General features: G+C 42.8%; 4 protein-coding genes across 10 annotated transcripts; 1 reads left to right on the top strand and 3 right to left on the bottom strand.

The window, feature by feature from the left end:
• The first annotated feature begins 841 nt into the window (after positions 1–841).
• On the top strand, positions 842–8,703 carry gemin4 (gem (nuclear organelle) associated protein 4). The gene is made up of 6 exons (XM_085479129.1): positions 842–1,081; positions 1,677–3,665; positions 5,132–5,288; positions 5,396–5,660; positions 6,987–7,676; positions 7,881–8,703. The coding sequence occupies exons 1-6, from the start codon at positions 1,072–1,074 to the stop codon at positions 8,112–8,114; spliced, it is 3,345 nt and encodes a 1,114-aa protein (XP_085335255.1). The 5' UTR covers positions 842–1,071; the 3' UTR covers positions 8,115–8,703.
• Positions 8,704–8,816: 113 nt separating this feature from the next.
• On the bottom strand, positions 8,817–10,957 carry LOC146693326 (ceramide synthase-like). The gene is made up of 5 exons (XM_085479131.1): positions 10,696–10,957; positions 10,196–10,279; positions 9,879–10,098; positions 9,712–9,807; positions 8,817–9,207 (listed from the first exon to the last, which is right to left on the bottom strand). The coding sequence occupies exons 1-5, from the start codon at positions 10,815–10,817 to the stop codon at positions 8,932–8,934; spliced, it is 798 nt and encodes a 265-aa protein (XP_085335257.1). The 5' UTR covers positions 10,818–10,957; the 3' UTR covers positions 8,817–8,931.
• A 4,076-nt stretch (positions 10,958–15,033) lies between these two features.
• usp2a (ubiquitin specific peptidase 2a) lies at positions 15,034–73,514 on the bottom strand. Of its 5 annotated transcripts, none has more exons than XM_085479123.1 (15): positions 73,259–73,514; positions 71,133–71,237; positions 60,619–60,721; positions 50,169–50,997; positions 24,366–24,416; positions 21,615–21,738; positions 21,226–21,337; positions 21,024–21,134; positions 20,123–20,187; positions 19,860–19,963; positions 19,512–19,592; positions 18,332–18,410; positions 17,747–17,851; positions 17,240–17,360; positions 15,034–15,646 (listed from the first exon to the last, which is right to left on the bottom strand). In XM_085479123.1, exons 4-15 carry the CDS (start codon positions 50,934–50,936, stop codon positions 15,562–15,564), a joined length of 1,806 nt encoding a protein of 601 aa, XP_085335249.1. In that variant the 5' UTR covers positions 50,937–50,997; positions 60,619–60,721; positions 71,133–71,237; positions 73,259–73,514; the 3' UTR covers positions 15,034–15,561. The 5 variants fall into 5 exon arrangements, with proteins under 5 accessions (XP_085335249.1, XP_085335250.1, XP_085335246.1 ...); XM_085479124.1 differs by having other exon boundaries at positions 60,634–60,721; XM_085479120.1 differs by lacking the exon at positions 60,619–60,721.
• Positions 73,515–80,113: 6,599 nt separating this feature from the next.
• Positions 80,114–100,725, bottom strand: tbcela (tubulin folding cofactor E-like a). Of its 3 annotated transcripts, none has more exons than XM_085479117.1 (10): positions 100,662–100,725; positions 99,246–99,316; positions 95,437–95,653; positions 93,835–93,974; positions 93,515–93,696; positions 91,192–91,448; positions 85,779–85,905; positions 85,510–85,626; positions 85,288–85,399; positions 80,114–83,143 (listed from the first exon to the last, which is right to left on the bottom strand). In XM_085479117.1, the coding sequence occupies exons 3-10, from the start codon at positions 95,582–95,584 to the stop codon at positions 82,937–82,939; spliced, it is 1,290 nt and encodes a 429-aa protein (XP_085335243.1). In that variant the 5' UTR covers positions 95,585–95,653; positions 99,246–99,316; positions 100,662–100,725; the 3' UTR covers positions 80,114–82,936. The 3 variants fall into 3 exon arrangements, with proteins under 3 accessions (XP_085335243.1, XP_085335245.1, XP_085335242.1); XM_085479119.1 differs by lacking the exon at positions 100,662–100,725 and adding an exon at positions 99,435–99,502 and having other exon boundaries at positions 95,437–95,616; XM_085479116.1 differs by lacking the exon at positions 100,662–100,725 and having other exon boundaries at positions 95,437–95,616; positions 99,246–99,428.
• Positions 100,726–116,073: the final 15,348 nt, after the last annotated feature.

The raw sequence follows: 116,073 nt of genomic DNA, 5'->3' as shown, positions 1-116,073 counted from the left end.
ATGAGGAGTCAACAGCTTGCAACAGGTGCTTTTGCTTTTGACTTTATATAAAACTCGTAGTATTGACTTTGCCCTGAGATGTCGCTGTGAGGGCATGAAGACAGCAGCCTTACTAGTCTTTCCGGCACCAGAGCTGATGGACGAGAGTCATGTCACTTCCTGTTAATCTCGTTTCACTATTTAGTTCGCCTGAAAGTCCTCAAATAATAGCTGTGAATGTAGCGAAAGCACTCAAATAATTATTTCTCCATGCCCGATTTTAGGTCTAATAATCTACATCATACGTTATTTAGATATTGGGAGCGTAGTTAAACCACAACAAAACCTATCATGCATATGAGAACACGCTGCTTGTGGTGGTCGAAGGTTTTTGTTTTTTTTTTTTGTTTTTTTTCGTACTTTAATTAAATTTATGCACATATTACAATCTCTCGTTGGGAGACAACATTAGTGCAACAACATCTTGAAAAGGTTGAATAAGAAACCAAACGAAATAGGAAAAAAAAAAAGTGGTGGTCGAAGGTGATCACTGTCAGGAAGTTACTGTCAGACGTTTTCCGCGGCTGTGTGTTTCATGCCTGAAAGTAAAGTAGTCGATGCATTATGCGGCTCTTGGTGCTGTTTGTATTACACCGAAATGTTGGAAACCATAAAAATGTGAAAATGAAGCTACATCTATTAACTATTAAGGAAAATATTTAAAAACAAAACAAAAAACAATAACCAAAATTGTTTACCCAACAAAAATGACATTCTGGGGCTGAATAGAGCTCTATTTATTCTGCCATATGCTTAGAGCGCCCTCTATGAAACCGGAAATCCACAGAGTGGGAGTTCTTGATCATGAATACTCTCTGGTTGCACACGCTGACGCTAACAGCGGAAGCGCTTTATACGAAGTTTGTGTCACTCTGATAGAAACCTTTGCTGGGAGGTAGTATCGTGTTTGCTCTCTACTTCATTATACTCTGATGTAAAGTATTAGAGCTGTGGTACAGCTTATAGTTGGAACTAAAATTAGCAAACTAGCTTCTCAGCATCCAGGTCCACTCTGCAGCTTTGGCACTAATAATGAACAAAGGTAACCGTTACACTCCTCACGTTCCCATACAGAAAACACGAGTCACAATTTCTGTTTTGCTACAGTTAATGTTGCATGTGCAGAGATTTTTCGCCATAATCAACCCCCACAAAATTAAACAGTATCAGCTTTAGCAGTTTAAGAGGTAATGCTGTTCTCTAACCGCTCTGCTGTATGTGTGTGAGAATGACAGAGCAGCGACATTTTTTTCTATATATATTTATATAGCTTGTATTCATTCTGTGTGGAACTGAAAAATAGACACCAATACCTTATTCTACAGAGTGTGGATGTTCATATACAAGATCACGATTTAAAATAATGAGATATAAGTAACCTCTCTGAGCTCAGGCTTCAGACCATGTTCCTTCCACTGTCAACTTAAGATGAACCAGAGTTGAACTTCAGCTTATCTCCAGTCAAAAGCCATTTTCAAAGTGGCATTTTTTGGTCTTAAGATCAACTGTGTTGTTTTTTGCGCAGCTTTGCCATTTTAGGCTACTTTAAGGAGCCGAGAGGACAGTTAAAAATTTTGAAAAAAATCCATTTCCTCTGGCAAATTTGAGTTTTGATGCCTTTTCTCTTGTTCTTTCAGACTCGACAGTGCTTCAGGGAGCTTTCCTCCTGGCTGATAAGCTGTGTTCCCCCTCATCTCTGTCCACCATTCAGAAAGCAGACTGGAGCCGGGTGGGACATGTGATCCTGGAAGCACTCAAAGAAATCTGCAGACAGGATGAAGTCAGTGACTGTCCCAACCCAGCAGCTGAGAGCTGGAAAAAGAGGATGGTTTGTGTTGTGTGGCTGAAGCTGCTGTGCAGAGAGGCTGAGGAGAACGTTGAGTTTGCTTGGAGGGAGAACCCTTTCTTCTCTCTCCAAAACAGCCTCCCTGAGGTCAGCCGTGTCGTCCTGCTGGAGCTGGTGAAGTCAGCAGCAGCTGCGGGTGTTTTTGCCAGTTTCCTCCTGCATCTTCCTCACGCTCAAATCTGTGCTGAGCTGGAAAGGCTGGTGGAACATGTGAGGAGCGATCCCATAGGGGAAGACGATGTCCGACTCCTTCTGGAGGTTTGGTGGGAGCTGTGGAAAGGCAGAGTGGAAGAGGAGGTTGGAGAAGAAGAGAGCATAGAGAAGATGTTTGCCAGCCAGCTTGCTCGCCTCTCCTCTGAGTCCTCCAGTCTGTCCCCTCAGGCTGCAAAGAGGTTAAAGTTAGACACGCCAAATTCAGCAGATATTCTGCACATTCTTCTTTACGCACTCAAAGACATGAAAGGTCACATATCCTCACCTGACCTCTGCTTTCAGGCCTTATCCATTTCCCTCGATGCTCTTTACACAACCTTCCTGATAGACCAAAACGTGGCGCTTCCAGCTAAAGAGAAGTTGGACTGTTTGTGTAAAATCCTCCGAGCCAGGGCGGAGAACATGGAGAAGCTGAGTCCTGAAATGATTCAGGAAGCTCTGAAAGACTTGCGTGCTTCTCACACACCTTCTCAGTTTAATCTGCGGCAGATGAAGCTGAGTGAAGCCCTGAGGATTATCACAGAGCTTGCACAGTTTTGGCAAAGCGGTGTTCTCAGTCAGTGTGACCACTCCAGCCCTAGTTACTCTGCTTTCCAGCTAGAACAAAGCATCCAGAGGGTCCTGGCTTCTCTAGAGGAAGCACCCGGAGCTGGTAGTGACGACTTTGAAGGAGAGAATGATACACTCAGAGGTGTGCTGAAGTCACTGTCCCTCCCTGCCGCAGAGAGCAGCCCTGAAGTGAGCGCAGAGGTTGCTGCTGTCATCATCACCCATCACCTGGAAGACTGTGAGGACTTTGCAGCGTTGTTTGCCAGCGAGCCATTATGGGCAGAACGTGCGGATCGCTGGCTCGACTGCCTGGAAAAAAACCAGGGGGCATTCCGGCAGCACAGCACCCTCATGAGCCTCGCCTCCACCCTAATGAGCAGACTCCATAGTGAGAGCGCTAATGTGAGGCAGTGTCACAAACTGCTGAAAATCACTTCAGGTATTTTCTCCACACTCACATTAGAAGACCAGAACAAAGCGTTGGCTGCCATGCTGAGATTATCCAGCAGAGGGTTCTTCGAGTGCTCTGTACCTGCTGCTCTAGCTGATGGGTTTGAACAGGAGCTCAACATGGCCTTCAACTGCATCATTCAGGGGGCGGGCGGAGCTTCAGTGGGAGCTTCACAGGGCAATCTGACTACGGCAGCCTCTCTAGTTGCAAGAGTGGCCTTTCAGAACCCCAAAGCCACTTTGAGGTCCTGCTGTCATTCGGCTGTTTTCAACAAAGGAGCTTTCTCTCTAATGGCTAAGATCCTGGAACAGCTGCCAGGACTCAGAGAGCAGAGGGGAAGAAGAGATGGAGGGAGGAAAAATGTGGTGTGCAGTTTACTTTGCAAGTGTTTACAGGACATGATCCAGACCAAGTCACTGTTAGCAACTGAAAAAGAACAGTTCCTCAAGTTTCTGGGTCTGCTCATGGAGCCCGTCACTTCAGCTGAGGGAGAAGGAAAGAGGGAAAGCGTTCTGTCACCTCAGGAAGTCGTGAAAACCTTTGTCCTGCCTAACCTCTCAGCTACAGGTGAATATCACATGTTTATGTTTACCACAACCTACATTAGCTATTTTATTAGCATTTTACAGTTGTGATCAAAAGTTTAGATCCACTCGTCATGGATATGAATGTCATGGTAAACGTGGTGCTTCCATCACGTCTGGGCTTTTAACATTTCCAGGGTGGAATGATTGTACAGCATACATGTGTGATGACTTTGAAAAAACCCAAACAAGAATTGGATTCACAGGTTTTAATTTATTTTCACTGATCCTGACAGGGTCAAAATTCTAAATGTTAAATGAAAAGGTTAAGTGTACCGTAGCATGTTGCATCTTCATCAGACACTTTTAGTAGTTACCAATAAGCATCTGGCATAATTCTTGGCAGAATTGATAGGTTATTCAAAATTATTGGTTTCCAGGCATAGACCACTAGAGTTGAGGTCTGGGCTTTAGGAAGGGAATTCCAGAAGGTTACGGTAACGTCAGCCTTCTTTATCCACGTTTCAACCATCTGACTGTTGATTTGAGCCACAGAGCATGATGCTACCACGACCATGCTTGACAGCAGGTACAGCATTCTTAGGTTTGAAAGCCTCTGCAGCTGCAAGTGTCAGTTAAGTGTGAAGATGTCGATTTTGGAACAGGGGCTTCTATATTGGCACCTTCTTGGTCCATGGCGATGTAAAAAAAAAAAAAAAACAACTCTTCACTGTGGACAGTGATGCTGCTGTTCCAGAAGTTTCCAGTTAAAGGCAGGCTTGATGGTCCCTGGGTTGTCCCTGAACCACTTTCATCTTATCTGAGATTGACTGTTTGTCTTTTCCAGAAATTGGAACAGCGGTTCAATTACAGTGTACTTGTTCTTACATACAGTTGTTTGAACTGGTGATCACAGAGTCTAGCTGCTGAAAGCTGGCTCCATTAAGTATCTGGAATGACCTTCCTAAAGTTCTGAACTGAACCCTGTTTAAAAGTTGTGCACTATGACCAACCAATTTAAATGAAATGTGTTTAAATTAAATACCAATTCTGCCAATAAGAGTGTTTAAATAGCAGCCAGAGTTAAGGCAGATGACTACTAAAAGCATCTGGTTAAAGTGTGGTTAAAGGCACATTTAATCAAATATTAGTAAGGTGCATGTATATATGAGAGCCTGTATGTTAAATCTTGGCCCTGTGTGCATCAAAGAAAATCTAAAATAAATTCAAACTTGCATTCAGACATGCACCCTATTTTTTTCTTTTTTTAAAGTCATTACAGATGGATGCTATACAAGCATTCCAGCCTAGAAAAGAAACAGGTTAAGGAAATCATGAAAAGTCACCCAAATCAACCTGACATGAGTGGATGGAAACCTCTGACCACAGCTGTAGATTCATTTTAAGTTACATTTGGCTAATCTACCTATAACCCAAGGCTGTCACATAAATGCATTGGGATGTAAAGTAAATTATTTGTCACTGATAGTTATTCTGTGGTTCTGCCAGCTCACTGTTCTGTGGATGCAGAGCTGAGTATCCAGCTTCTTCAGACTGCTTTGTCTGTGGACGTGCAGGAAGCAGCCACCACTCCTCACTGGGTGTTCGACTGCTCTCCTTTCCCCCTCCTCTACATGCTGGCCCAGCTACACAACCAGACTCTCAGGTTTGTATCATAAGTAAAGCTTTCCACTTTTTTATTTCTGAGCTGTTAAACCTTTATAGCGTTTAACATCATTTGATTTCAACTTAAACCCACCTGATCCCTCCTAGATGTTGGGAGCAACCACCAGACCACCACATCTGGTCCATGGATATGAAGGAGCTGCTGTTGTCAGTGCTGACCACTCTGGGGCAGGTGGTGGGTGCGGAGGTGGCAGCGGCCCCCAGCAGCTGGTCCCGAGCGCTGTTCTGGCTCCACAACAAGATGGAAGAGCTGGACTGGACGGTTCAGTTCCTGCTGAACCCTGTGTGGGGGGAGCACTTTAAAAATGAAGTGCCCTCCTCTCTACTTGCTGTGTGTGATCTACCTGAACAGGTATGTCCTACTGCGGAACCCGCCTACTCCTGAATTTCTTTGAAGAACAGTGTCAAGTATCAACATCCAATCTGTGAAAATGCAAACCCAGGTCTGGGTAAAACATAAATAAAACAGAATGAATTTATTTGCAAACATCTTAAACCCTCATTTTATTCAAAGTACAACACTCAACGTGTCAAATGTTTAAACTGAGAAAATGTACCTTTTTTTAAAAAAAAAAAAAAAGAAGAAGAAGAAAAAAAATCTCCTTTTCAATTTGGAGGCAGAACTTTAAGACAAGGCCTTAAAAGACTGGAAAAGTCAGTGTTACTAAAACAAGTGGCTGATAACTAATTGGGTTAACTGGAAGCAAGTCAGTAACAATACAGAGTACAAAGAGCATCTTTGAGAGGCAGTGTTTCTCAGAAGTAAAAGATGGGCAGAGATATACCAGTCTGCAAAGAAATGTAATCGCAAAGATTTTGAGTATCTCATCATCTCTGGTACATAACTTCAAAAAAGTTCAAAGCATCTGGAGAAATCTCTGTGGCAGAGGACAGGCCCTCAGAAAGCAATGGATTAAAAAAAAAACAGCCATGATTCCATCATAGAAATCAGGAACGCTTCCAGAAATCACTGTTTGTGAATATGATCCAGAAACACTGCCGTCTTCTCTGAGGCAAAGCTCATAAATGGATCGATAGATCCAAACTGTTCTGTGATCAGATAAATCAAAACTCGAAAGCCCTGAAAGGTCAAATTAACTGAAACTTTTTTTAAAAAAACAGAAAATAGAAAAACGCGTAAAAGCACACAAACCACAACTGAAGTGTTAATCAGGACACAATAATGTGATGGACCGGCTAGAGAAGTGACCAGAACCAAAACATGCACACGATCACACTGAGACATGCTTAAAAGAAGAGGACTCGTCAGAGAAGACGATGCAGGATAACACAAGGTTCATATAAAACTGTAGATACTGTACATGTTTGCTATTAGCTGTTAAACAGCCATCTGTTATTATGTCCACAAAAACACTTCCATTTTTTTAATGATTTTTCTATTTGCTGGTGTTCTTTGACCTCTGCGGGCCACCGTAATGTACAAGTTTTAGGCTTTCAATCAGCAGATGCTGCTCAGCCTGTAGACCTTTAAGCCATTTTTGTAGCAGGCTGTAAACCAAATTTTTAATGCTGTAAATTTGGGCATTTTAACATTGAAATCTGGCTCACAGGCTCACTTTTTGAGAAAAAAAATATGTGATACTGTTATTTGTGTGGTTTCTCTAGAGCTGATTGTTTTTGCTCTCAGTTTGCATTGAACACTATGTCTGTCCTGTAGGAATGGTTGGGTGTGGACCTTCCCTCGTACGGTTTGGGCACAGGTCTTTTAGCCTGGATGGAGTGTTGCTCCATATCTGACTCTCTGCAGAGCACCATGCTGTCCTGTCTCACTCTGGACCAGCACAAACCTGACCACGTCAGCATGTTCAGCAAAGGCCTGCTAGTGGCTCTGACTCAGATGCTGCCCTGGTGCTCCGTCTCCCAGTGGAGCAGGCTGCTGAGAGGCCTCCGTGAGCTGATCACATCCAGCCGCCTTCACGTGCCTTTCTCTCTGGAGTACGTGGACTTTCTGCCCCTACTGGACCTGAGGAAGTTTTCATGTGAACTCCGCCTGTCAGTCCTCCTGCTTCGAGTCCTGCAGCTACTCTGCGGCTCCAGCTGCTCTGACTGGCTGTCGGCGAATGGCTGGGCACACGTAGGCAGGTTATACGCCCACGCTGTGAGGGACATGATGAATTCACTACGAGCCAAACTGCCTCTTCCTTCATCTGGTGCTTTTACTGCTTCTGCTTCAACTCCTCCTAAAACGCCAGCAACCACAGACTCAAATCCAACTCTCATATGTCCAAAGTCCAAAGAAGCCAGAGACACTCCTCTGATATCAAAGGATTCACAGAAGGAGACTGCTCCAAGCCAGGAAGTTCTTTTTGTTCTGAGCCAGCTCTTCTGCCATGTTCAGCACGTCCAGGTACGACTTCTTTACACCATTCTGTCTCTGATTGGCTAATTTTTTCCTCTTATAACCAAGCAGCATGTTTGCTCAAATTTAGTAATGCACTTGGATCAGCATGTGTTATATGCCATTGTATTTGACTGCTACAAAGTTCTCTCGGTGTGTTCTTTTCCTGAGTCAGGACTACAGGCTCACTGGTGAAATGTGTCTTCCCTTCAGGTGATGATGCCAGGAGGCCAATGTGAGCCTCTGTTCCTCTCTAGTCTGGAGATCCTCAGTCAGTACGAGGCCATTATGGCCGCCTTCCCAAACAGCTGCACCCCACTAGAGTGCGACAACACCCGCCACTTCTTCTCTACCATCTCAGACAACTTGGAGAACCTGGAGATGAAGGCTGTGCTGCAGCAGAAAATTGCTCAGCTCGTGTCCTCAGCAGCATTATGCACACACTGATCTATCTGCTGTTTCCCACTGAGCACTTTGAGTTTGCAAAAACTCAATCCTGAATATGCCTGCTGATTAACAACAGTGTAATGTTAAGGTCATGTTTAATATGAGCACCTCTCTAATAATCCGCTAATGATGTCAGTGTATGTACAAGTTATCCCTGTGAGCCAGAAGCTCAGGCTGGAGACGACTCTAAATTGTTTTCTTTATTTTTTTATTCTTGGCTCTATGTGATGTCATAGAAAAGATATTTTTAATATAATGAGACACGGACCTGCTGTATGTGAGGGCAGGACACAAAACTACTCATGTAGGGTGCAAGAATGAAAGCATGGAGATGGAAATAAGGAGGAAATCTGTCACACTGAACTCAAGTTAAGAAGTAACAAGCTTGAACTCTCTGTGAATTAAAAACCAAACTTAAAATCATATTTTGCAACACGTTGAGCAGTTATTCTTATTTGCATTAACATTGTAGACAGCATGAAAACGTAAGCTAAATGTGTGTACTGTACACCAGGGGCACTCAGTCATCATCAGTGTGTTATTATTTCATCCTATATTCATTAAAGTGACTTTAATTTATACAAACAGATTCTGTGTAGTTGGGTAACATTGTTGAGGCTCTAACATATAAAAGCTGAACAGACAAAAGGAAAACAGCACTGCTGACAGACTATGTGATAGAGTCACAGTTAAACAACTCTCTCCTTTTAAATCTGACTTAAGTTTATTATGAAAATAATAAACTTATTTTTTCATTAACTGTAGCAATAATCTGAGGGTTTTGTGTTGTTTTTTTTTTTTGAAAATCATGGAGTCTTCAGTCTTTGCGGGCCGGCCCCTTCCTCTGCCTCAGGTACAGTCTGTTGGCTTTCCTCAACAGAAGTATAAACCAGTAGATCTGTGGAGCCAGGAGCACTAGGTTACCCACGTTGCATTGCAGTGGCAGGTGAAAGACCACTCTGTGCAGAGGAATCCCAAATTGCCGGCCATACATCCAATACATGAAGGGGAAGAGCAGGATCCGACATGTGAAGAAGCTGAGCAAGACAATGATGCCGTTGATCCTGTGGAGTCTGGTGTTGTGGAGACCCAGCTGGATATGAAACACAGAAAGATGGTGAGGGGACTTCCCTAATACATCCATGTGCGTAACACAAAACACTTTTATGCAAACATGATAAGAATTTATGCCATTTGTCGTACTACAACACAATCTTTTGTACATGACCATTATAAACCCTGCACACGGTCCCACAATAAAAACACAGGACCAGGTAGGTTCATCATTAAAAACTGCATTTTGTATTTAAATCAATTATCTTTCTCTAACAGTAAATTTGCTTGATGATCTGAAATTGTTAGTGTGACAGATTTTCACACCCATATGTTTTGGCTAGTCTCTGGTGTCTTTGTACAGTCTGCCACTCTGGTCCTGTCAGCTGTGGGAGACTCCTCGATCTATGGATCGGGAGCTTAGGTCCTGTTCCTGTGCTGCCAAGATCGAAGCCTCTGTGCTGTACTTTAAGCAGACCTTTTCTTGCCACTAGTGGGATTTCTTGATGTCAGCCTTCCTCTAAAGGTAAATCCCATGCATTACCTGGATGAGAATCTTTCCAATGGAGACAAAAGGAGTGCTGAACTCTGTGATGAACAGGCAGCCGATGAAGAAGTCCCCCAGTCCTCTTCTGAAGAACTGCAAATCAAACATTTAGTGGCAAGTCAGCTTGAACACACAAAGCGGAAGAGACTCCTCAGTGTTCTCACCAGAGTGATGGGCATGAAAATGAGAAGCAAGGCCATATGATGAAGAACCAACATGGAGTCCTTGATGAGAAAAGCCTTCACTGTCTGAAGAGAGTGGCCGCTGTATGAGCTGGAATGACCTTTGAGCTTCTGAGTATGGTAGTGGCTCAGATACATGGCATAGATGTCAAAGACCATGTAGGGCACTCCAAACAATACAAACGCGTTCACCAGCCAGTGACTGTGAAGAGAGACAGGAAACACTTTCACTGAACTAACAAACTGACAATCTAATGATAACTCATGTCTTCATGTGCAACAAACTATGAAACACTAACCTGTCAGCCATGACGTCCCTGCAGGATGTCATGACTGTGACTCCAGCTGCAGTAGCCAGAGAAGCATGTATGGCAGAAACCAGCCTAAAGTAAGCAAAGCAACGGTTTGGGTAGACAGAACTGCACTGGAATACATGCACGTTTATTTGTTGTCTGGCTTTTTAATAGTCCCCACTGCACACGCAATGAATATTCAAACCCTCACAGGCGTGTAATGTGGTGCCTTCGGCACATATCCTACAAACACATAACCAAATTATTATGTCAAATTCTAAAATCTAAGTCAAGCTTATATTTAACGGGAATCAGAGGATTCCTTACGTCAAAAACGCCTCTATGGTTTGTTATATATGTGCCGAATTTAGCTGCTCTTTCCTGTTAGTAATGTGACAAAGGAAGCAAATCTCCGCAGTGTGTGTAACGAGACAGATAAACAACACAACATTAAACTGGCGTTTGTGTTAACGTAGTCTGATGAGGTGACCCGTGTGGATGCTGACCTCTCACTGACACAAACCACGTCAGCGTCGCTCCACTGTGTGAAAGTGGATTTAAGGACTTTTCTGGAGCTGCAGAAAAGTCCAGGGAACACCAGAGCGCCACAGACCAGAGCAGAAAGCATTATGTTAGCCGGCCTCCTCCTGGTCCCCGTAACCGTTTTAACACAGTCTACATACCAACACCTGCCGTAGGGACACCATCGTATTTCAGTAAGCTAACGGCAACTAGCTTCTCTGATGGTTTGTTGAACTTCCGTCAACCTTTATTTAGAGGGCTATGATTGGCTGTAGGAGAAGAGCTTTAAACCAATAGAAATCCTTGACTTTAAACTACCTTTGAATTTCTCAGTCTACTTTATTCGAATCTGTTTCAATACGTTTCTTCTCTTCTTTGGTGATTGAAATATGTATAATATTTAAAAGCTAATGATATTTAAAATTATTAAAAAATACTACCCATCTGTACTTGTATTATTATTTTTATAATGTCCTTTTCACATTTTTCATTGAAAAAGAAATGCACGTGGGAAGGTAATGGTGATTCAGTACTACAGGATTATATTATGTATTTATTTTTTAAAGAGAAAGTTTTAGGAAATTCTATGTTTTAATAAAATTATAAGAAAATGTCGTAATGACAGTGACTTACCAATAACAGGACATGTCAGTCCAGTCTAAGATAAGTCTTCGTTTAACAATATTATGGATTCATGTCCATTTAGATTAAATTACTCATTGAAAAATTACAAATGAAATAAAACACAGGGGCTTAAACAGTTTCCAGTATGCAGTCTGCGATACCAACATATAGTAGAACCAGCGTGTCATATATTTACAGGCAGCAAGCAGGAAAGTGTGCTTGGTTCTCACAGAGCAGGAATGCAAGGCGGCTCCAGCCTTTCTCCAGAGGCATTATAACAGAGAGAGACATGGTACTGAAAGGACCCTGGACTGGAACCTACAGTACAGAAGAATCCTGTACCAGCAAAGATGCTGACAGAAATATAACTTCCAAGGGAAGAAAAGCTTATTTAAAACCATATTTTAATGAAAAGTCAGCAAAATTCTGAGTATTAATTTAACAGATTTGACAGAAGATTCAGTTAATGATCTTCTTGATTTCCTCTTGCCAATTAAAATGAAAGCATGTAGCTAATGAAAGCTACATACTTCAAATTAAGTGCCCAATAAGTGCCCAGAGAACTGCTGCAACAATGGTTTGGAGTTTCTTTGTGACCTCGGGGCAGCAGTCTTTGACCTAAAGCTTAGAAATAGTGCAAACTGGCAACTTGCTAATCTCCTACATCAAGCATTATTTCCAGTTGTGTTGATTATGTTTGACCGCGTGGCCGCAGAGCCTTCAGTTTTCAGGCCCCTCTTCTGTGGAACCAGCTTCCAGTTTGGATTCAGGAGACAGACACTATCTCTACTTTTAAGATTAGGCTTAAAACTTTCCTTTTTGCTAAAGCATATAGTTTGGGCTGGATCAGGTGACTCTGAATCCTCCCTTAGTTATGCTGCAATAGGCATAGGCTGCTGGGGGATTCCCATGATGCATTGAGTATTTCTTCTTCAGTCATCTATCTCACTCACTATGTTTTAATAGTTGTACAAAGTTTTAAAACTTTTTAGTAATCTCTGGCTCTCATCCATAGCATGTCTTCTATTCTGTGTTCCTCCTCTCACCCCAACCGTTCACGGCAGATGGCCGCCCCTCCCTGAGCCTGGTTCTCCCAGAGGTTTCTTTCTGTTGAAAGGGAGTTTTTCCTTTCCACTTTCGCCAAAGTGTTTGCTCATACCCCTTATGATTGTTGGGTTTTTCTCTGTATGTATTATAAAGCGCCTTGAAGTGACTGTTATTGTGATTTGGCACTGTATAGATAAACTAGACTAAACTCTCATCAGTTGGAGGATACTCAACTGCAGAACCAGACTGTGACTGTGACCTATAATACAATGCCATTTTTGAAATCAAATGTATTTCTTTAGAATATTGCAGCACTTTCACAGGAACGCCTCACAGTTGCCTGTTTAAATAAATACACTTGAGTGTTTAATTTGACTGTTGGATTTGTACTTCAGTGCTAGTTGTACTTTATCATACATGTGAACTTTATGAGACCATCTTCTTCTTTCAGCGTCATTTTAAGGGTTGACACAGCAGATCGTCTGATTCCATCTCACTATATCCTGGCATCCTCCTCTGTCACACCAACCCTCTGCATGTCCTCCTTCACTACACACTCTACTGCCCTAGTCGCCTGTCTCAACTTCTCTCTGAACTCTGTGTGCTACATTCTTCCTATTATTAGACCACATTAAACTTTGCAAAGGCTCACAGTTTGGAATTTCATTGACAGGCTTCCTGACAGTGTCGATGCAGCTGTCTGCTTGGCTTCAGCTCTGCTTTTTGCAGTTGGTGAATTGGATTTCTCAATGTGTTTGCCCTATCAGTTGTTTCACAAAGTAGAATTAGATAAGTTATAACAGAACAGTATGGAAATCTATCAATCTGAATGGTTACTTTCAGGTAGAAGATACACGGTTCCACATTTTACATTTAAAAGATATAGATTCACTTAATGCTGCAGTGTGCAGGTCACACGATCAGTGATTTGTTGTGCTTTTATGTACTGCAGGTAAAATAAGTATTGAACATGCTTACCGAATGTATTTAATACTCCATACAAAAGCCTTTGGTTTCTCCATACAGTAGGCATCTTGAAGCTGGCATCACCAACAGTCACATGCATTTCTAAATGTGATTCTGTCTTCAAATCCTGTAGGTTCCTGGATTTCTGATTCTCATCATTTTCACTCTGTCTGAAATCTGGTGTGGGGAGCACCTAGTTGTGGATGTTTTTTCCACTTCTAGATTATGGCCACAACACTGCTCACCGGAACCTTCAGTAGTTTAGAAATACTTCTGGAACCGATGCCATCTGTATGTTTTGCAAGAATAATGTGGTGAAGGTCTTGAGGGAGCTCGCTGGTTTTACCCATCATGAGATGGTGCTTGTGTGACACCGTTTTGTAATGGATCAGCTGGGACTGAACTAGCTGATATTAATTTCCACTAAGTGGCAGCGTTGCTTTCTAATTACTGATAGATTTCAGCAGCTGTCATGACTTTCTGCACTTCCCTTTCTTCCCATGCTCAGTCCTTTTTCCCTGTTCCCATTTCTCATTACTACACATAATTTATGGACATCTACGGTTTGTTTTCTCTGCATGTGTGGATTGGATGGGTTGTTACCAACATCTGGTGAGAATTTCATGCCAGTAGCACCTTTAGAAATATATTTACTTAGAAAACGTATTTTACCCGTTGAATGTGCTGGTTATAAAGGTTGTACTGGTAGTGACTAGAACAAATGTTCTCTTTGGGAACAACAAACATTATTGTAGCTATCTCTGTCTTAACTATAAGACCAGATTCAGGCAGCTGCAGACTCTCTAGCAGAGACCAAAAAAATACAAAGACAGAAAGTAAAAGCACTGTTGCGCTCACTTTTATTCATATATCTATCTATATATATATATATATATATATATATATATATTTATATATTTATATAGTCATGTGTTTGACTGCCACAGTTAAAAAGTGTGACTCATCACATTATCACCTGTAAGCATAAATAATGACTTTTTTTTCTCTCTTGAAACCTGGTAAATAAACCAACTGAAAACAGTTACGGGTCATTTTCAGCACCATTGAATAGTACATTCTCTATATTGCATCAGGATATAAAAATATACAGATATAGTGTTTTTTAAAACATTCTTTCCATGTTGTTCAATGGCATGAAACAAGAGAGGAAGAAAAGACCCCATACTGACAATGAGGATTATTACCGTTATCATCTGTATTATTAATCTGTAGCCGACCCTTAGCGGACCGTGCGCTCATCCGTTCACAGCACTTTAAAAACATCAGTAGCAGCCACACATGGGAGAAACAAATAAAATAAAACACGAGTAAGAGGCAGACTTCTTCTCTGGAACATTTCACGCTCACAGTGCCACCGACCCTCCCAACCACTTTTAGAGAACAAAAGAAAAACAGGAGAGTGATGGAGATGCTAATAGGGACCTGGGAGTGCTGGAGGGTTGTGGGAGGGAAAACCAAGCAGGCCGGTGGGCTGCAAGCTTCTCGTATCCATGACCAGTCCAGTTATAGACACGGTCTAAACACTGTACATCCACAGTCCAGGATGGTAACGATGCTAGGGGCCTCTATTAACCCCTACCCCGCCCCAAAAACTATCAATGGAAAACCCTCAACATGAATTCAAAGCAGAAAAACGTGAAGAAAGAAAGCAAGAAGAAAAATAATAAACTGGGTCGTCTCAGTTTTAATGGTTTGAGGCAAACAAGAAGATCACAAAGAGAAGACGAAGAAGAAGGAAAGGCGTGGTCAGGACCAGAGTTCAGTTTGCAGTGCATAGAGAGGGGCTTCTGAGATGGAGACTGAGTCACCTGGTTGGTTCACTCAGATGGGATTATTGCCCTCTGTCAACCTCACACACACGCACACACACACACACACACACACACACACACACACACACACACACACAGTAAACGCACGTCCACCCGCAACCAGCAACATGTGGGAGTACAAACGGAGAGCAGAATTAAAAAAGCCAGTGGTTTCCAGCCTGTCCCCCCATCCAGCAGTTTCTGTGGAGTGATGTGTATGTGTGTGTGTGTGTGTGTTTGTGTGAGCCATGTAATGTATGTCCAAGTAAAATTTCCAAACAGGCCAGGCTCCAACAGCACTTTCATGTGTTGCGTGTCCATCCGTCCAGTGTCTGTCTGTGAGTCAGAGTGGTGCTGTGGCCTGCCCTCCTCTACGACGCTTCACATCCGCGAGGAGCAAGCCAGCTCGTAGAACAAGACGTAGGCGTCGCTGCTGCGCACTTGGCTGGAGGACATTGGCGTTACTCTGAAAGTATATAAATAAAATAAAATTAAACTTAAGCTTTTGAACACTTGATTATAATGTATCATTTATATATTTTATTCAAGCAAAAATGATCTCATGATCCTCTGAGTGAGCTATAGGGTGTCTTTATAGATATTAACTGTAGACATAATCACAGTCTGTTTGAGCAGTTAGTATGCAGTAGGATGCCATATAGTGTAACTCCTATCTTACTCTAATAGAAATTACAACATGATAAATGGGATAAAAAGTCAAACTGAAAGTTAGTGCACGAAGGGAATGAAGCTGTCAGGCACTATAGTTGCTACTTCAGTCACACACTGCTGTCTAAAACAACCTGCCCAGACTTTGAATGTAATGACTAATTGAGTTAGCTGAAAGCTCCACCTGAGCCTCATATGTGTGTGAGTACATTTAGTAGAGCACCGCATTAAAAGCAGAATGTCTGAATTTGGTGATTTTGAGATGAGATGTCAAGTCTGAGGGAGCCCACGTGCTAACATGGTTTCCAAATGGATTAATTCTGTTGGCTAGTGCTGATGCCAGGAGGATGTGTAACAAATGATGTATGCCTTCCAGGAACGACTTTGATGCTTGATTAATAGGAGAGCATTAAATCAACGCTGCAGCCTGACATACGCCTTCCCTTAAACATCTGTTTGGTTGTGTGAGTGTAGAATACAGTACGAAGCATCTGTTAAATGTAACACAGTTGTAATTGTTTCTAGCTTGCTCATTATGCTGATGCAGCAATGTGGAACAGTGTCGAAATCTACAAGCGTTCTTGTTTTCTGAGCTTGAAATCATCAGTGTGCACTCAGTCGGCTGTCTTCTGTTATAGTAAAAGTTACTTTTGTTCAAGATTTATCAGCTCCAACGTGAGTAGCTCAGTTTCCGATGTAATGTTAGAACAAAGCAGACACACACGGGTAGAAAAGAAAAACAACACTAACGATTCACTGCCTCTTTATGGTGGCTTCACAGGGTTAATCTTACTTTGCAGTAATGCATATGTATATATACTGTATGCATGCTAGTGTATGAGGAGGTAAAGGAAACAAATTCACTTAGTCAATCTAATTTGCTTTGTTTCCATGCTGGAGTAACTTTCAGAATCATCATCAATTCATTTATCTTTCATGAAGCTATCAAATGGTTTCAGTGCCAGCGTGCATGCTGTACACTCCCAAACACACACACAGAACAGCGTGAGCTATGTGTAGTCATCAGCTATGTGTAGTACAACCCCCCAAGAGTGACGGAGAACCAGCATCAGACCTGACAACAGTGTTGAGTAAGAGGAAGCGTGGAAGGGTATGAATGAGTGCAGCGCAGCAGGAAACAGCCTGGAGTGACCAACGGGATGCTAAGCAGAGCAGATAGCACCCGCAACTCTTACTATCACTCCTCAACTCTGTTATCTTAGCCAGGGGGTGTTTGTGTGCTTGTGAGAGCAATAACAGCCTGTAAAATTATCATTATCAACGAGCTGACTTCTCCACACAGCTCCTATGATCTTCTACACGAACAGTGAACTGTCATAGTAACACTAAGTGTATGTGTGTGTCTGTGTGAGATTTGTGGCGAACCTACCTGGAGTCATTGAACGTGTACCATTCTCCCGAGCTGGGATTGCGACAGTAGGCTGTGTAGTGGCCGCCCATAGTGGTGCCTGAGTGGTTGGACACTGCGTACAGGTTGTACACTGCATTTACTGCAAGGCGACAAAACACATGTTTAAAGGGACAGTTCACCCAAAAATCAAATCTAGATATTGTCTCAATAGCCTGTAGTGATTGCTCACCACAATGGGCCATGACTTGAATATGGGGCCATCTAGTTCCATTATACTCCATTAAAGTATAATGGAACTAGAAAAAAATCTGAATGGAGAATAGTTTCATGTAGAAACCATTAGTTTAATGTTGTAGATCTGGGGCATTGGCTTGAACTGCTGCCTCACAGCACAAAGGCAGAAACTAGCTCACACCTAAACACTGAATAAACTTCTCTGTGAGCCAGAGAGAAAAGTTCTACATTTAGTGTAAACATAGCGTTCTGTGGCAGTCCACTCGTGGAGAGTACAAGCTCATTACTTACTGCTGTTTTCAGAGGCAAACTCCCGCAGGTCAAGATCCTTCATGGGGAAGTTAACAAATGTGGACAGTTTGCTGGTTCTTCGTGCCTCAGAGAAGCGCTTCAGGTCTTTAGAGGAAAGGGAGTCAAGGAACAGATGCTCTGCATACAGTAAACTGTACATCAAGCCAACATTCAACATGACTACTCGGAACGGCTTCACTCCACTGAGGCTTTAGAATGACACATCCATCACCTCAGTGACTTGACAAATTCATAACAGCCAATTAGCAGCTCGTTAAAACATCTGATCATGTGCACTGTCAGCGCTCACTCACTTAATTACACTGTTGGGCTTACACACATGACAACTTCCTGCCTCCATGGCAGAGCTGTCTGCTGCTAACTGTTCACAGCACTTTTCTATTGCAGCTATTGTCATAGCTGCAACAGAATAGCTAAGGGTCAGCTAATTACTAGAAAAACACTTTTTGCAATTCAGTAGAACAGAATACAAAGCAGTAAGTCATAAAATCTCAATAAAGCATTCAGCTACCCCACATGCCTCAGCACAGCATCACAGCAGGTGATGAATAAAGCAAAGGATACGCAGCACTAAAATCTTGGGGAATTTCTGTATTGTGAACTTTTTAGTGCATCTCCTCCTGGCTTTACATCTGTAGCACGTCTTTGAGAAGAAACAGAATAAGATCAGTCAGTGTTTAAGAACAGGAATCATAGAGGAACCACCACACAAGATAAAAAGCACAAGTTACTCACTCAGTCTAAACTATCTCTGACCATCTATGTGCAGCTTACATTTGTACTGAGCATAAAACAAACTGCAGTTTATAGATAGTTTCCCTTTTAGATGCTGTGTAAGTTCTGTGGGAGGGATTTTTTAATTTGAATTACTTTATAAGCATTTTACAGTTTGTTGTTGAACAGGAAAATTCCAAACCAGTTTTCCTAAATTTGCTGCTTCTGCAGTTACTTTGCTCTGCCTTTGTAGGGCAGTGTAACTCCTCTAATTACATGTATATGAAGAGTTTCTGAAGAAATACAGTTTTTTCTTATTTTTATATTTGTCCTGTCACACTGCTGGATGCTCACATTAAACATGACCAACAACACCTTTACATTTGTAAAAACAGTTCTACTGTCATTTATGATTCATTCAGATGTAAACATATTGTTGTGCACTTTGTGCGTCAAAGTATGAATTTGTTTTGAGAATTGTGTTTTTTACTTGTATTTATGTTGTATGGTCTACCTTACAATATAAAGTGCCTTGAGGCAACTGTTGCTGTGATTTGGCACTGTAAAAATAAAATTGAACTGAATTCTAGGTTTGCAGTTTGGTTTTGGAAATCCTACAATTGCAAGTTCAGGAGGAAGTCTTATGGCTTCTTTTAATGGCTTAAAGCCAGGCGAGGGGCAGCCAATAATATAGAAGTGAAAGGGTGGACGTAAAAGGACAGGAACTAAAGCAGCTTGTTTCAAACAGAGGATCAACTCAACTGAGTTAGGGGCAGCAACGAGCCCTGTATATGTTAATAGGGATTATTTTAAATTGTGAATCATGCAATTCTGTCATCGTCTAAGAATAAAAAAGGAGCTGAAATTAGCTTAATTATAAAGTAAACAATATAAACTCTTATACGCACAAATAAAACAAATTTCATGTTCTGTGTTAGCTGTGCTAACTCAACACTGGATAGGAAAAGTATGAAGTCAAAGTGGTGATTATCATAAGCTCTTTTTGTCAGTGCAAGCAGTGAACACCTACCGGCTTTTCATCCCCATCAAGGACGTCTTCTTTGGTGAAGAGTCGCATGCAGTCCATCAGACTCACCTCACCATAGCCCTTCTGAGCACAGATGCATTCACATTACATTCACACACACGAAGCAAAAACAAATAGAGACAGGAAAGAAATGAAGAAGCTCATATTAGGAGCTGTGGACACAGGAAGTGTTTCAATATTTAGTGCAAATCATCATAAAACACACACACACACACACCCACACTCATACACTGATTGTGCTGACATTTGTGTCTGCTGCCCTTCTGGTACGCGTTACGTAAGAAGGACAAACACAGGTCCCTGTCTGGACCTGTGAGTCTGTGGTCTAACCTTGGCGATAGGCAGAGAGAGATCCCAGAAGGGGTCGAAGACAGTGGAGCAGAAACCACAGTGGCTGCAGGTCAATGAGCTCTTCAGCTGTCCCACAAACAGGTCTGGAGAAGCACAGATCAAAGAGTACATCAAAGAAACAGATGAGAAAGTTTATCTTCCTTTTCATTTCCATTTAACCACGTTCTGTTTATGTCTTGTATGTGCAAGGTGAATTTTCACATTGGTGACAAATAAAACTGAGCTGCAGCCCATTTACTCACCTACTATCTTACTGTCCTCTCGCTCCAGGTATTTACTCCACATCTTCTTCCCTTTCTCCTCATCTCTGAGGGGGGAGTATGAGTTAGAAGTTAGAAAGTGTAAGCCTTACATGAAGTGTAAGGCTTACACTTCATGTACATATGTAATGCCTGAGCCCCCAGCAGGCAGCTGATAGTTAGGAAGATGGCTAAGATGGGGGAAATCATACTGAGCTGTTGTGACACTGTAAAAGGGTTTCAAAAATAACAAAAAGCAACAAGAGAACCTGGCCTAATTTATCTTAACTACCAAGGTGTCCAAGAACCATTTTAGGGGATTAAAAAGATGCTTTACAGAAACACTTCCTCCTGTGAAACACTTTTTCATGCTGTGTGCAGATATTTTCCTGCAGTTTTAACAGTGCAGCAGAGAGGATGTATTTTTAGGGCAATACTGGAAGTTGCTGGAATTAACTCTGACCCTTAAACAAACCGTGGTTAGATAACTGTTAATTATATCAATGAAAAACTGGAGCATTAAGTGCTTGTGGCCCCCAGAGAGGAAACAAATCAGCATGGGAGGTGAAACTATTGCACATGGCCTTGAATTAAAGATTAATGATGAGGCCTCAGTGATTAGTGCTGTCTTGGTTTGGGGCTTGTATTCATACTGTACGCTGCACATAACCTATTCAGAGATTTGGCCCAGATGTTTTTGAATTACTAAGCTAATGTGATTCAGGCTGGTTACGTATGAGTAAAAACTCTAATAAAATACAATAAACAGTTGTACTGTTCATCTGTGAAACTTCCAAACACATCCTCATCTCCAGCTAACAAAGTCCACTTTTAAAAACAAAACAAAACAGTGTTAGTGTGACTCAGTGCAGGTACACGCGCACGTGTCGGTCTGATTACTCACGGCAGGTGGTCGAAGTCCTCCACAGTGCCTCTCGGCCTCACAGTGACCCTGTTGACCTCGTTGTGCAGGCCGTCCAGGAGGAAGCGCAGGAACTCCTGAGCATCCTGTTGGCTGTGATACACCAAAACAGTTAGGGCTATGAAAATCAAAATCAGGTCACAAAAAAACAGAAAATAAAAAATAAAATGATTACAAAGCTTACTTGTATCCCACAAATCTGGGAGCATATCTCTGGATCTGTGTTTTAAATTCGGACGGGCTGACAGCCTCACTGCTGGATGATGTCCACATGGTCTGTAGCAGCTTGGCAAATTCTACCAACACAGCAGCAGCTAAGGTTATTCACACATGCTGGGACGTAAAATGCTTGTGTCACAGTGGAATGAAATGAAGGTAGGACTCTTTTTCATGCAAACTCTTAAAAGACCAAGAAAACCACTCTTGTTTTTACCTCTTCTAACATGCTTTCAGGTGAAATGTGCAAATCTTACAGAGATGCGGGGGGTAGGGGGGAATGAGTGTGCTGCTGGTGGATCGCTGCGAGGAGAGTTTGTTTTGGACTCTAAGGGGCCTGTGTGACATGTCTCTCACCTTCCATGAGGGCTGTGTTGGTGCGGCTGTTGTTGTTAAGGTCTCTGCGGTGGGAGTTGTGCAGGCAGTAGTCTCGCAGGCTTTGTGTGTTGCTAAGACACTGCAGGATACTGTTCATGAAACACTGTCAGGACAAAGCAGAGAAAACGGTTTGATTCCAGATGCTATAATCAAATCAGTTTATGCTTTTACTTAATTAATACTGTTAAGTTAAACGTATTACTATTCAAGTCCTAATTAATAAGATTTAAGACCAAACTTGACATGGACATCAAAAGCAACAAACACACTGTTGTCAGTTCAAAATGAACAATAAGGTCAAATTAATACAGGAAAAACTGTATTAAAAACTGTGACCCTGAATCCTCCCTTAGTTATGCTGCAATAGACGTAGGCTGCTGGGGATTCCCATGATGCATTGAGTTTTTCCTTTCCAGTCACCTTTCTCACTCACTATGTGTTGATAGACCTCTCTGCATTGAATCATATCTGTTATTAACCTCTGTCTCTCTTCCATAGCATGTCTTTCATCCTTTCTTCCTTCTCTTACCCCAACAGATGGCCCCGCCCTTCCCTGAGCCTGGTTCTGCCAGAGGTTTCTTCCTGTTAAAAGGGAGTTTTTCCTTCCCACTGTCGCCAAAGTGCTTGCTCATAGGGGGTCATATGATTGTTGGGTTTTTCTCTGTATCTATGAAGCGCCTTGAGGCGACTTTTGTTGTGATTTGGCGCTATATAAATAAAATTGAATTGAATTGAAAAACTGTCTGAATGTATTTGTTAATATAAACAGACAACCACCTTGTTCACCCAAATGTCAAACTCCTGAAAGCCTGACCAATTTATCTGATATTATTGGCTGAAACCAGCAATATGCTACTGCTGGCATGTTGTTTGGAATGCCACACTCACACCAAACAGCTGATCTGACCACAGTCGGGCAGAATGTACACGAGTAAATAAATAACTACACATAACAAATTTAGGGAAATCCTTTTGCCATGTCTAAATGGAAAAGAAATACTGGCATATATATTGGAATATGGCATTTTAAAATCACCAAATATTAGCACTAGTTTCAAAAATCCTTTACCTACCTTTGACAGACAATGTTGTTTGTTCCAGAAACATCTACAAACTTTAATCATCAGGACTCAACTTTGCTATTATATCAAGCAGCAACTTCTTGCTTACTAAATGGCTGAAAATTAAGCCAATATGGACACATGCTAAGAGTTGCAGTTGTTTTATTGGTCAACAGATGCTGGTCTCAAACAGTAAGTCAATCCCCATAGACTATAATGTAACAATGTCCAACTCTGCAGCATTGAAAATGGCACAGGAAATGGATTTAGCTGTGACAGATCATTTCTACTTCATAACAGCTGTACAGGGGGTGAATGTTTTGGAGGCTAAGGCCAACCTTCATACAAAGTCTTTGGGTTAAACCCGCAGCATCCCATGACCACAAACCAACAGGAGAGCTGCCCTTCTTCTAAAGATTTATTTTTGCCATTTATCCTTTAGTAGATAAGATACAGGACAGACAAGAAAGCAGAAAGGGAGCATGGGGGAATGACACACAAGCAATGTGGCAGGTATATTGTTGGTATATTGGTTACCAGCTCAACCAGATGAACTGAGATCTAAACTGAACTTAAGATGGCTGAAAACTTTTAAAGGTGTTTTAATAAAAGATAATTCACAATTAAGACATTCTAGGCCTTTCTGAAGATGTGCAGACACCCTGCATCATGTCTAACAGTGATTTCTAATGTTGTTCCAATATGTTACCAAAATATATTTCTGAGCGCAATTTGCAGTGTTAAAAGATGACAAAACAGTAGCTTAACAGCTTGAACGAATACTTCAACATTTTGAGTGATGTGCTTATTTGCCTAGAGTTAGATGAAAAAAACAGCTAGCATGTATAAAGATAACAACATCTCCATATAGGCACTCAAAGCTCACTGAAGAATATGCTGTCTTGTTTGACTTCGGTGTGCTCAAAGAGTAAGAATAAAAAGTTGGGACTTTACAGAATGTGATTTGTGCACTAATTCCTCGGGTGAGCACATCATAGCTGGGTATCTGCTAACCTCACTGTAATTACAAATACTTGTTTTTACTTTAACTGTTCTAAGTCTTAGTGAAAAGCCAAGCAACTCAGATTTACTCCTCAGACTTGAGCATCATCAAGTTCATAGAACAAAGGCAATCAAGTGTTTTCGCCAGAACTCTGTTCACATCATTTTGAAAAAAGGTGGTGTACAGTCATGTAATAAAAGCTAAATCTACATATTATGTAAGAGAAGGATTTTTCAATGTAAATGTGAAGTCATTTGTCCTTGATGAATGTTTAAAGAAGCAGAGAAGCAGCAGTGTAACTCCTGGGTACAAAGAAGTATCACAGCACTGTCTCATGTCACGTGTTCATGTGACACATGTGCAGCTTGGTAAGAACAAGCCAGTCAGAGAGGGAGGGAATGAGATCTCTCTGGTCCATAGTTCAGAGCTCTCTGATTAGGTTACTCTATACAAGCACACAACACAGTGCACAGTTTATTTTAGGAGTCGTCCTTATGCTTGTTGCCTGGCAGACCGAACAGATCGCAACACACTGTGCTTACAGTGACACTCACTGGATTTTTGGAAAGCTATTGCAAATCAGTTGAGAACAAGAGCAACACTACTCAAGATGTTAGTCTCACAACAGATGTAATTACATGTATAGCATGTGGCTGCTGTACTTACAGTGTTTCCTAAATTCTTCAGTCCCACCAGGCCTTGGGTGCTCTTTGAATTCTGAAAATATAAATAAATAAATATCAAATTTAAAAACAAAACAAAACACCATTTTCAGATCATATGTACAGTCTTTTGATCAGACCAGTGAGGGCTGGTGACTCCCAATCACCACTGACAGTACTAAAATGTTTCATTTTATTCCTGAAGCAAAAACACTTGAAGAGCACTCCATGTAGCGGTTTGAATGAATGAACTGAAGCATTCAGCTTTTTCTGGTAGTGTTTAGCCTTCAGGAATCTCCAAACAGAAGATTCCCATTCCCAGCATCAACGTTATCTCTCGTGTCACTGTCCATGCTGCATAAGAAATACTAGTCAGTTAAATTAATAATTTGTAGTGCATTAAAGTACAACACCAGTTAACTATTGGTCACAGCCAGCTGTTTTCAGAAATAACACTACTCAACCAAATCTAACAAAGTCCTTCTAGCTTAGTGTGGAGCTTTGTCTGCACTGAGTTAGAATGGAATGGAACAGTTTACAGTGCAAAGGCCTTAATAGTGACTAACAGGAAAGTCTTAGTGTGTGTCAGACTTTAAAAATGAAAGCCCACAGTTATACACCGGATGTTTTCAGGATGACTTATGTTAAATTTTCATAACCAAAGTGTCCGGTTCCTTCTTGGAATACCAATGTTATTTAAAACATGCTGAATTCTCAAAAATAAAAGCCTCCACTGGTTGGTGGTTGTGAAATGTTAGATTTTTAAAATAGTCCAAGGAATTTGTCAGTATCCTTTGGTGTGTCCTTTTTGCACTAGACACCATTATCACATGCTGTAACTGTATGAGTTTCAAAATAAAAGTTACCATTTATGTATAGGCATTTAGCAATACTTTACAGAGTATTAGAATTTTAAAGATAAAACCAGGTAAGTAAAGCCCAAAAGGTTTATTCTGTTCATCTGGACGTAGCATTTTCAATGGGTATCGTCGTTTCTGTCACTTGGAAGAGTGATGAAATGTTTCTCCCATTGAAAAGGCTAAGTCCAGATGAACTGAATCAACCTTTTGGGATTTACTTACCTGGATGATTGAGCATGCATCAAGACACTTTCTTTGAAAACTTCTCTAATTGCTGGAATTGTTTATTTATGCAATCTTGAGTCAGCATCTTATCTTCAGCTTCTCTCAGCTAGCTGATTTTGCTAAAGATTTTTAGCCGCGAGTAGCAGACAAAGGCCAACAACAACAACAATAATCCAGGTGCACTCTCTTCAGAACCTGTGTGGTCTAGACATGCAATGTCTTAACTAATGTGTTACCGAATGCTGGACAGGTGTGTATGTGTGTGGATTTTAACCTTTAAGGACAGAAGGACTGAAGCCCTGCTAATCTGACATCTTGTGGGTGCACTATTATGCATGTGTCACGGACCCGGCTCTGGGGACTTGGGGTCCGTGGGCAGTGGGGGACTATGACTGTTGTTGTTGTTGTTGTTATTATTATTATTATTAGGTGTGTTGTCTGCACTGCCCCTGTGCACATCTGTGTGTAGGCAGGTATGTGTGTGTATTGCCTATCTGCTGTGGCCAAGTTACAGGCACCTTCAGCCCTGGGGGCGTGGCCTAACTTGAGGGCTGGCCACACCCGAAGTCCTGGCCGCACACCTGCTCCTCATCTGGGCTCGTCGGGGGAGCTATTTAGATGAGCGATGGAGCTTCCACCGATGCGGGATTATTGCGTTGGACTACACGTCAGTCTTCTAGCATAGTCAAGTTTGAGTGTATGCCTGCTGGGACAAGTGTGTAACGGCTGCCTCTATTGTTTTCCCCTCAGGAGGAGTGTGGGACAAGAAGGAGCAGTGAGCACGGGGAGTGCAGGGACACTGGAGCAGAGAGCACTACACGGGGACTTTAGGGAAGAAGACAGTACACGGGAGTCTGGGAAACTGGGGATTCATTGTTGTTTACTTCACCACCTTGTAAATAAACACTGTTGCACTGAAGAGTCCGGCGTTTGGGTCCTATTTCCCCATCTCCCCACAGTCTGCCAGCCAGACCGTGACAGCATGGTGGATTTTTGAAACATTTCAGCAATTTTTAAATATGATGTAAGAATGCAATTAACAGTTTGAAATGGAACTTAAGTTTGAACACATAAGATTTAATACCATCTGTTACACCGTGCTGAATGCTGACTGTTTCCAGTACTTTTCTTGCTTTTAGATGAGTTAAAATGGCATTTAGATTTATTAGTAAATGTAAAAAAAACATATACACACCCACAGAATGTGATTCTTTTTTTACTGAATCCAATGGGTGAAAATCCTTACATAACTGAATATGTATCCATTAATCTGGCAGTCTTTCTGCTGAATAAGCCGGGATTGTGAGCTACTTCGCCACTGCCAACAGTGCTGATGTGTTTGAGGCTGAATTTGCACTTTAATGATATCCTCATGAATCTAGAGACCTGACCTTGCGCTGTGTCCCTCTAAGAATGCCATATAGGAGGCATTTCCTGGTGAGCATTATCTGTAGACAGAAGCTTGTTTTTGTGATTTCACAGCTGCTTCCTCTCTGAGTAATCACTCCCAGATGGCTGAGATCTGATCAACAACAGCAAAGTCACTGTACCTCACCGAGTTTAATTCATACTGTAACTTTCACTGTTCTTTAGGCAGGAAACTATGAAACAGACACATTTAAGCTCAGTGAAACACAGCAGATGGCACGGCATATTATCATGTTTTCAGAATCTTAAAATGGTCTGAAATGCTTTAAAGAACTTATGTCATCACTCGCTGCAGTTCAATTTCATTACATAAGATTAGTGGTTATATAATAGTGTAACCAGAGGAAGAACAAACAAAGAAGACGGGGGTGGATAAGGAATGCACTGGTGCCCTTGGCTAAAAGGCAGAAGCATTTTTACAAAGACGCGTAGGACTGAATTCACTGTGCATAATGCTCCATCAACCAGAGTGCTGCTGTACTAATCGTGTTTATAGTCACTGTGAAAACACACTCACTAAAAACGTGTGGGTAAACTTGTGTTTTTAGGCACTGAGAGTGTCGGCAGACTGACATCAGTCACCTGAGCTCACTGTTTTGTTCGGCTCATTTTAAAAATTTATATGGCACATTTGAATACAACAGCAACCTGCTGTACAGAATTACAAAATAACTAGTACCGAATAACTCTCATACTGTATTAAAAGACAGTGAATACAAATGTGTTTTAGGTTTGAAAAGACTAACAGTAGGAGGCTGTCTGATGTGTAGGGGTAGATTATGCCACAGTTTAGGCGAGGGGTCTGCAACCTGTGGCACTTTTGTCCTTATACTGCGGCACCGGGTGGTTTGGAAAAATAAATTAGAAGTATTTAGCTGAAGTGTATTTTATTTGTGTTTAGTTCTTTTTTTAACTTGTAGTTCTAAACTGGAAGATTATTGTGATATTGAAATATAAAAATACAATTATATTTTCTTATTTTTCATTGCTCAAAATAAGCGGCACACTCGCGGAAGCTGGTGTACCCACCGAAACGCCAGCATTTATTGAGACTTTCAACGCCAGGTAGGCCAATTATGGATCTTCGGATCCACATTATGTCAGCAGCTATTCTCCACCGTGAACTATGTTAAAAACAAACACCGCTCACGCCTCACAGATGACAGCTTAGAGTCCTGCGTAAAGATGAAAGTCACTTCGTACAGCCCCGATTTGCAGACGCTGTGTGCAGAGGTTCAGGAGCAGAAGTTCCATTGTAAACATACCACGGCAGACCCGCTGCTTTTCAACATTTCTTTATTGACCACTTTTCACACAGGGTTGCTGTACGCATACAGCCGGCTGTAGCTTTTCAGCTCACAGCCCGACAACACAACAGCAGAGAGAGCACAGACTTTAAGGCGGCGAGGTGTGATTGCGGGTGCCGCTCAGGTGCGTCCGACTCCCATGCAGCGGCACTGCAGACCACGCCCCGCCACACACATTAACCATTTAAAATACATATTTAGGCAGAATTTTGCAAATATCAATTTTTTTTAGCAGCATAGTGCTTTTTTTCCAATAATTTTTTAAAAGTCAGGTCAAGGCTCCAAAAGCCCAAAGGTGATATGAGGGTGGCGGCTCACAACAGTTTTTGTTTGCTACATGGATCATTTTAGTTCAGCTGGCTGTCTTTCCCTTTGTTATATTTCTTTAAGAGTTCAAAATGTGTTAATTACATAAATAAAATGTAATTTTCTCTGTAGCACTTCATGGATTTCATAAGCAACACACCTTAGTTGCTCTGTGGATTCTTTTAAAAAGCAGTTAAAAACTTTTCTGTTCAAACAAGCCTTTTGTTGATCTACGTATTTTATATTCTTTACATTATTTACATTTGATCTTTTACATTGTGTATAATGTCTATTGATTGAACTGTTTACAGCGCTTTGTGAATGCCTGTCTGTTAAAAGCGCTTAATAAATAAACTTTACTTACTTACTTTAGTTGTTCACACAAAGCATAAAGGTAAAAAAAATATATATATACAGTGTTATCTTCATTTTAGATGTCAAAAAGTATTTGCGGCTCCCAGTGTTTTCTTTTGTGTGGAAACCGGGTCCAAGTGGCTCTTTGGGTGTTAAAGGTTGCTGACCCCTGGTTTAGGGGCTACGACCCCAAATGCTCATTTGCCTCTGTGAACCAGCCTACCCTTGGTCTGGCTAAAAGTAAAAGATCTTTTGATCTAAGAGATCTAGAGGGCACAAAAAAGCTGCAAGAGGTCAGATAAATACCCAGGAGCCTGTCTATTCAGGGCTTTGATGGCTGTGGGTATGTACTCATGTGCTGGCTGTTACCCTCACCTGTGGTAAATGAGAGTGCTATGTAACAGGACCACAATGAAAATCAGCCAAATTGCATAGAAGGCAAGCTCACCAAACCGTTTAGTGATTAAATCAAAAGCAGCATGGGAAGGAGAGTTAGCTTTCACTGATTTGGTCCAGGACACGTCAAACTGCAGGTAAAGGTGCCGTTTACAGTTTGTTACTTTAGATGTTCTCCTATTTCAGTTGCTGAAGTGTTCAAATTCCTCTCTGGGTCTGAACACAAACTAGATGATGCCTGAGAGGCCAGAGACCGCTCATCACTCACACACACTCAATCCCGTGTTCAACTTCACCCTGGAATTGACCTGACAACCAATATATGAGTCACCACACATCACGTACCTAATGACCTTCCTGAACCCAGTGACCATTCATAATGGTATCAACACTTCCTACGGTCGCACGTGAACAGGCTTAACAGTCAAACTGTCAGGGTTTAACTGGCAACAGACTTACATCATTACTACCAGAGCAGGACGTTTTCTGAGAGGCTCTGGAAGGAAAAGTATGTATGAAGTCACAGTTGGAACTTTTTCATTTCAGGTACAGGTGGGACTGGCTATCAAATACACCCTCACTTCATAAGGAGAAACCTATCAGAAGAAAGCTAGAGGTGAGGCTGCACCAAGGCTCAGTACATACAATAAGTAGGGCTTATTCTGAACTGTGAATGAGGCAAAGCTACAGTGTTAAGAGTCCAAGAACAGACCTAAGGAGATGGAATTGAGCAGAGGCTATGCTTGTAAAATTATTATGGTGTTAACTTACACATTCAGCAGCTCCATTACAGTAACATTATGATTCAGATGGTGTCAATGTTCTACCTTCTTCACAGATTCAAGTCCATTATTGCCCGTCCTTTTGCTTTTCATTCTTTTTAGTGCTGTTTTTTTTTTTCAACAAACTCCTGAGAAATAGATTTGTTCATCAGCAAAAAGCAAAAAGTGTGAAGCAGGTTCATCAGATCTTTTTTTCCCCAGAAACAGCTGCTCGTTGGCACTGGAAACAAGTTTAATGAGACCACTGAGACCGAATAGGGAATCCAGAAATCTAAACAATGGCTACATTATTTTGGTCTTAAATCTCCATGGTTTCATTATAATGAGCTGTAAACACACTCTGCACACTTTGAGTCACTGTTGATAGGGGGGGAAATAACTGATAGTGCATATTAAACTGATGTTAAGAATACTGTAGCTGCTGATGGAATTTTTTGCTGTTTCAGCTGCACACAGAAGAGCTTCGCTTGCAATGCATGCTGGGAGAAAGAATGCTGAATGTGACAACAGAAATCAAAGTGACTACTCCCACCCTGAGCTCTGCTGCCGGCCTTCTGTAGCTTCACATGATTGGAAGTGTGTTCTGTTTGTTCACGAGTAACGTGCGCCTCCAGCTCATCTTGTTATGATGCTTTTATAGGAGAAACTCTCTGCTCTTATATAAATAACCCCTGCCATCTGCCTCTGATTCACCAATAACACAGTCATACAGGATGGGGGAGGGGAATATCTGCAGTTTAATTAACTACAGCTTACCTAAATCCCCCTTTCTGTAAATTCCTCTGTAGTGACTGGAACATTTTATTAGCCACGGCCATATAACATAAATACACAGACACATGCACACACTTCCTGCTGTGATTTCGCCACTATCTCAGCGATGACAGGATGGAGGACAAATCCTCTGTGCTTGCTGCAAATTTTATTTCATAACACACACACACACACACACACACACACACACACACACACACACAACTGGAATGTGGACATTGCTGAGTAATGCCACGGTCACTACCAAAAATAGCTGCCTTGCTTTTAGTAATGGCTGCTTGTCCACTCACAATTGACTGATGCTTTGGCCAGCCCAGTGCAACTCATAACAGTGAAATAACATCTTGGCTTTGTCACCGTGGCAACACTGTTTTTATTTTTATTTATTTTTTTGCAGAATAGAAAACTAGAGGACACTGTGACATCACTGTGACAGGACTGAGCATAGAGAGATCTCGCTCTCAGAGAGAGAGTGAGGTGTGTGTATGTGTGTTTCTGGGAGAAAAGGCCCAGACGGACAAGGTCAGGGGGCCGACCCGGAGGCCAAAACAGTTCAGTTCCGGGGGCCGACCGTGTGAAAGGCAGCGGCAGTGGGGCAGGTCTGGAGGCCGGCCACGCAGTAGGCAGTGGTGTGGAAACAGTTCTGGGGGCCGACCGTGCAGACGGCAACAGCGGCGTGGAAACAGCTCTGGGGGCCGACCGTGCGGACGGCAACAGCGGCGTGGAAACAAGTCCGGAGGCCGGCCACGTGGAAGGTAGTGGCGGCGTTCAGGAGGGCGTTCAGGAGGGCGTCCACGGTGGCGGAGATGCCCAACAAGCGGCCTGGCAGATGACCGACGATGTGGAGGTGGTAGTAGGGGACCTGAAGGCTGCGTGGCCCCTGCAGCCCCAGGCGAAGCGGAGGCTGGACCAGACGAGGCGGAGGCTGGACCAGACGAAGCTGATGAGGACACGGAGGCTGGACCAGACGAGGATGAAGACACGGAGGCTGGACCAGACGAGGATGAAGCAGTGGCTGGACCAGACGAGGATGAAGCAGAGGCTGGACCAGACGAGGATGAAGCAGAGGCTGGACCAGGCGACGAGGATGAAGACAAAGCAGATGCTGAAACCGGACCAGGCGAGGCCGAAGACTCTGAGGCCGCAGCAGGCGAGGGTGATGAGACTGCAGCTGGTGATGAGACTGCAGCTGGTGATGAGACTGCAGCTGGTGGCTGGACGGGCTCCTCGGGCCCCCCAGCAAAAACAGTCTCAGACCCAGTGGGCACTGGAGCCCCTGGCACACACAGAACAGAACCAGCAGGCACACGGGCCTCTGGCAGGGACGCAACAGAACCAGCAGGCACACGGGCCTCTGGCAGAGACAGAACAGAACCAGCAGGTGCGGAGACCTCTGGCAGAGGCACACGGGCCTCTGGCAGAGACAGAACAGAACCAGCAGGTGCGGAGACCTCTGGCAGGGACAGAACAGAACCAGCAGGCACACGGGCCTCTGGCAAACACATGGCAGACTGCAGCTGCACAGAGCATTGAGTCTGCTCAGGCAGCGACGGCTGGGTGCGGTCCTCAGCAGGCTTCTTGACCGCCAGGGGTCCAGAGTCTGCTGGGGGCTGAGACCCAGCCTCTGGGGAGGCCCTGGGGCGAGTAACAGTCTCTAAATTAGCCAGTTTCTGAGAAACTAGAGTGGTTTTAATGCGTTTGTCTCTCCGCTCAAAATGGGTGCTAGGAACGGGGTTCAAAATGGGTGGCACAGACACAGCGTCCAGTATGGAGGGAGCGGGTGACCGGGCTAATGGAATAGATGCAGGCTGGGCTAATGAACTGGCTAAAGGCTGATGTACAGGTTGAAGTGAGACTGGAGTTGGTGGTGGAGTGGATGAAACACAGTCAGTTACTTGTGAGAGGTTAGTTACCACGAAGGTAGGTAAACACCGTGTACTGTCTTTACCCTCCCCATGAACAGCCCCAGAAAACACAGTCCCAGAAGCACCAGCGTCCTTAAAACTCACCACAGCTGGTTGCACAGGAGTCCCTGAATCCGGCTGTGGGGTGAAGCGCCGGTGGCGCGAATGTTTCCTCCCCACCGCTGACGGCTCCGACAGGCAGGGAAAATCCTCTGGGGGGTCGGGCCGTGAAACCTCCGGTGGGTGAATCTGAGACGGATGCTTTGTGGTGGTCATAGTCCATTGTTGCTGGGCAGAATCCGCTACTTCCCGAGCTTGCACCGCTTCCCGGGCTTTATGCAGCTCAGCGATTAAGTCTGTAAATCCCTGGACCTGGTGGAGATAAGGATTTCCGGCCAGGATAGCCTCAACGGCATTTATCCCCACAACCTTCGCTCGTGCATTGGAGGTGTGGGTTACCCAGTCCACCAGGCGTAGGGCACGTGTGAGGTCGCTCTCCCCGGCCCTGACAGTACGACGCGACCACAAGATGGATCCAGCGGTCTTGCTGGATCCATCTTGTGGTCGCGTCGTACTGTCAGGGCTCTGTGTGCAGGCAGGCAGAGATGAGGATCCAAATGCAGGACTCGAACACAGAATTGAAACTCAAAAAACCCTCAGATTTATGCCTGTGTGTCCTTGGTCTCAGTGTTCCATCCTCACTCCATGTTTGTTTTTCTGCCAGCAATAAAGCTGAGGTTTTTTGAGTTTCAATTCTGTGTTCGAGTCCTGCATTTGGATCCTCATCTCTGCCTGCCCGCACACAGAGCCCTGACAATTCCTTCCATATGTAATAAAATAAAGTTGTTTAATAAATATAATAAAATACTGTATGGTAGTTAGCCAATTTCTTAAATTATTTGCTATTTCCACTTCAATTAAATGCTTTTCCTTAATTTATTCTTGTGATTATTCACAAGAATAATGGGGGGTTTTTTTGTTTTAGTTTTTTTTAACCCACTGGACCGCCATAGATTCTAACTCGTGTTCTTTTAAAGGCTTTGTTTAGTGCATTATGGAACAGTAAAGCTGTCCACTAAAAGCCACACTGATGACATCATTTTGGATGAGTTAGAAGCTCTCCAGAGGGCAGAGCAAAGCAGCTTTTACGAACTGTTGAGGAAAATCTCCCAAATCACACTGGATTGGGGGGTTGCAGGGTTCTCTGCTCTCTCCATTATTCAAAAGGAAAATTGAAAAATATCAGTGAACAAGCGTGGAGCACTGACCTCTTTGCATTATACTGTGATTCTGCAATATACTGTGCAGAAAAGACTTAATATTTTTCTTTCATCCTACAACCTGACTTCAGACTCAGTGTAAAATACAGTTAGAATGTTAGTGACTAAACAGTGTATGAAACAGGACCCTTTAAACATTTGTGTGTAACAGTGCAGGAATCATACCAGACCACTTTAATGACAGCTACACCCGTTCTGCTAATTCTGCTAATTCTGCTAATTCAGCGATTCTTCTCTGTGAGCACTGTACAGAAGCACAGGCTGTGAGTGTGGGATTACACTCATGGAAGGCTCTACCAGTTGCATTTACACTGTTTAACTAGCAGAAAACCGACGAGGGGGCCAAATGCACAGATGTATGCATTCAATTAACAAAGCAGCTAAATGCTCAGTTAGGTGCTCATCCTATAAACATATCATAACATACAGTGTTAAGAGAACTGTGACATTACCTGGAGTCTACAATACTAATTCAGTCGAAAATAGAGAAGAATTTTCTGACTCTCTTGCTTCCTCCCTCCCCTTTACTCGTGGACTGGACCCCAAGACACATGAACTCCTCCGCTTGGGTGGGCAAAAGTTCACAGGCTTTGTTATGTTACAGATGTTATGTTCATCTTTTAGGTACAGTTTATGGACAAACTATGCAGCCTATTTTGTAAACAGAAGTGAGCACAGTGGATTAGGAAGAGCAGTGTCTGGACCAGAAAAGAACGGGCTTGTTTGATGTTAAACTCTTCAAAATAAATTCCAAATATTTTACTTTTTTACAAAATGCAGGTGTTGAGTCAAATATAAGTGATATTTTCACACATAATTTTCTCTTTTCTAACGCTTTCTAACGCTACAACACACACACACACACACACACACACACACACACGTGCTGTAGGAGTAACTACTTATGACAGTGAAACAAGCCTGAACATGCAAATCCCCTAGATCTGCATACCTCCATAATCATAATTTAAATAGGTATATTCATCTCACACATCACTCACCCTCAGTACTCTTGGATTTTTTGTTTCTTGCTTGCCCAGTTTGGAGCTAGTGACCTCGGGAGAACAGGTCAATGACATATATTGTGGAGGTAAACACAGACGACACGAGAGCTCTCGATTAACACTGCTGGTTTATTACTCATCACCACACAACTGAATACTTTTCCCTCCAAAACACAGCAACAACACTTCCTGAGAACTGGGTGTGAGTGGAGCCCTCCAGTGGTCCACCACACATGCCCCCCCCCCCCCCCCCCCCCCCGAACACCCAGTAGGGTCACCCCCTAGTCCAGAACCCTTGCTTTAATTAAACGTCCAGAACGGCTGAACCGTGGAGGTGGAGAGCTGGCGGAGGGGAAACGAGCCTGAGGGCCAGGCTGGCATGGGCGGTCAGGAAAAGCTGAAGATAGCTCGGGCCCTGCCAGGTGGGCGCGCTCCCAGAGGAAGCAGGGTTGTCCAGTCCAGTGGAAGGCGGGCGGCCACGGCGGGGGGCCTGAGCCGGCACCACCTGATCATCCAGAAGCACATATGCTGGTTTAAGTCTGTCAATAGAAACAGCCTCCTGCCGACCCCCAAAATCCAAAAGGAAATGCTTCTGGCTCGGTTGAATAACCCTAAAGGGGCCGTCATACAGTGGACGCAGCGGAGGCCTATGAGCGTCATGCCTGACAAACACAAACTGCGAAGAGTCCAACGACCTCGGAACAAAGGTGTCGGGCACACAATGGTGCACTGGGCCAGGAAGAGAAAACGAGTCTCTTGGGGGACGGAGAGAGAGCACAGAGGGAGCGAAGCACGGGGTGGGCTCTCGGGCAAGAATTCCCCGGGGACCCGGAGGGGCTGACCGAGGAAACCCCGAGGCCTTCTTTAACCGCACAGCGCAACCCCAGTAAAACCCATGGAAGGCGGTCAACCCAGTTGCCATCTGTGAGAGAAGCACGGAACGCGGCCTTAAGCGACCGGTGGAAACGTTCGCACATCCCGTTGGCCTGCGGGTGGTACGCAGTGGTCCGGTGGACCTTGACCCCCAGGCCGTCAGCCATGGCAGACCAAAGCTCGGAAACGAACTGGGGGCCTCTGTCTGAGGTGATGTCGGCGGGGGGACCGAAACGCGAAACCCACGTTGACAAAAATGCCCTGGCCACTGCTGCTGCTGTAGTGGATGCCAGAGGCACTGCCTTGGGCCAGCAGGTTGTGCGGTCCACTACAGTCAAAAGGTGCGTGAAACCTTGTGACTGCGGCAGAGGACCAACCAGATCCACATGTACATGATCAAAACGCCTCCCTGGAACGCGGAAAGATTCGAGGGGCGCCTGTGTGTGCCTATGGATCTTAGCACGTTGGCATGGGATGCACGCGGCAGCCCAGTCTTTCACCGATTTATGAAGGCCCGGCCTTCGTAAACCTAGAGCTGACCAGCTTGACCGAGGCCCGGACGCCTGGATGAGAGAGGGCGTGTGCGGAGTCAAAAACGCGACGACGCCACGAAAGGGGAACTACAGGGCGTGGACGGCTGGTGGAAACGTCACAAAACAGGCTAGGCCCGCCGTTCCACACAGGTCTGTCCTCCAGTACAAGGCCCGTTTGCGCAGACCGAAGGGCTTGGACGTCCGGGTCGGCCTGTTGGTCAGCGGCCAAAGCCTCAAAGTCTATGCCAACATAAACGGGAGAAACCAGCACGCGGGATAGACAGTCAGTTGGACTTACCAGCCGCGTGCTCAATGTCAGTTGTGAACTCGGAAATGGCAGCCAATTGGCGCTGCTGGCGCCCGCTCCATGGATCAGAGACCTTGGACATCGCGAATGTCAAGGGTTTATGATCGACGTACGCGGTGAAGCTCCGACCCTCGAGAAAAAAACGAAAATGCCACGTCGCGAGGTGCAGGGCCAGCAACTCCCTGTCAAAAACGCTATATTTGCGCTCACTGTCCCTAAGCGTGCGACTAAAAAAAGCGAGCAGTTGCCAGATACCGGAGACCCGCTGTTCTAACACAGGTCGCCACGTCCGACGCGTCAGAGGTCAACGCAATCTCCGCCGACGGAAACGGGTGAGCCAGCAGGGCGGCATTAGCCAGCAGGGCGGCATTAGCCAGCAGGGCGGCATTAGCCAGCAGGGCGGCATTAGCCAGCGCGGTCTTCGCCCCAGAAAATGCCTGGATGCGTTCAGGGAGCCAATCAATCTGGTCCTTAGCTGTTTTACCCTTCAAGGCAGCATAGAGAGGCTGCAGCAGGTGCGCAGCTCTGGGGAGAAAGCGGTTGTAGAAATTGACCATCCCCAAGAACTCCTGCAGCGCTTTAACGGACGCAGGACGCGGAAAAGCCGAGACGGCCCGGACCTTGTCTGGCAACGGAACCACACCGTCAGCGGAAATGCGGTGGCCCAAGAAATCCAGAACCGGCAAGCCGAACTGGCACTTGGAGGGGTTGACGATCAGGCCGTGTGCCGCCAAGCGCTGGAAAACCTGATGCAGATGGTACGCGTGCTGACTCTCAGAACAGCTGGCCACCAATGTATCGTCAAGGTACACGAAGACGAAAGGCAGCCCGCGCTAGACAGAGTCCATCAACCGCTAAAAAGTCTGGGCGGCGCCTTTCAGGCCGAACGGCATGCGCAAAAGTTCAAACAGGTCGAAAGGGGTAATAACGGCAGTTTTGGGGACGTCTTCGGCGCGCACGGGAACCTGGTAATACCCCCGCACCAAGTCAATTTTAGAAAAAATTGAGGTGCCGGCGAGGTGGGCGGAAAAATCCTGGATGTGGGGAATGGGGTAACGGTCGTTCTCCATGACATTATTCAAGCGGCGAAAATCCCCACACGGTCGCCGCCAACCGTCTGACTTGGGCGAAGAGGAAGATGTGGACAAAGAGGAATCCCCCGTCGTCCGGTCCGAGAAAGGATAGCATGTGCTCCATCAGTTCGAGAGTTGTACCGCCACCCAGGCCTGAGAGGGAGAGGAGCTTCTCGGCTCGCTCTGCGTCGGAGAGGGCATAGCGCCGAAGAAGCAGCTCCTTAAGGGCGGCGTACTTCCCTCGGGTGGGTGGGTCCCGGAGGAGAGTCAACGCACGACGGGTGGCTAGCGGGTCGAGAGAGGCCACCACATGGTGATATTTCGTGTCGTCAGCCGAGATGCCACGAAGGGCGAACTGAGCCTCCACGTGCACGAACCACAATGGGGGATCGTGAAGCCAAAAGTCCGGCAGCTCGAGCGCTACAGCAAACGTAGCTGCAGCCGGAGGCAGAGGGCTGACGGCAGCTGATGCATCCAGAGCGGAGTCGGTGCCACCATCGGACTGCAGCATGTTTGAGTCAGGGGTCACCAATGTGGAGGTAAACACAGACGACACGAGAGCTCTCGATTAACACTGCTGGTTTATTACTCATCACCACACAACTGAATATTTTTCCCTCCAAAACACAGCAACAGCACTTCCTGAGAACTGGGTGTGAGTGGAGCCCTCCAGTGGTCCCCCACAATATTTACATATATTTAGACGTCTCTCACTTTAAAAAAAAATCTGAATACTTTTAAGCAACATATCCTAAATTCACTGCATTAATCTGGTGTATTTGATAAAAACATTAAGGTGGTGTAAAAATGACACACCTGCAAGTACAAGAACAGGGAATATCATCACAAAACCAAAGTGTGCTGCGAAGACTAAAAAGATGAAAATAAAGAAAGCAGAAGACCGGAGATAAAAAAAAAGAGCAGGCACAGGAAAGAATATGAATCCACTCCTCATATTCCCTGTTGTTCCATGTGAGCACACTGTGCACAACAGAGGCAGCCCAGAGGGATAAATTTGTATAAATGCTCTATTCATAAATGTCAGAAGAAGCTCAGGCAAGCAGGGGAGCTGAAATCTTACTCCTCTTATGTTAAAAAGCAGGGAGGCCACTTTAAAAAGCATTCCAGAGGCCAGGTTGGACTGCTCCCTAGAGATGGGAATAAGAGACACAGGAAATGAGCATTTTGGCACAAGCCCAGCTCGGTGCAGGTAAAATCTGTCCATCAACTATGCTCAATTAATTCAAAGATGTTTGGACTGCTGGGTAGAGGAGGGTGGCTTGGGAGCAAAATGGGTCAAAACAAGGTGAGGAGGATGGAAAGGATAAGTAATCCCAGATTCTGGCTCTGCTTCCCAGAATGACTTCATAGGAAGACAGAAAGTGACCAACAGAAAGAGAGATTTTTACTCCTCTGACAGGCATTCAAGAAAAAATATATCAAAGACCACATGATAAATGTAAGACATGGTCAGTATATGTGTTTTAACAATGATGATGTTACTCCCTATTAAGAGAGGGTTTGCATAATGATGATATTTTTCTACCCTGCATATCTTGAAGAGAGTGAAACTGGGTCACCTTCTTACATTACATAAATTTATACAAAAATATCAATTATACCCTGGTAATATCAGGGAATAACTATTTGGAAATTCTTTATAGATAAAAATAACTACTCTTATTGTCTCCTGTCTATAATCACCCAGCAAATGAAATGCTTTTCACAGTCAGGTGTTTCACTACATGGAAGCATGTATGTTACAACACTGTATACGCTGCGGGAAAAGTTACAACAATATGAACACTACAGCAAAATCTTTGATTTGTGTGTAGATATGTGTATGTAAATTCTGTGTGTCCCTTGCAAAGGTTATAGCCAGAGCTAAAAGAGTGTTATTATGTACTCATTTTAATCACTTGTGGGGGATTCATTATTCACATAAACATTCCTTTTTATCTACAGATACAGATTATCTTAGCTGAGGCTTGCTTTGTCACATGTAGAAGAACAGAGGAAATGAACTGTGGGCTGGCAGTGAAAAAGTCAACTCAATAACATCTTTATGATCCACAGTATCTCCCAATGTCTCTAACTCACAGTAGGATAAAACTAAAACAAGTGGGGACAGAAAACACTTTTAAAATGTTTGAACTAAAAGTAAGAATGATGAGCATGAACAAGCCATAACTCCTGCCCATCTTAATTAAACTGACTACAGTCTATAATCCATAATAATTCAAGGTAATCAAAACATGAGTTTAATCAAATCAAAAACAAGTTTAATCTTCATAACTACTTTAAGCATTTGGTTCTACAGTGTACAGCTCAGTTATTGAGGTTGTGTTTGCCACAATCACCCATGACCAACATGTGTTGCTGGGTGGATGACTGTTACTGTGTTAGCACGGAGCCAGAACAGAGACGATGCTCTGTTCTTTGTGAAGACAGAAGAGCTGCTGCTCAAGCTGTCGAGCTGGTGCTGACTAAGAGTGGTGATTACCTGCCATTAAAATCTTTATGGAAAACAAAGCAGCGAGTCATGATCTCAGAGTTTCATTTAACCAACCAACATCACTGTTAGCAACTGAAGTCATAGAATTACACTAACACTTATCTGAAAAGACAGATTCGTGATCAAATTTTACACATGATGGTTTTCAAAGTGGCTGGATATTATTTTCTGTCAACAAACAACTTTTGAAGTTGGAACTCAGTGAGAATGAGTTGGTAAGCTGTGGTAGAAAGCAACCTTTAATCTACCAGCTGGTTCACCCTGAGCCTGCAGTGTACAAACACGTGCATCATCACAGATGACAACACACATTACCCACTGTAAGCTCACCATCAGAAGGATACGACATGTTCAATGGGCAAGCGGTGGTCTGCAGAGATGGAGGAGGTGCTGAGCCAGAGCTGAAGGAGAGGGGCAGGACGGGAAGAGCAGGTGGGACGCTGACAGCGGAACAGACAACAGCAACGAGCGCAGCAGAGCACCGGGCTGGGCCAGCTGTAAAGTGTATTCTAATGTGATTTGTCATTACATAACAGAAGCTGGCACACAGCAGAGCCACTCCACGCTGCAGCCCAAGAACATGCACACAGACACACACCAGCAGCAGCAGCAAGCCTCACAGCACTTAAGGTCATTCCTCTTCTGTTTGTATCAGGGCAGTTAGCAAGTCGACTTAGTGGATTTGTTTAGTTCTTCACTTGGCATAAAACACACTGTGTTTTTGGCTGCACTCATCCAAATTACAGAGAACACTTTTCAACTATAAAAACAACAATACACAAAGAAAAATGACAAGGGCACTCAGTGAGCAAACAACACAGCCAGCGATCACATGACTGGCTGAGGAGTAAACATCAATAGATATTTAGAGTAGAAAGTACCACACACTTTTTTCCTCAACAGACGGAACTGACTGTCAGAATTTTCCTCACACCTACATTTATGTGTACATGTGATAGAGCCCATACAGAAACAGCAAGAGGCAACCTCCTCCTCCTATACTTTGTGTTGCATACATACAGGTCAGCCAGAATGATTTATTCCTGCATCTAACTCCACTGTAACACTACAATGGGATTCATACGAGCAGTATAGTAGGAGCAGCTGTAGTGTATGAGGGGGATTAAATGCTGGTTATATAACCAGTGACCTGCCAGTGCAGCCCTACTGATCCTGGCCCAGCAGAGTACAGCTCGGCTTAAGAGAGCGGCTTACCTCTGCAAATGATTCATTCAGCATTAAACTCGCTTCATCTTTCACAACATGCATAACACCGGGAGTGAAGTAAGATCTGTGGCCTATTTTAACGAGAAATCCTCCCACAGGAATCATTAGCCCTCCAACACATCCCAGCACTTACACAGATAATAAAACATGATGATAAAATACACTTGCAAATTAATGAGAATTTCATACATTCAGTATAATATGAAACTTTACACGAATATATTGTATATTTTACTTTCTGAAGTTTGTTACAGTGGAGTCCCACAGTAGATACATATCAAATACCACATATTATTATTATACTCACATTATATAAACCACTGACAAATATACAATCTTAGCTGGAACCTTTGAAGCTCTACAAATGGAGCATTATAAATATAACGGTTAAATTGTCAGATTTTTGAATGGAGTTTGGTGTGATGCACTCCCGGCGGAGCTCAGAGCTCACAGCAGGCACTCTCTCTGTCTCTTACCTTGGCTTGGTTGATGATAAGCCCCACGAACGTTGACACCAGCACCGACCCGGACATGCTGCCTTTTCTTCGCATCTCCTGCTTTAGGAACGGGAAAGCAGCGGCGGGCGGCTCCTCGGGAACTGTCACCGTGTAGGACTGTCGCATGCTCGGCATGCTGGCGGAGGAATGAAACCGATCACCGGTACGAGTTACTCAGACAACGGCGTAGGTCTCCGAGTGCTCCCGCTGACTGGATGATGAGCTTTCTATCTCAGGGAAGCCAATCACACGTTTCACCAGCTTTCTCTGCTTGTAGTCATTCATTCATCGATATAGACGACCTGTGGCTTCTCCTTCCACGCCGTGCTACTACAGACTGCAATGAACACGCTAAAAGCGACAAACACGTGGTAAAGCCGAGTGTTATAAGAGCAACTGGCCGCTGTGTCGTTCTACGCAGGTGAGGGTCCATTCGGCGGTGTGGGTCTGTAAATGCAAATAAATGCACATTGTGTTCCCATTCCGTTTTACCGGACTGCAGGCCCGCCCCCTTTGGGCTCGGGTGAAGAAAAAAAAATCGGCCCACAACAAACGTCAGCGGCCGCCTCCAACCGTGCTGGCTACGTCAGTCCAGCCTTCTCCGCGCTGCTGCTACAGTCTGAAGGACTAAACGCTGTGCTCCAAGGAGACTACGCATCTTCATTTCGATCACGACACAAAAGTCACCCATAAGGGCAACTACTGTATAAAAATCAGTGTAATAGTATGGTAATAGCTAAAGTGAGGAAGAAACATCGGCTGTAAGGGAAAGACAGCATACACTCTTAATGTGATGGCAGGGACAAGTAGTTCTAAAATTAGGATGTGCAGTCCTAAAAAAAACGGTTGTTAATGACGTTTCCGGTGAATCACCAGCAAAGACATAGACACATTAGTGTTAGTTCTGGTCTGTCTTAATGAGAGGGTGTAGTAGAATGACAGCCTAGATCTATCAGCAGTACCCAAGCAAGCACAGAGTGCCGCTCAGCAGTCTGCTAAATATCCCATACAGTCCGCATGTAGCAGATTAACAACAACTAATGTCCAAATGGTACACTGTATTAGTAACAGAAGTTACAAAATGAACACCATATAACATTCTCTGACCTGAAACTATGAATTAATCCTGTAAACCCATCAATGAAGTGTTTAATTAGGTCACAGATCACAGGAATAACTCCTGTTGGCTATTCCAGGTTTACTTAGACAAAAGTAACAAGGGTTATAGTGAGTAATAACTAGTTGATCAATGATGACATTCATCAAAATACCAAAGATTACTAATAAGATAACAAAACTCATGGTAAAAATTCAAGTCTAAGGTTCAAAGTTGAGGAACGCAAAAGTAAGATAAATACAGACTAACCCTCTTAGTGTCAGAGTACACTCATGGACTTTCGTGGAGTTCACAGAAAAAGTGTTAAAGAAAAACAAGTGTTTCCATGATGGCAGTCAGGTGGCACACAAAGGTGGAATTATTGTGAGTAAGGAGGACTTAATGTTCTGTCTCATCCTTTTTTCTAAGTGAATGATGGTCACATTTTACACTTCAGGCAACCCCAAATAGACCTGCCGTAGAAATACTGAGAGCTACAAGTTACAGTAATGCTTGTGATCACACAGGTCTGTTGACTATAAGCACCTGTGACTATAAGGTTTTGATGACAGCTCACCCGACACCCGGAATTATATTCATGCTAAAAAGAAATTTCCCAATGAATGTAGTTAATAAAACAACCAAATGTCCTGTACCTGCCCTTCCACGTATGGGCAGTATAATTCAACATTGCATCAAACAGGCGAATTGCTGACAAAAGTAACATAAGTACAAGCTGATTTTAGCTGATCCGGTGTGTGAAGTGGAGGAAGTGCAACATGTACCCAACAACAATATCATAACCCAGACTCAAGTGTGTGTACACAACAAATAACCAAAGAGCACAGTCCATCTGCAGACTAAACACTTGTGTGTGTCTGTGTGTGTGTGTGAGAGAGAGAAAGAGTCTAAATCCCTGAAGAAGAAACCTGCAATGTGAGAAGGGTCTGTATTCTGATATGTGATGCAAAAAGCTACATAATCTAAAATTGGGACAAATGAGTCTGAGCAGTGTTTTCTGGGAGAAGTCAGTGTACAGTTACCTTGGGAGGACTGTTCTATTACTTAGGCACATCAGGCTGATTATCTCCTCGCTCAAATGTTTAAATTTAATCTAGGAACAACATATTTCATACTTTTTATTGCTGTTCGTGCGCCGTTATTCATTCTATAGTCACGCGTCGTACAGAGCATACTTTGACTTACTAGCACCGATTCAGATTCAGAACTAAAGGAAGAATGCAGGCGATCCTTCAATATAAAGCAGCTACCAAGTTACAGCTCTGCCCATTAATCCATCTTTCTGTCATAGTCAGATTGTCTCCAGGTTCATGTGGTATCAAATAGAATCCATAAACTGTATATAAAAAGTTGACAGAGGCATCTGTCTGGATTTTGAAGCCAGAAGTAACCAAGCTCTAGTTATCAGCTCAGTCTTGCTAGCTTGGTTAAGAATCTGCATGTATTATTGAGAACAGATGCCAAAGTCAGACACAAATATCTGCAAATTATATATATCATATATAAGCAGATAATAGTTTATTTATTAGATATTTAATACTGTGCCTACATTGCCAGGGATAGAGATGGAAATTAGTTTTTAGATAAATGTAAAAAAAGGCATCTTCTCTTTTCTGGGATGTTTTTTTACATGGTTCCTCACAAATACAACATAAAACTCACATTAAACTAAGAAAATATCTAAAGTTCCACAACTGGTTCAGGTGAGAAAATTGATCTTTATGGTTTTCTAAGCTAATTCCCTCTGATAAGAAAGACTGTGAAATATGGCGGAGAGCCAGCACTAAGTAATATATGAATCTTGACTTGAGTATATTCTGTCACACTATCAGATAACTAACAAATTAAGTCAACAATTAAACACTGATTCCCATTGTTCCTATAGTGGCTTGACGTAACCTCAGCATCAGATGGTGGTTGAGGAGGGAAAGCTGACCTACAAAGCAAAGCTCTTGATTTAGCGGTCTATATTCATCAATCTTTTGAGTTTACTTGTGAGATAACAATTCTAAGCTCTTGGTGAAACTCGCCAGAGAAAGTCAGGGCTCAGCCAGTTGCTATGAGTGACTATTTAGTTGGAAGAAAGATCAGAACGTCTATCAGACACAAATGACCAGACAGTATATGCTGACATCTGCATAGCACTTTAGAAGTGGTAGTCAACCAGCTGCCACAGCTAGAAAACAAAACAGATGATTTACATCTGAACCATCTCTGTGTGTTAACCTCAAGGTCCAAACAATAACAGGCCATCTTGGATTTAAAGATCCGAGTAGTGATACTCAAAAACCACTGCAGGTTTAGTACTGGGGCAGTGAACAGTAGTTTTAGAGTCCTGCTATAATGATTGCTCTGACAGATATGGCACACCCACAAACCTACCAATCAGGCAGAACTACAATAGCAGCTTGTAAACCTGAGCTACTTAAAAGGCTGGCCCTTCTCTGCCAAAGAACAAGGAAAAGCTCCATCTTGTACCAGACTGTTTATTTTCTCTTAAATCAAACCATAAGCTGTCTGGCTAAGGTGTCAAACCGAGAGTCAGACTGTCTAAACATACTGTTGACCCAACAAAAAGTCTAGACACAAAGCACAAATGGATCTGCTGAGTTTAGTCTCAAGGATGCCACAGTGCCCTGTTGTAGCTGTTTGTCTCCACAAGCAAACATGGAAAAGTGTCAGTGAAGGGCCATTAGTGTCTTTTCAAAGAGCTGGCTTTAAAAAGCAGTAAGAAACTTAAAAAGTACTACCACTTTGAACAATAGACTGAAAGTGGTCTGAATCTGTGTTGTTGATGGGAGAACAACAATACACACAACTGTGGCAACAAAATGTGTCAACATTTAAATGATAATAATACTGTTCTCTGTTGAATATGTCTGACTAACCCAAGAGTGTGTTTAGAGCTTGGTGGCTTATTTGTATCAGATCTCACTTATAATAATGTTGAGTGAGCACTTTTAGCATAGCTTTGTGATAATGCTAATAAGTTTAACTGTTAAGATAGCCAAAATACAAAAGCTTGTGCAATGTGGATTGTGTCATGGGTGCTAGCTATGCCATTCAAAACCTCGCACTACACGATGCACACACGATTAAGGCAAAACACAGGCCGATCCCCAAAACGGTTGCGCAACTGAAAAATCAGCTCTAAATGGGCCAAAAATCGCACAGTGTATGGCCAGCTTTTGGAGGCTAGCTCCAAACAAACATGGTAAATGGTAAATGGCCTGTATTTGTATAGCGCTTTTACTAGTCCCTAAGGACCCCAAAGCGCTTTACACGTCCAGTCATCCACCCATTCACACACACATTCACACACTGATCATAGTGTGCAGCTTGGCAGTGTATACAGCACTATAATGACCAGACCTAATTCTTTTGAAAACCTTACATCTTTCCCAGGTCTCCACTTCATCAAACATTGCCTAGACACAGAGCTGGATGAGGCCAGCACAAACAGCGGCCTATTCGACGAAGATGATGGATCCATGGGGTCAGGAAAGCCAGAAGCAGGGGAGCTGGAGAGGTACCTTTCGTGTCCATTCACTGGAGGTGTGGATCTATTGCATGGCTTTCCTCACATCAAGAAGCTGTCGATCAAAGTCAATACAGCTCTTCCTGCATCTGGAGCTTGTGAAGGATTCTTAGTCATGCAGGACTCCTGTTCACTGCTAAACAGTTACAGCTTCACAGAAAGAACCTTGAGAGCAAACTGCTGCTTAAGCTTAACCATCACCTCACTGAGTTAAGAAATGGCACATTTTTGCTAAATATGCAGAAATAAATGCACACCCATACAACTTATGGTAAACTGAGCTGCCTTGTATGAACATATGTTGAAGATGCCTCGTTCTAATGTTTTCTCTGAGGCTGCTGTGCCATTTGGAGCAAAAATGAATATAACGTTTACAGCATATCTTGTCACTGGAAATTGTTTGCACTGTTTATATATTTATATTATTTACTGTAGGTATTGGTGAAAAAAGCTTTATGTTGTGAAAAACTGAAATCTGGAAATTAGAATTGTTGTGCCTTATTTTGTTGATGTTTTTACATATATTCCTTTTGAAAATGGTAAAATTTGTATATTTATTTATATTTGTTTGTCTGGTAACATTTATTTAATAAATAAATCGGATATTTCAAACAGTTACTCACTACTTGAGTAGTCTTTTCGCCAAGTACTTTTTTTACTCTTACTTGAGTAACTTTTTTGACGACTACTTTTCACTTTTACTTGAGTAATAATTTTTTAAAGTATTGCTACTCGTACTTGAGTACAACTTTTGGATACTCGACCCACCAGAAGGATACATGATCTATTAAGCCTCAGCATTTGAAAGCTCTCTTAATCACAATGCATTCTTACCTGCATTGTCATGGCCATGCACATATGCACCACACAGTGATTACACTTCATTGCCTGCCTATTTGTCAAAGTTCTATTTAAGCATATCTACTTTCACAAGAGTCACAAGATTTTCAGAAAATTTGACCTCTGACCTTGACGTCAGGTCACCCAAACTAGAACTCGTCCCAGATTTTTACTAGATGCCACTATAGTATCAGTGTGAAAATCCGAGGTACCCAAGAAAAAAGACAAGTGGTCACATTCTACATAAAGAGGCTGAAAAAAGGAGATTAAAAAAAATGAAGGGAAATAAACAAAGTTGGCTGCATTAAAATCAGTAAGAAACAATGAGTCTGGGCTGGTGGACATACACTATTTTCATACACCAAACAAGTGCAAGCAACAGGAACTGTGCACTGTACTGCAAAGCAAGTTCAGCATACCCAGGTTATCTTTCTGTTATCAGGCTTCACTTACTGTAACATCGGCAGTCAGGCTAAGGGGTTACATCACTGTACTGACTTAGCAAGTTGATAACCATGGGTTTTCTTAATGTCGCTATGCGTACCTTCACACAAAATAGGTGGCAATGCCAGTCTCTGGCCATCAAAAACATTACAGCAATTGTTGTGAAACTGTTTGCAGGAAAGAGGGAAAAAAATCTTAATCATACTTAAGCATGTGGACCAGAGTACTCGGGGATGGATCCCAGGAAAATATTTGCTGAGATCACTGATCAAGTGCAAGTCAGTATACTTATTTTACAACTAGATTTCTTTTTGAAACCAGAGAACTCACCATTTGCTGGCCACTGGGAAGAATATAAGCTTAAGGCATTCAACATTAGCTTAACCTTCCAGACTGGGAAGCTACTTCCATCTTTTATATATAATCTATTGGTCTAATCAGTACATCCATTGTTTTCCCAAAGACGTGTCTAAAGCACTACACAGCTTCGTAAGTCAAAATCCACTGGGGCTGCTTTCTGCACGCTCTGCTGTCAGTGTTGACACCAAGCCCCTGGGAAGATGGTGATTATATGTGCTTGAGTTCATTAGCAATATGCACAGGCCAGCTGGTGACCTCCAGTTAAAGTCCTGCACTTTTCAGACCTTGCGTGTTAAAAAGGTGTTGATTACCTAAGGGGTTAAAATGAATAACCCTAGCAAAGAACAAGGAATTCTTTATAACCAGTATTTCACCTTTGCTTTAATAAAGCCTGACTTTTTTTGTCTCTATAGTTAACCCAGCAGCACCATGATCCCAAGTGTTCTTTGGGAACACTCTTTTGAAATGACTTGGTTATCTTAGGTCATGTTTGTGAATAAAGACTTGCATGAGCTATGTTTACCCCTGATGTCAGCAGGCAGCAGTTAGTTTCCACTGTTAAAACTCCATAGTCCAGAGTGCCGTAATACTGTAAAGTGTACTATTATGTCTTCTCTTTTCATTGTTCTCAATGGCAGTTAGTTTTAAAGAGCCAGTGCACGTATAGCCCACGCTGGTTATTTTAAGTAATTTGGCAGATAAGACCTCTCTTCAAGGCCGTGTGGGTATACACACACACACACACACACACACACTCCCAGTACTGCAGCACCCACTATCAACCTGAGCTAAGATCTGTGTGGATGTGCAGGGTCTTGGTGATATGAAACTGTTAATATATTAAGTTATTGTTTAAAAAAAAGTGCTAAAAAGTGTTAACCATACCCGGTGAGCCCTAAAACACATTCACTTCTCAGTAACACGCATGGGAGTTACATACAGCTGACTGGACATTACAGGGTTTAGACATTGCCTGGTTTAGAATGGGCCTTTGGGGCCTCTACAGTAAAGGCTGTGCTAGCTTACTTGACAGAAATAAAAATGTCAAGTAAGCTAGCACAGAGTGCATAAAAATGCACTCTGGTATTAGTTCTGTCACCCTACTGTCAGGCTCAGCCAGCAAACCAGCTGATAGTTGAGAAGATATCCTTCTGCTTTTCATATATGCAAATGAACATGATGAGCAGAAGAACTAAATGAATAAAGAATGTCACATTCTGGAGCATATCTGATGCAATAAAGATGACAGATTTATTCTATCTGAAAGCCACTTTCAAACAGACTTCTCACAAATTCTCCCTAATTCCCACTTTTCCTCCTTCCATCCATGGAAGCAGTTACTGAGACTAATCCAAAGGAAAAGTGGATCAGTCATACTTTGGGATCCACGCAGTGGAAACCTGAGTCATTATTCTTGATGCTGAGAGGACCCGTCTGCTCTTTGAGAGACTGCTGGGCTTAGAAAGAGCTGTCAGATAACCATCAAACTACTTTTGTACAGTACAATAAGAGAGTTAAAAGAATAAGGAGCATTGTAACTGTGTCCTAGCGGAGAGTTGTAACAGTAAAAACCACAGGAGAGTGTAAGGTGTGCAAGAATACTGTAAACCCAGACTTCAAGTGCACTGAAATTAATGTGAACAACAGTGCCCCCAACTGGTAGGAAACAGTGCTACTAGTAGCACCAGAGCATTGTGGGTCTTTACCATGTGCAGACTAATAAAAGGAAAGCTTTGTGGTGATGACTGCAGCTTTCATAGTACTCAGCCTTCCTTGGCTCCTGCCAAAGATCCTGCCAAGGATCCTCTGTAAAGGAATGCTTCTCCAGTTAAAGCACAACAAGAACATGGGACTTGTTCTTACCGTAGAGTCCCTCGTTGGGGAATGGGACAGCTGGTTACTGCTTGGGTCCCATGCTGAAGAGCTGAATGCTCTGCTCCTGCTGAAGGCCTCCTGGGTGGAGCTCCGTGACAGGGTCTCCTGAGTAGTGCTTCGGGACAGGCCTGAGTAGCCGGGTCGGGAGCTACTGCCGTACAACTCAGCCACATCACTGGTCCGACTGCGGTAGCTCCGCAGGGCACTGGTGGATGAAGAAGGGGTTGAGGAGGAAGCATCATTGAGGCTCAGAGAGGCCAGGTCCCTGCTCAGGTCACTCTGGGATACAGATTTTCGTCGACTGAGCGAGATGCTGGAGGCCACCGGAGAAGAGGAGAGGTAGCTGGACTGGGCTGGGGATGAAGCGTAGGAGCTGTAGCCAGTGTAGGCTGACCCCCCACTTAGCCCTGACCCTCCATAGCTCTTGAGTGGGGTTCTGCTGAGGCTCTCACTCCGGCGGTTGCTGCTGCTGCCAAGGATGTCAGTGCGAGGGATGGTTCGACCCCGGTCACGCTCAGGGTCCGAGGAGGTGCTGTAGTTGTGGCTGCGGACGGCGGCGCTGCTCAGATAGGTAGAGGATAAGTAACCTGAGGAGGAGGATGAAGAGGAGGAGGAGGTGTGGGACTTGTAGGAGGACAGCCTGTCCCGCTCGCTGTAGGAGCTAAGGCCTGGGGTTAGGGAGGAGCTGTAGGAGCTGTAGTGGCTGGTGTAAGAGGGGCCAGTGTATCGCTTTGCGGTGGAGGAGACACGGGACATACTGCTGCTGCTGCTGGTTTCTCAGCCAGGGAGAGGGATAGCCTCTGGAAGACAGCATCGACTGCACACACAGCAAAGACACAAGAGCCCTGTATTAGTTCATCAGCAACAATCCAATCAATACCACAGCAACAACGTAGGCAGTGGGCAGGCCATCATTTACCCTCGCTCCATTGAGCGTTAATTGTGTTTTAAAGAGACAAAATGATTCAAGGCTGTGCATGACTGAGTTTAAATGGCAGAATATGAAAACAAACGCTGATTCATTCACTCATCCTGACTCACTGTCCTGCCATTTAGAGAATGACATCAGTATTTTGTCATGTCTAAACGAATTTACCATAAATCCCATTTCCTTTGCATTGCTGCAGTCCATTTCCTGAGCATGCGCTAGTGTTTTTTCCACACTTACTGGATTCCAGTTGGCACACTAAGAATCATCAGGACCACCTCAGACTGAACGTTTCTTATTTCACTATCGGCAAAGGACAAAGTTTAGTTTCTGAGTGCTACATAATGCAATAGTAAAAGAATTAAACTCAAATGTATGGGCATTAACTCAACTCTGTTAGCCCTCAAAATAATGGAGCAATTTCTAAAGGTCCTAATGGTATCATAAAAGCATACTGTGGCAGAGTAGTACATCACTCCACATGCAACACTGTCTTCCATATTTAAATGGACACATCTTAAACTCCACACATACTAGATATTATATGTGTTTTTGATTAAGTGTGTGTAGGTGTGTAGGCTGTTGCTCCAGACAGATGGAAAATTGCTGCAATATAGCAGCTGTGCTCAGTGTGTTTACATCAAGCTTATACTCACACTCTCAGGCTGTTGGATCAAATGATACCTTTCTACACATTCAATTAGCCAACTGCACTGGATGTGCTCTTCAAGCTGGCCACCTAAAGCACAGATACTTTGCACCTGTAAGCCATTTTGCAACCCAGCTCTTTGACTTATATCGTTTGTCACTGAAGCCCGCTTCATTCTGTTCTGGGTGTTGTTGCTGCTCTCCATAACTGCACATAGAAAAAATAAAACATTTATGATGGTTTTGACTAAAATGTGATCAACATGACCTGTTTATATTTATTCCCAGCTCCATATTTTTATCCTTAGACTCTTAGAGTAGCATCATGGTTATAAGAAAATAATCCTCAGCACTCTTTCCGTTTCAACCTTCTCCTGATTGGCTTGTCTTCCCAAACAGGTCAAATGCATATCTGCTACCTCTGACATCATACAAAGTCAAGAGTAGAACATATCATGCTGTAGAACAAACAGCATGATATGAAATCCAGGGGAAAACCACGGTGATACAATTAACACCAGCAGGCATGCTTGCTGACACACAGTTTAGGATATCAAATGCTAAATCCCTCTCATCAACATAGAACCCTCCTCTTAACTTAGCGCTAAAAAAAATCATGGAGATTTGAGGAAATATGGAACATAATCTCGCTTGCGTAGACCCAGCAGTGCTCCTCCTGCATGCCCTGGTCTCCCCTCTCGCCCTCTCTCACAGCTATAACAGGAGAGTCTAGCTTAATTCTGGAAGTAAAGCCATGTGGGCAGGACAGTGTGTTCCTGTGGCTGAGGCAGAGAGAGGCTCTTGTTCACACGCACAGCAGTGTCTAAATAAATAAAAGTATCTGGTGATGCTGATCCATGTTGAGTTCATTTAGGGAGGCTCCTATTTCCTTAATCTGCCTGTCTCCCCTCTTCTCTCCCCCTCCTCGGCACCTACCTCTACTGAGTGTAATTTCCTTTCCTTCGGGGTCTCTGTTGATCCCTTTTTGCTGTTCTCTTCCTCTCTCTCTCTCTCTCTCTCTCTCTCTCTCTGTCTCTATGAACACAGCTTTATCTATAATTCAGCATATGGATCTGGAGCAGGCAGACAGGCACCATTTGGAGAGAGACCAACTCACGGCACTGGCGAAGACACACAGAGGGAGGCCAGGCGGCTGTGGCCACTCAGTGCAGTTCTGCTAAGCCAGCAGGACTAGCAGCAAAGAGAAGCTGGCCTCGCTTTCGCTCTCGCTTTGTAGACGGTCAAGGTTTGTTTCAATCATTTGACAGTGCTGGTATGTGGAGGGTTATTTTAGTTTGGGCAGAGTAACATAGATGGTAACAGCAAAATGTGGATTCTGTGTCTGATATCAGCCAACAGTTTTCAGACAGGATAAAACCTGAATCTGGACTTACTTATCATAATTACCAAGTTGGTGATTATGGTGGGAAGTACAGCTGGAAGTTAAGTGAAGAAAATCATTGGCAAAAGGGCTCATGAGACAAACCATCCAAAAACACGCACCTCTTACTGTATTTCATGTCATTTGCAAACAGCATGTTTTTAATTATTCTTTTATTTTTTTTTATTCTATGCTGGGGGAATACATTATCTTTGTGCAACTTGTTAAGCTGGACCTTGCTAGCATCAGTTATGAAGCACTATAAGTATATTTCTCATGTATTCAGCTGGTAATGCAGAAAATGTATAAATGTTTTTATACTTGGTTCTAATCTGCTGCTGAGTCTGTTTTACACGGCTGGAATGGCAACTACTACACCACAGAACACGCACCAGGAATACCTGTTCAACCAACCAAATTAATTTAACTTTAATCTGCTGACAAACGCCTGCTTTATCAGGCTGTGGGACAGTAAGTTTTAAATGTTTATTTCACTGCCCTGTGCACTATCACTAGATTAACTATCTTCTGCAGCATTCATTTCCTGTCTTGCAGTGGTGTTATCATCTTTATAGAGTTTTATCATCACCTGATAACCTCTGATTGGAATAGGTGACACTCGTAGGGATCATTTTATGAAGAAGAGTCTGATGTATGAAACGCCCCTTTTTGTGTGAGCACATACAGAGCCTGAAACAGAAAGCCATGCTTAACAAAGCTGATAACCACCATCATGACACCTGTTAACTACTGGAGTAGTTGCCAAGCCATCTGACATAAGGAAAGCCTTAAAGCCATGTTGAAGGTCCTCGATCGTATATCCCTCTAATCACTACTAACAAAATATTTACACTTAACTGAATGAAATGATACCCCCACTAACATGTGTATCCGAGTCCTCTTTCAGATGACATCCTGCTTTATTTTGAAGGATTAGTTTCTCATGTGGCTTTGTGTATTTTTACTTCCCTCCTTTGCTGTTTTCCCAGCCTCATTATTATCTTAACTGAGTTCACCTGTGCCATATTCGCCTTCTCACTAGTGTGACTATTTATTATATTTTGTTTGTGTCTTTAACAGGTAGACGTTATATCTCTTGCTCCCGAGTGTTTCCTGGTTTCTTTTCCTGCTGGCTCTATGCATTTGATGAATTGTTTGGACTTTTGTTAGCTATAGGGTTTCCTGCCACACTAGGCTTTGCAAAAGTGCCAGGCAAAAAGTTCTTATTTTTATCCAAAATCGCTGACCCTGTACCGCATATTAACGTGACTCAAAAGGCCTAGGCCCTGTATGACATGAGTTCAGCGTACCCTGGGTATCTTACCGTTATCTGGATCCAATTACCCTAACATTGGTAATCAGGATAAGTGGTTAGGTTACATGAAGCAGAGTATCAAGTCTAACCACTGACTTAAATTGTTTTTATGTATTGCAACCTAATCAGTAATATATGAATATTATTTAAAAACTAGTTCAGCCATTTTCAGTAATTTATATGTAGTATTCTGATTAGAGCAGGGCGATATGGCCAAAAATATTTATCACGATATATATTTGAAAATTTGCGATAACGATATAACCGACGATATAATTGATGCGAGACAAAATACAACTCCACAACATTACTAGCGCAAAAAGACAACCTTCCATTTATTTTCACTTAAACAAGAAGCTGGTTTTTATGTACATTAAAGCTTTATAAAAATGTAACAGTGCAAATGCAAATTCCTTGCTGAAAGTTTAACCAAAAGGCATTTCCAGTAGAAATGGGCTGACATATCCTGAGCATAACCATGTATAATATCCACTGAAGTTAAAAAGAGGTGCTTTGCAACATTAAACTGCAGTGTGCAGTATGTATTTTTCGGACCATAAGGTGCACGGGATTATAAGGCACATTAAGCGAAACAAAGCAGTCAGATAAATCAAACTTTATTAAACTCATTCTTCTTGCTTCCTCCACTTCTGTACCATTGATTCATTAATGCTGAATTCTCTGGCAGCTGCTCTATTCCCATGTTGTTGCAGTCTATTAATGACTAACCTCATATTGTGGATGGATTATCTCAGTTGTTCTCCTGACTGAAGTTTGGTCAGTTTACAACATCCTGCCATGCGATTGCATTTGTCTCTAACCATGAAGAACCTTCACGTTAACTTTTATAAGTGGAAAAGTGTTAGTGTTCGTCCTCCAGCTTCACTGTTTATGTTATGCTAACATAGCTGTGTCGCTAGCGATCACGTAGCACATCATTATATACCAGCTAGCCCAACTTCAGTAACCCTACAAACGTCACTGCTGTTTAGTTTCCTGTCTTCATTTATGTTGGAAGTGATAGCAGAACTGTACGTTTGATTTTTTTCAGAAATCTCTCAGTCAGAACATGCTATATCATGCTTAGGTAACTAGCGAAACTAGCGAGCTAACTTCCGCTAGCTTCCTGCTAACGTCTAACTCCGTTAAATGTAATAACTTTAGTTTTCATGGATGCCTGGAAGTTAAACTTCATAGTTACACCTGGTAAAGCAGCAATGCTGATCGTTTTATTAAAGATGAAAGAATTTAGACAGTTTTTAACTCTAAGTGATGCTGCAGTGTTGTTTGACCTGAAGATTACGGAGTTTAGGACCCAGATTACTCCCAGATTTAAGAGCATCTTAGTCCGACAAATATGACAATAACAACGGCCGCTTGCATGTTCTGCAAAAAAATGTGCTTTGTCGTGTATCTGACGGACAAACACCAAACCAGTTCCACATCACGGAAGTTGCACCATTTTTACAAACCAATTCTGGTTCATCTGTTTCACTCAACAATCGGCCATGTGCGTATGAAAACAAAGGCACTGCGCATGCGCGTTTTACTCCCATTCTATCGCGATATTTCATTTTCCTATCGTTGCCTAACATTATACCGGTATTACCGTGAACGGTATAATATGGCCCAGCCCTAATTCTGATTCTATTCTCTTTTTAACACTGTTTATCCCCCCCCAAAATGTGTCTGTGCTTATGTCAGTTATTTGCATTACAAGCATTTGAGTGGACAATTTGTTGCCTAAAAACAAACCAAACAAGATTTTCACAGCTCAGACCAGACTTTGATGATAGCAACGCCATTTTTCATGGAAAAAAATCCACTGGCATCAGCTAAAGCTGGTAAGTCCACCGCATCTTTATCAGCACAGTAGTTCACACATTACTATGCGTAAACAGAAGTAATAAAAATGTGAGGGAAAATTAAATGAATGCATAGCCTATTAATTAATGAAAGACCAAGACAGACTTTTAATTCATTTGAAAGCCTGATGCTTAACATTGTCCACCCCAGCTGTGAAACTCAGAAACCAGTCTTACTTGTTATCATCTATCGTCCACCTGGGCCTTACACAGAGTTTCTGTCTGATTTCTCAGACTTTATATCTAATTTAGTTCTGAGCTCAGATAAAATAATTATTGTGGGTGATTTTAACATCCATGTAGATGCTAAAAATGACAGCCTCAACATGGCATTTAATCTGTTATTAGACTCAATTGGTTTCTCTCAAAATGTAAAAGAACCCACCCACCACTTTAATCACACTCTAGATCTTGTTTTAACATATGGCATAGAAACTGAACATTTAACAGTGTTTCCTGAAAACCCTCTCCTGTCTGATCATTTCCTGATAACATTTACTTTTACAATAATTGATTACACAGCGGTGAAGAGTAGACTTTATCAAAGTAGATGTCTTTCTGAAAGCACTGTAACTAAGTTTAAGAATATAATCCACCCACTGTTATCATCTCCAATGCCCTGTACCAACACAGAGCAAAGCAGCTATCTGAACGCTACCCCAACAGAGGTCGATTATCTTGTTAATAATTTCACCTCCTCACTACGTACGACTCTGGATACTGTAGCTCCTGTGAAAACTAAGGCCTCAAATCAGAAGTACCTGACTCCGTGGTATAATTCTGAAACACGTACCCTAAAGCAGATGACTCGTAATCTGGAGAGGAAATGGCGTGTCACAAATCTAGAGGATCATCATTTAGCCTGGAGAAATAGTTTGCTGCTTTATAAGAAAGCCCTCCGCAAAGCCAGAACATCTTACTATTCATCACTGATTGAAGAAAATAAGAACAACCCTAGGTTTCTCTTCAGCACTGTAGCCAGGCTGACAAAAAGTCAGAGCTCTTTTGAGCCAACCATCCCTTTAACGTTAACTAGTAATGACTTCATGAACTTCTTCACAAATAAAATTTTTATCATTAGAGAAAAAATTACCAATAATCATCCCACAGATGTAATATTATCTACAGCTACTCTTAGTACCATTGATATTAAGTTAGACTCTTTTTCTCCAATTGATCTTTCTGAGTTAACTTCAATAATTACTTCCTCCAAACCATCAACGTGTCTTTTAGACCCCATTCCTACAAAACTGCTCAAAGAAGTCCTGCCATTAATTAATTCTTCAATCTTAAATATGATCAACCTATCTCTAATAATCGGCTATGTACCACAGGCCTTCAAGCTGGCTGTAGTTAAACCTTTACTCAAAAAGCCATCTCTAGACCCAGCAGTCTTAGCTAATTATAGGCCAATCTCCAACCTTCCTTTCATATCAAAAATCCTTGAAAGAGTAGTTGTCAAACAGCTAACAGATCATCTGCAGAGGAATGGTTTATTTGAAGAGTTTCAGTCAGGTTTCAGAGCTCAGCACAGCACAGAAACAGCTTTAGTGAAGGTTACAAATGATCTTCTTATGGCCTCTGACAGTGGACTCATCTCTGTGCTTGTCCTGCTAGACCTCAGTGCAGCGTTCGATACTGTTGATCATAATATCCTATTAGAGCGATTAGAACATGCTGTAGGTATTACAAGTACTGCGCTGCAGTGGTTTGTATCATATCTATCTAATAGACTCCAATTCGTGCATGTAAATGGAGAGTCCTCTTCACACACTGAGGTTAATTATGGAGTTCCACAGGGTTCAGTGCTAGGACCAATTCTGTTTACATTATACATGCTTCCCTTAGGCAGTATCATTAGAAGACATAGCATACATTTTCACTGCTATGCAGATGACACCCAGCTCTATCTGTCCATGAAGCCAGATAACACACACCAATTAGTTAAACTGCAGGAATGTCTTAAAGACATAAAGACCTGGATGGCCGCTAACTTTCTGCTTCTTAATTCAGATAAAACTGAGGTTATTGTACTCGGCCCTGAAAATCTTAGAAATATGGTATCTAATCAGATTCTTACTCTGGATGGCATTACCTTGGCCTCCAGTAACGCGGTGAGGAACCTTGGAGTCATTTTTGACCAGGACATGTCCTTCAACGCACATATTAAACAAATATGTAAGACTGCTTTCTTCCATTTGCGCAACATCTCTAAAATTAGAAATATCCTGTCTCAGAGTGACGCTGAAAAACTAGTTCATGCATTTATTACTTCCAGGCTGGACTACTGTAATTCATTATTATCAGGATGTCCAAAAAACTCACTGAAAAGCCTTCAGCTAATCCAAAATGCTGCAGCAAGAGTCCTGACAGGGACTAGAAAGAGAGAGCATATTTCTCCTGTTTTGGCTTCCCTTCATTGGCTTCCTGTTAAATCCAGAATTGAATTCAAAATCCTGCTCCTCACATACAAGGTCTTAAATAATCAGGCCCCATCTTATCTTAATGACCTTGTAGTACCATATCACCCTATTAGAGCACTTCGCTCTCACACTGCAGGCCTACTTGTTGTTCCTAGAGTATTTAAAAGTAGAATGGGAGGGAGAGCCTTCAGTTTTCAGGCCCCTCTTCTGTGGAACCAGCTTCCAGTTTGGATTCGGGAGACAGACACTATCTCTACTTTTAAGATTAGGCTTAAAACTTTCCTTTTTTCTAAAGCATATAGTTAGGGCTGGACCAGGTGACCCTGAATCCTCCCTTTGTTATGCTGCAATAGATGTAGGCTGCCGGGGGATTCCCATGATGCATTGAGTTTTTCCTTTCCAGTCACCTTTCTCACTCACTATGTATTAATAGACCTCTCTGCATTGAATCATATCTGTTATTAACCTCTGTCTCTCTTCCACAGCATGTCTTTATCCTGTCTTCCTTCTCTCACCCCAACCGGTCGCAGCAGATGGCCGCCCCTCCCTGAGCCTGGTTCTGCCGGAGGTTTCTTCCTGTTAAAAGGGAGTTTTTCCTTCCCACTGTCGCCAAAGTGCTTGCTCATAGGGGGTCATATGATTGTTGGGTTTTTCTCTGTATCTATGAAGCGCCTTGAGGCGACTTATGTTGTGATTTGGCGCTATATAAATAAAATTGAATTGAATTGAATTGAATAGAAATTGTAAATGTAAAACAACAATGAGCACAGCTCTTTTTTTTTAACTAATTCATACCATCAGACAGTTCCAAACTGCAGGAATTTTTCACACCTCTTATAACCCTTTAAGGAAATCCCCCTCTTCTTCCTGTCTCCACACTTAACTCTCACGTCTTAGTTTTTAGAGCATTCATTTTGATGTCTTTTTTTTCATCTCATATTACAGAGCAGGTACTCCATCACAAGAGGAACCTTTGAGTGACATATGTAAATGGCCTGTATTTTATATAGCGCTTTACTAGTCCCTAAGGACCCCAAAGCACTTTACACATCCAGTCATCCACCCATTCACACACTGGTGATGGCAAGCTACATTGTAACCACAGCCACCCTGGGGCGCACTGACAGAGGCGAGGCTGCCGGACACTGGCGCCACCGGGCCCTCTGACCACCACCAGTAGGCAACGGGTGAAGTGTCTTGCCCAAAGACACAACGACCGAGACTGTCGGTCTCGTCGAGACTGTTGCTCGAACCGGCAACCTTCCGATTACAAGGCGAACTCCCAACTCTTGAGCCACGATCGCCCACATATGTATACTGTGACTGGTACAGTAGTAAGCTTACTTTGGTCCGACATCGGTAACCGGCATATACAAAAAAATCCATGTAAACATAAGCTATGTAAGCAACAGTTAGTTGCTAATAAGTGAAATTTTTGCTGACATTTTTTCTCAGTTTGCTATGGCAGACATCCACAAAGCAAAGCAATTTGGATTACTCCAAATTGCTTTGCTTTGTGGTTGCTTTTTTCTGATGTGTTTCCGTTCCTAACCCGTAAGAAACACATCAGAAAAAAGTCAAAGACTTTTCTAACTTAGTTGTCATAAGAAAAAACAATGACACACACAAATATAGCTTATTGATGTAGTTACTGTTTTACCACCCTCAACCTGGTTCTCACTAAAAATGATCCTGGCGACTAATTTCTTAGTCAACTAAACGAGCTGGGGGAAAAAAGGTGATTAACAGACTAGTCTAAAAGCAAGAAATGCTCGCATATTAAGTTCATTTTTAAGATTGTTAATTGGACAATGTTAAAAAGTGTAGTATGCCTAGTGAAAATAGCGATGATTAGTTGCCTATCAACTACTCACGCACATTCCTAGTCCTTACATCATGCTACTGTTTGTGCTGGTGAAGTGGCTCCATGGTTTGGTGGTTGGCACATTTGCCTTACATGTGAAAGATCTCCATTTCAATTCTGGGAAGAAACACAAACCCAGTCATAAAATAGCATTCTCCAAATAACAGTACCAAATTATTACCAAATGAATAGAAAGGATATGTCAAGAATATCCCTCTGGCATTAAAGCTGTGTCAAACAAACATCCATCCACTGTGACCCCCTTTCGAGATAAGGGAGCAACTGAAAGCACCCAGCAATGTTCTTATTCATAATGTGAATGCAAACAGGAAGTTACTCCTCATCCTCCTGGCAGAAAGATCTATGGCGTCAAACTGAAAATCCTATGACCACTATGTCACTAAGATTCCTCTGGCTGTCTTCCACAGCATGTCTTTTATCCTGTCTTCCTTCTCTCACCCCAACCGGTCGCAGCAGATGGCCGCCCCTCCCTGAGCCTGGTTCTGCCGGAGGTTTCTTCCTGTTAAAAGGGAGTTTTTCCTTCCCACTGTTGCCAAAGTGCTTGCTCATAGGGGGTCATATGATTGTTGGGTTTTTCTCTGTATCTATGAAGCGCCTTGAGGCGACTTATGTTGTGATTTGGCGCTATATAAATAAAATTGAATTGAATTGAAGATTCAAATTTGTCTGAGATTTTCAGTAGATGCACTTATGGCATGAATTTGAAAATCCTAAAGTTGCCTTCTTCTTGAGTTGTCATATTTTCAAATGTAGGTGTCCTGGGTAGGGGTAAAAACATATAGGTAATGTAAAAAGTTATTTAGTTCTCATGTAAGCTCCCCCGTGGGCAGTTATACTGAGGGATTTTCCAGAATTCTTAAAGCACCTTAAAATAAATATTTCACATGTGTTTCTGTGGTTTTACCAGTGTTGTGTGGGGCTGTGAAGTTTCCTGTATGATGGCTCCCTTTCTACCTTGAACTGAACCTCTGCGTACCCATCAAATGCACGCACCTCTCTGTAATCCTGCAGCTGTGTCGCAGCCAAAGACAAAGGGCAACTGAGTGAAACAAGTTTGGGCTCGCCTTGTGGGCGAGCCACTAAAAGTGGAGTGCGAACAACAAGTCGCATCATACATCATGGACACTGTGGATTGATAAGAAAATTACAGATCCCACTTCTGAAGCGATGTCTCCACGGAAACAACAACACACGCAGAGTCACGAGCAAAAACACACACAAATGCACTCTGGCTACTTCTGCATTTTTGGCCTCCCCTGAGGCTGTGATAACCAGCAGTTACCATAGCTACTGGGCAACAAGCTGCATTTGTTTGCTTGCTACCAACGCATAAAGGACTTAAAAGTAACAGCAGGGCATATTCCATGACCAATTTACACTAAGTATCAGAGTTCTGCATTCTTTTCCTCCCTTTTAGAGCCACCAAGGAAGTGAAAACCCTCTGATTAACAAGTCTCTGTGCAACTGGAAAGTCAGAACGTGGTGAGATAGAATCTAATATGGGAGGCCAGAGGAAAACAACATTGTACTACTGTGAAAGACTTGGCTGTTCTGGTTGGCTTCTACTAAATCTGTATTAACAAAGCTGTCAACAGAGTAGCACAAGTGACTGCATGAGTGCAGTGCAAGAAAGGATTTCAGCAGGTGACTGCTGGCATCGTGCTGGCAAAGAACTGAAGGAGATGAGGTTTCAGAAAACCAGGCTCAGAAGCTTCCTTTCACTAGAGGTAATTGAAAGATGAAAAAAATCAAATCAACTTTAACCCCCCCCCCCCAAACTAACAACACTGATAGACAACGCCATAATTCTCCCTGGGGAAACACAGAGTGTCTGTGGCCTCTTAGTAAAACATGAGGTTAAAGGACCACTACAGTCAGAAGAAGACCTCAACAACAAAAGCCTGATCTTTTTTTTTCTGAACTACTTTATATTTAGTGTCCTGGCTCTGTTCTGGGATCTCCCTGCCTTTTCATGTGTGTACATGGAATGCATGAGGAGGGAGGAGAGCAACAACATTACTTCCGGCAAAGATCAGAGCACACATCAGCGAGAAGCAACATGACACAGTATGAAAGTAGGAGCTGGGGTGAATCTGGCTTTCACTATTAAAGTTACTTTATTAGTAGCTGTGCTGACCAGAGCTGAACAACAACAAGCTCTGCACTTCCTCTGAGGTCAACAGAACATTGAACATTCAACTCCTCGGTTCTGATGAAGAAGCCACTGCATACATATTTACTGTATACATGTTCATCTTTAAACATCTACAGAAAAATAGGGCCCACATGTGACCGTGTGTTCAAAAATCTAATGAGTGGTAAAGTCTCCCTTTCTCACTGATCTCTGCTCCTACTGATAGTTATTTTAGAGACCTGCATAAAGCTTTGACCAAAAAAGGCCCTGTCATCACTATTGTTTAATCCACTGGTCACAAGGGATGGGTATCGTTTAGGTTTTATCCGATACCAGTACCAAACCGGTACTTTTGAAACGGTGCCGGTGCTTAAACGGTGCTCGAACCGGTGCTTAAAGAATGAAGAACACACACTTTGTACAAAAACCTCTCATGTTTAGCTGTTTTTTTGTAAAAAGATAACAATGTTAGCCTTTTCTGCAGCTATAGGGCATATATGGTATCACTCTTGGCAGGAAGCAGTGCTTAAACAATGGGAAAACAAACTTTGTCCAAAAACCTCTCATGTTTAGCTGTTTTCCACTTTTTCTTTGGTCATTTTAGCTTTTTTGGCCAGGGTGAAGGGAGTATCTGCCATCAAACAAGAAGACAGCGTCATGTAACTACGATGGTGTTTGCTAGTTCACCTTACATGCATTAATGTAATAACGTGGTTAGCCTACTCAACGTAAATTACACACGAACAACATGAAGCTACTCTCGCAGAGAAGAACGGCTGTTGCTGCCATCATCATCCGTCAGCATTTCTGCTACACTGGCAGGGCTAGGGGCCAGGACTCTCCTCTTCGGGTTTTTGGGGGATGTTGCTAACTCCGGGACCGATAACAGGCACCACACCCGCAGTAGATGTGCTCGGTGTGAGGTCTCGCAGCAAGCTATCAAATACGGTACATTTCTCAGCTTTTAAAAAAATGCTATGCGTCACCAGGTGTTTCATCAGATTCGAGGAGTTACCTCCTTTGCACAGTATCACCTTAAAGCACTTGTTGCAGGCTGCTGAGTTTTCATCTTTTGCTGTGAAGTACAGCCAGACTTTTGACCGCTTCGCCTTGGGCATTTTTAATCTGTAGCTCTGCTCTAAAAGAACGTACGTACCAGGGCCCGCCTACTACGCTTGCAAAGGTAAAATGATTGGCTAGAATCCAAAGTGTATGACATCTCAGTAAAAAAAAAAGCACCGAAATAAAGCGAAATGTGCGCTGCTTTTCGGTCTGGTTACTACCGTTTATGTCAGAACCAGGCTCGCTCTCAAGCTACTGAGTATTAGACTTAAAATCTCCAGCTGAAAAGCATGAGGCAAAAACACATGGGCCTTATTTTGAATACTCAGAATCAGAATCAGAATCAGAATCAGAAAGGGTTTTATTGCCAAATGTTGAGCAGGTTTACAACATTAGGAAATTGCTGCGGTGCTTCAGTGCAAACATACTGTCATAAAAATATAAAAATAAGACTACACAAAATAATAACTACATGTCATAATCTTTGACGTGTTTATGTCTCTAAGAACCAGGCTCCCTGTCTTGAGTCTTGATTGGTGAGTTTTGGCAAAAACAAGGTATCAAATATATATTTTCTGACTTTTCACCTCTAACCACCACAATTTCTCTTTGAGTTCAGATGACTGTTTCACCGTACTTCCCTTAAGATATTTAAAAGATATCACGTTAATAAGAATAAGATGAAAGGATGGATGGGCTGCCATAAAAACATAAAGCCTCTGGAAATGGCTGTTGTTATTATGAAGGCGCACAAAAAACAAAACAAAACAAAAAAAAAAAACAAAGAGAGAAATAGGACTAAAATGTGCTCATGCTGTCATTCTAAAAGAGTCAGTGAGTAAGATCTCCTCCCACACCCACTGTCCTCTCAGGCTGTGCCCCTGGACTGGTGGAGGGAAGAAGCAATCTGAAGCTTCCGCTATCCACCAGTGTTGTTGATGGTGCAGGACGTTAAAGGCACCGTGCCTTGGAGTGGTACTGCATGAATGTAACATCAGTACAGACACTCGGGCTGATCTGGAGTGGGAGTGTGTCTGTGTACTGTACTGTAGTAAATGGCAGGCTGAGTCAGTGCATTTCTGAGGAGAAATCTATGTGTAAATTCTATGTGAAACTCACTGCTGGTTCAGGCTCTGTTTCCACAGACAGAAAACATTTTCCCAATTAGGATCCAACTGTATATTGTAGGGTAGACCCTACAATAATACATTCAGAGAAAAAAACCCAACAATCATATGACCCCCTAGGAGCAAGCACTTTGGTGACAGTGGGAAGGAAAAACTCCCTTTTAACAAGAAGAAACTTCTGTTAAAAGGCTCAGTGAGGGGCGGCCAGAAACCAAACCAGATTATTATGACTACTGCCAATCCCACACCTCCCACTTCCATGTGCTATTACTGATGTCCTCATAGTCTGAATGGCAATCAGTTCTTCAGCCTGACATCTTGGTCACTGCCTCATTTGCATCTGGAAGGGGATTCGTTTTGTTTAACTCAAACCAATCAAATATTTGTTTTACACTTATTTTCCAATTGTTGATAGCCAAGTCATAGTCTGAGGGAGATGTACCTATTATTAATTCCATCAACAAGACAATGGTAACTATAACAGTTAATAACTTGCAAATACATCAGAAGAAGGCATAAAGTACAATGTGTTAACTTATCTAAAAAAAAGTTGGGGGAAAAAAACAAAACAAAAAAACCCTCTTACTTTAGATTTACAAACATTTACAAAGAAAAGATTATCTCCCAAAATGATTTTGTTCATTCCTGGCATAAATGTTAATCATCTGCAGTTCATGGAGTAAAGTCTTCAGGATGCCGGACAATTAGGAACAGCAGCTTCCATTGTCCCACTTTGTTTCATTTAGAGCAGCTCACTGCACAGGTTAGCTCATTGGGCGGAGGTGGCCTCCTTGAGTGCTCTATATGCTCAGTTGGAAATTCAGCAAAATTAGGCTTTTTTGTCGCTGTCTATCTTCTGAAATTGAGGATCGAAACTTAACCAAACCAAGGAGTTGAAAGACACCAAACTACCCCACAGAATTGATGGTAACTGAATAGATTTTCCATCTGAAAACTCACTGCTAACATCAAGCTGTTCATAACCACAGTTCATTCGCTGCTGCAAATGAACAAGCTATTTGACATTTAGAAAGGAAAGAACAGACATACTGACTTTTGTCAGACCACCTTTACCACATTTACAAGTAAAATATGTGAACTTAGTAAACTGAAGGCTATTTGGCCCTCACAGCAGTACACTGCAGTGTTGCCATCACCTCAGTATAAACCGACCAGCAGTAGCAGCACAATTCAGCACATGCCAGCAGAAAACATTCAGAAAATAGTCAAAGGAGCTTGCAAAGAAAAGCGTCTGGACTTCTTTAAGTTGCTTGAAGACGTTTCACCTCTCTTCCAAGAAGCTTCTTCAGTTCTAAGGTCAAATGGCGGAGAGTCCCGGATTTAAACCCAGTGGGAGTATCCCCCCAAAGAGGGACAAAAGGACCCCTGATGATCCTCTAATCACCTGAGCCAAGGTGTGAAAATGGGTGTGGGTCCCAATTAGCCAGGGTTTCGGGTGAGCTCATTGTGAAACCTGGCCCCACCTTATCATGCGATTTCCTGAGGTCAGATGGCCCTCTTTCAGCTACTTGGTTTGGTTAAGTTTCGATCCTCAATTTCAGAAGATAGACAGCGACAAAAAAGCCTAATTTTGCTGAATTTCCAAGTCAATAGTGAGCATATAGAAGACTCAAGGAGGCCACCTCTCTCCAATGTTGCAACAACATTGTCATCCCCTGTATAGCCAGTGTATCAGAAAAACTCAGGAGAGTTTTCTCCAAGCATCTCCGCCATTTTACCTTAGAACTGAAGAAACTTCTCGGATGAGAGGTGAAACGTCTTCAAGCAACTTAAAGAAGTCCAGACACTTTTCTTTGCAAGCTCCTTTGACTACGATGACCTGGATGACTGAGAACCTTCACAGACATTCAGAAAATAATTTGGTTCTCAAAGGGAAAGATGTTAAGAATCAACAAGAGGAATGTGAGTGACTGTCTCTGAGCTGTGCTGGTTGCTATATATACCCTGAAATGTGAGTAGATAAGAACATGCTGATGCCATTGAAGGCCATACTGACAACCCTACCCTACCTCTCTGTGCCTGTAACAACTGGCTGCCAAGCATATTAAAAGAGGCTCAAGTACTCCTCCATTCCAACAGGCCATAGCTGCACCTTTGCCAGCTGTCCCTAACTAGTCGTTAGATACCAGTCACTTTTGTTTTGACCTCAGCCACATCTTGTGTGTACGGCAGTGCAGTACTGTGTACATGCAGCATTTAAAGCGCTGCACAAAGTAGAAAAGGAAATGAACTGGAGGAATGCACAGTGCTGGCACAAAGATGATACACTGCATAAACCATGAAATTAAAGTAGCAACTAAAAACACTGGGTTCCTAAAAATGCTATGAAAGAAAAAAAATTAACATCTACAATTTTGCTTGTTCCCGGGGCCCTCCAACTGGGCCCGTGGAAACTATAAGAGCTCTGAATTTAACATCTCAGTCACCTTTCATTCTCCATCCTTGAACATACATGAAACACCCCAAAACAGGGCACAGCCCCAAAGCCCTGCATTCAAAGGCTTCAACTGAGGAGCCAGAGTTTCACAGTATCTGCTACCGAGCCTATGCAATATGAAAATCTGAAGAAGAACAGACCAATTAGCATTCATCACTACTACCATCTGTGGATGACTCACATTGCGGCCATACACACAGCAGTGACCTCAAAGAGGATGGGATCTGGGCTACAGTGATTAATGCTCCAGTCTGTGCAGCTGATTGCTGTAATTCTTCATTCATTAAGCAAATTGAAATAATAATAGTGGCCAAATAATAATTGGCCAAACAAACACCTATCATGCTCTGACAGCCCGCTGCCTGAGTGACACTAAGTGACTCACTGGACAAGCTCAAGCGTAACTAGTTAAAACTCCCAGCTCAGAGTTCAAACAGAATAAAGCACCAGCACTGTCAGAGCCTTGGATTACTTTAGATTTGAAAGTATTTTATCCAGTAATTCATGCTGCTGATAAACACTTTATAGACTGGCCCAATTCAAGCAAAAACCAACATACTGCTAAGTCTCCTGTGCTGATCCAGCTCCTTTTGACGCTGATGTTTCACTGAAACAGAAACTGACACATAAAAATATGTATGACTGATAATTCAGTCAGACTGATATATAACACTATTCAATTACTAAAGATCTATTGTGAACTGGTGTTCTGCAGGGATCAATTCTCAGTCCACTTATTTTTAGCACTGATCTGTTTTATGGCAAAACACTATAAAGTACAAGCAATTAAAAGCTGACAGTTGTGTTTTTTTATGCATAAAGACATCCTGTTGATTGGCTGTGCCACATAAACAGAAGGTTAGAATACCAGGTTGGTGAGGCTTCTGGGCTCACAGCCAGAACTGTGCACCTAAGATGCTCATGTTAGAATATCCCTTCTCAATGGCTTCATACAGAGTCAATAGTATAGACTTTCTGAAACTAAGCTTTTAAAGCAGTCTGAAGCCTGACATTACTTAGACATACACTGACCTTATTATTTTATGACTTTAGGTCATGAACATCTACCAGTGTAATAGTAAATGAATGACAGAGAATAATGAAAATGACAGTATATCCCCTAAAGGCAGATAGAGTGTACATTTCTCCAGGGTTAACTTTTCTTTACTGTTTCGCTCTAACTTTTGGGATCGATTTTACTCCTGACACAACTGAAATCCACTGTGAAGTTAGCAAGGTCAGTTTTTGCCATTAAGATAACAAAATCAACCAGAAATAAGGTTGCAGATCAACTGCAACATGGGGCTGTTTTTCCATAGACTTTTGTATAACCAGACCAGTGGAATTGCCCCCTGCTGCCATTAGAAGAAAAAAAAGCACTTTCATATTGGCTTCATTTTTTTTTAGATTCAAACCTTTGTCAAAGTCCTTCAAAAAGCAAGTCTTGCTACTCAGTGGCTATTTGCATTCAAATTAGGGACATTCACGGTATACCGGCATAATGTTAGGCAATGATAAGAAAATGAAATATCGCAATAGAATATGGGTAAAACCTTTGTTTTCATACGCACATGGCGGAAAGACGATGGCGGCGATGGAGAATGAGAAGGGCAAAAGCGGATCGTTGAATGAAACAGATGAACCTGAATTGGTTTGAAAAAATGGTGCAACTTCAGTGATGTGGAACTGGTTTGGTTTTTGTCTGTCAGATACCCACCAAAGCACATTTTTACGTATGTTTTTTTGTTTTGTTTTTTGTAGAACATGCAAGTGGGCCGTCGTTATTACAGTATTTTTCAGACTTTAAGGTACTCTTAAAGCCTTTAATTTTCATGGCGCTCAAAAATCTATTAAAAAATGTTTTAGTACCACTTTGGTAAGCTATGAAGCTGCACCGCTTGATGGATTGTCGGAGTATTACGGCTACCGTAGTCAGGAGCCTCGCAGAGTAATACGTACTGTGCTTCAACATAACATTACCGTATTGTGTGTGTATAAGGACCCCAAAATGGCACCTGTTAAGAGACATGCGTATGAAGCGCATTTTAAACTCAAGGCTATCAGTTGCGCAGTAGAACATGGGAATAGAGCAGCTGCGAGAGAATTCAGCATTAATGAATGAATGGTACAGAAGTGGAGGAAGCAAGAAGAATGAGCTGAGTAAAGTTTGACTTATCTGACTGTTTTGTTTCGCTTAATGTGCCTTATAATCCTGCGCACTTTATGGTCCGAAAAATACGTATTTGACTTATTTATTTGGCTCACTGCAGTTTCATGTTGCAAAGCACCTCTTCTAAACTTTTGTGGATATTATACATGATTATGCTCAGGATATGTCAGCCCATTTCCACTGAAAATGCCTTTTGGTTAAATTGTCAGCAAGGAATTTGCCTTTGCACTGTTAAATTTTTATATAGCTGCTTGTTTAAGTGAAGATGAATTGATGGGCGGTGTTTTCACTAATAAAGTTGTGGAGTTGTGAAGTATTTTGTCTGGCATCTGTTATGTCGTCAGTTATATATAATTTTCAAATATATGTCGTGATAAATATTTTTGGCCATATTGCCCTGCCTTAATTCAAATTACCAGAAAACTGCTTAAAGTTTGGTATAAAATCTGGGTTTTAAAAGAATCAGCAACCACCACTTTTGCCTTCACTGAATTCTCCCATAGGATTCAGTGAGTCTCTCGCTCTCTAATAATCCCTTCAACACAGTTAATGTTAGTCCGCTTTAAAAATCATCTGAAAAAACTGTTGTTTTCTATGGCTTTGTCTTGGTTTTATACCATCCTTTGTTCTTCTAAAATCTGAAAAGAAATCCATACACATGTCTATAAAGTGTTGCCCTATAGAAACATATGAACATGTTACCAGCATTGTATCACATAAAAGCTACACTGTACAGCAGTTTTGTCTAATGTAGTGGAAATGTGTTGAATATTGGAAGGCTGTTCTATGATACTGGCATCAGAGCCTTTTAGCTGTCCCTTTAATGGCACAGGGTGGGTGATAGAAACTATATACGATAGAAACAATATAAATTTGGCCAACGATAGAGAGTTTGACTATACCGCAGAGCTGTACGTTTTAATTAGTTTCAAAAATCTCTCACTCAGAACCTGAAGGAGGACGGAGTTTTGGACCCAGATTACTCCGCAAAGCTCCTTACTACGGCAGCCATAATGCTCTGACAATCCATCAAGCAGTGGGGCTTACCAAAGTTGTACTAAAACATTTTTTAACAGATTTCTGCACGCCCAAATCGGTTTGAGGTCAGTAAGCACAACCAGAATTCATACATAAGGCACACTCTCGATTTTTGAGAAAATTAAAGGATTTTAAGTGTGCCTTATAGTGTGGAAAATACATTATACAGAAAAAAAAGAATATATCGCGATATATATCGTTACCGCACATGCTTCAAATTCTATCGCAATATGAATTTTAGGCCACATCGCCCAGCCCTAGTGTGCATGTTATAATAGTGTTGTAAGCTGAGAATAAATTGATTTGCAAGATCAATGTTCTAGTTTAGACATTTGTGTGTGTCACTGAATGAGCAGATTAAACACACCACGTAACTTATTTTTATAACTTTCCCTTACTTTCTGTCGGTAAATCTGCTGTGATGCATGTAAACCTTGCAATCGCTGACATGATAGCAGGACTGATATAGCAGCTGGGACAGAGTTGTGTGTCCAAAGGCATCTGTGTGAAGTAATTACCTGCCGTATTTGTAGCGGTGTGTGTCAGTCCCTGCAGACTGTGATGGCTCTGGGGCAGCTCATCCTACTGTTGCTCCCCTATAGTCTATGCACATGCACACGCTCCTGTGGAAACACACAGGCACACAGGATTAAAACCACCCTGACGCCAGAAAGAAGCATCTTATGAACGCATCTGCCTCTCAAGACAAGTTGCTGCACTTTCACACAAGCTGTTCGAGCGTGACGTGAGCGTGCAAGCAGTCAACACATGTTCTGGATTTCATGTCTTACCATTAAAGATTGATGGCTTTCTCCCAGTTGGACTATCAAATCCAGAAAGGTTGCTCATTATGAAGCCCAGCTCCCCTGTCCCTCCCCTCCCCTAAGACTGTCTAACTGTATATTTCTGGTGAGTGCGCTGCCAGAAGCTCTTCTACTCATGCGAGCAAACTCCAGAAGTTTCTGAAAGGTTATCCCCTATCCTCCTAGACGAGCCTTGTTCTACAGCTGAGCGAGCAGCCCGCACTGTATATGCCAACTTTTCAAGCAGATACCTAAAAGAAGAAAAGGACGAAGAGCAGCAGGTTTAAGAGGCTCACCCTTGATGTTCTGAGAGGCCAGGCCAACAGACAGAAGGCAACCGGGTGCCAGTTTAGTTTGGGACTCTGTGGGTAACGGAGTGCGAGGGAGCAGCGTGAGCACAGCACTGCAGAATGCCACCGATCGAGTTACAGAGTCAGTAAATATAGCAGCCGCCTATGACCTCCATGGGTCACTCAACACTCACTGGCATTCCACTTTGCTCTTAAAGGACTCCATGGGAATCTCTGAGCTTCTCAGTAACAGTAACTACATTTTATTTGTGTGTGTGTGTGTGTGTGTGTGTGTGTGTGTGTGTGTGTGTGTGTGTGTGTGTGTGTGTGTGTGTGTGTAGCAAGCTGTACACAGCCCCAGTAAATAGATGGTTCTTAAATAGTACCTAATAGAGGGAGACTGCTCAATATTGTTGATGGAGGCTGACAGCCACTCACTCTGGCCACATGTTTATATGACACTGGTATCCAGATAACAAAAAGCTAATACGTGAGCAGCAGAGAGGACCAGATGAAGTGGAGTATGTTGTACTGTGTTGACGTACGTTTGCAGGACAATGGAAAAAGACAGACGCGGCTCTGTGGTGGATGGGCTCTGTGAGGGGTGTAGCGTTACATGACACTGACACTGAGATGAGATGGCGCTGGTACCGGTGTTGCCAGGCTCGCTGCACTGCGGTGTGGGACTTAACGTGGCTCCTGAAGGGACCGATTTGATGCAAAATATGATGTACGCGCATTTTAAATGCCGCTCATTAATAGTGGGGGATGACGTTATTCCGCGCGTGATTAGATAACCAGTCAGACCCCGGGAGCGTTGCTCGGTAATGGAATGGGAGGCTTGCGGTGCTGTCCGTGAAGGGGGTGGTGGGGTGTTTAGGGGCAATAGACAGACCGAAAACTTGTCATCCCTAGAGGAGGCGACGCACAAACTTAATACAGCGCGTATTAACTAACCTGGATACTGATTTCGTCTTTATATAAGCACGTGACCACGACGTATTGGTCAGTTAATTAGCTGTCTTGCTAGCTTACTATAGTCAACAGTAACGGTGCAGTGTAGCCAAGACAGTAGCACTGTGTCAGAGTACCGCGTCAAACTGTACTGTGTAAGCATATTAATGCAGCAAGCACGCAAATTTCACGTGTCATAACACGGTACTTCCAAACCTACTAGGGTAGTATTCTTCGCACACGTATATCCAAAAGAAAAATTAAGACTTCATTTGACGAACTTTTAGAGTTTGTTCGGGGTTATCAGCCTTGCAGCATAGCTTCGGGCAATGAGCATCCTTGTTCTAAAACTTGAAAATATGCTAAAAAAAAAGACAGCAGTTACACTACCACAACTGATACCGAATATTTAACCGCCACGCTGTTACTTCTAAAATGCGCTAGATTGTTTTTAGTGCCGTTTATATGTTAATTTCCCCTCACAAAGCAAACTTAACATTCTCTGAGTTCGATGGGAGTTCGGTTTGTGCTTCTGTCCATACGAAAGAACAGCACCTATCAGGGTTATGGTGGTGTCAGGTAACTGCATACACTCACCCCGCAATTGGAGAACATCCCGATCCAAACGGGCAGGGAAGCGCCACTCAAAAGTACCTCTGTGGTCGCTTTTAGAGCATCACTATTAACATTAGACTGGAAGCTTGCCCTGCAGGCGATTTAATCAAGAGTACGCTGGTATTCAGCCATATCCTCCTTCCAGTGCAGTTGTAGAGTTTCACCAACCAAGTAACGGTTCTTTTCGCTTTAACGGTGACGTCAGTCGGTCAACGAAGCTTTTTTCTGATTGGTTCATACCTCTATTTGAGCGTCACTAGCTAACCGAGTGAACCGCCTCCTACACCGTCGTCATGGCAATGAACGTAAACATCAGAGATTTCTTTCATTGAAAAAATGCCATGTTCAAGCGCGTCGAAGAGAGCTGGCGATACCCGTGATTTAATCAAAAATTAAATGCTATTCTGGTAGCTTTCCAGTAGGTATTATTAGTATTACAAATAATAGTGAAAAATAGTATCTTTAATTAGAACAGCTTGCGGGGAAAAAAGTCAAAGCCTACACAACAAGTTCATTATCCTAATGCAACTGAAGCCGTTAGTATCAACTGAGCATTGTGTCAATACCACAAGCAATCTGAGTTTTGTTGCTGAGCATGTCCATCCCTTTATGACCACAGTGTACCATCTTCTGATGCTTGCTTCCAGCATGATAATGCCCCGTGTCCACAAAGCTTCCAGCATCTATGCCATGAAGGATTAATGCAGTTCTGAAGGCAAAAGAGGGTCCAACCTGGTACTACTGTGTTCAATTAGTGTAAAGAAAAACACATAAATGGCACCAGATAATTATTCATATGCTTGGTTTCTGGTATTCTGTATTGCTTTCAAAAAATTATTTGGTATTATTTCTTATTTAATATCATCCCCGCTGGCTCAGCACATGTATAGACATCATATATTCTGATGCACTCTGGGTGTTTGCCTGAGTCCAGTCAGTGTGTCTTTTAAATGTACATCGATCGTTTTTAGACACTGATGAAGAATTAATTTAGTTTCGTTTATAAAACTCTGGACTTTAATCTTTTAAAATAGTGTTTTCTGTCCTCATTTCTGCATGTTCAAAACATGAACTTGAATCCTTCCAATCATCATTGTTATCTTATTAAGTACAACAGAAAACAAAACTGGGCAACACTTCCTGAAGATTGATTAGAAAACCAGCAACAACACAGTTTGAAACTTTAAAAACTTGCTTATATCTTACTGAGTTTTCAGACTAAGGGGGGAAAGCCCTTGAAAAAACCTCCACCCCCTTATTTTTCAGTCTTGTCTGGTTATTGTCCTAGAAAAAAAGAGACTGTTTCTGCTGACTGAGATCACATTTATACAGAGTTGTAATTGCCATCTTGTGCTGGATTTGTTTCCCCCTGTTGGTCAACAGTAATTTGCACTGATTAGAGGTTTTCAGAAAGGAACAACCTCTTTTTCTCTTTGACACACGCCTGACAAAGACATGCATCAAAACCCAGCCTTTGTATAAATGTCTAGAGAATCAAAGTATAGTAACTGTAGCCAGATAATGATAGATAATTCCACTTTAATATTTTTTCTCCTGGTCTGGCTCTTAAAAATGCTGGGATGTGCTCACACTTACTCTCTTTTCTGGTAATCAGGTCAAGTGTAAAAGATTCAGTGGTGGTATGGATTCATTAGTCATATTTTGGGAGTGAGAGAAAAAGATGGACTTAGAGTGAGTAATGCTCCTCTGGTTCATTCATTTTTTCGAATTGGTGGGGAATAAATGAACATGGTCTAAACCAGGCCTCAAGGCTGGTGTCATGCAGGTTTTAGCTGTGTCCTTGATCCAACATAGCTGATTTAAATGGCTAGATTACCTCCTCAACATATCTTGAAGTTCTCCAGAGGCCTGGTAATAAACTAGTCATTTGATTCAGGTGTATTGACCTATAGGGTGATATCTAAAACTTGCAGGACACCAGCCCTTGAGGCCTGGAGTTCCCCACTCCTGGTCTAAATAATAGCAAGGCATGTCCCCTGTGCCCCAAGAATGGTTACTGGGATCACCTATCAACGAGGATTTGCCAGTAGATGTTGTATAATATTGTTTGCTAAGTTGCTGCACTCTGGCAGCACATCAGGCTGGAGTATCTGAGTGTCTGCATCAAAGTGAGTGATAAAATCATACTGCGGTATAACCATGAAATCATATCATGAGATACAGTCAAAACCTTTGACATGTATCCAAAGCTGCTGCTGCTGTGAATGAAGAAACAGTGTCACACACTGAGGAGGGAAACTGCCATTTATTACCATTCAGTGATGCATTCTTCCCTGCATATACTAAAACAAGACAGATGACTCATTCTGATCCACTCAAGACTTCCTATAGGCTCCTACAAAACAAGTGGTTATGCTTTAAATACCACAGATAGTCCCAAGTTATCGTCAAGTGACTTGATGAGCTTAAATACTGAGTGGGTGGGAACAAACCAACAAAGAATCTGTGACACTATAATCAAAGCCCCAATCTGAGATCCAGGATCCACTTTTGAAGGCAGGTGATGACTCAAGCAGTGCACTTACTATTATGGCAAATGTCTATTTTGTTTTCACAGGTTCCCATTCAAACATGGATGCGCTGTAAATAAAGCTGCTGCATGTCTGACGTCACATGTTGATTTTTTAACTAAGCAAAGCAAATACAGATGCTTATTTTGTCCATTTCAGCAGGCAGGCCCAATAGCCATGTAACCGAATAACATTTCTGCATGAGTTAAACTATAAATTAAACTATAAACATAAATTACCCAACTCCAAAAAAGTGGACATACTCCTTTAAATATCACATTTGTGTTAATGTACAGAAAGAGGTGAAAATGTTAATAATGATAGCAGCAAATAGAAACACGAGTGCTGTGGAGTGTCTCCAGCTCTGTTATAGAGGTTTCCCAGTAGAACAGCTGAGTGATTAATGGAAGGTGACTATAGGAAGCCTCACTGTACGATTCTTTGGGGCCAATACCAAATAATGAGGTTTATGGTCCAGTTAGGCTGAGTAGTGCAATAACTGCAGCAAAAAACAGTGTGACCAAAGAAAACAAGGACTGCACTCATGACACATCAGAGAGTTTTAAGCTGGGATTTTGTTCCCCCTTAAAGGCCTCGAAAAGCTATTTTGTAAACCAGATTCAGATTAGGAATGATGGGGTCCCACATGAAGATAATTTTTTGTCACTGTTAGAAATATGGCCATTAATTTTTTAGTTATATAGACAGTATAGCAAATGGGTGAAGCTCACAGGTCTGAAAAGTGAAGCCAACAAGGAATCCTTCTGAACCTGGATTCCTTTCACTCATCTGCCCTGTGGTTCCACTGAGGTTGTATAAGTGTATGGGAAAACTACTGTTGACTCCCTCGCCCTGCAACCTCTTTAAAAGCTTTACTGATGAATTTATTGGCTCAATAACCAGTTTAATTTCATTTGGGCGTAGCATTCAGTCCATTTTGTGCATCTCAGTGGTTATCAGAATCAGAGAGGAGGATTATGCTCATTATCTGATCAGTTGTAAGTTGTTAGCTAGTGAGTGTGCATGGTCAATCCTCCAGGTAAAGACATCCCAGAAAGTTGATTCTGTTCATCTGGACGTAGCGTTTTCACTGGGAGAAACGTTTCGTCACTCATCCAAGTGACTTCTTCGGTCTGCAGGTTTCCCCCACCTTATTTACATGAAAAAGGAACAACCATTTCTGAATAGAGGAGGGGGCCTGAGGGTACATTTTTCACCATGTTACAGTGCTGTGATTGTTGCCATTCCTCAACTCTCTGTTGGCACGGTAGGTAGCTGTCCCTCTGTGATCATTGGTCATGACAATTTGCATATTAATGATCATAGCTGAGCTCGTGGGCCATTGTTGGTCAGTGGTGCTATCTTCATAATTATGCAAACCAACTGTTTATAAGGTTGAGGAAACCCACAGTTATCTGACATAGTAGAAGTCACGTGGATGAGTGATAAAATGTTCCTCCTACTTAAACCTCAACACCCAGTTGAACAGAATCAACCTTCTGGCAATGAGTGTGCAGAGTCAGAGTCAGAGCCACAAATACACAATATTCAAAACACCAACATGGCAACAGAGAAAACACTCATCTTAACGCTTCCTAACAGGATTTTACTAACCAGTGGCTGATGTCATGGTGGCTAGCTTCATCTTTTATACCATCTGTAATTTGGATCATTCAGAATTTCAATCAGAATGTGATGTGTAACAATTTAATGGAACCCCACATAGTACATTTAATGAGGAAAAAATGTGTAAATTCATACTCTTTATTCCATGCTTACTGATTTCCAGATGGACTTCTCAACAAGCGGTGAGTTTAAACAATTTTATGTTGTTTACGGATACATTTAATACTGGATATTTTGTAGTTTTTTATTGCAGTTACTGTGCTTTTGACACCAAAATCCATCTTTCAGATTAACAGGTGTAAGGAAACCCTTTCCTCGTTATTTTGAGAACCCAAGTGGATTCACACCGTCAAGGCCCAATTATTGCCATCTTGGCTACATACATGGCAGGGACAACTGAAAAAATTCAACCATAGGAGGACATGTCATCAGCCCAGATGACAATGTCATGGCTAGTTAGTTTTTTTCATGGCATTGTAGGTAAGACCACCTTACATATGCTGTGGTGTTTTTATGTGTTAAAATGGTATATTCTCTGTTAAAGAGTTTAGTATTATATGCGGCCAGATGATCAACATTATTCAATAAAGAACAAAACACTGTAGGGAACAGATTAGGAACCCAAGAGCACAGTAAAACCCTGAGAGTATGGATTTACACATTATGATCTCATCTTTGATCAGTGCTTTATTAGTTGTGAATCCCTGTTACAGAGAGGTACTGAAAATCAGTGATTACTTTTCACTGATTTTAAGGGCTATAAACTGGCTTAGACACTATGTTCAGTAAGCTGGGTTCCCAGTAAATGACATTAAGAAAAAAATGTTCAACAATAAATTTACATCAACATTTAAAATCTGAGCACTTTTTACTCTTGGACTTTGGCAGCTTTGCATAATCTATCTTATGCAATTCTTCAGTGCAGCACCAAAGTTCATATCTCTCTCTCTCTCTCCCTCTCTCTCTCTCAATTGTATATTCTCTGTTAAAGAGTTTACACACACACACACACACACACACACACACATATATGAGTGTATCTATGTACAGTGGGGCTAAAAAGTATTTAGTCAGCCACCGATTGTGCAAGTTCCCCCACTTAAAATGATGACAGAGGTCAGTAATTTGCACCAGAGGTACACTTCAACTGTGAGAGACAGAATGTGGAAAAAAAAATCCATGAATCCACATGGTAGGATTTGTAAAGAATTTATTCGTAAATCAGGGTGGAAAATAAGTATTTGGTCAATAACAAAAATACAACTCAATACTTTGTAACATAACCTTTGTTGGCAATAACAGAGGTCAAACGTTTACTATAGGTCTTTACCAGGTTTGCACACACAGTAGCTGGTATTTTGGCCCATTCCTCCATGCAGATCTTCTCGAGAGCAGTGATGTTTTGGGGCTGTCGCCGAGCAACACGGACTTTCAACTCCCGCCACAGATTTTCTATGGGGTTGAGGTCTGGAGACTGGCTAGGCCACTCCAGGACTTTCAAATGCTTCTTACGGAGCCACTCCTTTGTTGCCCGGGCGGTGTGTTTTGGATCATTGTCATGTTGGAAGACCCAGCCTCGTTTCATCTTCAAAGTTCTCACTGATGGAAGGAGGTTTTGGCTCAAAATCTCACGATACATGGCCCCATTCATTCTGTCCTTAACACGGATCAGTCGTCCTGTCCCCTTGGCAGAAAAACAGCCCCATAGCATGATGTTTCCACCCCCATGCTTCACAGTAGGTATGGTGTTCTTGGGATGCAACTCAGTATTCTTCTTCCTCCAAACACGACGAGTTGAGTTTATACCAAAAAGTTCTACTTTGGTTTCATCTGACCACATGACATTCTCCCAATCCTCTGCTGTATCATCCATGTGCTCTCTGGCAAACTTCAGACGGGCCTGGACATGCACTGGCTTCAGCAGCGGAACACGTCTGGCACTGCGGGATTTGATTCCCTGTTGTTGTAGTGTGTTACTGATGGTGACCTTTGTTACTTTGGTCCCAGCTCTCTGCAGGTCATTCACCAGGTCCCTCCGTGTAGTTCTGGGATCTTTGCTCACCGTTCTCATGATCATTTTGACCCCACGGGATGAGATCTTGCGTGGAGCCCCAGATCGAGGGAGATTATCAGTGGTCTTGTATGTCTTCCATTTTCTGATGATTGCTCCCACAGTTGATTTTTTCACACCAAGCTGCTTGCCTATTGTAGATTCACTCTTCCCAGTCTGGTGCAGGTCTACAATACTTTTCCTGGTGTCCTTCGAAAGCTCTTTGGTCTTGGCCATGGCGGAGTTTGGAGTCTGACTGTTTGAGGCTGTGGACAGGTGTCTTTTATACAGATGATGAGTTCAAACAGGTGCCATTCATACAGGTAACGAGTGGGGGACAGAAAAGCGTCTTACAGAAGACGTTACAGGTCTGTGAGAGCCAGAGATTTTCCTTGTTTGAGGTGACCAAATACTTATTTTCCACCCTGATTCTTTACAAATCCTACCATGTGAATTCATGGATTTTTTTTTCACATTCTGTCTCTCACAGTTGAAGTGTACCTCTGGTGCAAATTACTGACCTCTGTCATCATTTTAAGTGGGGGAACTTGCACAATTGGTGGCTGACTAAATACTTTTTTGCCCCACTGTATCTATGTGTGTGTGTGACAGCAATGAAGAAAAAAAAAACATAATAGGTCCCCTTTAATATAATACAAAATTCCTTTAAGTGCAGTATTCCTTCAATCTGAGCAAGCAAAGTGATACTTTCTTCAAAAACACGTAAATTCAATACATAAATCACATGCTTACCATTACGTCACCAACCCTGCAACAATTATATATGACACACTTTCAAATAGTCACACACTGATCAGCACAGTCGAGCTCGATATTCCAGGCCAGACTTGGTGTCTTGGTGTGTGCTGGTTTCTATGGCTGTGGTTCATGCTACACTAACATTTATTCAGCACTAGTGTGATAATAAAATGGGCAGGGGAGGGGGTGCCTTATTCAAGTATACCAGTGGTATTACAAAATGAACTTATAGTTGGAAGGGAAAAGAAGGGTTTACATATTTGTTATAGACAGGGTAAAAAAAAAAAAAAGATCAAAGCGCATTGAGATGAGTCTTCTATAAGCAGTGGATGAGCCGGCGCTACAGACATTCATTCCCAAACAGCCACTAACTGTGAATATTTCATTTTGTGGCTGTAAATATAGCAGTAACACTGTCAGGAATCCAGCACTCTGCTAGGTTGCTTGCTATAGGAAAAATCAATGGCACCAAACATCTCACATCTACACTCTTCTAATACAAGATGAATGCTGCATATTAAAATCAATATAACTGTATATATATTCCACATTACTATAATACTACCAGCATCATGAGCTATCTTTGGTGAAATTATATCTGTGCAGAATGGACTATAATGTAGAATACACTATATTTTGGCAGATGAAGCACTAACATTGGAATATATCAGTATTTCACTGTATAGCGTTCACTTCAAAGTAGAACTATTGGCTTAATATCAGTATGAGCCCTTCTGACTGATATACGGGCATTTGCTGATGTTAGTGGCCAATACTTACACATTGTGTACTTCATACTTGTGTTGGCTAACTGTTCAAAAATAGTGTATCAAGGAGGTTGTTTTGTGTTTGTTTGTTTTTTTATTAAGATTTCTTTGTTTTCCAGACAGATGTGGAAATAAATATCTTCCTCCCCTCACCCTTAACCTGGCACGGTAGGTAGCTGCCTCTCTGTGATTTGCTTCTGCCAGATGTCTTTTCCTTCCTACCCACTGCCAAGTGCTTGCTCACAGAGGATTATGAGATCACTGAGGTTTTCCCTCTAATACAGTTGGGTCTTTACTTCATAACATAAAGCTTCTTAAAGCAGGTATTGTTGCTAACTGGTTATATACAAAATAAATTGATTAGACTACATATCAAAAGAAGAAGTCAGCTATCGGCCAAACAGTCATTTTAAACACTGGTATAAATACCCAGTGGGTGCACTTAAATGCCTTCAAGTGAGATCAGCATCTGTTAAACAATGGTTGCTGATTATATATTCTTAAAAATCCAAATAAACTGTAAATAAATTATCCTGATTATGCATTTAAAGTTACATAAAAGTCATTCTTTGGGTGAAAAAAAAGCATGGAGCAGTGACAACATTGAATGCTGTGTCCTAAATGCAAAATTATAATTTCAAACTAATATCATCATGTAGGCCTACACAAAAGGGGGCCTGCTGAAGCAACGTTGCACCGTGGCCTGAATGTAATCAATAATATCTCAAATGCAGATGCTATGATGTCCTGATGACTCTTACCTTATGTCTTTTGTGTACTCTGGTCTGTGTGTGTGTCATTTCTTCCTGCACTGGCAGAACACACATCCAACCAAAAATACAGTGAAGCTTGTAGAAGGCAGCACATATAACATGACACAGCAACAGCTGCTCTGTGTGGGCAGCCGTGAGAGTGCACAGAGCACTATCAATGATAGGAAACGCAGTAGCATCAGTTCTTAATCTCTGACAAAGGAAAACATGGACTGGCAGAGAGTGTGCACTGTTGCTCCTGAAGCCATTTTGTTGCTAGGTGGTGTGCTTTATCTTTTCTCTCTGTTTTGCCTCGTGTTGCTTCATGTGGATGTTTGAGCTTCACTGTAGGGATGTTAAACAGAGCTAATCATCATCCAGTATAGAAGTGCCAAATCTGCTTATTACATTAGTTTCACACAGTGACATTCACGTCACTATGGCCTTTTGACTGAATGTCAAAAGTCTATAGTGAATGCGATTCAACAACCTAACTTAAGAAATTTGCCACATTAAACAAGGCACAAAAAACCCCACCTGACAACAAAATGGAGCTTAATCACCAGTCCTTCAGTTTACAGTGCTTTTGGTGCGAGCCTTCCTCTGCTCTTCCTCGTGTTGTGCCTCAGGTAAAAGTGCAGATGAGAGCAGTTCTTTTCCACTTGGTGGTACTGCCTGACTACCAATCAGTGTAACTTTTGCGACAAGTGGGAAAGCGAGTGATTTTGGAGACTTGCCTACGCAGGTGCTATAGTACATGCCGTGCGCTAAGAGACAGAGCTGCAGTGAAGCTTTGCTGGTCCAGCAGCGGCCCTCCCCTCCGCTGAAACTGCGAGCTGACTGCGAGGTGCTCTTCTCAGCCCGTTCTCAAGTGTGACACGTTTGTGCACTCGCTCCAGTGGTTCCCCCTCAGAGAAAGCTCAATTAAATAAAGACAGGATCCGCTGCATTCCCAGTGCTCACTTATATTTCAGAGGCACTCAGCAGCCATCTGTAGTCTACTAGTCTAGTCTCCTTGATGGTGCTCATATTGCTTTCATAATTTCTGTGTATGCCCTCTCTCAGTGGGCCACTGCTACTGTTCTATTTTCCAATTATTTTGCTGTATCAGTTAACCAATCAGAAAAAAAAAAATTTTTCAATTCACTCTTGTCAGCCAGCAGGTCATCAGCTGTTCACTTGGTTTTGGGCACCACCAGTATTTCGTCACCATCTTGGATGCTGTAGGAGTGGAGAGCTCGCGTGTTGTACTTCATTTCCTCTGGACCGAAGGCACTGCCCTTGTCGATGTAGTAGAGCCTCATGCTGTTGGTAGACAGCTGGACCACTGTCGTGAGCTGCTTTTTCAGCTCAGCCACTGTCTGGTCCAAACGGATGCTCAGCTGGCACAAAGACAAACAATTTCTACGTTTGCGACTTTCAGAGTAACAGCAAGAGCACAGCAGGTTAAAGTTAGGAGCCGTCTGTAGGTTGACAGCTATACTGTTAAAGTGAACCAACACAACCCAGGTCATGAACTCAAGAAACTGCAGTTCACGCTGTTACGAACAGTGTCGGGAAGGTTACTTTTAAAATATATTCCACTACAGATTACAGAATACATGCCCCAAAATGTATTTTGTAACGTATTCTGTTATGTTAATCAACGAGTGTAACGTATTCTGAATACTTCGGATTACTTAATATATTATCATGCTTTTTACAACTACATGAATTGCTGTGTGATTTATTACTTTTACTGAAGGATACTCTTCATACCAATACCAACTAGATTTTTAAATCTTAATATAAAATGAAAAACAGTAGGGTGGACATTAGGTAAGGCTGCGCTTTTTGCAGCAATCTCGTATAGAAAACTATTCCGTGCATATATAAAACGGCTCCGAACCGTAGTAAAGGGACCTCTGGCTTGTAGTTGAAAAAAAGTTTTTGTTGTCTGGGTCAACTTTGCTAGCGAGAGACAGAGAGATGTGTTCAAAGGCTGATCCAATGGAACTTATTGTTTCGGAGGAAAACACGAACACAGCGTACAGTCAAGCTTACTTACAACTGGGCTTGCCAGGCAGTCTTTTTGGCTGCAGTGGTTATTATTATATTTATATTCTTCCATCTCCCATTTCTGGTGGGTGACAACTTGTACTTTTTCTCCCTCCCTCAGACTCACAGACACATAACAGGTATGGCAGTCCATTCTCCCTGCAGCATGGACTACACTGCCCATTAGGCTACATTCTTTAGGGCTATGCCTGTAACACTCTGCCTATTGCCTTCTTATTAAATAATTTTTGTGAATAATTTTTAAAAAATATTTCTCCATGTCATTTTGCGGGCCGCAAATAGTAGTGACATGGGCCACGAGACTGACACACAGGCATTAGAGCCTCTTAATGCTGGCTTTGTTTAGGAAAAAAGAGGGAGCATAGCCTAATATATGAAACAGGAAAAGACCGCCGTGTAATCCATTTATTTCAACAAAGTAACTGTATTCTGAATACCACCCTTTTAAACGGTAACTGTAACGGAATACAGTTACTCATATTTTGCATTTTAAATACGTAACAGCAGTACATGTATTCCGTTACTCCCTAACACTGGTTACGAACCAGAACACAGATAGTATTATATTAATCAGCATGAACACAATGCTTTGACAATCTGCGCATAGACTAACTCTTTCATTTTTTTGTTTTAATAAAAGTAACTAAAATCTACTTTTGACTGCTGCCTTATTCACAAGTGGCTAGCTCCACATATTTGATTTGCCAAATTTTTATGCCAGATGCTCATCCTGACACAACCCAAAGAGATTTGTGACATGAAGCAAAATAAACTAAAACAAATTGCACTAAAATGCTTTGCAGACCTGAAATATATAAGTATAAGTATATAATAAGCTGTGGGGTTGCCACTATCAGCAACTCCCTCTACATTACATGCAGCTGTGGGGTTTATTGGTAATATAAAAATACTGATTCAAGCACCTGTAAACTGTGACTGAAATGTCAGTGTTTGGGACAAAAATGCATATTTTTATATAAATTTCACTACGATTGTGTCTAATATATGTGCAATCTTTTGAAAATTTAGGATTTGCAAATAAATGTAAAACTATTTTTTAAAGGTTTTGTCGTTTTGAGTTTTTGTGGGCTTGAACAAACATGTGCACTGATTACATCATTGATAAAGTATACCCAAGCAAAATAAATCATCTCCAGGGTCCTTCACAGCAAAGGTATTTTAAAATGTTAAACTGGTGCTGATTGAACTATTAAAATTGTTTTATAGTACTAGTTTTTAACACCGAGTTTTGCAAACTCTGTGTTAAGAGATTTCATCTACTTCTAAATGTCAAGTGCTCAGGCACTAAGGGCAAAGTACAAAGGCACAAGTCATTTACTAAAGTGATTCACAGTGGTATGAGTAGTAGAGAAGGAAAAGAAAGCAACGGTTACATTTTATAATTTCCAAAAGGTATTTTTCATTCGAGGATTCTCCAGAACAGCAGATTATTAAATGCCACACTGACCTGTTCTATTTTTTCCTCACAGTGAACCTCCACCTGGGCACGGCAGCGAGGTCGGAGGTCAATCTCAGCAAGTGGTTCAAGCTTGCCATACTTGTTTACGAGGGAATGGTATCTGAGGAGGAGAGCAGGGTGTGTCGTCTGTTTTAACAGCACTTACTGTAACACACATAAACCAACACTCATACCACTGCTCATACAGTGTAAACAAGGGTGTGGGTGTACCTATAAGGCAGCTCCTCTTCAGGGTAGTCTAAGTAGTAACGGATGAAGAACCTCTCTGCGTCCTCTCTCTCACTGTCACTCACAGCACTGCCATTTAGCAGTGATACTGAGGGAAGCCTGAAGAGGAGATATGACATATTGTGCAGGTATCTGTTTATTGACCTTCTGCAGGTCAGAGTACAGCTCAGATCTGTGGATTATTCAAGTTCTCATCAATGTCCTCTACTTGCTGTGAAGGATGTCATTTCTCTCTAATGTCACAGACTTACTGCGCTATCATGAGGCTGCGTCGCTCTGCATTGGTGTAGGCCTGCAGTAAGGGAATGCCCTGCAGGCGCACCTCCTCCAGCCTGGGGAAGAAGTTCAGCTTCTCTATATCTTCCCACTGGTTTAGACCTGACAGTGCACGTGCGCGCACCAGCACACACACAAACACAAACACACATAGATGTCATGTTTCAAGCTTGCACACCAAAAGGGGTGTGAAACTGCATATGTGATGAAAGTTGGACACTGTGCACGATTTTTATTTATTGAGGAAGCTGTGTGATAAATGCCATCAAGTGGAGTCAACTGAGTTGGGATCGGGGATGTAACGTTAAAATTAAGCCAGCTCACCAGACCTCTACAGTCTGGCTCTGTAGTAGCTACTCATGTCCACTTAAGACAGACAACCTGAGCCTACCTTACTTACAAGACATTATATATACAGTATAATATAACAGATGCAATATAATATCACACAAATAATCCTCCATCATATTACACAATATACATATAACATTATATCACTATATTTAAACATGATACTTCATGTTAGTTTTAAAATGGTCCTATTGTGCATTTCCCCATTTATATATCTACTATTACAATGATGGATATGCATATTTAACCTGGTCACAGTTTTAAATGGTGTGATCAGAGCATAAACAAATAGATCCTTTGAGCCAGACGCTCAAGCTCAGACTGCTGTAGCCTAAGCTTTTGTGCCTGACAGTTTTTCCTACCCTTAACTCTGCATGATGTCAATTACAAAGGAGTGTTCTACATTAGCTGATACTAGAACAGCTATATCTGCAGCTGAACCTTCAGAGGTCATGTATTGCAGGAAATCTAGTTGTCAGGTTTTGATAAGGAAGAACTCTGTGCATGTTCATCTATGCTCTCCTTTTTTTCCTCTTCTTTTTACCCGAAGAAGAATACGAGAGGGGTCATTAATAATTTTGGCTGCCTGTCTAAGGACCTGTTGGCTGAAAACCTGTGCAAGAGTTCTGACAGGCAGGCCAATAATTTTTGAGCACGCTCATGCAGTGTCCTGCAGTCTGCTCCTGTTCTGAAGGCTGAGGGAGTGGAACCAGCAGGTAATGGAGACGGTCATGATGCTTTTCAGGAATACATAGTTAAAAAGTCATCATGATGGGTGTGCTGACTCCAAAGGAGCTGTTTCCTAAGGAGGTATAGCCGTTGGTGACACCTCCTGAGAATCTCCTCTGTGTTAGCAGAGAATTTCAGGAGGTTGTCAAAGATGGTTCCCAAGTATTTGTACTCCTCAACTACCTCCACTGGCTTCCCATGGATGGTGGTGGTGACTGAAGCAGCCAGATCCCTCTGCCTACTGGAGAAGGTCACCACCATCTCTTTGGTTTTGCTCACGTTCAGTTAAAGTTTGGAGCTGTCACACCACTCTACAAAATCCTGAAGAGCGGGTCCGTGGTGTTGTGAGGGGCCTGACAGCAGTGACAGGAGAACTGTGTCATCAGCATATTTCACCAGGTGACAGTTGGGCTGTGTGGATCTGCAGTCATCGGTGTAGATGATGAAGAGCAAGGGGGAGAGCACACAGCCCTGGGGGGAGCCAGTGGAGGTGGAACGGAGACCAGAAAAAGAGCTGTCGACCCGAACTTTCTGAGTCCTGTTGGTCAAAAAGTCCAATATCCACAGGATTAGCTGATCATCCAGGTGAAATCGGGAGGAAAGTTTAGTGGCCAGGATATGAGGCTACAGAGTGTTGAACGCTGATGAAAAATCAGCAAACAGAAGTCTGGCGGAGGAGTCAGGGAGCTCCAGATGTTTGTGGATGGAGTCCAAGATGAAGACTTTTGCATCATCGATGCTTCTGCGTGCACGGTAAGCAAACTGAAGTGGGTCCATCAGGGGTTTTATGATCTTCTCCATGGCCTTCATTTTTTTTTACCCTGGTTCTGCCAGAGATCTATTCCTGTTAAAAGGGAATTTTTCCTCTCCACTGTCACCAAGTGCTTGCTCATAGGAAATTGAATTAGTGCAGGGGTTTTCTCTCATTGCTGGGTTTTTAGCTTACAATTAAAATCACCTTTAGGTGACTGTGATTGTGAACCAGTGCTATCTAAATAAAATTTAGAATAAACAAACAATAAAAAAGTACTATATATGCTGCCACTGCTGGTGTGCAGCAGCAGTGGCACTAGTAGGAGGAGGGGGGCTTGTTAAGTTTCTGTAGATAAAACAGGAAAAAAAGTTAATGGAGTCTGATTAGAATAGTGACAGTGCACAAATTAATAATGCTAAACTAGATTTCTCCTAGAGCATGGGAAATATATACGTGTTGATTCTTGGTACTCTCATGTGGTCTAGCTAACAATGCTAATTACCTTAGCACATATATGAGAATTTCCATTTTATTTCCATTATTTTCCATAATGTTATATAGTACCTGTGTGTCATGAACGTAGAAGTAATCCATTAAAAATACACAGGGGACCAGTTTGTGGAAGCCACAAACCCTATGAAACCCTTGGCCATCTCTCAGTGCGCTTCGTGATGTAGTAACCTGAAATGGTTTTCACTTCACCAGTGTGCCTTGTCAGGGTTCATTTGTAGAATTTCTTGCCTTCTTAATGTGGATGGGACTATCAGTTGTGCTGTGCAGAAATTACAAGCTAACAGTACCTCAGATTAGAGCAGGGGTGGGCAACTCCAGGCCTCAAGGGCCAGTGCAGGTTTTAGATGGGTCCTTGATCCAACACAGCTGATATAAATGGCTAAATTACCTCCTCAACATGTCTTGAAGTTTTCCAGAGGCTTGGTAATGAAGTCATCATGTGATTCAGGTGTGTTGACCTAGGGTGATATCTAAAACCTGCAGGACACCGGCCCTCGAGGCTTGGAATTGCCCACCTCTGGATTAGAGCCTAGAAAATGCCACACAGTTCCAGTAGCAGACACATCTCTACATTAACTGTTCAGAGGAGACTGTGCGAATCTGGCTTTTATGGTCAAATAGCTGCTAAGAAAGCACTACTTAGGAAAATCAATGAGCAGAAGAGATTTGTTTGGGCCAAGAAACAAAAGGAGTGAACATTAGACCAGTATAAATCAGTGATTTGGTCTGATGCGTCTAAATTTGAGATCTTTGGTTCCACCTGCCATGCCTTTGTGTGACGCAGATAAGGTGAATGGATGGTCTCTACATGCATGTCCCACCCTGAAGCATGTGATGAGGTAGAGATGTAATGGTGTGGGGATATTTTGCTTGTGACACTGTTGGGGATTTATTCAAAATTGAAGGCACACTGAACCCCCATGGCTACCACGGCATCCAGCAATGACATGCCATCCCATCCGGTTTGCATTTAGTTGGACCATCATTTATTTTTCAACAGGACAACGACCCCAAACACACCTTCAAGCTGTGTAACAGCTATTTGACCAAGACGGAGAGTGATGGTCGCATGTCTGTGAAGGTTCTCAGTCATCCAGGTCATCATAGTCTAAGAAGCTTGGAAAGAAAAGCGTCTGGACCTCTTTAGGTTTCTTGAAGACGTTTCACCTCTCATCCGAGAAGCTTCTTCAGTTCTAATTCAGTTCAATTTTATTTATATAGCGCCAAATCACAACAAGAGTTGCCTCAAGGTGCTTTATATTGTACAGTGGATCCTACAGTAATAGATACAGAGAAAAACCCAACAATCATATGACCCCCCCTATGAGCAAGCACTTTGGCGACAGTGGGAAGGAAAAACTCTCTTTTAAGAGGAAGAAACCTCTGGCAGAACCAGGCTCAGGGAGGGGTGGGGCCATCTGCTGTGACCGGTTGGGGCGAGAGAAGGAAAACAGGATAAAGACATGCTGTGGAAGAGAGACAGCATGTATTTATGGAATGAGTTCAAAGAGCAATTGGTGGAGAGTCCCAGATTTTAAGCCCTATGGGAGTATCCCCAAAAGAATCACAGAACCCCTATTGATCCTGATACTTAATCACACGAGCCAAGGTGCAAAAACAGGTGTGGGTCATAATCAGCCAAGGTTTCCGGTGAACCCATTGTGAAAGCTAGCCCATCCTATCATGTGATTTACTGAGGTCACAAGGTGCCAGATGTGAGTGGGTGTTAAGGCGTCTGGAAAGGGATCTCAAAACTGGACAATTGGTGTCAAAATCCACTTCCTCTGTTCAAAGATGGTCATTCACAGTGGACATAGCTTCTTTCACTCCTCTTTCAAACCATCTCTCTTCTCTGTCCAAGATAGGAACATTGGCATGCTTGAAAGAGTGACCTTTGTCCTTTGGATGCAGATGAATAGCTGAGTCTTGTCCCGTTGAGGTGGCTCTTCCGAGAGACAAGTTGCCTTCAACATAGAGTCCAGACGCTTTTCTTTCCGAGAAGATGCATCCAAACCTTTGACTGATAGCGTAAAACAGATGTAGGCACCTGTCATATTGACAGATGAGGTAGAAGTGAACTGACAGCTCACCTTAAAAACTCCGGAGTTTTTGAGGTGACTCAGGAGTAAGAACATACCATGAAATATTTAATTGCCTTCTATCAGTTTTTAATTTCTGATTTACTGCCAAGTATTGATATTATTTAAATATGTAAAATATTGTGTGTACAAAAATGTTTATATAACATATAAGCTAACTTGCATCTGAATTCATATTGTTGATCCCTCCTTTTTCTCTCCATAAAAAAACAACAACAACAAAACCTCATGAGCCTTTTTATAATAATAATAATAATAATGGACTGGATTTATATAGCGCTTTTCAAGGCACCCAAAGCGCTTTACAATACCACTATTCATTCACTCTCGCATTCACACACTGGTGGAGGCAAGCTACGGTTGTACTATGACACAAAGGAAGTTTTGGTTTTGCTGATGAAAAACCTGCTGCTTAAAATCCTGACAATCCTTGCTGCCTTGTCATTTCTTCTTTCAAGCCACTTCTAAAACACCCTAAATAATGGAAGCTGGACTTTTTGAATGCTACATTTTAAGAATTAAGGGATAAATATGACCCATAATGGCTTGTTCCTTGCCTCAGGCGTAGGAGATATAACTAATGGATGGACTGCAGTCAATATAAGCATGTCTTTGTTTTTGGGGTTTTTTTCCTCTGAAAAGAACTCTAAAAATAGACTCAGGACTGATAATCTCCAAATAGAAACAATTCCTGAGATAAAAGCTGACACATGGATAAATCTGTTTTAATAAACTACAAAGCCTGTAGGATTCAGTGCTATCTTTACTCATGCTAATTTTATCAGTTGTTACCCAACTGACTGCTGCACACTAAGCTATGAACAGGAACATTTCAGCATTCCCTTCTGAAATGACCCTATCATAGCTAACCACTCACCAAGTATAAATAGTCTCATGTCTAAAACTAACACACAGAACAAGCTGGGAATGAAATGCACTTACCTGAGTTGTGCAGGTTGATGCTGCGTAGTTTGGGGAAGAGCCTTTGCAGGATATCCTTGCTGTCCTGGATGGAGGACAAGTTGTTGTTTGCCATAACCAGAGTGTCCAGACAGGGGAACATGGAGCCAAACTTGCGGACCTCGGCCCAGTCCTTGAGGCAGTTGTCGGTGATGTGAAGAAGGCGCAGGGTGGAGCAGGCCACGCTGGAGGAACTCACACTGCTGTACTCATTATGGCACAGAAACAACTCCTCCAGCCTGCACAACAACAAGGAGAGAGCATTCAGTCACAACCTTTTCAATAAAGACCTACATAAAGCCCTGCTCTACTCCAGAATTTCACAGATTACTACATGGCATATAGTTGTCTATACTGTGCTAAACTACACTACAGTGGAATTGATTATACTGTACTATAGTATGTTGTGTTCTATCGTATGTTGTACTATAGTGTGCAATATATATTCACGGGCCACTTCATTAGGTACACCTGTTCAACTCCTTGTTAGGACAATATTCTAATCAGCCAATCATATTGCAGCAACTCAGTGCAGTTAGGCATGTAGACATGGTCGGTACGGTGACGATTCACTTTGATTGTGTCATGGTTCTCAATAAATACCACATGAGCTAGTCTGAGTATTTCAGAAACTGGTGATCTAATGGGATTTTCCTGCACAACTATCTCAAAGAATGGTCTGAGAGAAAATATCCAAAGAGCTGCAGTTCTCTGTGAAATAATAGTCACTTATTACAACCAAGGTATACAGAAGAGCATCTCTTGAAGCAGAAGGCTGCAATTTGCACAGGTTCACCAAAATTAGACAACACAAAATTGGGAAAACATTGCCTGCTCTGAAGAGCCTTGATTTCTGCTGCAGCATTTGGATATTGATGGCTTCTGATGGCTGACTCCAGGAGGATAACATTCAATGTCACAAAGCTCACATCATCTCAAACTGGTTTCTAGAATATGAAAGTAAGTTTACTGTACTCATACCGCCTCTACAGTTACCAAATCTTAATCTAAGAAAGCACCTTTGGAATGTGGTGGAATGGGAGATTCCCTGTGCAGCCAATGAATCTCAGTCCGTGCTGAATTCAAACCATGAAGGTGAGAGCAAACATGGCTGTAATCCAGAACTATCAGGGTGTACCTAATAAAGTGTCTTTTGATTGTATACTGTCTATGATGTACCATGTTGTCTACTAGTCATGGTCCTGGGTTGTTTGAGCTAGTGTTTGAGTTTTTGAATTCTGGTTCCTTTCATCTTAATTATGTGCTTCATTTATTTTTCATCAGCATATTTAGTTTTGTTCCTAGACCCTGGTTGCTTCAGAGTTTAGTTCTCTCTCGGTGTTCCTCTTGGCTCAAGTCTCCCATATTTCAAGTTCATGTCTGTGTTTTCCCCATGTAGCTATCTCACTTCCTACTTTGTTTTAATAGTTAGTTGCTCCTTGTACCTTACTTTTAGTTTCTCTTCCTTTGTCTTCCCTTCTGTCTCATCATGTCCTTTCAGCCTCGTTGTCCACAGCTGTCTCCAAACCCCCAATTCTCCTTCTGTTTATATAGATTTTACTGTCCTCTCATTAACCCTCTCCAGAGTGTCTGGTCAGCTCACCCCAGTGTTTTCCCAGGCTTTATATTTCAGTTGTTACAGTTTTCAGTTCCCTTTTTGAAAAACTGGCCAACAGTGTGAATGAACAGCTCGCCCTGTGTTGAATTCTGTCCATCTGAGATTCTGCACATCGTTCCTCATCTAGACAAATTAATTCAATACTGCACTTCAAATGTTGTTTATCATATGCACAAAACTATGTATTCATTGTACCTGGAAATTTTCTATTCTTCCATTATCACCTTTTACATTCCTACACAAAGAAAATAAATAAATAGTTATGCATTGGTTATCTAGTACACTATTTGGAGGCAAAGATGAGAAAAAAATTTAATTAGTTTTTTCTTTTATGTCTTTTAGTTCTTTTATTGAGGTGCTCACACTTGCTGATGATCAATTAATATATATATATTTGATTAACAGCACATAGCATACTTACCCTCTTAATTCCTATGGAAGCAGTAAGGCGGTACTTTCTTCTATCTTGAAATAAACTAAAACATGGAAGCACGGCTCATGGAGTAAGTAAGAAAATATGTTTGTTATCATTTGGTTAAGCTGCCATCGTCAAATGCATTCAGTGATTTATCAGTGTTAGTTATGGATAAGGAAGGTGTTGTGCTAGTCATAGTGAGATGAAGTGAAATAAAGCAATGCTGTGTGTGCTTGGAGTTACACCCAGCTTAGGGTAGCTGTTCTTCTTACTCTGGTATTTCTCGAGTGAGCAGCAGCACAGTGTCCCAGGACACCTGAGTGTTGTTGAGGACAAGGCGCCGCACGCTGGAGAAGGCTTCAGCCCACCGTGGCTCAAGGGTCATTCCTGCCAGCGGGTTTGAGCTCAGGTTGAGGAACTCCAGGTTGGGGATGTTAGAAACAATTTTACTAATCTGAAAAAGGACAGTAGCATCTTTCTTAAATACACTTGGTGCTGTCGTCAACAGTATCACCACAGGTTAAAGCCTTAAAAGAGAAAAGTGATTTCCTAAAACAAAAAAATGTTACTGTCAGAAACCCAGGGACTGCACCTCATGCCAATCCTGCAGCTTGTTGTGAGACAGGTCCAGCTCCATGACATGAGCACAGAAGGCAGCAATCTCAGCCTGGTCTCCTGACTTGCTGATCCCACAGCTATTCAAAACCAGCACACTGGGCAGGTTCAGACGGTCTAAGAGGAAGGATTGAATTATTAAGAATTAATCAAACAGAAAAGTGTATGCTGATGCTCCAAACAAAAGAACGTGAAATTTTAAACATTTCCCAAAATAACCGCTAAGTATTGTGTTGTATCCTTGGATCATGTCCTTTCAGTTGTGGGTCGAGTTCAATCACACACAGTTTACCTTCGAGAGGGAAAAAAAACCCCATTCTTAGATAAAGATTTTCAAAACCAACAAACTTTATAAGCAGCTTTTATCAGCTCTGGTGACTATATACGTGCAGTTTTTATGTCCTGTAACCACTGACATTTTTCGTATTTTACAGAGTTTCAAAATAAAGGTCCAAACAAAGTGCCTTGTGGTTGCTGAATGTGAAGGCTTGCTTCAAGAAGGACTTTGGCTAGATTTATTCATGTTACATTATTATTTTAAAACTAGATGTCTAGTTAGGTGCTTGAATATTTTGTACAGTGAAAAATGCCTCGCTGTGGTAGTGAGTGCCACAATCCCAAAGTTTATTATACTCACTGACATTTCTTTGTTTATTAGTGAATCATTACCCTTATTTCACTTCATATGCTGAATTATTATTGTTTCTATGAAAATCATCAAATATCAGTCATTCTCCGGGAAAAAGTGAAAATCTTCCAGAGAATCCTTCTGTAAACAGAAAAATCCTTTGGATTTCTTGCTTTAGCTGGTGTGTAAACGGAGAAGTTCTAAGAATAACCCAGTTACCACAGAAATTCAATTTCAGGATCCCAGGAAAGTCCACAGTTAAGAAATATTCAAAAGGCCTGAGTCAGACATTTGGATTTCCCGAGATCCCACACTTCAGATCAAAAGCCAATCTACAGGGCTAGAAAATGCAGCTAACCCAAAGTGCATAAAATTATAGTTAATGTTTAACCGATGCTAGCTCCAAGAGCAATTCAATCCCAACACACTGTCAGATTCAAATGCACAACAAAAACACAAGTAAAACTTTTGCATGAGTATTAATAAGTGAAATTCTAGTATTTCACTGTTACTTTCCCTAATCGCCTGGACGCTAATCTGATACTTAGCACTAATTAGCAGATCTCTGCCTGTGTGTAGTGCATGTACAGTTTATAGTTGCAACTTGCTAATCAAACTTGCTAATATAAGCAGATAACCTCACTACCTCTTCTCATCCAAAAATGGTAACTTCCAGCTTAAATGTGGAGTCACTTTGCCTGCATCTATCTTTTATATATAGTTTGTAGCTCAGACCGCCAAAATTCTTCTGAAGGAGTTATCAGAGTTTCTAGCTAAATTAACATGAAAACATAAAGGAAACGAGATGACAGCATTTTTAATACTAGGTCTATGAGTTCACTGTCGTGGTGATGACACTGAATAAAGTGCTCGTTATCGCTTGGAAGTGCTAAAATGTGACAAAGGGACCCGTTAGCCTTTTCAGTTGCCCAATAGTTCTCCTTGGCTCACCTTTCATAGGGGAACCTTGAGGACCTCCAGTGGACACTACTACCACCCCCATACCAGGCCCTCTGCGGTATGGGAAGTTCTCTGGGCTATACTTTTCACTGATCACCTCCACAAAGGTACGGCCATCGTTATCCTCTGGTGGCTCCATAGCTCCTTCCTGGTGCGCAGCCTCCCCTTCAGCTGCCCCACAAACAAAGCAAACACTCCCAGCGATTAGCTGCAAGCATATGCATATTTTAACCAGCCATTGCTACAACACACACTTATTTTTATTCACTGATTCATATACAAGTATTTCTGAATAACCACTACATCATTTGACCTATAAAACATGAAACATGTGTAACAGGGTCATAAATCACATTGTTATAATTACACAAAATGTGTTCTAAACCCCCAAACTGCTCCTTTTATACCTGACTTTTAGGACCTCCAAGCCTGTAGTTGTATTCATTAGAGCCCCTCCTCATTCTTTTCTTCTTCTTCTTTGGTGCAATACTATAAATACAGTGTACCCCTTTTGCCTCTCCCCTTTTTCTACAATTCCCCTGTGGGAGAGGTGGGTGTCATTTCTTTCCAACACCTTAAAACACACATAATTCATATTTAGCCACCCTGATGTTTATGATTGCGATGTTAGTTCAATTATTGTCATTATTAAGCCTGTTTTTGTAAGATGTTATAAGAGTGTAGTATGTGTGTATCATAAATGTGTTTTAGGCGCCATAAATGCTAGCAAGAATATATACTCCTTGCTAGCTTGGGAGTTGTGGTGGGTTGAGCTAACCCTCTTCCCCACTGTTTGTATTTGGTCTAGGAGCTGGAGTGGGCAAATTATTTACTTGGGAGGTCTTTCTTTCTTTTACCTTTTTTATCAGGTATGTCGGATTTCATGTTGTTGTTTTATGTCAAATATGTTACGTGTAAATGCATATTTTATGTTTAATGTAAAAATAAATGCCAGCCCTTTTTCTACAATTCCCCTGTGGGAGAGGAGCTGGAGTGGGCAAATTATTTACTTGGAGGTCTTTCTTTCTTTTACCTTTTTTATCAGACACAACGCAGAATCACACCGGTTACACATGCACAAAGTAACATAGTGAAGTGTTCTTGTTTTGGTGCTGAATTTACAGGCACACAAAAATGAGGCAAAATTCTGATATTCCAGGAGCTGAAATCAGAAAATCTTTTACTTTGGTGTCATAAAAAAATTTATTACTCATCAAAAAATAAATAAATAAATCTATTAACTAGATAATTATTGCAGCTCTGGTCCAGACTGGCTTATACAATAAATTCCATGGATTTTTAGAAGGTGACTGGAAGCTGGACTTAAAGCTTAGTAATAGTGTGAAGAAGCTTTAATAACCTGAACAAGCTATCATAACTAACAGAAATCAAAAGATGCAGCTGCCTAGATTCATAATAATGTAATGTAACAATGTACACTGCAGCCACAGCGTTATCTCTACTGAAATGAAAACCTAAAACAGATCTTGGGTAATGTTACCATAAAAATCCACATAAACTGAAGAAAAAGTACAAATTAAATTGGTGGTAATATGGTAATTCACTCATACACACTCAGACATCTGAAAACCCTTTTTTAAATATTACATTTATACAAACTACCTATGCAGCAAAGCAATCACTGTGAGAAATGCACAATTCAATTCAATCAAAACACAGCGCCAAATCACAACAACAGTCGCCTCAAGGTCCTTTCTATTGTAAGGAAGACCCTTCACTAATACATACAGAGAAAAACCCAACAATCATATGACCCCCTATGAGCAAGCACTTTGGCGACAGTGGGAAGGAAAAATTCCCTTTTAACAGGAAGAAACCTCTGGCAGAACCAGGCTCAGGGAGGGGCGGCCATCTGCTGCGACTAGCTGGGGAGAGAGAAGGATGGCAGGATAAAAGACATGATGGGGAAGAGAGCCAGAGATTAATTCAATAGCTGACAACACCAGACTGAAGGTATTCAGTTATATTCAAGGAGCTTATATTTGAACTTAGTGCGCTGCACTTAGGTGGCAAGAAAACCAGCAAAGCCATCCGAGTTGCAAAAGACACAGCCAGAATAAACCAAACACACAGAGCCAGAACATGGAGGAGCAGTTAGAAACAGGAGGGAGATTAAATTAGCAGATGAAGACACCAGAATTCATAAATAAGGTGTGCTGGATTATAAGGGGCACTGTCGATTTTTCAGAAAATCAAAGGATTTTAAGAGCGACGTATTTTCCGAAAAACACGGTAATAAGAAATTCCACATCACTGAAGTTGCACAATTTTTACAAACCAATTCTGATTCATGTCTTTCATTCAATGATCCGCTTTCGCCCTTCTCATTCTCTGTCGCTGCCATGCTTTTTCTGCCATGTGTGTATGAAAACAACGGCACCGCGGATGAATGTTTTACCCATATTCTATCATGATATTTCATTTTCTTATCATTCCCTAACATCATACCGGTATTACCGTGAACGGTATGATATGGCCCAATCCTAAAATACACAATAAAAGACTGAGACATACACAAAGAACAAAAATACAAAAGAAAAGAAAAATCTAATTAACAACAGGGAACAAAACCAGTAACTGCAGAAAAGCAGTAAATGCCTACAGTCACATGATGTAAATGAAAGAACAATTGCCATTTTTAAATTTTTGCTAACCAGATTACCTCTGCAATTGCCTTGCAACTGAAGGTGGTTGCCCAGAGTTTTCAGGTTTTAAATGCTTGTGTAAAAAAGACCCAAACACCAGCTTTTCCTTGTTTCGCTGAGTTACCTGTAATATTTTTGCTTGTGTCACTGAGCAATTAATACAACAGTTAAAGATTAGACAAGAACTTTGACAGTTTGTTGGCTAATTTTCTCTCAACTAATTGTTTTAACTAACAGATATCAGATGTGATCAAATCATTAACCAAGCAATTACCATATCATATCTATAGCCACAGATTTATTAGTAGAGTGCAATGGATTCAAGCTCCAGACACAATAGAAGCTCAGCTGTCTTCTTGCTCTTGACTGACAAACACCAGTCCAATAACATCCTATCGAGAAATTCCACAAGCAGTTCTGCCACTCAGTGAAACTTCCTCACATCACATTTCAGCTATTTATCTTCAATTTTACTAGAACCACAACATAATCACGTTGAACATGACAGGCTCACAACTGTTCACATCTCCTTAATGACACAAATGTATCCAGGCGGACAAACATCTACATTTCTTGAGTTACAAAATGACAATTAGATGACAGGACACAAGCAGGTTTCCTCCTCTCTTTATCAGCAGAGCACAGAGACATTGACCAGTTTAAATGTCCTTGGATTTGCCCAAAAAAGAGGAACAAGAAGGCAGACTATTTCTGCTGAACTTTTTTAAATTAGAAAAAAGACTGTTTCTGCTGAACGTTTAAAATTAGAAAAAGAAAAAGTAAAGAAGTGCTTTCTTGATCTCACTCAGCACTCAAGGCTTGGAGGGCAGAGCCTCACTGTGGAATCTGCACAAGGGAAGCATAAATTATGTAGTGGATTAGACAAAATAAAAAAATAAAAGGCTACTGTTACAATATCTTATTTGTCAAAAAAGGGCTGTAGTAAATTGCAGTAAAGGATGAAATCAATTTGTTACTGTCCAGATAATAAATCAAGACATTTGTTACAATGGTGTGGTTTGTTTTTACTGACCTAAGACAAATAAATACCACAGCAGATGTGTGTTTGAACCAGTGACCTGATTAGAGGAATTCAGAACCATACCTGAATTGTTAAAACAGACAGCGTCTTACCTGAAGCGATGTCTGCCTTAATCTGACCACGATTGCTGCTCGCCGTCTTCTTTTGCTTTTGTACCGATGGCCTGTCAAAGAAACCAAGAAAAGCCTTATTCATTTTCAGTCCACTGTATTATTCCATTTCCATACTGAAACTATGACAGCCTTTGGGACAGGCACTGTGACTTAATCAGCAGGTCTTACTCCAGAGTGGCTGGTGGGGCTGACGGATGACTGCAAAAAAATGCGGGTTCCTCTTTGGTCAGGGGGTGGGATTTGTTTCAGACTATCCAGAACAGGAAGGACTGGTAGGTCATTCACCACATAGAGAGCAAACAAGGCCAAAGGTCAATTTCTGCCTCGTCAGGCAGTATCAATAAAAGAGAAAGAGACGGGAGAACAGAAGCACTCCCAACCAGTACCACTGGATGTGAGTAGTGGTAGAAGCTGAGGTCTCTCTTAGTATTTACTTATGTAATAAAGTAGTTTTAATGTACTTGTACTTTGTAAAAAATATTTCTATATTAACCTGCTTTCTACATTAACCTGCTTTCTACTTGTACTTTACTGTATTCTGGGTGCAAATATTGTTCTTTGGAGGCCACACCATTTATTTTGTACCATCATCATTTTATTCCTGAACTCAATAAATAATCGGGGTAAAAGTCATAAATCTAAATATTTGCGATCTAAATAAATATTAATATTTAGATTTACAGTGTATTTTTGTAATACGGGTTTCAGCACATTTCTAAGCAAAGTCTTTTTTTAGTTCTTGGTTCCATCTCTGTCCATCCATTAAAAAAAAGCCATTGTGTGTGATTGAACGTGAAGCTATTGAACATTCGGCGTAAACACTTTTGACAAAGCATTAATATTCACAGCGATCCAGACTTATTACAATCAATTTTCAATTCTCACAACATACATAACAACACTAAAAGTTGCTTCTTTAATATGGTATCATCTTATCTTCTTCAGATGGATTTAAGCCGATGTAATGAATGCGGATTATTGATTGGGCAAATGTGTTACATTAATCTTATTACACTACAAATAGGCCGAAAAGGCACTTACACTTCAAAATTGAGAGATATTCGAATAGAATTTGGCCTGTCCACCAATGCGTAAAGCTAGCCCAGTACAGAACACAACAACATCCCTTTCCGTTCTAGCACAAACTTAAAGAAATCAGCGAAACAGCTGCTGAACAATGAGCGCGAACTGTGTGCCGCTGACAGCCTGGGAGCAGACAGTGTCCAGTCCGGGCTCAACATCGCAGTGACCCCCCCAGCAGCAGCTCGGTGGAGCCGGACATGGACCACAGAAGGCAGCGACACAAACACACACTGAACAATCGCCTGCACAGTGACAGCCTGCTCACACACCGAGCCAGGACCGCATAACTCACAATCTCCTGATTCTGCCTACCTTTAACGTCTACTTTGAAATCCCCCTTGTTGATGAAAACAAACCAGCTGTCAGTTTGCTCTCCCCTAACTACCGGAAGTGACGTAGCTCGATAGCTGAAAATACGTTTTTTCCCCCTGTTTAATTCAATAATTTTGGGGGGTGATAAAATATTTGCTTGACATCATTTGTATTTTTGAACGTTTTTTTCCGGGATGGGATTAAATGAGAAAAAAATACATGAAAAATAAAACCGGAGGTACCCAGTGTAGTGATCTATGATGTCACTGAGTTTTTACCAATGACTGTATTGGTTTTTACTGCTGCTGCTGCTGCTGCTGATTGTTGGTGTCTTGTTTCCCGTGCAGATGATCTTGTGCAGATGCTGTCTTTTCCTATGATGTTACTATGATGGCAGACATGTTGTCACAGCAGGTGTAACTTAAATGGTGGCTACATTTAGCTCAGCTGTGCAGAGTTTCATGAAATAAGAAACCCATGTCAAACAGCAAAGTTCACTGATACTGTCTGAATGGGACAAGCAATAAATGTGATTATGAATGTGACTTTAGACCACCACTGAATGCTTTCTTGTATCCCTGCCACACACACAGTGTTGTGATCTCACTCAACTGCATTTTGTGCACACACAGATACATGGATCAGTTTAGGGGAGGCAAAAAGAAAAAGCAAGGCTAGGTCTGCTTTTTTAAACCACTACTTTTAGAGTTTATGGAGGCTGTTGCTTGTTAACTAATGTTAAGAAAATGTTACTGAATTTCCTGATTGAAACTGTTATACTGAACGCGACTGACAGAAATTCAAGGTTCAAGGTTCAAGGTTCTTTATTTGTAACATGCATAGTTATACAAGTATAACACACAGTGAAATGTAGCCTGACACGCTCCTCGACATGTGCAAAAATGGGGGGGGGGGGGGGGGGGGTAGAGGAAGAACATTATATATATATATATATATATATATATATATATATATATATACACATATAGTATATACACTGGGTGAATGTGCAGTAGTAGCAGCAAGCAGGTGAATTCTGTACATTGATATGAATAGATATCTGACTATTTTACAGGATAGACAATATAAACATATTTAAAATTAAAGGAATTGAAATGTACATTGTGCCTTGGTTTAGTGTCTGGAAGAGTCCTGTCTCAGTCAATTATAGATGATGTGAGAGGGCGGGTGTGTGTGTTTAGGGCACGGATGGCTTGGGGATAGAAGCTCCTCTTGAGTCTCTCTGTCCTTGCCCGGAAGATGCGGAACCTTCTACCAGATTGCAGAAGTTGGAACAGTTTGTTGCCAGGATGGGACGGGTCCTTCAGTATCTGCGCTGCTCTAGTCCGGCATCTCCTGGTGTAGGTGTCCTGAAGCGGGGGGAGAGCAATCCTGCAGCAGCGTTCTGCTGTACGGATCACTCTCTGGAGAGCTTTTTGGTCCTTCACACAGCTGTTCCCAAACCACGATGTCATGTTCTGTGTGAGGATGCTCTCCACAGCGCCTGTATAGAAAATCCTGAGGATCTTTGGAGAGACCCTGAACTTCCTCAGTTGTCGTAGGTGATACAGGCGCTTGCCTAGCTTTTTTGGTCTGGATCTGAATGTGGGCAGCCCATGTCAGGTCTGAGGAGATGTGGACACCAAGATACTTGAAGGACTGCACCCTCTCCACTGGAGCTCCATTGATGATAATGGGCTTGTAGTCTCTGTGCTGACCCCTTCTGAAGTCCACCACCAGCTCCTTGGTCTTGCTGACGTTCAGCTGGAGGTGGTTGTCCTGGCACCACGATGCCAGATTCTTCACTTCATCCATGTAGGCCGCCTCATCGTTGTTGGAGATGGCACCCAACACCACTGTGTCGTCAGCAAACTTCACAATGGTGTTGGACATGACATGTTTCAAAAGTAAACAAAGAAATCTTGCTGGGACATGTGAGCTATTATTAATTGAAATATATTTTATTTTCTTTTATTTATCAGTAGCTATCTCCCCAGTCAAAAGAAATAAAAGCACCTGGATATCAGAACAATTTCGACTCTCACATCTGGAACCAGGCAAACACAAAAAAAAGCACAGAAGAGTGAGGCGTGTCTACATGTCTACATGTCAAAATCTGAGAGCCTCAGTCATTGAGTATATGAGTACCTGATGCCTAATTTTTCTATTTTGCTTTTCATAAGTACAGATATTTGCATCATGAAATGGTGCAGGAAAGGTACAAACTGGGGCATAAAAATGATCATAATGCAGGGAAACTAATGATCACTTTTTCCACCTCCTTCTCTGTACAATTAAACACGTTTATGATTGCAAACAGATATGTAGTTCGATGCAGCCTCTGTATTATCACAGGGCAGTTACATCTTCTAGCCTTCGTTTATGAAGGCAGAAGCTCTTTGCAAATTAAGAATCTCTGAAATCCTTAAAATTAGAACTCACTGAATTTCCAAAGGTTTTGAAGTACTTTGTTTGGTATTAATTTCTGATAACATTTTATGATTTCCTAAAAACCTCATCTGACTGGTTGTTGGCCCTCATCTAAAAAAAACCCCATTACATTAAAAAACAAATAATTTTCTAAAAAGCGTAGTGCAGTTTCTTTTTTTCTTTTTTTAAAAGACTGAGCAAGTTTAGCTGCGTAGCATTTAGTCATATTTAAGGTTCTACAAGAGAGAAAAGTATTCTAGTTCACACTGCATTTAGTTTCTCTACAAAATGATGGAAGACTGTCTCCTTCAGTTCTGAAATAAGTCCAAAATATCTTTGGTCCATAGATAAAAAGAATTAACAAAACTATACTAAATCATATTCACAGTGTTACTAACATAAAAGTAAAGCAGGGTGATAGAAGTCAAAGGAGCTTGCAAAGAAAAGCGTCTGGACTTCTTTAAGTTGCTTGAAGACGTTTCACCTCTCATCCGAGAAGCTTCTTCAGTTCTAAGGTCAAATGGTGGAGAGTCCCAGATATAAACCTAGTGGGAGTATCCCCCACAGAGGGACAATTGCCTGAGCCAAGGTGTGAAACTGGGTGTGGGTCACAATCAGCCAGAGTTTCGGGTGAGTTCATTGTGAAACCTGGCCCCACCTTATCATGCGAATTCCTGAGGTCAGATGGCCCAGGATGTGAGTGGGCGTTAAGGCGTCTGGGAAGGGATCTCAAAACTGGATTATAGATGGCAGAGAGTTGGTGTCATAAACCACCGCCTCTGTTCAAAGATGGTCGCTCACAGTGGACATAGATGGCTTCTTTCACTCCTCTTTCAAACCATCTGTCCTCTCTGTCCAAAATGTGAACATTGGCACATTTTGGACAGGGGATATTGAATTCTATAAGATAAAGCCATAAATATGCGAGTCTGAGTCGTCTATCAAAAGTTAGAGCTATTTATATGAAGATGTACAAAAACGCTTTATTTCGTCAAAACAGTGCGTTTCTGGCGAAATCAAATCATTTGAATGGGGAACTCGCCCGAAACAAAGTATAAGTTTTCATTATGTGAATAACTTGAAAATCTTAGCTCAAACAGCTGCAAAACCTGTTTTCCCAGCACGGGGATATTGAATTCTATAAGATCAAGCCATGAATATGTGTGTCTGAGTCGTCTATCAAAAGTTACAGCTAACTTCATGAAGTTGTACAAAAGCGCTTTATTTCGTCAAGACAGTGCGTTTCTGACTATTACACATATTTGAATGGGAACTCGCACGAAACAAAGTATAGGTTTTCATTATGTGAATAACTTGGAAATCTTAGCTCAAACAGCTGCAAAACCTGTTTGCCCAGCACGGGGATATTGAATTCTATAAGATAAAGCCATAAATATGTGAGTCTAAGTCTTCTATCAAAAGTTACAGCTATTTATATGAAGTTGTACAAAAACGCTTTATTTCGCCAAGACAGTGCGTTTCTGACGATTACACGCATTTGAATGGGGAACTCGCACGAAACAAAGTATAGGTTTTCATTATGTGAATAACTTGAAAATCTTAGCTCAAACAGCTGCAAAACCTGTTTGCCCAGCACGGGGATATTGAATTCTATAAGATAAAGCCATAAAGTAAGTAAAGGGAAGTAAAACGTGGACTGCCCAATCAGAAGCTACGCTACAGGACGCACTCAACGACGTAGACTGGGACATGTTCAGAGCATGCGCAGTCGACATCAACGAGTTTACGGAAGTAGCAGTATGCTTCGTCAATATGCTAGTGGAGGAGATTATCCCCACTGCGAGAGTCACCACATTCCCAAACCAGAAACCGTGGATGGACAGATCGATCCGCACTGCAGTAAACGCCAGGACCGCCTCCTACAACGCGGGTCTCGCCACTGGCGATATGAGCGCCTACAAAGCGGCCTCATACGGCGCGCGGCGCGCGGTGAGAGATGCCAAACGCCGGTACCGGGAACGTGTGGAGTCCCGCTTCCACCAGGTCGACACACGGAGTATGTGGCACGGACTACGCACCATTACGGACTACAAAGCCAGGGACACTGCGCTGATCAACGCTGACTCTGCATTCACCAACGAGCTGAATCAGTTCTACGCCCGTTTCGAGGTTAGCCAGGCGGCTAATGCTATCTACCGCCTGACTACCGAGGACAGTGACGTCATCAGCGAGAGACCGGTGACCAGCATCGCGGAGCATGACGTCCGAGCGGCACTGAGGAGAGTGAACACAAGGAAAGTGGCGGGGCCAGACGGCATCACCGGCCGTCTGCTGCGCTGCTGTGCTGACCAGCTAGCAGGTGTGTTCACTTACATCTTCAACGAGTCCCTGGCGAAGTCCGTGGTCCCCACATGCTTCAAAAGATCCACCATCATCCCTGTGCCCAAGAACAGCAAACCCTCATCCCTGAACGATTACCGGCCAGTTGCACTTACCTCGGTAGTAATGAAGGTGTTTGAGAGGCTGCTGAAGAACATCATCTCCTCCTCCATCCCAGACACCACAGATCCGCTGCAGTTCGCCTACAGATCCAACAGATCCACAGAGGATGCCATCGCCCACGTCCTACACACCACTCTCAGCCACGTGGACAAGAAACAGGGTAACTATGTGCGAATGCTGTTTGTTGATTACAGTTCAGCGTTTAACACAATAGTGCCCTGCAGACTGTTCACAAAGCTGAGGGATCTGGGACTTAACAGCCGTCTGTGTGCATGGGTGTTGGACTTCCTCACTGGCAGAACTCAGGTGGTGAGAGTGGGCAGGTGCTTCTCCAACAGCATCACCATCAACACAGGAGCACCTCAGGGGTGTGTCCTCTCGCCACTGCTCTACTCCCTCTACACTTCAGACTGTGTGGCCACCCATGGCTCCAACACCATTGTGAAGTTTGCTGACGACACAGTGGTGTTGGGTGCCATCTCCAACAACGATGAGGCGGCCTACATGGATGAAGTGAAGAATCTGGCATCGTGGTGCCAGGACAACCACCTCCAGCTGAACGTCAGCAAGACCAAGGAGCTGGTGGTGGACTTCAGAAGGGGTCAGCACAGAGACTACAAGCCCATTATCATCAATGGAGCTCCAGTGGAGAGGGTGCAGTCCTTCAAGTATCTTGGTGTCCACATCTCCTCAGACCTGACATGGGCCGCCCACATTCAGGTCCAGACCAAAAAAGCTAGGCAGCGCCTGTATCACCTACGACAACTGAGGAAGTTCAGGGTCTCTCCAAAGATCCTCAGGATTTTCTATACAGGCGCTGTGGAGAGCATCCTCACACAGAACATGACATCGTGGTTTGGGAACAGCTGTGTGAAGGACCAAAAAGCTCTCCAGAGAGTGATCCGTACAGCAGAACGCTGCTGCAGGATTGCTCTCCCCCCGCTTCAGGACACCTACACCAGGAGATGCCGGACTAGAGCAGCGCAGATACTGAAGGACCCGTCCCATCCTGGCAACAAACTGTTCCAACTTCTGCAATCTGGTAGAAGGTTCCGCATCTTCCGGGCAAGGACAGAGAGACTCAAGAGGAGCTTCTATCCCCAAGCCATCTGTGCCCTAAACACACACACCCGCCCTCTCACATCATCTATAATTGACTGAGACAGGACTCTCTTCCAGACACTAAACCAAGGCACAATGTACATTTCAAATTCCTTTAATTTTAAATATGTTTATATTGTCTATCCTGTAAAATAGTCAGATGTATATTCATATTAATGTACAGAATTCACCTGCTTGCTGCTACTACTGCACATTCACCCAGTGTATATACTATATGTATATATATATAATGTTCTTCCTCTACACCCCCCCCCCCCCATTTTTGCACATGTCGAGGAGTGTGTCAGGCTACATTTCACTGTGTGTTATACTTGTATAACTATGCATGTGACAAATAAAGGACCTTGAACCTTGAACCTAAATATGTGAGTCTGAGTCACTTATCAAAAGTTACAGCTATTTATATGAAGTTGTACAAAAAGGCTTTATTTCGTCAAGACAGTGCGTTTCTCACTGTTACATGCATTTGAATGGGGAACTCGCCCGAAACAAAGTATAGGTTTTCATTATGTGAATAACTCTAAAATTTTAGCTCAAACAGCTGGGAATCCTTTTTGCCCAGCACGGGGATATTGAATTCTATAAGATAAAGCCATAAACATGTGTGTCTGAGTCGTATATCAAAAGTTACACCGATTTATATGAAGTTATACAAAAACGCTTTATTTCGTCAAGACAGTGCGTTTCTGACTATTACATGCATTTGAATGGGGAACTCGCCTGAAACAAAGTATAGGTTTTCATTATGTGAATAACTTGAAAATCTTAGCTCAAACAGCTGCAAAACCTGTTTGCCCAGCACGGGGATATTGAATTCTATAAGATAAAGCCATGAATATGTGAGTCTGAGTCGTCTATCAAAAGTTAAAGCTATTTATATGAAGTTGTACAAAAACGCTTTATTTTGTCAAGACAGTGCGTTTCTGACTATTACACGCATTTGAATGGGGAACTCGCCCGAAACAAAGTATAGGTTTTCATTATGTGAATAACTTGAAAATCGTAGCTCAAACAGCTGCAAAACCTGTTTGCCCAGCACGGGGATATTGAAGTCTATAAGATAAAGCCATAAATATGTGTGTCTGAGTCTTCTATCAAAAGTTACAGCTATTTATATGAAGTTGTACAAAGAGGCTTTATTTCGCCAAGACAGTGCGTTTCTGACTAATACATGCATTTGAATGGGGAATTCGCCCGAAACAAAGTATAAGTTTTCATTATGTGAATAACTTGAAAATCTTAGCTCAAACAGCTGCAAAACCTGTTTGCCCAGCACGGGGGTATTGAAGTCTATAAGATAAAGCCATAAATATGTGAGTCTGAGTCGTCTATCAAAAGTTACAGCTATTTATATGAAGTTATACAAAAAGGCTTTATTTCGTCAAGACAGTGCGCTTCTTGCGATTTCAATTCATTTGAATGGGGAACTCGCACGAAACAAAGTATAGGTTTTCATTATGTGAATAACTTGAAAATCTTAGCTCAAACAGCTGCAAAACCTGTTTGCCCAGCACGGGGATATTGAAGTCTATAAGATCAAGCCATGAATATGTGTGTCTGAGTCGTCTATCAAAAGTTACAGCTATTTATATGAAGTTGTACAAAAACGCTTTATTTCGTCAAGACAGTGCATTTCTCACTATTACATGCGCCGATATCATGCACATTTTTCCAGGACTAGTATTGTTAGATGAGGCTATCCTGTGCTACTGGCTGAGACCATAGAAATTACACCAGGGACAGTGCTTCCTGTGACGCCATCTTCACCACACCAGGGCCTGTGGTGCTGGCTGAGGCCATTTACATTTTACCAGGGCCTGTGTTCATGGCTGATCCCATCCACAATATACAAAGGCCTGTGCTACTGGCTGATACCATCCTCATTTCACCAGGGCCTGCGTTGCTGGCTCATGCCATCCATATTACACCAGGGCTTGTTTTGCTGGCTTATGCCATCCACATTTCACCAGGGTCAGTGTTGTTGACTGATTCCATCCACATTACACCACGGCCAGTGCTTCCTGTGAGGCCATCATCACCACACCAGGGCCTGTGGTGCTTGATGAGGCCATCCACATTACACCAGGGCCTTTGCTACTCGTTGATACCATCCACATTTCACCAGGGCTTGCGTTGCTGGCTGATGCGATCCACAATACACAAGGGCCTGTGCTACTGGCTGAGGACATTCACAATACACCAGGGCCTGTGTTCCTCAACAATACCATCCACATTTCACCAGGGCCACTGTTGTTGGCTGAGGCCATACACTTTGCATCAGGGACAGTGCTTCCTGTGACGCCATCGACATTACACAAGGGCCTTTTGTGCTGACCAATACCATCCACATTTCTCCTGGGCCTGTGGTGCTGTCCAAAACCATCCACATTACACCAGGGCCAGTGGTGTTGGCTGGGGACATGCACATTACACCAGGGCCTGTGGTGTTGGCCAATACCATCCACATTTCATCAGGGCCAGTGTTGTTGGATGAGACCATCCACATTACACCAGGGACAGTGCTTCCTGTGAGGCCATCATCACCACACCAGGGTCTGGGGTGTTGGCTAAGGCCATTCACATTACACCAGGGCCTGTGGTCATGGCTGAGGCCAACCACATTTCACCAGGGCCTGTGGTCATGGCTGGTGTGTGGTGCTGACCAATACCATCCATACTTCACCAGGGACAGTGTTGTTAGATGAGGCCATCCACATTACAACAGGGCCTGTGCTACTGGCTGAGGACATTTCCATTTCACCAGGGCCTGTGGTCATGGCTGAGGCCAACCACATTTCACCAGGGTCTGTGGTCATGGCTGATGCCATCCACATTACACAAGGGCCTGTGGTGTTTGCTGAGGGCATTCACATTACACCAGGGCCTGTGGTGCTGGCCAATACCATCCACATTTCACCAGAGCCAATGTTGTTGGCTGAGGCCATACACATTACACCAGGGCTTTTGATGCCGGCTTCTTCCATCCACATTACACCAGGGACAGTGTTGTTAGATGAGGCCATCCACATTACAACAGGGCCTGTGCTACTGGCTGAGGACATCTCCATTTCAGCAGGGCCTTTCTTGGTGGCTGATCCCATCCACAATATACAAAGGCCTTTGCTGCTGGCTGATACCATCCTCATTTCACCAGGGCCTGTGCTACTCGTTGATGGCATCAACATTACACTTGGGCCTGTTTTGCTGTCCGAAACCATCCACATTGCACCGGGTCTGTGTTGTTGGATGAGGCTATACACATTACACCAGGGACAGTGCTTCCTGTGAGGCCATCTTCACCCCACCAGGGCCTCTGCTGCTCATTGATGCCATCCACATTACACCTGGCCCTGTGCTGCTGACCGATATCGTGCACATTTAACCAAGGACAGTGTTGTTAGATTAGGCAATCCACATTACAATAGGGTGTGTGGTGCTGACCAATACCATCCATATTTCACCAGGGACAGTGTTGTTAGATGAGGCCATCCACATTACAACAGGGCCTGTGCTACTGGCTGAGGACATTTACATTTCACCAGGGCCTGTGGTCATGGCTGAGGCCAATTACATTTCACCAGGGCCTGTGGTCATGGCTGATGCCATCCATATTACAACAGGGCCTGTGCTACTGGCTGAGGACATCCACATTACACCAGGGCCAGTGGTGTCGGCTGAGGACAATCACATTACACCAGGGCCTGTGCTGCTGGATGAGGCCATCCACATTACACCAGGACCAGTGCTTCCTGAGAGGCCATCATCACCACACCAGCCCTGGGGTGCTGGATGAGGCCATAAGCATTACACCAGGGCCTGTGCTACTCGTTGATACCATTCACATTTCACCAGGATTTGTGTTGCTGGCTGATGAGTTCCACAATATACAAGGGCGTTTGCTACTGGCTGAGGACATTCACATTACACCAAGGCCTGTGGTGCTGGACAATACCATCCACATTTCACCAGGGCCACTGTTGTTGGCTGAGACCATCCACATTACACCACTGCCAGTGCTTCCTTTGAGGCCATCATCACCACACCAGGGCCAGTGTTCCCTGTGAGGCTGTCTTCACCACACCAGGGCCTGTGCTTTCTGTGTGAGACCATCTTTGCCACACCAGGGTCTGTGCTACTGCCTGATGCCATCAACATTACACCAGATCCAGTGCTACCTGTGAGAACATCTTCACCAGACCAGGGTCGTTGCTCGTGCCTGATGCCATCCACATTACACCAGGGCCTGTACTGCTTTCTGAGGCCATCTACATTACACAAGGGCCTGTGTTGCTGGTTTAGACCAATTAAATTTCACCAGGGCCTGTGCTACTCGTTGATGCCATGCACATTACACCAGGGCCTGTGGTTTTGGCGGTTACCATCCACATTTTTACTAGGGCCAGTGTTGTTGGATGAGCCCATCCACATTACACCAGGGACAGTGCTTCCTGTGAGGCCATCATCACCACACCAGGGCATGTGGTGCTGGATGAGGCCATCCACATTACACCAGGGCCTGTGCTACTCGGTGATACCATCCACATTTCACCAGGGCTTGAGTTGCTGGCTGATGCTTTCCACAATACGCAAGGGTCGGTGCTACTGGCTGAAGACTTTCACATTACGCCAGGGCCTCTAGTGCTGGCCAATACCATCCACATTTCACCAGGGCCAGTGTTGTTGGATGAGGCCATCCACATTACACCAGGGACAGTGTGAGGCAATCATCACCACACCAGGGCATGTGGTGCTGGATAAGGCCATCTTCAACACACCAAGGCCCGTACTGTTGGATGAGGCCATCCAAATTACACCAGGGACAGTTCTTCCTAAAGGGCCATCATCACCACACCAGGGCCTGTGGTGCTGGATAAGGCCATCCACATCACACCAGGGCCTGTGCTACTCGATGATACCATCCACATTTCACCAGGGCTTGTGTTGCTTGCTGATGACATCCACAATACGCAAGTGCCTGTGCTACTGGCTTAGGACATTCACATTACACCAGGGCCTGTGGTGCTGGCCAATATCAACCACATTTCACCAGGGCCACTGTTGTTGGCTAAGGCCATCCACATTACATCACGGTCTGTGATGCCGGCTTCTACCATCCACATTAAAGCAGGGACAGTGCTTCCTGTGAGGCCATCTTCACCCCACCAGGGCCTCTGCTGCTCGTTGATGCCATCCACATTACATCTGGGCCTGGGGTGCTGACAGATATCATGCACATTTCACCAGGGCCTGTGGTGTTGGCTAAGGCCATTCACATTACACCAGGGCCTGTGCTACTGGCTGAGGACATTTACATTTCACCAGGGCCTGTGGTCATGGCTGAGGCCAATTACATTTCACCAGGGCCTGTGATACTGGCTGATGCCATCCAAATTACACCAGGGACAGTTCTTCCTAAAGGGCCATCATCACCACACCAGGGCCTGTGGTGCTGGATAAGGCCATCCACATCACACCAGGGCCTGTGCTACTCGATGATACCATCCACATTTCACCAGGGCTTGTGTTGCTTGCTGATGACATCCACAATACGCAAGGGCCTGTGCTACTGGCTTAGGACATTCACATTACACCAGGGCCTGTGGTGCTGGCCAATATCAACCACATTTCACCAGGGCCACTGTTGTTGGCTAAGGCCATCCACATTACATCACGGTCTGTGATGCCGGCTTCTACCATCCACATTAAAGCAGGGACAGTGCTTCCTGTGAGGCCATCTTCACCCCACCAGGGCCTCTGCTGCTCGTTGATGCCATCCACATTACATCTGGGCCTGGGGTGCTGACAGATATCATGCACATTTCACCAGGGCCTGTGGTGTTGGCTAAGGCCATTCACATTACACCAGGGCCTGTGCTACTGGCTGAGGACATTTACATTTCACCAGGGCCTGTGGTCATGGCTGAGGCCAATTACATTTCACCAGGGCCTGTGGTGCTGTCCGAAAAGATCCACATTTCACCAGGGCGTGTGATACTGGCTGATGCCATCCACATTACACCAGGGCCAGTGGTGTTGGCTGGGGACATGCACATTACGCCAGGGCCTGTGGTGCTGGCCAATACCATCCACATTTCACCAGGAAAAGTGTTGTTGGCTGAGGCCATCCACATTACACCAGGGACAGTGCTCCCTGTGAGGCCATATTGACCACACCAGGGCCTGTGCTGCTGGGTGATACATCCTCATTTCACCAGAACTACATTGCTGGCTCATGCCATCCACTTTACATCAGGGCCTGTGCTACTCGTTGATGGCATCCACATTACACCCGGGCCTGTGGTGCTTTCTGAAACCATCCACATTTCACCAGGAATTGTGTTGCTGGCTGATGACATCCACAAAACACAAGGGTCTGTGATACAGGCTGATGCCATTCACATTACACCTGGGCCAGTGGTGTTGGCTGAGGACATTCAAATTACACCAGGGCCTGTGCTGCTGGCCAATACCATCCACATTTCACCAGGGCTTGTATTGCTGGCTGATGAATTCCACATTACATCACGGTCTGTGATGCCGGCTTCTACCATCCACATTACAGCAGGGACAGTGCTTTCTGTGAGGCCATCTTCACCCCACCAGGGCCTCTGCTGCTCGTTGATGTCATCCACATTACACCTGGGCCTGGGGTGCTGACAGATATCATGCACATTTCACCAGGGCATGTGGTGTTGGCTAAGGCCATTCACATTACACCAGGGTGTGTGGTGCTGACCAATACCATTCACATTTCACCAGGGCCAGTGGTGTTGGCTGAGGACATTCATATTTCACCAGGGCCTGTGGTCATGGCTGAGGCCAACTATATTTCACCAGGGCCTGTGCTACTGGCTTAGGACATTCACATTACACCAGGGCCAGTGGTGCTGGCCAATATCAATCACATTTCACCAGGGACTGTGATACTGGCTGATGCCATCCACATTACACCAGGGCCAGTGGTGTTGGCTGGGGACATGCACATTACACCAGGGCCTGTGGTGCTGGCCAATACCATCCACATTTCACCAGGAAAAGTCTTTTTGGCTCAGGCCATCCACATTACACCAGGGCCAGTGCTCCCCGTGAGGCCATATTGACCACATCAGGGCCTGTGCTGCTGGGTGATACATCCTCATTTCACCAGAACTACGTTGCTGGCTCATGCCATCCACTTTACATCAGGGCCTGTGCTACTCGTTAATGGCATCCACATTACACCCGGGCCTGTGGAGCTTTCTGAAACCATCCACATTTCACCAGGAATTGTGTTGCTGGCTGATGACATTCACAAAACACAATGGCCTGTGATACAGGCTGATGCCATTCACATTACACCAGGGCCTGTGCTGCTGGCCAATACCATCCACATTTCACCAGCGCAAGTGTTCTTGGCTAAGGCCATTCACATTACACCAGGGGGTGTGGTGCTGACCAATACCATCCAGATTTTACCAGGGACAATGTTGTTAGTTGAGGCCATCCACATTACAACAGGGCCTGTGCTACTGGCTGAGGACATTTACATTTCACCAGGGCCTGTGGTCATGGCTGATGCCATCCAAATTACGCCAGGGCCTGTGGTGTTGGCAGAGGACATTCACATTACACCAGGGACAGTTCTTCCTTTTAGGCCAGCTTCACCACACCAGGGCTTGTGCTTTTGGCTGAGGCCATCCACATTACATCACGGCCTGTGACGCCGACTTCTACCATCCACATTACACCAGGGACAGTGCTTCCTGTGAGGCCGACTTCACCCCACCAGGGCCTCTGCTGCTCATTGATGCCATCCACATTACACCTGGCCCTGTGCTGCTGACCGATATCATGCACATTTAACCAAGCACAGTGTTGTTAGATGAGGCCATCCACATTACAACAGGGCCTGTGCTACTGGCTAAGGACATCTACATTTCACCAGGGCCTGTGTTGGTGGCTGATCCCATCCACAATATAGAAAGGCCTGCGTTGCTGGCTGAGGCCATCCACATTGCACCAGGGCCACTGCTCCCTGTGAGGCCATATTCACCACACCAGGGCCTGTGCTTCTGGCTGATACCATCCTGAATTCACCAGGGCCTGCGTTGCTTGCTCATGCCATCCATATTACACCAGGGCATGTGGTGCTGTCCGAAACCATCCACATTTCACCAGGGCTTGTGTTGCTGGATGATGCCATCCACATTTCACCAGGGTCAGTGTTGCTGGCTGAGGCCAACTACATTTGACCAGGGACTCTGCTACTCGTTGATTGCATCCACATTACACCCGGGCCTGTTTTGCTGTCCGACACCATCCACATTTCACCAGGGCTTGTGTTGCTGGCTGATGACATTCACAACACACAAGGGCCTTTGATACTGGCTGATGCCATCCACATTACACCAGGGCCAGTTGTGTTGGCTGAGGAGAGTCACATTACCCCAGGGCCTGTGCCAATACCATCCACATTTCACCTAGGCCAGTGTTGTTGGATGAGGCCATCCACATTACACCAGTGCCTGTGCTACTCGTTGATTCCATTCACATTACACCAGGGCCTGTGGTGCTGGCCAATACCATCCACATTTCACCAGGGCCAGTGTTGTTGGCTGAGGTCATCCAGATTACACCACTGCCAGTGCTTCTTGTGATGCCATCATCACCACATCAGGGCCTGTGCTACTCGTAGATACCATCTACATTTCACCAGGGCCTGTGTTGCTGGCTGATGCGATCCACAATACACAAGGTTCTCTGGTTCTGGCTGAAGACATTCACATTACCCCAGGGCCTGTGCCAATACCATCCACATTTCACCAGGGCCACTGTTGTTGGCTGAGGCTGTACATTTTACACCAGGGAGAGTGCTTCCTGTGAGGCGATCTTCACCACTCAGGGTTCTTTGCTATTCGCTGAGGCCATCCATATTACAACAGGACCTTTCCTACTGGGTGAGGACATTTACATTTCACCAGGGCCTGTGTTGGTGGCTGATCCCATCCACAATATAAAAAGGCCTGTGCTACTGGGTGATGCCTTCCACATTGCAACAGGGCCACTGCTCCCTGTGAGGCCATATTCACAACACCAGGGCCTGTGCTGCTTACTGATACAATCCTCATTTCACCAGGGCCTGCGTTGCTTGCTCATGCCATCCACATTACACCAGGTCATGTGCTACTGGCTGATCAGAATCAGAATCAGAATCAGAAAGGGTTTTATTGCCAAATGTTGAGCAGGTTTACAACATTAGGAAATTGCTGCGGTGCTTCAGTGCAAGCATGCTGTCATAAAATGCGCTTAAATAGACATGAAAAAATAAAAGTAAGAATAAGAATTAAAAGTGCTACGTAGAAAGATATATGCATGAGATATACATGAGATATATACATGAGAATAAGAATCAAAAGTG

This window comes from Copadichromis virginalis, linkage group LG14 (genome assembly GCF_057382275.1).
Source record: "Copadichromis virginalis isolate Kocher_CV1m ecotype Utaka linkage group LG14, C_Virginalis_male_GT1.1, whole genome shotgun sequence".
Taxonomy (NCBI): Eukaryota; Metazoa; Chordata; class Actinopteri; order Cichliformes; family Cichlidae; genus Copadichromis; species Copadichromis virginalis.
Note: the sequence above shows the minus strand (reverse complement) of the source record. Positions and strands in the feature narration are given on the sequence as shown.

Excerpts from the sequence above, each read along its gene's own strand:
- usp2a (XM_085479123.1), bottom strand. The coding sequence starts at position 50,936 with ATGTCCCGTGTCTCCTCCACCGCAAAGCGATACACTGGCCCCTCTTAC. Across the intron at positions 20,188-21,023 it reads GAGGACTTCGACCACCTGCC|AGATGAGGAGAAAGGGAAGA; the intron begins GTGAGTAATCAG and ends CTCCCCCCTCAG. Across the intron at positions 15,647-17,239 it reads TACACGTTCAATGACTCCAG|AGTAACGCCAATGTCCTCCA; the intron begins GTAGGTTCGCCA and ends ATATACTTTCAG.
- gemin4 (XM_085479129.1), top strand. Across the intron at positions 3,666-5,131 it reads GCCTAACCTCTCAGCTACAG|CTCACTGTTCTGTGGATGCA; the intron begins GTGAATATCACA and ends TGGTTCTGCCAG. Across the intron at positions 5,289-5,395 it reads CTACACAACCAGACTCTCAG|ATGTTGGGAGCAACCACCAG; the intron begins GTTTGTATCATA and ends GATCCCTCCTAG.
- tbcela (XM_085479116.1), bottom strand. The coding sequence starts at position 99,348 with ATGAATAAGGCTTTTCTTGGTTTCTTTGACAGGCCATCGGTACAAAAG. Across the intron at positions 93,975-95,436 it reads TCAAGGTTCCCCTATGAAAG|ACCGTCTGAACCTGCCCAGT; the intron begins GTGAGCCAAGGA and ends CCTTCCTCTTAG. Across the intron at positions 93,697-93,834 it reads AGCTGCAGGATTGGCATGAG|ATTAGTAAAATTGTTTCTAA; the intron begins GTGCAGTCCCTG and ends GTCCTTTTTCAG.
- LOC146693326 (XM_085479131.1), bottom strand. The coding sequence starts at position 10,817 with ATGCTTTCTGCTCTGGTCTGTGGCGCTCTGGTGTTCCCTGGACTTTTC. Across the intron at positions 10,099-10,195 it reads AGGGACGTCATGGCTGACAG|TCACTGGCTGGTGAACGCGT; the intron begins GTTAGTGTTTCA and ends CTCTCTTCACAG. Across the intron at positions 9,808-9,878 it reads TTTTCATGCCCATCACTCTG|TTCTTCAGAAGAGGACTGGG; the intron begins GTGAGAACACTG and ends TTTGATTTGCAG.